The 144,179-nt window shown below is 40.8% G+C and overlaps 8 protein-coding genes across 10 annotated transcripts; 3 read left to right on the top strand and 5 right to left on the bottom strand.

Annotated features, from left to right (window-relative positions):
* The first annotated feature begins 4,911 nt into the window (after positions 1 to 4,911).
* LOC137282213 (uncharacterized) lies at positions 4,912 to 11,151 on the top strand. Its single transcript, XM_067813945.1, has 3 exons — positions 4,912 to 5,306; positions 6,182 to 6,275; positions 8,188 to 11,151. The coding sequence occupies exons 1-3, from the start codon at positions 4,941 to 4,943 to the stop codon at positions 8,583 to 8,585; spliced, it is 858 nt and encodes a 285-aa protein (XP_067670046.1). The 5' UTR covers positions 4,912 to 4,940; the 3' UTR covers positions 8,586 to 11,151.
* On the bottom strand, positions 8,874 to 10,404 carry LOC137280743 (germ cell nuclear acidic protein-like). The gene is made up of 2 exons (XM_067811963.1): positions 10,204 to 10,404; positions 8,874 to 9,221 (listed from the first exon to the last, which is right to left on the bottom strand). Exons 1-2 carry the CDS (start codon positions 10,402 to 10,404, stop codon positions 8,874 to 8,876), a joined length of 549 nt encoding a protein of 182 aa, XP_067668064.1.
* Positions 11,152 to 17,896: 6,745 nt separating the features above from the next.
* On the bottom strand, positions 17,897 to 32,686 carry LOC137282214 (uncharacterized). Of its 3 annotated transcripts, none has more exons than XM_067813949.1 (5): positions 32,652 to 32,686; positions 21,136 to 21,332; positions 20,687 to 20,726; positions 20,374 to 20,481; positions 17,897 to 18,389 (listed from the first exon to the last, which is right to left on the bottom strand). In XM_067813949.1, exons 1-5 carry the CDS (start codon positions 32,656 to 32,658, stop codon positions 18,004 to 18,006), a joined length of 738 nt encoding a protein of 245 aa, XP_067670050.1. In that variant the 5' UTR covers positions 32,659 to 32,686; the 3' UTR covers positions 17,897 to 18,003. The 3 variants fall into 3 exon arrangements, with proteins under 3 accessions (XP_067670050.1, XP_067670047.1, XP_067670048.1); XM_067813946.1 differs by lacking the exon at positions 32,652 to 32,686 and adding an exon at positions 32,317 to 32,400; XM_067813947.1 differs by lacking the exon at positions 32,652 to 32,686 and adding an exon at positions 32,332 to 32,395.
* A 1,763-nt stretch (positions 32,687 to 34,449) lies between these two features.
* Positions 34,450 to 45,154, bottom strand: LOC137282423 (uncharacterized). Its single transcript, XM_067814169.1, has 5 exons — positions 45,083 to 45,154; positions 38,856 to 38,924; positions 37,080 to 37,151; positions 35,388 to 35,519; positions 34,450 to 35,054 (listed from the first exon to the last, which is right to left on the bottom strand). Exons 1-5 carry the CDS (start codon positions 45,105 to 45,107, stop codon positions 34,783 to 34,785), a joined length of 570 nt encoding a protein of 189 aa, XP_067670270.1. The 5' UTR covers positions 45,108 to 45,154; the 3' UTR covers positions 34,450 to 34,782.
* A 4,443-nt stretch (positions 45,155 to 49,597) lies between these two features.
* Positions 49,598 to 85,950, bottom strand: LOC137280742 (uncharacterized). The gene is made up of 12 exons (XM_067811962.1): positions 85,791 to 85,950; positions 85,265 to 85,421; positions 84,554 to 84,738; positions 83,929 to 84,032; positions 83,212 to 83,392; positions 82,068 to 82,161; positions 79,694 to 79,899; positions 78,323 to 78,479; positions 77,820 to 78,004; positions 77,108 to 77,211; positions 52,125 to 52,305; positions 49,598 to 50,784 (listed from the first exon to the last, which is right to left on the bottom strand). The coding sequence occupies exons 1-12, from the start codon at positions 85,948 to 85,950 to the stop codon at positions 50,675 to 50,677; spliced, it is 1,824 nt and encodes a 607-aa protein (XP_067668063.1). The 3' UTR covers positions 49,598 to 50,674.
* A 2,302-nt stretch (positions 85,951 to 88,252) lies between these two features.
* Positions 88,253 to 103,432, top strand: LOC137280741 (polypeptide N-acetylgalactosaminyltransferase 5-like). Its single transcript, XM_067811961.1, has 12 exons — positions 88,253 to 89,086; positions 89,852 to 90,842; positions 92,225 to 92,378; positions 97,581 to 97,747; positions 98,561 to 98,725; positions 99,426 to 99,630; positions 99,841 to 99,958; positions 100,644 to 100,829; positions 101,150 to 101,278; positions 101,737 to 101,832; positions 103,064 to 103,186; positions 103,313 to 103,432. The coding sequence occupies exons 1-12, from the start codon at positions 88,253 to 88,255 to the stop codon at positions 103,430 to 103,432; spliced, it is 3,288 nt and encodes a 1,095-aa protein (XP_067668062.1).
* Positions 103,433 to 106,897: 3,465 nt separating this feature from the next.
* Positions 106,898 to 107,941, bottom strand: LOC137280740 (uncharacterized). Its single transcript, XM_067811960.1, has one exon. It carries the CDS (start codon positions 107,939 to 107,941, stop codon positions 106,898 to 106,900), a length of 1,044 nt encoding a protein of 347 aa, XP_067668061.1.
* Positions 107,942 to 115,087: 7,146 nt separating this feature from the next.
* On the top strand, positions 115,088 to 127,645 carry LOC137281241 (monocarboxylate transporter 13-like). The gene is made up of 4 exons (XM_067812385.1): positions 115,088 to 115,842; positions 122,393 to 122,536; positions 123,928 to 124,662; positions 126,030 to 127,645. The coding sequence occupies exons 1-4, from the start codon at positions 115,638 to 115,640 to the stop codon at positions 126,287 to 126,289; spliced, it is 1,344 nt and encodes a 447-aa protein (XP_067668486.1). The 5' UTR covers positions 115,088 to 115,637; the 3' UTR covers positions 126,290 to 127,645.
* The last annotated feature ends 16,534 nt before the right edge of the window (positions 127,646 to 144,179 follow it).

Raw genomic sequence — 144,179 nt, 5'->3', positions numbered from 1 at the left:
GTCCACCTAACTGAATCATTCACCTGGCCGAATCATTCACCTAGCTGAATCATTCACCTACCTGAATCATTCACCTAACTGAATCATTCACCTAACTGAATCATTCACCTGGCCGAATCATTCACCTAGCTGAATCATTCACCTAGCTGAATCGTCCACCTAACTGAATCATTCACCTGGCCGAATCATTCACCTAGCTGAATCATTCACCTAGCTGAATCATTCACCTAACTGAATCATTCACCTAGCTGAATCATTCACCTAACTGAATCATTCACCTGGCCGAATCGTTCACCTAACTGAATCATTCACCTAACTGAATCATTCACCTAATTCAATCATTCACCTGGCCGAATCATTCACCTAGCTGAATCATTCACCTAATTGAATCATTCACCTAGCTGAATCATTCACCTAACTGAATCATTCACCTAGCTGAATCGTCCACCTAGCTGAATCATTCACCTGGCCGAATCATTCACCTAGCTGAATCGTCCACCTAACTGAATCATTCACCTAGCTGAATCGTCCACCTAACTGAATCATTCACCTGGCCGAATCATTCACCTAGCTGAATCATTCACCTAACTGAATCATTCACCTAACTGAATCATTCACCTGGCCGAATCGTTCACCTAGCTGAATCATTCACCTAGCTGAATCATTCACCTGGCCGAATCATTCACCTAGCTGAATCGTTCACCTAGCTGAATCATTCACCTAACTGAATCATTCACATAGCTGAATTATTCACATAACTGAATCATTTACCTAACTGAATCATTCACCTGGCTGAATCATTCACCTAGCTGAATCATTCACCTAACTGAATCATTCACCTGGCCCAATCATTCACCTAGCTGAATCATTCACCTAACTGAATCATTCACCTAACTGAATCATTCACCTTACTGAATCATTCACCTAACTGAATCATTCACCTGGCCGAATCATTCACCTAGCTGAATCATTCACAGAACTGAATCATTCACCTAACTGAATCATTCACCTGGCTGAATCGTTCACCTAGCTGAATCATTCACCTAACTGAATCATTCACCTAATTGAATCATTCACCTAGCTGAATCATTCACCTAACTGAATCATTCACCTAGCTGAATCATTCACCTAGCTGAATCATTCTCATTGCTGAATCATTCACCTAACTGAATCATTCACCTGGCCGAATCATTCACCTAGCTGAATCGTTCACCTAGCTGAATCATTCACGTAACTGAATCATTCACCTGATGAAGAACAAAGAACATGTTTCGAAACGTCGGGACTCTTCACAATGAAGAAGTTGTCATCCATACAAACTCTTGTCTTTATGTGTATCACTTCTAAATGCCCTTCAAAGGCCCTCTAATAGTTAGGTAGTATGTAAAGTGTCCACCACGAAATTCTCACGAAATGAAGAAGTGGGGTGGGGAAATATTTTACTTTCAGTTACCAAACTGCATATACTTTGGGAATAAGAGGGGCAATAAAAGCAATTAAAATAATGAAATAAAGGCAATTCAACTTCAGTGCCTCAAATGTTCCATGTCATTGCGTAAGAAGGATTTTAGTGAGGCTATTCATGTAATTCAGGTAACTGAGCAAATATAAGGATCTGGTTATCAAAAGGCATTGTCTCTGCGGTCACTGTTCCCCGTAAGCTCGCGGTTGATAGGATATGTGGGCCAGATTCCAGTGAAAGCCTCTTCCATGATATACACCTCGCCAACGCGGTGGACACCCGTCTCTTTCCTGTACTACAGAAGTGATACGCACGTTTTCAAAGGGTTTGGACAGTGAGAAATTGGATGCACTACATTACTGTCAGAATTTGAAAGAAAAGAGGCTGTTATTTTGTATCCTTGAAATCTACAGAACTGCAAAATGGCATATATGTAAATTACTCACATTGGTCTGACTGGACATTAAGTGGGATGCCTGTGAGGATGTCCAGAATAGCATGTTTACTCGTACAATCGGGCAAAGCAATAGATCTGACTATAGATGACAATTAGGTCGCTCAGCCACTTATGACGATGGATATTACATGAAACACACGTGCCTACAGGCTGAAGGGGTCGTTTAAAAGATGCTTTGCGCTTTTCCATGTGTGTTGAATGAGGCTCATGCATCTATTGATTAACATCTTACGTGTCTTTCTTTCATAAAGTTAAGATGTTAAGATAATGTTAAGATATGTAAAAGAGCATCATACCTCATAACCACAGACATGAATAGTATTAAATGTCTGAAAATAGATGACATGATCACCCGAAGATACGAACTGGACTGGATATCATTTGTAAACTATTATAGCATGCCATGTACTTCCCAAGTTTAATTCCCCGAAAGGATTATCATACTTTAGGTGATATCTCTATCCCTTAGCCCGACCCCAACCATCGACTGTGACACCCTCCTTTGCTTTTGAGACTACAATCCCTATCTGTTTCTTTCTGTAGTGACAGTGAGACTCTGTGGTAGCGTGATCTTCACGTGATTAGAAACATCTGATGGGTGAGAAGATTCAACTCAGAGCAAAAAAGTACTGTTGAGAAACAATGGCTTAGTCATGTCAGAATATCGGTGTCTTAACGGCACTTCCAGATCGCGATCTCCTAGACACATCAGACAGGTTCACAATGGAAACCATTGTCTAGTTTTAAAGACGTGTCTTACTCGATGGATGATTTCAAATGTGTCTTACATCAGTGACGTTTTATAAGACTTTATAGTAATGGTTCATGTAAAATGATCTGCTTTCTTCCATGGACCCTAGGTAGTTGGATTTACACCATACCTTCAGATTTTAGCAACTGTCTTTGGGAAAGGACTCGCTGACGTTTTACTCGGACACCTGGTGTCATCACTGATTTCATTCATATTATTCATTCACGTAATTTGACATGAATTGCTGCAAAATTGCAGGTGCGGTGTGACACAGTAGTCATTTACTCAAATACTATTTGTTCACATTCTCCAGTTTACGCCTTTTGTTTAAGCGTATATTCGAAACATATTTATGACTGGCATGCGTGCCATAAAACTGCATCTGTGTGTCTGCAACTATCCAGGACTTGCTCATTTCAGGACAGAACCGACCTTTCCACGTCGTACAATCTGCAGCGCTTACCAAGCGTTTGGTGGCAGTCTCTTTTTCCCCATTCCCGCTATGTTGCCCATTCTGTGTAAACATTATTAACAAAGAAGATACTAGCCCCAATACCACAAGGAAAGTGATCGTTTGGGAAACTTTATCTATGGTGACGTATGGTAAGGACGATAAAACGAGGAAGGATACTCTGTTCCGAGCGACATATGAGGATGGGGGTGGTTTGGGTGGGGAGTGGGGTTGGGGAGGGGGGAAGGTTGGTTGGGGCTGGGGGGTGGGGTGGGGGCTTCAGTAGCATGTCACGTCTGTTGGTCACGAAGCGTTCTATTTTGTTAAAGGAAGAAAGGAGCCGTACTGTCAGTCCTTATGGTTCCAAATGTTTCGGTCTTCCTCCAATTACTTGTGATCTTCAGTCAATTTTTATACAGTGTTGTTGACTAGCGATTTATTTTATTTTATTTGTTTTTTAAAAAAAGACTGTTTCAAATTGTTAATGTGGTAACATTGTACAAAGACTAACCATCGATGTCTGGATGTGTTTATTTTTTATAATGATGTTTATTATTCATACTCAACTTCTCGGCACGCAATGGTGGACATATTGTAGACTTATTATATTTAACCCACTCATTCATAATGCGATAAACTGAAATTAGATACCTGAAACTCAATATAGGTTTCATACTAACTGACCTGTCAATTGTTCACTCAAAATTAAGTTAACATGCATGTATCCAACTTGAGGAAATGGATCTAGAAAGCCCAAAATAGTAAAGAAGTAAAAAGAATCAGTTGAAACATTATGTTATGTTCTAAAATCTACATGTCACACAAATACAATATCTGTCACGAGTGTCTTATGGCAGTGAATGTAGACGTTATACAATCTACATGTCACACAAATGCAATATCTGTCACGAGTGTCTTATGGCAGTGAATGTAGACGTTATACAATCTACATGTCACACAAATACAATATCTGTCACGAGTGTCTTATGGCGGTGAATGTAGACGTTATACAATCTACATGTCACACAAATACAATATCTGTCAGGAGTGTCTTATGGCAGTGAATGTAGGCCTTAGAGCACACAATGTTGTATCCTACCTATCCAGAACCCCGCCCCATATCCCACCCCACACCTCACATCCAACCCCACACCTCACCCCACTCCCAAGGACTTCACCCACGAAACAAATAGTAACTTCTAACTTGTGGTGTTTAGTTATTTTCAAAAGGTCGTGGGGAATGGGAACCCGCCAGTCTCATTGGTGAAACAGAAAGAAAACAGGTTTGTTTTATTTCTCAAAATAACGACTGAGGAAAAAGTAGATATATTCATTTATTTCAGGAATTTCCTTCGACTGAAACATTTGGTAATTCTGTTAATAATAGCCAAGGGAAATATATTACAACACTGCATGTGACCGCAGTTTCCGTTCTCCAAATACATAATGAGAAGTCTTTCACATGCCTTACACCTCATGTATATAATTAGCGGAATTCAAAACCGGAAGTGAAGTGATCACATGTATATTACAGAAATGCAGCGTTGAGCAATTTCTGTTCGGTACCTGTCTTAGTACTGTGTTGTGCACAAAGGACGCGGCAATACTCACTGTAATATCTTTACACCCTTCAAAATCTGTTAATCGATTCCGAAAGAAGGCGGTCAATTCCCAAGAAATCGTGTGGGAAAACCCACGGCTATTTTTAGACTATATATGGTTGGTTTATTCATTGCGTGGTTTTAAATTTGAGCTGCAAGCAGTAATATAACAACTTGGTAGTTGTAGTTTACATACAATTACTGATAGGGACACAGTCATGCCTGACACCATTTCGTCCACCACCCCTGACGCCGTTGAAAACGTCGTCGGCACGACCAGCCATCACAGTTCGTGTTATAACAAATGTGCGGCGTTAGCAACGGCGGTGTCTGTGTTTGTTAATGTTGTATTTGTGGTGTTGATTGTCCTTGGCAGTTCGACAGATCAAGACACACGGACTATTGCTTCAGCACTATCCGCTGACCAGGCTATTGATAGGTCAGCAGTGTGTTTAGACTGTCGCAACTTCCAACTACCAACTGACCAGCTACAACTCAACAGACATCTTCAGGTCGTGCGAACGAGAAATGGCAGCGCATGCTGTCTTCGTCAGGCAGAAGGGCTTTGGAGGCTGCTAAATCTGGTAAACCCTGGCATTATCTCTAAACCGTTCTTGAATACATCCGGATTTATGACAATTAAGTCAACCTTAAATTACTTTCAATTACCGTTACTTGGGTCCTGCAGGAAGGTGAGTGATTCAATTTAGCTATATGCCGCACTCAGCACTAACCCAGCTATACAGTAGAGGTATGTAAACAATCGAGTCTGATCCAGATATTCCGGTGATCAACAGCATGAGCAAAGATCTACGTAATTGGGATACAATGACATGTGTCAACCAGGTCAGCGAGCCTGACCACCCTTACGAGAAGCATGGATTATTGAAGATCAGTTCTGACCCGGATCTTCACGGGTTACCGAGGAAAGGTGAGTGAGCGAGTGAGTATAGTTTAGCTTTCAACAATGATCGATCGATGCTCGTTGGTTGACACCATGTATTTCCTTCATACAGGCCAGACTGTTAGAAATTTAATGTCAACATAATATGTCAGTATTTAACATCACGTCAATGTTTCATGAAAGGAGAACCCATTTGCATGTCAACAATTTCAAGTACAGCGGTATAAGCGAACTTTGTTTTATGCCGTTGTGTCTTGGGTATTTTATTGTTCGATAAATTGAGGGCGATACTTGGCATTGCGTTAACTTGAATCGCATCAAGTGTGTGTGATGCACTTTGTTCAGCGAACGACATGACATTCTATAGGCTGATGGTAGACATGAGGACAATGATGGGTGACTTCAATGTTCCGATAGACAACTTTCCTTTCATGTCGAGAATGTAATTCAGTCTGGGAAAATCGTTATTCGGAGATGCATAGAGAGTCATAATACATCACTATGATGTATAATACTTCATCTTTCGGCGATCATTTGAACATGCGTTATTTCCAGATGAATGCAAAGTCGCTGATGCATCAGAAACAGACATTTGGACGGCCGGCCTTGCATCCCTCATCAGCGCATCTGTATCTAGACACAAGCACAGGTAAGCTCCGTCGTCATCCTTCATTCTGGTCATCTGACTCTTCATCTGAGTCTCGTCTGACGCACTGTACACATATTACACCTTTGAAACGGCATTCCTGACTGGCTAGCTGCTTAACACCGCACTGACCAATAGTTCAGCTATATGACATTGCCAGTATATGCACCTCTAGGACAAAACAGTGATTGATATAGTGAACACTGGCCATGACATCGGTGTGTTCCGCTATTCAAGGTCACAGTGCCTGACTTCTAAATCTGCTACAATGATTCAATGCTTTATACTCCTCTTTCAGTATGTTTGCCAGTGTCGTACAGCGCATATTCCTATACAGGGGTATAGCCAAGCTTCCATTCCTATACACGCGTATAGCCAAGCGTCCATTCCTATACACGAGTATAGTGTATAGTGTAATTTGTTGCGGGAAGCTGTTTTGTTTGCATTCATGTCTTTAACTAGACACGATTCTGTGCAGAAAGCCGCTTTACAACTGCAGAAAGGGCATGTACCCTTCCTCATGATTGATTATTCTTGGGGAATCGATATTTTCTGGGAATGCAGTCAGTGCTAAACATAGACAACGCTTATAGCCAGCAACCCCTGGAACATCTGATACTTGTCCAAGCAGACTATTTACGAAATACATTTTACATTCCCTTCACAACACGAACATAACGGAGAGTGACCCTGGCCCTGGCCAGATGCACGTATACAGTTGAAATGCATATAATGAACTAGAATTTAACCTCTGATTTCGTTATAGTCGTAGCTTGTTCTAAGTAAGTGAGGAGTTTGTCACTTTTAGTCAGGGGAACATGAAGTTAGAAACGGATTCGGGATTCGAATCTGAATATTTTGTGACCAACAGTGTCAATATACATTATCTCACCCCTTCTAAGGTACTAGGGCCCCTAGTAAACCTGGGTATCTTAAAAACATGAACACACAAACCTATATTGTTCCATATTTCAGCCTCAAGTTTGACTTTTCTTCATATTCGGGTTTCTGCATTTGAATTCCGAATCTGAATATTTTTTTCAGATTCGGGATTCGAATGCCGATTCTGAATTTTTGTTCACATTCGGAATTATAACGAACAGTGTTAATATTCCATAGGATTCTAAATGTTGTAAGCGACACAGTTACATTGAAACTTATCACAGGATTATCCCTTTTCGCAAATCAGATTAACTTAGGGTAGAGGCGTGTACGTCCTGACTTAAAACTCGAAATAACAGTCAAGAGGATTAACGATGTCAACTGTCCAACAGGCGTCGTCCATTGTAAATATCACAGGGCAGGTCAAGCTTAATTTCATTTTCGTTTCCAATAGTGATGCTGCGGCCAACATTATATAGCCACCTGCTTTTAAAATGTAATGTCATTTGCAGTGAACACAAGACCGAGGAATGCATGGTGTGTCACAAGAAATATAAACATTAGTGTTTGACATTAGCCATCTATATGTGTTCAGAATATAAATTAATAAAATGAGTGACGTACATTCAGTTATTGCTTGGGGTCAACACATTTGCTTCGGTTTTCCCTATTTGATTTAAATTATACATTGTTTTAACCATCGTGTTACGAACCTTCGCGTAAAATGTAGTCTGTGATAACCTTTTCATCAACACAACTATCAAAACGGAGAATCTGAGGCTGGGAGTGTGTATTCGTTCACTGAAGACGTCATATTTGGTTTAACTCATTGGTTATTTGCGCCCGGACGTTTATGCAAAAATGTAAAAATCAGTGCCAAATGCAGCTGCTATCTGTTCCTGTACTGACTGACATTTATAAATATTGACTCCATTTCATGTACACATACAATTCTTCCGCGCCGTTGTTATTGATTCTATTACTAGGACAATTCATCGATCGATTGTTTTCACTAAATAGTTTTACTATTCAGCTCCAGATTACGCGTGGACTGATGAATATGGATATGGAGCTGCCCACATGACGAGCAAAATCAAAATGGCGGATGGACGATTACAAGTTGCAGAACCTGGTTATTATAACATCTACTCCTCCATAACGCTGAAAACAAGATCTGAACTTTCCACAAATATTCACGTAAAGCATTCAATTAGAAGAATCAACCGTCAGTCGATTCCACACACGGATGTCATATTGTATAAGAGTGTTGAAATGTGTCGCACCCGAGAAACGTTTGCTACCAATTACATCGACGGTGTGGTGAAACTTAATGCAAAAGATGAAATATATGTTTATGTCTCTAATACAAGTGTTATATATAAATTCCCCCTGTCTAACTTCTTTGGATTATATTTAGTTAGAAGCATATGATAAGTAGCATGTTATTAGATATGTTTTATCGTATGTATGCGCAAATTTGTAATATGTCACTGCATATATTTTTTAACCTCATGTAAAATGCCTCATGTCCTGCTTGAAACTGACTCACTCTCATTCGCATTCTCATTCCAACTCTCACTCTCACTCTCACTCTCATTCTCAGTCTCATTCTCACTCTCATTCTCACACTCACTCCCACTCTCATTCTCACACTCACTCTCATTCTCGCTCTCATTCTCACTCTCATTCTTATTCTCACACTCACACTCACTCTCATTCTCACTCACTTTCACTCTCATTTTTACTCTCACTCTCACTTTCACTCTCATTTTCACTCTCACTCTCATTCTCACTCTCACTCTCACACTCAATCTCAGTCTCATTCTCACTCTCACACTCAATCTCAGTCTCATTCTCACTCTCACTTTCATTCCCACTCTCATTCTCACTCTCATTCTCACACTCAATCTCACTCTCACTCTCATTTTCAATCTCACTCTCATTCTCAGTGTCATTCTCACATTCAATCTCAGTCTCATTCTCAGTCTCACTCTCACTCTCATTCTCACTCTCATTCTCACTCTCATTCTCACTCTCACTCTCATACTCACTTTCACTATCACTTAACTTACAAACATAAAAAACAAACGAAAAAACAAACAAAAAGCAGATTGATGGTCACACTGTTTTACTTTACATTGTCTTTTTGTTAATTAAAGAGCTTAATATTACTTGATACATAAAGAGTAAATACATCTTTGAACCAATGTTAATGTTTGTATATAACATTAGATCAGACGTGTCATTTAAGTGGTATATAAAAATGGCGAGACGTCTGTATATCACGCTGAAGGTCCGTGTTGGATCCCCGCTGGGGTTCGGGTCCTAAGATGGGTACATTTGTGTAGCATCACTGTACAAGGTACTTAAATTCTTAAATCCTAGTTCACCTAGCTGGTAAACCTGTACCCGTGAGGGTGTGCTTACAAACAACATTACAGAATGATACCCAGGGAAAGAAAAAACAGTCTCGGATAGTAGGGTGGTATCCTATGACGGGAGCTAGAAATAACGTAGCGCTGTGAGAAGATAATGCGCCTGGATATTAGCTTTATAAGCTGACTATCAATACTTCCTCATAAATGAGCGGTGCGTGTACTTAAGGGATTGCAACTCATTTGTATCCAGAAGTAAGGGTCAGCTGATAGTAAGTTTGAGCCCTATTTACCACTCGCGAAGATCCCGGCTAATATAGATCTTCAGTCAATCATACTCGTCGTTAGAGACAACTGACGGTATTGGGTGACACACTGGTTGTTCACGCGATCACTGCATTGTCAACTTCGGACTCAATTATTCACAGACCGCCGCAATGCAGCTGTGATATTGACGAATGCGGCTTTAAACAACACTCAGACAAACCAAATCACTTATTTCTGTTCTTGGCTTGTCTACGGCATGTGCGTCCACGAATGGTCAGTGTCTAAACTAACCGATTTCCTCACACACTATGTATGATCTTCATGTCGCGTTAAAACTTAACTCACTCACTCATACCTGTAGGGAAGATTGATGCACAATATATACTGAACACCAAATGAAACTTTACCCTCCTTCCTGAATGGCGGAGGTACCTGTTTGTAGCTGGCTGTCTACTGTGACCACACGCACTCTCTCTGTAGCGTCGAATACGTCTTATAACCGTTATACGATGACATCCGAAGGCGTTAGCCTCCTGCAACATCCAAATAACCCGTTCTCTCTTTTCAACTGTTACTCCTGTCACATTTCCCGTACTTGTGTATGACATAATGCATTCTTGTCTCTATGTATACCCTATAGGTTTTGATATTCATATTTTTGTGTACAACTAAAACATGCTTATTGTCTCTCTTATCAGCCATGAACGTTTTCTTTTATAGGTACAATGATCAATATCATAGGTTATCAGCGCATGTTTGATCAATATCATAACTTATCAGCACATGTTTGATCAATATCATAACTTATCAGCACATGTTTGATCAATATCATAACTTATCAGCACATGTTTGATCAATATCATAACTTATCAGCACATGTTTGATCAATATCATAACTTATCAGCACATGTTTGATCAATATCATAACTTATCAGCACATGTTTGATCAATATCATAACTTATCAGCACATGTTCTGTATTGCAACATGAACTGTATCCTCAGTTGGGACAAGATATGTTATGCCTGTATTCCTGTCGTTGCGACGTTTCGGTATGGCTACTTATACTGTTGTCAAGGGCGGTTTAAAAAAAATCGTCAGTCTCAAATGATTGTGACATTACAAACATGGCAGATATCCTGCAGTTCCTCCCACGTATGCTATTCTGGTCAACGACGGGAAGGACAGAGTGTAAGGTATTTAAATATCGACACGCAGTCATGTTACGTGACTTGTTAAATGTATGATGTATGTTGGACACGGCATGTAAAGCAACAGATCTCCTCGTATTTCTCTATTTACTTTTGCCATGATAATGTTGCGTAATGATTGAAATAAAAACGTTGTCTAGCAATTCACAAGAGACATGTCACACTCTATCATAACGAATCTTATACGCGGACATGATTAGCTATTAATAGCGCCAAACACTCATTGCGTGTCAAAGATCAACCACAACATTTTGGCTCGCATTAGTCACAAATAACGACAAACAAATAAAGAGGATGTCATTAGATGTGTATTTAATGTGATACATTTGTGATGAGCTGTGAGTATTCTGTTGGTCGATCATAAACCCAGCCCATGTGAAACTGGTGTTTCGTTACACCCTCGACTGACCCAATACTCATTTGCTCCATATTATTGCTACGTGTAAAGGTTCGACATTGTACAAAACAAACCAATGACAGATATTATGAACAATCGTTTACTTTGACACACTATCAACCACGATAGCAAACCTGATATTCATTAAGGCATAAAACGACAATGATAGGAATGCCTAGACTTGATTCCATTTGCCATAAAACACAAAATCTCTCTGACAATTATATGAAAAGACCACTGGTCATCAGTGATGATACCAGGTGTTCGCCAAGGGGAGTCCTGCCCAAACTGTAGCACCTGTCATTCACACAGTTTGTCTTTAAAATTAACCATCTACTCCCAATCTTTCGGCTGTACGTACACTTCGTGAGGATCTGTTGATACAGTATATCGCACAATATGCAAAACATCGTTTCACCCAAATTTCGAATGGCAGCAATCAGGGCTTACATTTTCGAAGCTCTCTTAGCGGTAAGATAGTCGTAAGTGCCATATGTTAACACTAACTTACGACTATCTTAGCGCGATTAACTATCTTGGCCCCGATTAACAGTTCAATTACTCCATGTACTGATACGGTTGAAACACCTCGTAACAACATTTCCACAACTTATCTTATGTCACAAGGTACAAGATACCACATTGCTCCCAGAGAAGAATCTACATTCTCGAGGAATCAGTACTCAGTATTTCATCAACACTGCTTAAACAATGATCGTGACTCTGCTCCCTCGCACGTAATCTACGTCCTCTAAAAGCGTGTCTCAATTCATGAAGTCATTAGGCTCTGTAAAGTGTCTCAGTTTATGAAACCATGAGTTTCTTGGTGACTGAGTCTAGTTTTAAGCAATGTTCCAAGAATAAATCGTGGCTGGGCACACCTGGAATGGGATTCATTACAGTATTCATGTGCGAAATAGAACCCGAATCTGTGGCGTGACGAGCGGACGCGTTAACCACTAGGCCACACCACCTCAAGAGCTTCTGAAGAGCGTCGCAAATGATACAGAAAGTTATTGATCCACTACCTTCCACAGACTGAAATCATTGTGACGTTTTCTGTTTTCTTTTGACACTGCTGAGATCATGCAGTATGATGGTCATGCAGTATGATGATCATGCAGTATGATGATCGTGCAGTATGATGATCATGCAGTATGATGATCATGCAGTATGATGATCATGCAGTATGATGATCATGCAGTATGATGATCAAGCTATATATCTTACTGATTAATATGTATTCCTCGAGAATTATAGCTAGCGAGGACAGATACCAGGTTAGACCTGTAAGAGCAGCTCACCAAGCACACCGTTCTGTCCTGATCTGTTCATCTGGCCCATTGATCCTTGGCAAACGATCGAACAAAGGTCTCTTTGTAGTTTTTAGAAAATAATATCATGCATCTCTTTACTAAGTTTAATATGGTATTGAAAACGAACAGTGTCTTAATTAAAAGGGCATTTATCTCAAAACACTCGTCACTTTCATCTCAACTTAACCAAAGGGTACATAACACTTTAGTCACTCCACAAACCTATCCCGTGAAAAGTAGAACACGTACAAGACATATTCTAAATCTAGTGGTCACGGTACTTCTCAAGGAATGACATGTTCTCTGCTTATGATCCAGGATATGGTACAGACTGTGCACTACCCCAGATACTGTAGAACATGCAGGAAAACACTAATTGATTCAGAATGCTTTAGGGTTTGCAAAAATCCGCGTAATACCCCTCACTCACTCACGGACTCACTCACTCACTCACGTAACAACTCACTCACTATTGGTCACGGCTGCTGTTAAATGTACTGTGTCAATCACAGACCATTGTAAGGACCGAACACCTTTGAATGAACATATTCAGAAATGCGTACAATCAGTGTTCAATGCATCTGATAACCCTATGATTGAATCATCATGATGCGTCAAATGACAACAGTCCATTTATACCGGACGTTGCATGCTGAAAATGCTGACATACCACCGCTTGTCAATAAGTACAAAACACGCCCTGTGTAGAACACAACAGGTCGCCTGTCAGGCGCACAAGGTTCAAGCTCAGATTACCATCGTCTCATACCATGTACCCAATTTACTGAGGCAGTAATCATTATTTTGAACATGTGCTTTGCAATCCTGGCAGCATGCATGGTCTGATACGTCTGTGCAATACGCAATAAAAAGTTTGAATTGTAAACAGTCATGCGTGTAAAAAAATGAGGTAATGTCAGAAACACAGACTTTAAATTCTTGAAACGATGAGATCATTTCCTCGAAAAATGCGCTATAGCAAAAGTAGAAATTTGCATATTTGTTACCTGACTCAGGCACGAACCGAGTAGACATGCCTGTTTAAGTGCACACTTCCGTTTCTTCAGCTGACACAAAATACGATGAATTTTTAATGGTGGTTATGCCGTTTTGTATCGATATTCTTGTTCAACTAACGTGTCAACGCCCCGGCATATCTGCTCAGAAGAGATAGTCATTGAGTAATCCTTTGACAAGCTTGTCTGTTCGGGACAAATAGTGAACTGAAGGAACGTACTTGTATTACTCTTTGTGGTTATGGAAACAGAATACAAAATCTAGTATATTTGATAGTCATTATCTGTTATTTAGCCATTCAAGAAGAGAAGGCATTTTTCAAAGCAAATGTTTCCATCTGTAACGTTATGATGACAAAAGATGAACAAGCTACAGAAACTGTTTACCTAAGCAATGTTGTATCCATTATCAATTATCCTCTCATGCACTCTTTGACCATTCAGATTTCGAGTGGACATGTACGTTCATGGTGATAACGACAAAGAGCATTGGTCTTGTAGATAGAACGTCTCTAAGAACCGTGGAAGATCGGCGGTTCGACAAACCAAAATTCTTCAGAATATGTCTTTAGTTGTTACCCTGGCTGGTACCTCGTACAAGGGATAAGAACTAGTGGTATAAGTGTCAGAATGTCTTAGTGGGTATCAATCTAACATGGCCTCGTAGAGGGTTTGTCAGAAGGACATCAGTTTGGACAAACAACACACGCACGAGTGTATTCACATGCAGTAAAACTGAACTTTACGTCTAACTCCATATCACCCAGTCCCTCTTAGCACGCCTCACCGTAGAGATATTTATCATCTGACTGTGTGTTTATCTCCGTCTTTTTCCGCATCTCTATAGAGTAGTGTGATTCGACTGAGAGCAAACTGGTTGCTCATAATGTGAAATATCTGAATATTCCTTCACAATCATTACACATTTCATGCACAGAGCAGGTATGTGTATGTTTGCTTAGCATGGTTCAGTTGTGTTGTACAATGCACGCATTTAGCGAACCGCCTACCCAGTGGGGAGTTGCATGCAAAAGGTGTAATATATACGTGCATGAAACACTTACTAACATGATCTTTCCACACAGATATCAACTCTGACTCACGATCAATAGCACTCGAACATTTTCGCCTAAGCCGAACATTTGCTATGTCGAGTTCAAAACTTATAGAGTATTCATATATATATATAGAGAGAGAGACTTCAAGAAACTGAAAGTCAGGTTTTCAAAGAACTCTTTTGTGAAATCTTTCATCGGAATGCGTAGAATGTTGAAAAACTGTCAAAGGATTGAAAAGAACTATTTAACATAAGGCAATGTGTTGTGCATAATGTCACGTGATGCTGTGTCATCGAAAATAGAGCACGCCAACTTACTGTTTAGAAAGTAAATACCAGTTCGGGGAAAGAGGTTCTTTTGGAGAGTCCCCGATAGTAAGAAGCTTTCAAGAAGGCCTGCTGTAATTAATACGAAAGGTTCACGTTTCAAATAATATATTTGTCATATTTCATTTACCAGAAAAGTCGCTGGTAAAGTCTAACATTCAATCTGGCTTAACACTCAACAGGGGTCAGTGTTGTGTGAGTAGAATTTTAATGAATATATTGCTATATCCCGGATTATGGACATGCTGGTTTGCCTGTGATCGATATCCATACTACTAGCAAAACGTAATTTTATACAAACGAGGATACATACGAAACTATAAACAGTAACAACGTTTAAGTCTCCGTCACCGTTTTAACATGTAACTCAAAAGCAGTGGTCAGGCCTGATCTCAAACGATCTTCCATCTTCCACCTTCCATCATGAAATGCAAGTTGAGGTTTCACATTTACCCAACAGCACAGATTGTGTCTTCGAGACGATTGGAGTACAGGGCGCATACATTATTGTGTTTAAAATCTAATTCCAAGAAACGATAGAAAAAGAAAGGAAAATGAAACAAGAATTTTCAAATTGTAAATGATGAATATTTCGCTATGAATTGTATGTTTAAACTGTATTTATCTTTAGTTATATATAATTACATCTTTGAAAGAAAGAATTTGTGTCAAAAAATTTATTTCACTTTGCGTTTGGTCCTGAATATTTTAACATTATTGAGAAGGCTTGTATCACATAGTTTCTGTGAAAATGCCGTTGTGTACATTTTTGCAATATTTTTGTTTAAGTATGTCCCTTGATAATTTGTCTGTCCTGTGACAAGTTACCTTGTGCCATACGGGGTAACTACTAATTTAGACAGGTATTCGTGCAATGAGTGGTGCAACGCAGAAATTTATCTCCAAGGTGTTTAACTTAGAGCAATGTTTTCTCATGTCCTCCAGTTTGTCGTGTAAGATTTGTGTACGGAATGGTTGATGCATAGAGTGTATATATAACATGTAATCGGGCGAACGCACAAAAACAAACAATGTTAGGCCCTTAATGCTATATTATTCAAATTATTATGTTACCAAAACATCATGTTACTTTCTTACAGAAATTTCACATGAAATTCGTTACGAGAAGGAATTATTTTGTTAAAAGGAGGACATAAATGTTCAAAATAATGTGCCTGTGAATGTATTCTAGTGACAGTGATATTTTTAGTGGCCTGTTAGGTATTATGAAGGTAACGCTATAAGTAAAATGATTTTTCATTTTATAGAAACCCACATCAATGTTTATATAAGTACCTTGGCGTAGAATTCTCTTTCCTGGTCATTCTTATTTTCCAAAAATAAGAACCTCGCATTGATATGTATGATACGATTAATACCAATATGTGTTCTGTTGTGAACATTACTTTCGAAAGATTGTAACAGTTTAAATACTATTAGTCTTTGAATACTGTAAAATGGACTTTGAAGAAAGTAATGAAAAACATTCTCGCATCCATGATGCGTCAATGTGAGGATGCCAATTTCCATTAACCGAGATGGTTAAACCGATATCTTTATGAAAATCAAATATTGCAGAAATGAAAATTCAAATCAATGGCTTTTCGGACATCTTCCAAAGTAAGTATTATCTAACTTAAACTATTCTTGTGTTTTTTGGGGGACTATACCACTATAACGTGTAGGTAACGGGTAGTAGCTAATCTGTTCATTCAACTGTAAATATTGTTGTTGTCTTAGATCGTCTTCGAACTGCTTGTGCGCGTAACTGGAGGACAGTAACATATTTTACATGCGATTCAGTTTGCTAAAGCTTTATTATGTTTTACTTGTTTGATTTTGCTTTTAGCAGGGGAAGGGGTTGTCTTTTCTTTGTTAGGTATTTTCTTGCTTTTTGTGGTCATTTGGCGTGTTTTGTAATTTTCTCGGTTTGTGTACGTGTGAGGTTGGGTAGAGATTGGTGCTACCGATGGACGTTTATGTTCAAACGCATATGGTATTCAAACAGGAATTTATAACAATAGAAATGAATTATGTTGAAAGTAAAATATCGTAAACCTGCAAGATTTAGGACATCGTTGTTCTTACGTTATCGTTTGCTAATCACTCACGTGCACTCCGTTTTATATACATACATGCATTCATACACATAGATACATACACACACACACACACACACACACACACACACACACACATTTACTGAATCACATCTAATAAGTTTAAACTACTGCTTCAATTACTATTTACTATAAAAATATATTCAGCACAACTAACATCCAAAACGTACAATAAAATTTAGAAATATAGTTCGCTGTACCCCCATTAACTATCATAACGTTTAAGGTCTCGGACGAAAGTTCAGGGAGAACGTGTGCTTTATTACACGATACATCGTGGTAGGTCGAACTGTATTTCTTAGCTAAGAAGCCAAATTTTATTACTTTCTAAAGATAAATCCGATTAAACTAAGGCAGAAACCCAAACACGGCATCAGTGATTGAAATTTAGAATCCTCGCACAGGGCTAGCCCCTACCGGAAAAAACCGTGTTCGGTTGCAAGGGGCAGGCTAGAATGGCGCAGTGACACCAACACATTATTACATTTTTTTTAAGAAAGTGCATATTAGCGTCTGATAATGTACTGGTAAAGCTTCCTTCACCGAAGCATATTAAAATAACGAATACATTTTGTTGCGCGACACACTTACATATATTCAACCGCATTATTACTTTGTGGCACATTGATTTGCCGACAAAAAATACCAAAACAATTGTAAAGCAAGTGACACTTTAATAGCGGTAATAACAACAATTCTTTGTCATTTGATTATATCTCTGTTATAAATCCAGCGACATCTTGCTTATTAGTCTTAGGTGGATATTATTTCCCCATGACATGAACAAACGTAGTGTGGGAATTTGGTATAGCGCCAATGATAAACTGAACATAATTAGCTTCAAAATGCAAGCGGTCAAGTCCAGAAAGAGCGAACGTTCCTCCAAGAGACAGTGAGCAGAGTTGTCTGCCCTTGCACCAGATAGATGTCCTGCTCAGAGTCTGCAAACTACCATCGGTCTTGGTTTTGAGAAACTCTAGTTCAAGTCGCACTCTAACCGAAGACGCCAAGTTGTAGAGAACGGTTGTGTGCATGTAGTAAATACTGCTATTCACGACAACTATTCGGTTCTCCTGCAACCGGAAATGCTGCATCAGGGTTGTTCCCACTTCCGGGTCATTCACTAGGTGAATGACAGACATACTGTGATCTGTGGAAACATATAATAGACGTGATGTATGCAGTTATGGTAACAAGTTAACACTGTTTTGTGTTCTGGAAAGCATTTTAACAAGTTTGGAGCGTATATAATCAACCCGACATTAATCGGTAAGAGTGTACTGTGGGTTTTACACTTAATACAATAAGTAGTAAGTTGTTTACTTAACCGTATGATTTCATAATTTTCTAAGCACGTTTTTGGTGATCACTTAAATGCACTATACTGCTGATTCCTGAATGACTAAAACAAGTGTACACATACACAAGCACAAGCACAGACACAGAAATACATGCAAGAAAACCAACAAAGTACTACTTCCATAAAACTACAGTAAATACAATAGTGGAAGTAACAGAACCACTTCTATTGTCAATCTAAATTTCCACAATAAAACGACCGGCAAAAGAAAGTATACAAGGTTTTCAAGAGATCATTATTTTTTACTCAGAGTACATAGACACACAAACATATCTACTGCACCACACTCAGTGGTGTTAACAACATCTTTACTCAACCTAAACTACAAATCACACACATACTACAGAAACACGTGGGGGCATACATGCGAAACGTCACTGAGGATCATGAAAACCAGTTTCAAAACACATACTTTAGAGAATAAGCAGATACTGAGATACACACAATAAAAACACTACCGCTACTTGTGTATCCTCTAGGTCCTTCCACTGCATCAGTACATGCAGGCAGTCTCCTTCAAGACGAAGACGTCAGAAGAGGTCGACGTCACGTGGTATGCAACCTCAAATGCCGGTCGCCACCTGGTGTGGTTACTCGAGTTCTCCCACGTCTTGGTCTGTGCTGTGTCTGGACCGTCCGTCTGTAACGTTGCAGCAGTCTACACGCGATTAAACAGGTGCAGCCGAAGGTTGGCGTGTGTCGACCTCATATGGAGCATACACGTGGCCCTCCCACGGACAAATGCTGACAGTAGTGGAATATCCGTGGTGGTCTGTGTAACCTACCCATACACTAACTGTTCTACCCCTAGTGCACGTGAAACTCAGAGGCCCAATTTCATGGTTTATACAACTGACCACTTCGAGTGCTATTCACGACGTGCACGTAACTTTCTCTGCAGGTACGTTGGGGCGACATGTTTCAGTGTATAATTTACCAACAAAAATATTTCTTTAAAGTTGAGAAATGAGAATTTTTGGTATACTTTCTTTTCCCGGTGAGTTCTGGCAACGTGATAATTGTCATCAACCGTTAGATTAAATCCCCATCTGTACCCTTAGTTTTCTATCATCCATGTATGATCATCTGTAATTTAGAATCGTAGTCATCATCACCGTCACTTTAGGATCACCACTGATCATAAGACAGCATCGGTCATCGTTTCTCGTCAGTCTATCGGTCTTTGGCAGACATTGTCGATAGCTGATTACCATACTGAGCCATCATCTGTCCTCTTCGGTCATTGTCCAGTCACCATTGGAAATTAAATTGGGTATAGGTCAACATGAGTCATCATCACTCATCAGTTATTGCCAGTCATCATCGGTCATCTGCCATCATGTCATCATCCTTTATGATCGGTCATCAACCGTCATCGCCAGTTATCACTTGCCATCAGTAATCGCCAGCTATAATTGTTAGTCATTCTCAGTTATAATGAGCTATCATTTTGCGTAATCATTGTTAGTCGCCACCAGTCATCTGTTATGTTTTATCACAGTAATCAGTCACCGTCAGTATCCATCTGTCATCACAAGTCATCATCGACCATTCTCATCGTCAGTCATCATTGATCATCATAAACCACACCTATCATTAGTTACTAAGCGTGATTAGTATTCATTGGTCATTTTCAGTCATCATCCATCATCGTCGACGTCATCATTACTTATTATACGTCGTCTTCAGTTATTGGTCATCGTCGATTGTTGTCAGTAATCATGACACAGCTTACGACGGCCATCACCAAGTCATTGTTACATTAATCACTTACTTTGTTGTGGGGCCACAGCCAGCTGCTTCAAGCCAAGGTGCAAAGCCGAAATTGTCCCAGGCTTTCTGTTCTCCTTCCAGTTGACAATATATCCACCCAATCGTGAACCTTCAAACACATTCAAGCAATCGCTGTAAGAATATGTACCGAAACGTCACACTCTCGAAATTCAATAAGTTGTTACGCATTAGTGTTTCAATATTATACAGCTTCTCAAATGCCACTCAAACACGAAATTCACAAATGTTTCTCTGAATGGAGAGATGGTAAGATCACAAAGATACAGTGAGTAAGGGAGAGTAAAGGGACTTACCTTCTGCAAATCTCTCTCTGCTGGCCAAATGTAGACCTTCCTGTCAGAAAATATGAATTATAGTTAAAACCATCCATACTATTCGAATGAGTGTCATCGCCGTTTTGTTCGGGGTTATCCATTAGGAAGATATACCTGTGTATATTTGTATCTGGTTGTGTCAGACAGAAATGTATAATAATGTAATGTATCAACACTGCAAAGAATTTGAAATTGCAACATCTGAAGTAAAACAACTATTTGCACCTTTAGACCTGACTATTGTTTAAGCATAAGTAGGTCGTGACTTCAAAAAAAAAAACTTGCACACACACACACACGCACGCACGCACGCACACATTGAAAAGGATGTACGTTAAGAGTGATCCACACTATAAATGAGTTCATGCGGTAGCTTACATGAATGTTTTAATTATGAGAAAAATGTTCTTAATCACGACACCACCTACCAAAACAGCGGAGTTTAAGGCCTCTGATACAGTCCCCTCTTGAGCAACGTCGGTCTTTGAGTAGAGGAGTGAGATAGCAATCGAGATGAGAACAATGTTTACTGGAACTACGAAAATGACCGCCCTGCATTTCCATCTGCTCAGCGCATCTGGGATAAAACGGCCATCCATGTCTGTGTGGGTCAGGTTCTCTGCAACTGCAGTCCATTTCTTTAAGTGGCATTAAGAAGTTGGTATAACAAAGAGGAACATTTTTTTTTATGGTTAGAAAATTTTGTTATACAATTGTGCAGTGCTGATGTTGTTTCAAAGAATGGTATATTGACTTGTTCCTCGAGTAGTCTGTGGATATGATGGCAGATTGAATCGACGTATGATATGATGGTGTTGAATGGTGCTTAGTAGGTTTGCGGGATGCTAATTAAGGTGTATGAAGACATCACGATGGTGTTCTAACTAGGTTTCAAGGCTAGGGTGGTGATGTTTCCTTTCTTAATTCGTAGTGGGAAGTTACATGTGAGGTTACTGGTCCGAATGGGCTTCATTTATGGGGGTATTGTCTCTTTTCACTTGAATGTCGGGAAATTGCAGTCAGTTGTTTGATAAGGTACACACTGGGCATCCAAGGAAACCTCTGGAAACCACTGAGCTACAGTTATACAAACAGTTATGCTTTTGTAAGATTTAAGGGTGAAAACTCTGTCGGGTATCCTGTTATGCAAGGTGTTGCCCAAGGCAGAGTCATGTCGTCCTGGTGTTTCTTAGTGTTTATTAATGATTTGATTTCTTCTCTGAGACAAGCTAGTAATGGCCTAAGTGTGTATGGTTTGAGTGTTCCGACTATATTGCTTGCTGGCGACACAACACTTGCTAGTACTTCACATTAAAGGGCAGCAACTTTTCCCGCACTGTTCAGGGACTAGATAAGAGATCTTCGTCTGAATCCACTAATCAAACTAAGGTCTGTGGACCATGATCGACTACATTAAACAAAAGCAAAATCCAGTTCTTTGGTTCTTTATGTAACACTAGTTGTGATAATCTCATAAAACACATAGTCTGTGCTTCCATGGCTAACACGCCCTGAAAATCAACTATATATGGATATGATCTTTCTTTTTAGTGCAAATACAATCTTAGAAACTACTTACATACTTATTAAAAGACTGACTCATTTCCCCCAAAACACAAATAGAGAGAAGTTGTAAACAAACAAATACATGAATATGAAGAAAAGGTGTGGCGTCATAAAGTGTTACTTAATGCAGGACTATCTCGTCACATGCGAGCTGATACATTACTGACATACCATATAGTTTTGAAATACCCTCTTTATACCCTGAATACAGAGCAGCCTTACAATTATGTTTGAAATTTCATCACGAAGTAAAGTCTCAACAGAATGTTTGCTTTGCAACAAGCACGCTTATGATTATCACGGCCATATGATACTACACTGTAAAAAGTTATTATCTCTCCGAAATAAGTTTTTCTCACCTCTGATTGATCTACTTGATGTTGAAACCTCTGTAAATTCTGAAATGTTGGAAGACGACGAAATGTTGTCAACACTTCCAGGTGCAGATACACAGTTCACACGATCCCTTGTCCGAAACACGTATCATATTGTAATGATAACTTTTCAGCATATGTATTCCAATTGAAACCATATCTTCATTTTGTATTTTAATGGAGATAAGCTGTGTAAAAGTGACGCCATCCCTTTTTGAATGTTTGCTTATACTCAAATATTTGATGTCTGATATCTGCGCATATCAGTTAGCAGCTATGAATGCTTTGTCCTGTATGTAAATATTAATGTGCTATATGTTTGACTGAATTCATGTGTGAATAATCTTCGGATTGACTTCTGGAGGAAATAAAGAATGTCTCTTCCTCGTAGATTTTTATTTGAACAATTTTAAATGCCATTTGTCAGGGATATTTTGTGAAAATTTGAATGCCAACACCTGCCCACAGAATACGTCCATATTGTTTGATATGTAAGACATTATTTCCCAATTGCTTAAAATAATACACAGCTACTGGCACGTGTTTTAGACATCGTACTTTTAAAACTGAATACCTATGGTTCCTTGAGCAATACTATACAAACAACATTTCCAACATAATAGAAGTTACGTGGTTGCAGGTAATTTGGTATCATCCCAAGCTTACATGAACCAGTTTATTTGTACAACAAGGTACCCAACCATATCTCACATTTTACAAATTGTTGCAAGAGTGAGTAATGGTGGGATACTTAAATCGTAGATCATAGTCAATCTCAACAAATATTTCTTTAACTTTAATTTTTAGTTACACCCTCCCCAACAAAAGTCATAACAACCAACCAACCAACTAAACAGCATAAAAAAGAACCCACACAAACAATTAACAAAGCAAAAGGAAAGCTAGACCAACAACAATAACAATAACAACAACTATGAAAAGAAAACAAATTACACTAATAAACAACAAAACAAATAAACAAACAAAAGAGTACGGTATAGTATTTTTGACCTCAATTTCGTCGTCAGTGTGGCCAAGAGTTTGCAGGGTACACAGAGTTGCCTCCCCTTTCTCATTCTGTTCTTTCCCCGATACTAATCTATGCATTAAGCGCTATTCACTATCGTGTGAATTTGAGAATATGGTATCCAGTGTTTGCAACAGGGCAACATAATCATACAAGTCATGACCTTATGTTCTATGTCACTATATGAATGTACATGTCATTAAAGCGGGTCTTACTGACTGTGGTTATGTAGTTATAGACGGGGATTTCCAGGAAACCGAAGGCATATCGGCCAAGAGCAGCCTTTGCTGGTTATAAATGATGACGTGTGTGTAATGTTCGCTAACTTGGTTCAAAGAATCCAACTCTATCGATGCTCATTATTTCACATTGGCAGACGGATGCAATACTGATGCGTGCGGGCTTAAAGACAAATATAGTTTCTCATCCATGCTGTTTCTACGGCAGCGTACGGCGGCGTACGGAAGCGTATTAGGGCCACGGTGAAAAATCTTTTCGGTGTCATTATCTCCTACGTAGGATGTACTGTCTCCTACGTAGGACTTACTATCTCCTACGTAGGACTTACTATCTATGTAGGACTTACTATCTTCTACGTAGGACGTATTATCACCTACGTAGGACTTACTATCATCTACGTAGGACTTAGTATCTCCTACGTAGGACTTAGTACGTAGCATCTGTAAGTCCTGCGTAGGAGATAATAAGTGCTACGTAGGAGATAGTGACACCAAAAACAATACGCTTCCGTATGTTTGATTTCCGCTTCGCTATGCATTATACTTGTCGCTGCCTCCTACGTAGGACTTATTAAGTCATAGATAGTAAGTCCTACGTAGAAGATAGTATTCCTAATCCCTACATAGGAGATAGTAAGTCTTACGTAGGTGATACTAAGTCCTACGTAGGAAATAATAAGTCCTACGTAGGTGATATTAAGCCCTACGTAGGTGATATTAAGTCCTACGTAGGAGATAGTAGGCCCTACGTAGGAGATAGTAAGTCCTACGTAGGAGATAGTGACACCAAAAAGATTTTTCACCGTGGCCCTAATACGCTTCCGTAGCAGCGTATTAAGCCCTACGTAGGAGATACTAAGTAGTAAGTCCTACGTAGGAGATAGTAAGTCCTATACCAAAAAATTTTCACCGTGGCCCTAACTATCTCCTGCGTGGGACTTAATATCTCCTACGTAGGACTTAGTATCTCCTACGTAGGACTTACTATCATCTAGTAAGTCCTACGTAGGAGATAGTAAGTCCTACGCAGGACTTATTATCACCTACGTACGCAGATGCTACGTACTAGGTCCTACGTAGGAGATACTGATTAGTAAGTCCTACGTAGGAGATAGTGACACCAAAAACAATTTTCACCGTGGCTCTAATACGCTTCCGTATGTTTGATTTCCGCTTCGCTATGCATTATACTTGATCGAGAAATATACATAGCAAAGTAAGACGTGATGACTGAGACCAGGCAAAGAAACAACGAATATTACCTTTGAATTAATTGTCAATAGCACGTAGTTGATTACTGCAATGTAAACACACAAGACACGGAGATATAATAACTGATTCAAATAAGGAAATAACTATACTGCGTGGCGTGCTCACATTTAGACTCATACTTACGAACATAGCACATTAAACCACGTAATGTGAATTCAGTCTCCAGTCAGTACTCCTTACTACTGACATGAAAACCCGCTACCGTTTCAATAGAGTTCATTAGAATAAGCTTAGAAAATGAGATACCTGTTGTACACAAGATGTACTCACGTCCGGTTTGAGGAAATATAAATCCCTATCCTGGTCTGAACGGTGTGGACTATTTACTGTACAATGTCAAATATCTATACATGTAGTTCATATGGTCTATTTTAAGGCTGGGTTTTTTGGTGTCCAGTTATAGCATTTACAACGCTTGCTAGTGCGATTGATCCATTATTACGATTTCGACAATCACGAACTTCTGTGAGCTGGATGGATGATGATTTGTGTTAGGGTCAAGGTGACCGCATCCTGCCCAAACGAGGTGACTCAACACAAAATGCAAGCAAGTCTAAAGCACATTATTATAAGCCACGTTATGAAACACACGTTTACATTATACGAAAACACGGACATTTCAGTGCACTAGTGATTAATCATAAAGCATGCGTTGTTTTTTTTGTTGTTGTTGTTTTCTACTGCCACAATAAATTTTGTCACCTGCTTTGCACATTTTCCGAGATACAACTTGTTTTCATAGACGTCATGATCGCTAGTTGTCAAAATGGTTATAAATCGTTCCGATACAAACGGTATCATGCATAGTATTTTTGGTCATGTTTCAAAAACATTTTTAACTACGAGTAGGGGGTAACATACATAACACACACAAATTATGTGATGGTCTTGTGACGAATTCATTGATTTCGAAACTCTCCAATTCATGAAGGACAGACATGTAATCGTTCACTTTTCCATTGATTGTTTCCAGCGAGTGAGTTCAGCATCAATTACAGCTTACTCAGCAATATTCCAGCTATATGGCGGAGGTATTTAAAACAATGGACCAGTCAGTGGACTAATCAATGCAATGGTTAACAGCATGAGCTTCGACCGGCGCAACTGGGAACCAGTGACATGTGTCAAACACGTCAGCGAGCCTGAACACCCGATTCCGTTAGTCGCTTCTTACGACAAGGATAATCGCCTTTTGTGGCAAGCATGGGCTGCTGAAGGCCTAATCTAGCCTAGACCTTCGCGGGTTTGATTGTTTTGAGAATAACTCAGCGCTTTCACTTTCATCACATATTGCTGTGAACGCAAGCTTGCACGCGGACATATATGTAACGATCTTATGAATGAGAGCCTAAGAATGAATATGAATGTATTCTGAGGTCTGAACCGTGTCTTCAAATGATCAGACAATCGTGAAAATATTCCAAACCAGTCATTTACAGCAAATGAGTGTGACACAATACCAATACCAGCCGACGGTGCTGATCTAACAGTAGACTTGAGCACCCTTATTTACGGCTCATTCGAGCAAACGTAAATATTCTCTCCCAACAGGTATTTGAAACATTGAGATTTCGACAATATGCCCTATCATCCTTAGCATGTATTTATGGTAACTGCATGTTGAGCTGTGTCAGAAACAGGCCACTGTGCGGAGAGTTTCTTTACTTACAGGTTTCCGAAATTGAATTGTGACCTGTTAATGCCAATTTTATCAGGTTCGTTATTTCCATTTCTGACATATTTATCTAACCACATTAACTTCCACACAGTGAACGCGTTTGTCACAAGCAGGCGTGGCAAGTAATCTGGACGAATACATTTGGTTGATAGACTGGCGATTAAGCACGTATAATAGATGCTGACAATGGCGTGAAATCAATACGCCTCTGCTTAACACGTGTCTCGTAGAGCGATGTAATTCAGGAAAACACCATCACGACACGATTCGTACAAACTTTTCAATTGTTCGACGACAACCTGTTTCCCTCTTGTTTCAAACGGAATATTGTGGAGGGCGTCACCATATATGCAAATTGGGGAGCATTTGTCAGGTCGTGGCTCATCTAACACTTGTCAAGCAGTAGGTATACTTCATTTGTCATTTGAAAATATCACACTTACTTGTCACTATCGGTCACATTTTATGGGTTGATTATAGGAGCGACAAAACACCTTACATGTACATAAGAAATCGATGCTAAAACAGACCCGACTGCGCAATTCCGCTGCACGTGTGTATGTTCATGTGTGTATGTGCATGTGTGTGTATGTGCATGTGTGTGCATGTGCATGTGTGCATGTTTGTTTGTGCAAATATCGATCTACATATTTGAACGTGTCATTTTCTGTTACAGAATCAATATTGCAAATACAACCGTAACGCTATACTTGAAGCTGTGGGTGTCGACAAAGAAGGACTCCTGTGTCGCCTCACCTCACTTCGTAGGTACTAATCAACTTTAGTCTTCTGTCAAATACATGCCATGTTGGTTTTACAGTTTTATGGCAAGCTGGTCGCAAGTTGGGCACACTGTAATGGCGGTTGATGTAGGTGCATCGTCACTATCTGGCGACGATTTCATAAACACGGTTACATTTACACACACATACGCATACGAATACACATACAGACTTGAATGTCAAGGTCGCTTAGTGAACTGAGCAGATCCGCACAAACAGACTCGGGCCATCCGATAGGCCATTTCCCCTGTATATTTTTTTTCCAACCAATCGGATGGCCCGAGTCTGTTTGTGCGGATCTGCTCAGTTCACTTGAATGTCAAGGTCGCTTATGGCCGACATGTGAGTAGGATTGCCGGCTATTTTGGTGAAAATGCTTGCTTACTGTCGAAAAAATGACATGTAGATGTTGCAATAAGTTTTCCCACCCGCGGAATGCCGCGGCCGATCGAATCCAGCCCAGCGCTGGTGCTGTCAACGTGGCTGGAATTAATAAAACGAATTTAAAAGGTGAGTTTTCGCCGTATTTGGTGATCCATGATTTTGGCGTGAAATTGCGGAGGTAGCTGTTTTCGATGATTCGTAGCGTGTAACTTTTGAAATAATGATCCGATTGTGACCATTTATAGCTCATTTTGTAGGGAAATCATCTGGCTTTCGATTTTACGCGGTAACATGTAACTTTGATCGAGGAGGGGGTGGTTTCTTCGTTACATCCCTTTCCTTTGATATAGTACTAGGGTAGGGTCTATAAATCTAAACTGGCGGGCAAAAGAAAGTATAGGTACACTTTCACAACCCATAAAACAAAGACAAACGAAAATAGTTCAGTTTATATTATTTTATTGGATTCAGTGATGTTTAATGATAGTCTCAACATAAAACAGAAAACTTTTATGTTTGCATTTATGCCATAATGGCCCAGTAAACACACAAGGGTTGAATTAGCACATTTTGTTAAAATCTCTCGTTACACCAAATGTCAGTAGCACACTACAATGAAGCATGGTCACTGTCAGTAATGTGTATGACCTCCTGCCACGTCAATAGAGGCTCGGATACGTCTCCTCATTGACGTAGTCAATCGTCTGATGACGTCATTAGGTATCCGTTGCCATTCTTCTGTAAGTGCGCGTTGCAACTCTTGACGATCATGTGGAACAGGTCTCCGAGGTCTAATTTGTCTGTCCAAGTGGTCCCATAAGTGTTCAATAGGATTCATATCCGGTGAGCAGGCAGGCCAGGGTAAAACATGAACGTTGTTTTGCTGCAGAAAGTTGTGTGTTACTCTTGCAGTGTGAGGTCTCGCATTGTCATGTTGGAAAATAATGCCCTGTGGTTGAGTTTGTAAAAATGGCAGTACAACGGGCTGAAGAACTTCTTGAATATACCGATGAGCGTTCAGGTTTCCATTTATTATGACCAAAAGGTGTTTTGATCTCCCCACAAATGCCACCCCATACCATGACACCACCACCACCGTAAGGATGAACTTCCCGGATGCATGGACGTGCTAGCCGCTCATCACGACGTCTGTATACACGTTCCCTACCATCATTGCGATACAAACTGAAACAAACTTTCATCTGTGAACAGAACCCTTCTCCAGACTTGCCATCTGTATACTCGTCGTGCCCACTGAAGTCTGTTACGCCGATGTTGAGGGGTTAATGTCATGCCACGGAAGGGCCGGTAAGCACGAATTCCTGCTGCACGCAATCTCCTTGACACTGTGCGTCGACTAACGCGGTGACCAAGTGCTGTTTCTGCTGTTGCTGTTGCTGTCACAAATCTGTTTCTGAGATGAATTGTCCGAATATAGCGATCTTCTTGGGGCGTTGTTATACGTGGTCTGCCACTACGGGGCCTGTCTCGAGTTGTACCAGTCTGCCGGTGACGTTGTAGAAGTCTGGACACTGTCAGGGATGAGCAATGGAAAGTCCTCGCAATTTGCACATGTGTTGCTCCCATCTGTGCCATTCCAACAGCTCGCTCTCTTTCTTCCTGGGTCAAACGTGGCATCCTTTTTGTGTGTTTTCAGTTGCTGTGATATTGCAGCATCGGAGAAGTCAATTTATACTGAACTCCTGCACGAGCATTTCATGAAATTGGACTTCTGTACATGTTTTACCATGTTCTTGAATTTTTCCAGAATAACGACCATAAGTTGCGTTTTGGCAATAGAAACCATAAAGGGGAACTTAGGCAGTCATTATTGTACAAACTGTCATCACATTTTGTCACAAATGTACAAAATGTAATATTATTAAAAACCTATACTTTCTTTTGCCCGCCAGTTTATATGTCTTTCGAACGCCGTTTCAAAGCGATACAAGTCCCTGTGCTTGAAACACCACCCGTGAAGGTTCTCGCGGTAGAATAGCTCTTCAGCAACCCATGCTTGCCATAAAAGGCGAGTATGCTTGTCGTATACGCCTCTTACGTAAGAGGCGACTAACGGGATCGAACACTGCATTGTCCTAGTTCAGACTTGATTATTTATGGTTTGGCCAGACTACTGTGATCGATTCCTGTCATCAGTTCAGTCCGTGAAACGGCGAGAAAGGAAGACAGAATGTCGAAATCTGTACCAACCTGCCACTCGTGTCTGCAGTGCCAGCCTGAACACGACGTTGAGTGAGCAGTTGTCCACAACAACACAGGGTCCTGCCGGACGGTCTGTCACGGGGTGATCATATTGTCATTGTTCATTCAGCATTGTAAGAATGTCTTAAATGTAATACTATTAAATGCTCCAGTGTCGTAAAGCTTCGACTCATATTATTCTCTTGACTTAACTTTCACACCACCACATATGTCATACTCGTATCTACTACTGCTTGTCACGATATGGTGACATAAGACCACTTACTTTATTTGAAACCTAAAACAGCACTATTTGAAATATTTTGTGCTGACTACGGATGTCTGCACACTAAGTGTTGCCGAGTGAATTACACGCTCTTAACACGTTTCATTTCTGCGTTATGTCGGCGTACCTTCTTTTGGAACAAATATACAAATTAGAAATTACAGTGTCGTTACCAAAATGGTGACAACATATTTGAACATGTGTGATGTGATGATTACACAGTGCCATTGTAAAGTGGTCAAATACAACATATGTTATATTTGGTAATACACTTTCTCAGTGCCAAGAAATTACTAGAATCTGTACTTTACTAAGAATGTGTAATCCCAAAGATAACATATGCTTCCTTTGGACCACTTTCTAAATGGCATTGTGTATTCACAGCCTTCATGCATCCAGATGTCCGACTTCCAATTTTGTGGAGGTGCGGTGGCTGAGCGGTTCAGGCGGTTGACTCAACCCCCAAAAAGATTTGAATCTGTACTGAGCTAAGAAGGTGAAATCACAAACGTAACATATGAGATGTATGGTGCTACAAACTCAGGAAATCTCAGTGCGAATCTCCTATCAGCAGATCCCTGATCGGCTAAGGAAGATAACATTAAACAACCAAGGACACCACTTGAGACACCTTGGTCGCTGAAAAGAAGGGTTACACGGTATTTCATATTCAGGGATGCTTAACACAACACATATGCTAGCGTCGTTCCAAAATTAATCTGTCATCTTAATTCTCGATACCCAGTGTTTGAAAAGCTTCCGTTTTATTTTGAAGGAATCATTTTGAAGGAACTTCCACATATATTTGTATAGTTGTTAATGAAATGATAGTCATCACACAACATTGGAGTATAATATTTCTTTAAAGAATGCTGAACCCCCACCCAAAAAAAAAACAAAAAAACAAACAAACAAAAAACAAACAAACAAAAAACAAAACAAAAAACATGACCTGTCATTTGGTATCTCTTGGATAATAGTATGTCCTCGAATAACATGATTGCCCTTCGTTTTCTTTTACTGTTCTTTCTTGCAAACCTTCTCTTATAGTGAGTGAGTTTAGTTTTACTCCGCGTTTAGCAATATTCCAAAGATTTCATCTAGGGAAACACCAAAAAGGGCATCACACATTGTACTCAAGTGGGGAATCGAACCCAGGCCGAATGCCTACCCTACTGGCCCCTCTTGAGTGAGGTTTACAATGCAATTTCATCGACATAGTTTGCAGAGTGCAAAGATTTCCCTGACATGCCCTGTCTATTCTTCTTTCCACGAATTCAGTGTTATTCGCCATCGTGTGCATTTGAGCATTATGTATCCACTATGCTGGCTTGCAACATGGCAACGGAATCATGACCTGAAAGGTTCTATGTTCACTTGTCGTTACATGGACGTATATGTCATTAAAATAGGTCATTCTGACCCAGATGATCGTGATGTCTATGGCGACGGGTTGTACGTAAATAGACGGGGATTTCCAGGAGTTTCAGGCCCAGACAAACTTGGCTGATTGTAAATGACGTGGCCTGTTTCGGATGACTGGCCTGGTCCATTAACACCTAATTGTATACACACACAAGGTAAGACGTGATGCCCGAACAAAGGACATTACCTGTGAATTAACTGACAATCACATCGTTGATTATTGTAATGTAAACACCCAAGGCACATAGTAAAATGTGCAACGTAGAATTGAATGGAATCACGAAATAACTATATGACAATTTTCCACACAACATCACAACGCATAACGTAAAGTGAGCCCAGTCTCAAGTCAGAAGAAACCTGCTCTCACTCACGTAGAATCACGATACCTTTTTCGTAGAGTGCATCAAATACACTTTGGGAGCTCCAGGAGATCATCTAGTACAGAGTGGCGTGGTGTAAATATAGACGTAGATCACCTGTTCTATTTTAGGATGGGGCTTTCCAGGATGCTACAGCTACCTTGTACGACAGTATACGTCCTTGTTCATTGTATCTTGTTATAACATTTCCACTGCATGATAAAGCTACACTGGCAATAATAGGCGGAATAAATCAAGGGCGACATACATTTTAGCAGGACTACTGTGATCAGTTTAGTCGGTGAAACAGGGAAAAAGAAAGAAAGATTTTCTAAATCTGTACCAACCTGTCATTCGAATCTCCCAGGTGCAGCTTGAACACGGCGTTGAGTGAACAGTTGTCCACAGCTGCACAGGGTCCGGACGGATAGTCTGTCATAGGCTGATCCACCGCCAAAATCACCTTGATACCATTGTGTATTGCACGAGTGCCTTAGAAATCACATATACTCTAAGCGGTACAAATACATAAATCATTTATTGACATCGTTATAAATGAAACCCCGTCACTATTCATTTCGACATTTACTTACCTTAAATCGACCTTGTTGAGAACAGTGCACAATTCTCTCCCGCGAACGAAATTTCAGCCAGTCAGAAAGGCACGCCGTCTGTGACGTAATATGATGTATTCCTATGTGGGTTGCTATAGTATTCCTGTAAATTTCTGGGGTTAGCTTATGTTGTTATAGTTTTGTCGCAACCCGCAATCGTGTCATATTTTTCAAAATGAAAGCTCTGTGTTTTCGTAATCTACTTCCATTTGATTCTGTCACCTGCTTTGCTTATTTTCTGAGATACAACATGTTTTCATAGATGATTCTGTCAAAGTCGCTTGTTGTCATAATGGGTATAAATCCTTCTGATACAAGCGGTATCATGCAAAATCTTCTTGGTCATGTTCCAAAATCACATTCGACTACCAGTAGGAGGTAGTTTTGATCTTTTAACCTGATGAAAACAAACCATAATCTAATCTATTCTCAAACTGACTTTAGAACGTGACGCCACGATTTTAAGAAATGGCGGCGACCTGTCGCGAATATCCGCCAGTCTGAGACTAAATGTTATTTAGGATTGTTTTCATCTAGTTACAAAATCTAAACGGCTATATACTGTTAGCAAAATATGTATTTGATTGATAGAGAATAGGATTTTGCATGACATTACTTATAACATAAGAATTTCACTCATGGAAGCGAAGTGGGTGTCAACATAATACTAATCACAATATTATTGTCACTTCGACCACAACCTCAACGCTTCCACAACGCTCGCTTCCTACTCAAAAACAACATATTTGGCTCGACCTGAGGGGTTCCGTGGAACTCATGTGACACCATCACCCGACACCTGGGAACATTTCACGCCAAACTAACGATTCGGCATGTCTTTGTTGAAGTCGAGAAATCAGCAAAATGATGAGCTCCCTACACATTGTCTATACAACTAACTGACACTCGTTCCTCCGTGACGTCACTGCAGGGCTCTAGGTCTCGTTGACGGTCGAGAGTGGAGGAGGAGACATTTTAGGAACATTTAATCGCTCGGTATTAGTTAACCACGCGTCTTTAATGAAAAAAATGCATTTCCCTCTAGGACGAACCACAAATCTTTCATATGTAATGGTTAAAGAGTACAAAAAATGTGACAGTCACTTCATTCGTTCTTTAAATGTAACTGTTAAACATGTAATGTTGCTTAACCGTCGACCGACGTGACAGGTTGACCCGCACGTGGAGTGTAAGTTTGCAAGACGCCTAGTGTCACATGGAAGCTCGCGCGCACACACACGTGCATATGGTTGCTGTTACATTAACAGAGAAACATGTGAAACAATTTGTATTCGTTCTCAAATTTCAAATGTGTACATCTATCAGTTGTTCCTGGATATACCATCGACATAATTACCAACACAAGGCTATTGTATCAAGGAATAATGTTAAAATTAGGTTTGTTTCATTCTGTATGCATCCCTCTGCATCTTTAAAGACAACTCGTATTACTTCCAAACACCTTTATTTCAAACTTGTCGAGATCACACTATTGGAATGTTTAATATGTGAAACTAGGTCTTCGATCAGGTGCACAATACGTTTTCTCCAACGATTACATTGTGTAGTAATATACCGACCAACAACAGTGATACTAACGGAATTATATTCGCAAATTCGAAACCAACGGAGATGGTTCAAACGTGCAGTTGGAGTGACCTCCCTTTCTCGTTCTTTTTGATTTGGGTGCAGCTGTCAAAATAGATATACCTCTTCTCTGGCCATAAGATATGCATATAACCTAAAGAAATTCCTGGCATTTTAATCTATAAGATTTGGTTAAATCAGGGTTAACAGAACACACTGACAGTATTAAGGACAAAAGGAAGAACTGTCTGCAATACGAAACCATAATGCTTGATCGTTAGGTCAGGCAATTTCTTGAATAGTGTGTGATTATTGAGGGTTTACTTTCTACGCGGTAGAAGGATTTGGGGACTGTCTTAAGACTTTCATGAGTGAGGGAACAGAGCCCGTCACGTGTTCGAAGATCAGCTGACCTACACACATAGGAAGTGACGGCAGTGCAGGCGTCTTTACATTGCGTCTCCGAGAAGCCGTAGAAGTTTTGGACGTTGTGGTTGCCGATGTAGTAGCCCCGGAGAGATGTGTAATGCTGTCCATAAGTAGTACAGTCTGCAGAGAGACGACATGAATAGTGTAAGGATTGACAGAGGCAAGAGGTATCTCAAAACACGTTCTGTACACTTGAAATCGACACTTATCACCAATTCTCATTTATCTTATCATCTCTACATGAAATAAACATTGTATATCAATGAAAGGGGCAATCTGATACAAAGGGGAGATAACGCCAATCAGTTTTCAGCTGGATGCTTAGTTTTTTATTCACCACTTTCAATGGCTTTTCATCAACATCCTTCATTATTGTAGGGGGCAGATATACATGGGATGCTGAAGACAAATTCGAGATTCGGTAAAATTCAAACATGAAGGAAAAGAACGTACTGTCGACACACTTGTTCTTCCCAGGATGGTAGGCGAGCCCAGGGTCACATACACACACAGCGTTGATACACAGCGAACGCTCGACCAGGCACTCTGAGTCGTCGTTACAGGAAGACCCCATGGACGCCTTAGCTGTAACAAGACAACGTACATTTGTGAACCATGCCACCTTACAGAAGATGCCATGATGTCCCTTGCCTTTTTGGTTATCGACTCACCGTGCTTTGACAGGAGGAAGATGACCCTGTTTGGTGAGGTACCCCTAGGTCAAATGTAGAGATCAAATATAGAGCATCAAAATCAGGTAATATGATACCCCAGCCTGATCAACCTTGCTGCATATTCTGATAATGTTGAACACCAGTGCATGTCACCGTTCATTAGAACATGACTTTGTGGTCAATACACATGTAGTTGGTCCATGCAAATGTGGACACTGTTTCAGCAGTGGGGGTAACTCCTGTTTGTGCTTAGTACCCTGTTATATCCTATGGCTAGGTCCATGTCAGCAAGAATATTTGGAGGGTGGGAGGTGTTATACTAATTACTGGATAACACTTTTACTGCTGCCTAGAGATCCTGAAAGTTAGGGACTTTGCTAGCATTTTGCCTAAGACTATAAACAGACGATGCAAGGAAGAAAATTTACACACAATGTGCCCCAAACAGTCTATCAAGATGTGTCACAACTGTAACTTGAGGCGAGTGCAATAATGTTACAAGCCCAACTGTCGAGAAACCCACTTTTATATTAAATTTTAACAATTTTCAGGTGAAAGCTAAAATATTACACAAAGTCGCTAAGCTTCTTCATACTGACGAATATACAAATACCTTCCAGTTTCGTTACTACTTTCATTGTGGGTGTTCCAGGTTGGTACATGGTGCCCACGTCATGAGACACAGATTAAGGTTTCTTAAAAACGGCAAAGAAATGGGCAAATGTGGTAGCGAGTCTCAAATTAACAGGAATTAGAATACTTTTAAACAAAGTTCTTTCTCATTTATTGGATAGTGAATTCTCTTCCACGTAGGCCATTCCTTTCGTGCCTTCCTACGTTACCTCTGTTCAAATACGTCCACATTTCGGGTTCTCGTAAAATCCCCTGGCGCCCAAAAATCGCAACACGAATTATTGCCCTCTTCTGTCCAGTTCGATCACGTGTTACATCGACATGAATCCAATATGGCGGTGGCATGCATTTTATCAACGTGCGAAGGCTAGATTTGGTATTTCATGTTTAACTCAAAAGCAGAGCACAGTATATTGCAGGAATCAATCGACAAAATGTTTTGTGTTGAAGTGATATTGAAGACATTTAATGGATGCCTTGTCCGTTTTCAACCAGGTCTATGCGGTAGAGACACCACTGATCCGATTACATTCGTGGATTCCGTCTAAACGAAACGTTTGCTAATCGTGCTGGGGAAGAGGTTCTTCTTTTTCCAAAAGCATACGGAAATTACCGAGGCTTTGCGAATGATCACTTTGAAGCAACGTCCATGTTTGCAGACATGAATCTGATTACAACCATTCATGAATCCAGAACTCTCGCACCATTAAAAGGCCGTATTAGGACAGAGGTTATATAGGGAGATACGACAAGAGTGACCTCTGTGGGAAGGCAATCTGGATACTTGTAATCCGTTATGTTTTGTGGGGCTACCAAACCTCCTGTCAATGTGAATCACCTTCAGTTGTCGATAGACGGTCAGCCAGCTGCTCAATGTGTTCTTCAGCTTTTTGAGATTTACTCTCAAGACCTGGAACAACATGAATGAAAAGAAATAACAGATGGCCATACTTTACACAGCAACCAGAAAGAAATGCATCAGTGAAGTGTACAGTTGGTATAAACACTTCCTCATTATATACTACTGATCAATAATTTAGACTCACCTAAAACACCGACTATATGTTACACATATAGATATGCTTATATAGAAGGTGAATTTCTCCACTTACTTGGGGTAATCAACCTTACGCAGTAAAACTGCACGAGGGTCATGCATCAAATTGCAGGATAGCATGCGCAAATATCGTGTATGTTACCGAGTGAGTGAGTGAGTTAAATATTTAACGTCACATCGGCAATATCTCAGCCATATCGTAACGAGACCATTTACATGAAATATATGCATGTGGTAAAATCTGTCAACAAAGGATAGTAAAAGTACTAGAATATCACAATTTCAATTATAACTAGCATCGAAAGCCAAAACTAGTATCACTATTTAGACAATACAATATAAAAACAGACTATAGACAACAGAAGGTAGATCACCACACTAGGGACCATGGGGACTTACAGTACATTTGATATACGACAAATTGTTATGGATGTTAACTTCTTCTTTATTGTTTTTCACAACGTTTCTGGGCTATTCCTTGCCCATTCGCCAGGAGGAGGCCAACTAACAGTTCAACAGGATATATATACTAGTAATGCACATGAAGCCAGAGAGGTGAAGACGGAAGGGAGCTATGTTTTCCAGCTCAATGCCGGCTGAAGAAAGAAAGGGTTTAATTCTGTGCCCTAGAGGAGGAACAGTTGGAATAGTTGCAGAATCTAGTTTAGAACATTTGACTGAAGTAAGTGGCTACATTTAAACTAAGGAGACCAATCTTTTGATAGTTAGCATATTTTATTTAAAATGTCCCGATATGAGACAACTTGAGTCTCAAAGAGCATTTCATTCGCAAAACCAGTGATCCTCCATCCGTGACGTACATGTCGACAGTCATATAGCTGCCATTACCAACATGGCGTATAGTGGCTCGTGAAGATTCTGCTTGTCATGAGAGGCGGCTAACGGGATCGGAAGGTCAGACTCGTTGACTTGGTTGACACATGTCACCGTATCCCAACTGCGTAAAACGATGCTCATGTTGATCACTGGACGTGTCTGGTCCAAACTCGATTATTCAACGACAACCGCCAACGGGTGCAAAAGAACCATGCAGCCATCCAAATAATTATGCCGTCAATTCCCGTTGTTACTTACCGTTGGATTGTAGCTGACAGTTACGCAGTCTGATTGGGTTGCGCACTAATGTCACTGTGGTTTCCTATTTTCATGACTTAATCCAAATGAGGTGACCGGGATATATAACCACCAGTGCAGCGACATGAGGGAAGTATTAACCTTGGTTAGGGTCAGGATTCAGGACACCAACATGTGCAAACCCTGAACACGTCTGTTGTATTTGTATATGGACTTGGTATACAAGTGATCCAATGGAATGATATATCATTAGTACCGCAAAGCATTTATGTCATGTCCCACACCGAGGCGGTACATACGTACGATTATGTGAACTATAGATAAAGATAGACAACAAAGCGCATGTGATGGATCTTGTCTGATGATTTCATGATTACGGTTGTGGGTTTTGTCACTTTTTATTCACAATTTGTAAGTATTATAACTGATAAATATGCAGCTGCGATACTTCAAACAATTTACCTTCCACTGTTGAGGCCAAGTTAGCAAGCTTGTCTCTTGTTTGTTGTTCTTCCGACTTTTTGGTCGAAACTGTAAAGAAATCAGTAACTGCTCCATGAAAACCCTCAATAACATTTCCAAAACTGCCAAAAGTCGTCTTATGGAATTTTTATACCAAGCACGGGCGTTTTGGGGACGGATGTAAAAGGGGTCAGAGTGAAAGGTAAGAGTTGCATGTTGGGCAACCATAATGAATACAACGAATATTAATATCTTTCAGACCATACTTTACATGAATGTGGAAATAACAACTGTATTTCAGATGAAAGATATACAATATCGAGGCGAGATCTTACATTAGTATATTATCAAGTCCATAGCTGCGGATAAAACACATACGACACACATCATTTCTTGATTTCTACAACTGCCCTCATATGGCAAAAAGCGCAGGGCAAGATGTGAACATTGTGTAGTCATTGTGAATGAACAATATTGTACCGGGTTGTCAAAACTACAAATACATTCAGTCCTTGGTATATTTTCGACTTTATTTCTGTGCAGTCTTAGACACATTGTTGTGTGAAGACAAAATTCTGAATCGAAACGTCTCATCATCTGAATAAAGAAGTTGTTCATTCGTGGGAAATGTTAATTACTTTCGAAACCTACGCGATACGATTTACGTTCTGGTGAAATATAGTTTTAAAGTCCACATGAAACGTAAAACATAACTTTGCAGATTCTGACACCTTTCGGTATGCACTTACCGAAACAAATCATTAAATATGACAACTTAGTCTAAAAAGTTTAAAAAAAACCCAAAAACATCGATGACAAAATTTCCGCGAAACTGGAGGTCAAACCATTCACTAATTTTTCCCCAGCCCAGTGAATAGGTTCGCGGAGCTTGAAACGGTATGTGGGCCCGGAGTATGAGATCATGAGAAGTAGTGTAAACTTGGTAGTGTACACAAACAAGTAAATATCTACTAGTTACATTAAGAAACAAACATGTTGATTGTGATAAGCAGACGCTGTCACAGAGAAAACTCAATGTCCGGTTTATTGACACCCATATATCTGCCTGCATGTCTGCTAATGATATTGGGCCATGCACAACTTCAATCACTGACCGCATGCAATTGGAAAATAACAACTATCTGGATTATAAGTCATAAACAAACAGCCGGCAAATGAGCCAGTGGCCGATGAAAGGATTCGTTATACTTGAGAACACACCTAACCAATCTGAATGGGTTCGATATCGCGGCTGCATCGTTTCGAGGAAGGTAAACAAAAGAACAAATTATTGCACTTTTGATTATAAGGTTATAATTTATATGGGTTTTTTTCTTAATCATCGATGCATTGTATATATCATATATATGCCATAATTTATTATGGGTGACATTTGGGTTGCCTGTGACCTTTTAACAAACAATAATGTCTAATAGTTGTGAAACGTCTACCTTGAATTTGAAAATCTGAAAGCAAATACACAATTCAGGAAGCTATTGCCACTCAGTGCAATATTCGGACTCAGAACCTTCTCTACTATCACATTCCCGCATTTCAGGAATATATACCAAACATTACGTCTCCCCTCTTTTGGGTGAGAGTGTTAATTTGAATTTGGATTTACTGGGCTGAAACGTTGCAGTTTCACAAGCGGAAGAATTGAAATTTTACCAGACGAACTTGACATCTGGGTTAACCTGGTCTAACGTTTACACCGTGACGTTAAAACTACAAATATAATTAGAGGCATAAAACACATTAACGCAAACATATAACGTTTGAATGAAACTGTCATTGTATCGACAAGAGGGGATACATATTCTTCAAGAATTCCAAACTAGTACTTTTCGCGTATTTTGCAAAATCTGCATGAAGCTGATAATAACCGAAATAAGAACACATTACCATCAGTAGTGAAGTATGAGATTTATGTAATAATCGTCAAAGATCGTGAACAACGTAAACTTATTGTTACAACGGGGAAAATTCCCAGCTGACATTTTTGGATCAATAATGGGTAATACTGCCCAGCCAACGTAGTCGGCCGCCTGCGCTATTTATACTCGTATATACAGTTCCCTGTCATATTCCAGATTAGACAATATGGGGAAAGGTCGCGGCCACTGAGAATACCATTACCAGAATTGAGCTCAGACTTTCATGTACAGCCTCCATGAACTTCATGACAAAACTCCGCCAGCTGCTGACAGTGTTAGGAACTGGTGGGACATCACTAGAAACTTACTCTTGGCACTTGCCAAGAATCAAAAGAAAAAAGACTGTGTCATTTTTTGTAACGTGGCCATGGTAGCATATGAAATGCACGTTATTTCAAGCACTTATCGGAAAATATCTGAAAACTACACATGCACACATACAATGGAAAAGGTACTTTTAACAATGTTCTTTTCTTTTCTATGAAAAGGGACCGCATGTATTTTCATTCAGTTTTGATAACGTATGCATGAAGGACTTTGTCCTTAAATACAAATAACTGGATTGAAATGTAACCCATTGGGATTTGTTAATAACCTTATGAAACAAGCACCAAAAACATTACATAAAATCTTTTTCTGTGGATCAACAGTATCATGTTGTAAGGAGCTACTAACTCCAACATCTAATCACGTTTCATGTTTCATAGACACATTTCCAAGTGATCGAGTGCATCTAAAGCTTGATAAGCAGGAAGTGACGGATTAAACGCCTTTCAAGTGTGTACACATCTGCTTAATTTGGAGTCAAACTGCCCCATATAGTTGCTCAGTTGTGTTTGATCACACGCTTCTTACTGTAAGGATAATAGGTAAATACGAGGTGTTAATGAGAGCTTATCAGATTAGATCTTGGCCCGCTCGAGTATAGACTTTAGAGATATTTGATATATGGAACTAAACAATACAAACGAGATAAATGGAGCCAAGCTGTTATCTTTACACAGAACCACCTATGCACTGTTTGAACCAAACGGTGTATGTACTGTGAATTATTACCATATATACACGGTTAGAACAGAACGATAATTGCCCTATTAACTAGTACCACAAAAACACTGCTTTAACGGAACGATATATACACCATTAAATAGTAACACAAATACTCTGTTTTAAGAGTGTGATAAATGCACCAGTTTATAGTACCGTTTAGACAGAACAATAAATGCACCAATCTATAGCACCTCAATAAAACCGTTTTTATAGTACAACACATACATTGTTATATAGTGCCACAGTATAGTATAATTAGTATCGCAAATACACAGTTCTAACGATACCATAAATGCACCAATAAACATCACCACAAATACACCTTTTTAGCAGCACGATACATGTACCAGTAAATACATAGTACCACAGATACTGAGTTTTAACGGTGCGGAAATTGTTCCAATATATGTACCGTTTTAACTGCTTGATAAATGTACCACTAAATAGCACCATGTATAACAATATGAAAACTGTGTTTTAACCATGGATAATCTACAACAGGGATTGGTCACTCGCGATCGCTTGCTTACTTTGCCATTTGTACAAATTAGCCTGTGCCTCGTCGTGCTCCAACGCACACATTGACTTGGTTCGTTCCCAACGAAACTTCGGCTGTGTTTAACAGTACTTCAGTCAGTTTAGTGAATCGGTCGAAATTTTACTTTGAATGACAGAATTAAGAGCAAGAATCATATGTGAATGGATGAAAGAAATAAAGAAAAAAAACAAAATATAGAAATACATATGTGAAGGAATGAAAGAATAAATGATACTCAACGGAAATCCCTCCCCAACCACATTAAAGAATGCAACACTATGACTAGAACACATGTGCTCTTTAAGAATCTACCTTGTGACATTATTTTTAAATTAGTAATTAATTCAAATATCTTATTGTATGTGGGGAACGGCAAGGACATTCACAGAATGTTGACTGATACTGTCACACGCCCCTAAAACAGAACGTTTTAAACAAAGCTTTGTAAATGTCTTTTTGTCAAATATAAGATCAACAACAAAGAAAGATGTTTTAGAACTATAACACTCATGCATCACAGGCATCGATGGCGGATCAGATAGGCGATATGTCAGCTTTGGCACACACCTCAAATACACCCAAACATTAAATTATGAAACTATTACTATTACTTGCGATCACTTTTAACCTGATGGTATATTCCGCTCCTGAAAATAAAAGGTGTATGTGAAAGAAGCCTTTAAAGCAATAAGCAGAAACACTCAATCAACCCCCATGTACTATTTCAATGGCGGATTGGATCAGATTGGACACTGTGTCATATTTTTCACACACCTCAATTGCAATTTTTTAAAAGTTATAAAACAATTACTATTGCTTGCAAACACGTTTCAACTAAAGATATATTTGCTTTCTGAAAAATACCCAAAAAAAACCCGAATATGTGATTTAAAGTTTTAGTGATAGAATTAAGTCTATGCGAATTAAAGTTTTAGTGATAGAATTTAGTTTTTCGTCGTTGTATACCGAGAATTGAAGTCAGTCAGATATAACATGCCGACTTGAATCTTTACTACAAATCTCCCTGATAATATTGTGACTAATAACAATTATCTGCCTTAAAATGAAGTAACATAATAGGTAACGTATCTTATACATGCAGGTTTTCAGCTGCCATTACACGCAGCGAATGTAATAAGCTGTTGAAAATGAACCGGGCTCAATCTTAAGATCTTAGCTGCCGCCATATTGGCTACATTTATCACGTGATGAGCCACGGCATTCGCTAAGGAGCTCTTGGAACAGTGACCACTCCCACTGTTGGAGGCTTCCTTTTGCAACAGAACCTGTACACTGTTTTATATATTGTAGTACGATACCTACACCAGTCGATCAATATTAAATGTGTCGACAAATGCAGTTTTGATAGTGTCTTAACTCTACTTTATATGAGGCTGCAAATATTCAGGACTTTAACAATGTACATAAGTACATAAGTACATAGGTAAGCGTAGCAAGTGATATAACTACACTGTGGAACAGTGCTATGAACATTTCTGACGCAGTTGAATGGCATGACAAATACATCCATGTATGGTGTTGACATAATGATGTAATGATGATGGAGGGTATAACATAAAGATGACACATTGCAATCGCTGATAATTGTGGAAGCTTTGCTATCTGCGAGTTAAATGTTTGTGAAGTAAAAATGATAATTTTAATGTTCCCTTTCACTGTTTGTAGATCAGATTGCAATGGCTCGACCTCCAGGAGAATCTGTCATAAAACAAGCGACGACATGTGGTATATGGCAACAATGAGAAACGTGTGAGTGCAATTTTATAGTGCAAGTTAATATAGTGAAATATGACCATTACTGCCACATATATGAAAACCGTCAGGCATTTCACCAGGAATTGTCAGGATAATATCAGTATTCGTTGTTATCAAATAATGTTTTCACCTCCTACTTCTCAGTGGTAACACCGTACCGTTCTTCCTGTCTCCAACCTCGCGCAATATACAGTAATGGTTCACACAGTCCCATACATACTTCTGGCAATTCATTTGTGAACCACACGTACCGCCTGCTGAGGATCTGACAGTCTCAACTAGCTTAACCGAACACCACGACAGAAGATAATTTTGATAACATATTTATCAGTCATCCGTCTACTTCACTTTGCAATCAGATATAGAAAAAAATCATATTTTGTCACCCATTTACATCACTTTGCAATCAGGTGTAGAATCTTAATCATATGTAGTCCCCATCTGTCTACGTCACCTTGCAGTCACACGTAGAAACAAATTCATTTCTAGCTACTATCCGTCTACGTCACTTTCTACTCAGATGTATAAACCAGTTCACATCTAGTCATTATCCGCCTACGTCATTTTGCAATCCGATGTGGAAACCAATTCTTATACTATCAGTCTATCAATCTGATGATCAAATAAGGTATGATAAAATTTACACGTCTTTATGTAGGTTCATTAAGTGCCAAAGACAGGTAAAAAGCATCAGTTTTGGTTTGAGTGGCACAGACACATACAGCTGGCAGTGATTTAACTAAAGGTTTGTTGAGTGCGACTTCAACCACAACTAAGGTAAAAGAAATGCCCTGCTAAGATCTATCGGAGATGGAAATCAAGTATGTCACAAGGATCAGACATTAACATGGGACACTAAGGAGTGATGAATACAGAGTACACAACATATTCCAGGACATGCCAGTGGCAGGACATAATTGTCTTACTTGTATTGTTGACTTCCTTTTCCATCTTGTCGAGGCGTTCCAAAACTCTTGTAAGCTGAGACTGAAGGGTGGTCACGGTATTCTCTGTGTCCCGGAGCTCTGTGAACAGAACATAAACAGAACCATAGCTGAATATTCTATTTTCGCAAGTTTTGGTCATATTATGTTTGCCCTAATATGGAAAGACAATGGAATAGTGACATAAAATGGCTTCAAAGTGTTCAGAGTGTCAGGGCGGTAGGGGCAGCCATGTTGGGTAACAAAGTGCATGTTGCCAGTGGCGTATGTGTAGGGAAACAGGCTGATGGTCCGCAGTATGCAGTGTGGAAGCTAGAGACATCTGAGTGTGATAAGAGCATGCACTTGCTCACATATAAATACACAAATACACACACACGTCACCATATACACGGATGACCATCAATTAAACATCCCTGAATACATGGGGAATCCCTACCAACTTGGCCCAAATAAACGGATGTACAGTAAAGCAGACAAAACACCTGTTTCGCACAATGTCTCAAAGAAAATTGTAATATTTGGTAAATATACTTTTTGCACTAATATTTTCAGAACTGAATTTAAACACGAAGTCACTTAAATAACGTTTCTTGACATGAAAAGTAGTAGACAGTAGTAGACGATGAAATTTATCGACACTGACACAGCATTGTTTTGCCGCAGTGTTGCTGCCAAATACAGCATTAACCGCACGGGTACTAGACGACTTGTGAGGAAGAACGTGGCAACTAGTTCAATCAAGGTCCCTCCAAGACCTGGAGGACCAAGGACGACCAACGTCCGTGATGACCGGGGAGCGTCCGACACTCCACCAGGTTTCAGGGTTGTATGCTGCCGGTCTGAGGGAGTTGCTAGCTCTTAGATACGAAAACCTTGCAAACACGAGGGCTGTGCATGCTCAAAGAAAATCTGCAGGACAGGGCATAACGCTCATTATTTTGAACTAAACTTTCACATCTTACCGTCTTCCATTGAAGATATATCGCCAGGGGAACATTCACGCTGCTAAACGCTTTGGTGTTTCATATGGAATATGAACATTCTCGTGATCTCGCATTCTCGCACCTGTGGCATTTTTGGCGTATTTCCAAAGGTCGAGAGAGCAAGAATACGAAATCGCGAGAATGTCCCTTACACTACTCCGTAGTTTCGTTTCCTATAACTGCTTTAATTACCGAACCTGGGACACTCAATGTTATCAACAGGAAGGACGTGATAACATGCAACATTTTGACGACCCTTCCTTATCCAAATGTCTGATACTCACAGATGACAATGCTAGACCTCGACCTTCCCATGCCACCACTAACCCTTTACAGAACAACCCCATCGAAACTCTCAGCATCTCCTGTTACCAAAACCAGCTAAATATCTCCAGAAGGTATCTCCAAGGAGAATGGCAGACAATCCAAATGCTGAAAAGTCGAATCATGGTTGCCATCGAAGAGGAGGATTCTGGGTGATTCCAAGAAGCCGCTAAACCAGACATTGGTGTGGTAGCCTGTGGTTGTCGACACAATCACAACAACCATTATGTGAAGACTGTGTTATAATCAGTGTGTTTGCCATCCTGACTTCGCGTGTATTCTCCTTAGATTCCATGTAAATTGTTTAAAACTTTCATTTTAAGTCTTGTCTTTGTTTTTTTTTGACAGAATAACCATTTTATTAAGCTGAAATATGTTGTCACAGTTTTCCATGCATACACCACGGCGTTTGGAAAATGCTTTCTAAAATCTCATATGTATGTATATGCTCTATAGCCGTTCATTACACCAACAAAACGTCTTGTATACGCTACGTTTCTTCACTACATCTTCAGTATGTCATGGCCTTGTCTTCTCCCCTGCGGAGTGTTAAGTACTCCGTGAAATACTGAGGGTGACATCAAATCGTGAGGGTTGAGGAGAAACAATCAGTTACAGAAACAACACTGAGAAGAGTGCCAACTTACAAATGACACAGATAACATGAACTTACTGTTTCCAGTGTGTTTTTCCTTAGCAGCCATTGCTGTTTGTAACGTTGAGAATCTACTGTCCAGAGGAATGTGTACTGGGAAAGTCACTTTAAAGCCACTGTTCACTTGGAAGAAACCCGACATCAGCAGTACGAGAAGAAACGTCAAGATCATAGTAATCAACAAACGCCGGCACCGACCTACTGTGAGGGTAGTCACAACCTCAATAGGGCCTCTTGCACTCCGAGGCAATCAGTTTATAGGTGTGTTATATATAGTGTTCTCCATTACACTCCTTTTGGAGCACTGGATTGGTTCTGCGCATATCATTTGAGGAACTGGCCTGTCAAGATATAGCAATGACGTGAATTGTTGCCCATGTGTATTTCTGGTACCACAGTTAAAGCCTCTCACCTACGAGTATATGTAGCCTTGCAAAACCTGTCATGGCATCATGTGTTTTGACACAATACACAATCACCTCCAAAGCGGACTCCACCAGTCAGCACGTACACAACCGTGACAGGAGGCACTGGATCAGATTAGCTACGGACATCACAGCAAGCAGTGCCCGCGGTCAGTCTGTCTCGTAACGTCCGAAACGTTGTCCGCAAACCAGGTCACTAACCTTCCAATAAGTATATTCCATTGTGGGACTGAATAACACTACAGCCATGAGTTTATGAATCACTACCAAATAGTGATGAGTGAGTTAGTTTTACGCCGCACTCGGCATTATTCTAGTCATATGGAGGCGGCATTTAAATAATTCAATCTACACTGGACAATCCGGTGATCAGCAGCATGAGCATATATCTGTGCAACAGGGAACCAATGATATGTGTCAACCATGTCAGCGAACCCGTTAGTCGCCCTGTTTGACAAGCATTGGTTACTGAAGGCCATCACTGACTCGGACCTGCATGATGACAGCAGGTAATAGCATACAGGAGAATTTAATATAACATTATGTTTCTGTTGCCGATGTTAAACCTGACCTCTAAAAGTTTCAAAATCTCAGTACACGTGTTTGGCTGCTCCGTGACAAAAGCGTTAAGCAGGGAATAGCCCTTTAGCTCTTAATGATTGGACTGAGAAAAACTTACTCTGGGATTGTGTTATTGGTTTGGCAGAAACTCGTCCGATAAGACCCTCGTTTGTTTGAGGCTGATGAAGTGATGAAAACAGTGTATAAATGTTTGATACGCAAGCGTAAATTCGTTATAATCTTTACATGTTTCAATCCTGATATTGCACACTTTGATCTACTGAAATAGTGCTGGCGTCATAGCAGGTGATTTAACTGTATACAATGATATCATTGATTTCTTATACCCTGATCTTGATGATTATCGATCCAGGTGAGTGATTCAAAAAGAAGTAATAGTGTATACAGACACCTGATCCATATTCAATCTTCTTAAATGTTTACAAAGGAAGATATTTTTCACAGAAAATGGGCCGTTTTCTTTAAGCTCTTGTTTTCGAACATATTTCCACGTCGCCCCTGTTAAAAGATAGTGATGACTCAAGATGCAGCGGTTTTGACACAGTGTTTTCATAACAACTGATCACTTCCGGAGACAAACAAAAGAAAAATTGCCACCTAAAAATTCAAGATGGCGACCATTGTTCAAGATGGCAGCATTGAATATGAAGAAATGGTGCATTTCGCAATAAAATCGTAGAGACCTGTTCTATTTGAACGATCTTGGTGCCAAATCAAATAGTTTTGACCATGATTCTGTCGTAACTGTTGCATAAGTTCTCACGTTGTCCAAAACTCCATTTATACTTATAGTCATGAATACTGCTGAGTGCGGAGTAAAACTAATCGTACTTTATCACAGCGACATCTAGATCTAGAGTCACTGAACTGTCGTTGATAATAAGATGTTAACCCCAGATGTAAATAGACATTGTCTGGCAGTCATCCAAAATGAGATGTGTTAACGTCAGTTCTTATTATCACACATGGCGAGTCCATGTGGTAACGTCCTACCAAGTAGGGCACATTTTTATTACTTAACCTGACACTCGGGTGGCATTCGTTGTTAATACCATTGTCATGGCCCATTTTGTCTAAAACGTTGAGTGGATGTGCCATCGCACATTACAGTAATTGCATATGACTTTCACTATGAAAGCCTTCGTATTTTGTATATGAAATGGTCATACCTGAGAAAATTTTGATCTTTTCATATTGTTTTATTTGTTATTATGACACATGCAAATTTCTGGATTCTCGAGTGACGAGACATGGTCTGATTTCTGTTTGGATTGTGACCACAAGTTTTCCATATTCTGAACAAATATTTTGGAAAAAAATATGAGTCTACATTTCAGCCTTATTCGTCCTTGGCCTCAAATTACTGTCACATTTTCCTCTCAATATGAATTTGACAAGCTGGTTCGCATTGTAATTAGGTCGTCATCACGCGAACATAATTTCATTTTGACAATATAAACCGTTTGTCATTGACAACATGATTATTTTCTATTGCATATAATTATACATAACACAATACCGCAAGCATTGTCGAGTACGCTTTGTACTTAACATGTCCTTTAATGAAATATATAATTACACGTGTTCTGTTTATTCACATCATGTACATGTACTCTGTCTCAAAGAGAACTGGAAAAGGAATTTCTAGAAATGTGCACATGTTATGAACCCTAGCGCCATCAGGTGGAACGAAAACAAGAACAATAAAAAGTAGTAGACAGGAAAGCAACGCCCCATCCTGACTCTTGATAGTCTAATATATGAAACACCTTGGGTATGAAAAACAATGTTCAATCATGATAGTTTTCATGTGCAAGTACAAGAAGTTTGTTAAGCGGAAAAATATAATATTGAGTAGAACACAGGGCGTCCTGGAAACTGATCATCACGTTTTATATCAAAGTTGGCCTGTAAACAATCTAAGACGTATGAAGACGCACATAATTCACCATGAATCGTCATTTTATGAAATCATCTATGCAAGACGGATGATGTAATCCCCTCTGTAAAGAGCCTGGTTGGGAGGGTTTGTTCCCCATAACCAAGAACATTACCACTGTTGACATCCTGCGAAGCTGGTTTCCAGCTTCGTTTAAGAATGCCAAAATAACCCGTACCTTCAACAAACACCACAGTTCAATCTTCCAACTTCCGGAATATTAGCTAAGCACAAATGAATTTTGCCCAAAGTGAAGTACAGAATCCATTCGAGTAAATTACAATGTGACATTTTCGAACAGATCGTTACTATTGTGTTGTATCCATATAAATAAAACACTACTACACGTTTCATCTAGAAAGTTCTCTCAGCAAGTATCAAAATGAATTAACACAGGAACACTACTGCCAATGTAATATGATATTTTGCGGAGTTGACAAACATGTTCCCTACACACAAGAATAATGCAACATTCATTTGTAAGGATAATTATTGTGTAAATAAACAGTTCGCCTCGTACGTCAATTGTTTACTTCTACTGAAACAACAACCACTCTTCTGTATACTGTAAGAACTATCTGTCCTTTCATCGTCACCGAAACATCTTCCTCATCTAACGAATGTTCTACGTACTGGTCACATGGTCAAAAGTGTGATAACCTTCTAGACAGGACATCCACAGTGAGGATTTTTCTTCATCTTCAGCTGGTATTTTCGATCAAATTCCTCACTCTGTGCCACCGTGAACCAGTTCTTCCAGTCGTCAATTTGACCTGTAAATTGTTATTGTTATAAGTTCAGTTCCTTGTTTCAGCAGATGAATTTGCTGTGTAAGAATGTCCGTTGTATACTGAACCTCTTTACCTAAATGTTATACTAGAGGAAAAATCGTGTGGATTACAAAAATAGCTGTACCATGACAAAAATGCGCATTTCACAAAAGACGCATATCGATAATATGATTAGATCCATCCCATTTCACTGATTTGCCCATAAGAACTTTAAAAAACGGGAGACAAATGAGACTGATTCAGTTGTTTCACTTCAGCACTTCCCAATATATCTGAGATCGAGCAACATTCCGACAGATCTAGCCACTGGTGCTTTTACCAAGATTTCAAGGAGCAGGAGGTTACATCAGCCAGTAAAGCTTTCAAAACGCTTTATGGTCGACACGTGGAGGACATTTCGAAAGTTGATGCATCAGTGACAAAAATATCGTCCAAAGCAATTCCCTATTTTGACTTGTACTATGCGTTCTCAAAATATTTCAGGCGGGCAAAGAAATTTGTACATGTTTATGACGGATGCCATTGGAAGGGCAGGATACGATTATCTATTCGCGAATACTTGGTGCTGTCATTATTTCATATCGATTCGTGAGCACATGCTCTGCCACTCTATGGTTTGGTCGCAATCGGCGGTTTGTCTGACTCAGTCTCGGTTTGTTTATGATCATCATCATCGGACCCGTGAGGATCCGAGTTAAAATACATCTTCAGCAACCCATTCATTGTATCTTTCTTTTGATCGCTCAATACGTTATTGAAAATTTCAGACTTGTCTGTGTTGTAATTTGCTGGTTCTGAAGGGTTTTTTTAGACCTTTTCTCACAGCAAATTATTAACCATAACAAACTTGGGGGCTCGCCTGATCTGTTAAGAGCACGACCCATGAAGGTCCAGAGTAGAATAGCTCTTCAGCAACCCCTGCTTGCCATAAAAGGTGACTCTGCTTGTCGTAAGAGGCGACTAACGGGATAGGGTGGTCAGGCTCGCTGACTTGTTTGACACATGTCATTTGTTCCCAGATGCGCAGATCGATGCTCATGTTGTTGATCATTAGATTGTCTGGTCCAGACTCGATTATTTACAGACCGCCACCATATAGCCGGAATATTGCTGAGTGTGGGGTAAACAAAACTCACTCATTTACATCATCATCTTTAACGGTTCGTGTAAACTCATCGCCATATGGACACACTTACGAGTAAGAAAATCAGTTTACTCATCGGTTACTGATCCTGTCCCAAAACTAGAAACATCAATTTTTACAACGCAGCTGTCATTATGTTGTATGGTTGTGTTGTATAGTAGATGTCTGTAACACTTACCTTTTCTGAAATATCCACTTGATCCTTCTTGCCAGGGGTTGTGGTAGGTCTGGTCTTTGGTCTTCTCACACACATTTTTCAGATTTTTAAAGGAACAAGCTTCGGCTATCTCCTGGTACTTCCCTTCAGGGAGAGGGCGATTGAGATATTCAGCCATTCTTCTTATTTGGGCCACACTGTCCTTAAATGGATCACATAAACGCAAAGCGCACATCTAAAGTAAAATCCGACTGACAGCAATGTCCGGTTTACATAACAACAAAGATGAATATCGATTATGTCCATCATATATTATACATTCCTTTACTCTCCGTGTCTTGATATTTTCTGACATATCCTGGACGCATATTTTGTTAACACGTGGATTCCCAACTGCCCAACTACCGAACTCGTTGGAACTTGGATGGTGTTTTTCCCTTTTCATTCTAACTTTTGGTTGTATCGCTGTTTTCAAAACGGTCTAAATTCATATAATTTTTCTGGTTTACTATGAAACGATCGCTTTGCATTCTTCCTCCTAAATCTTTTTTTCATGACATGTGAATAATTAAGATGGTAAAACGTCTGTTAGTTGTGAATATATTGCCTTAAGTAATGATTAGTTGGGAATATATAGCCTTGAGTAATGATTAGTTGTGAATATATAGAATTAAGTCATGATTAGTTGTGAATATGTAGCCTCAAAAATGAACACCTATGTGGAGGGTCATAGTATCATTTCCCGCTGTAAGCAGATAGATAACTAGATAAAGTCATGTGTGACGTTATACCGACATTGCCGACATCGAAAATACCAACATTGCGTATGGACCCAGCAACCTACTGCTCTCAACGGAATACAACCACACCTTACATTAAAGACACAGCATTATACTGTTCCCAATGTTATACATTAACGCCTCACGTCATGGACACATCATTGTACTGTTCCCAGTGTTATACTTTCACACTTCACGTTATAGACACAGCATTGTACTTTTAGAGATGTTATACATTAACGCCTCACGTTATAGACACAGAATTGTACTCTTCCCGATGCTAGACATTCACGCCTCACGTTATAGACACAGCATTGTAGTGTTCTCGATGCTAGACATTCACGCCTCACGTTATAGACACAGAATTGTACTCTTCCCGATGCTAGACATTCACGCCTCACGTTATAGACACAGCATTGTAGTGTTCTCGATGCCAGACATTCACGCCTAACGTTATAGACACAGCACTGTACTGTTCCCGATGCTAGACATGAACGCCTCACGTTATAGACACAGCATTGTAGTGTTCTCGATGCCAGACATTCACGCCTCACGTTATAGTCACAGCATTGTACTCTTCCCGATGCTAGGCATTCACGCCTCACGTTATAGACACAGCATTGTACTCTTCCCGATGCCAGACATTCACGCCTCACGTTATAGACACAGCATTGTACTCTTCCCGATGCTAGACATTCACGCCCCACGTTATAGACACAGCATTGTACTCTTCCCGATGCTAGACATTCACGCCCCACGTTATAGACACATCATTGTAGTGTTCTCGATGCTAGACATTCACACCTCACGTTATAGACACAGCATTGTACTCTTACCGATGCTAGACATTCACGCCACACCTTATAGACACAGCATTGTACTTTTCCCGATGCTAGACATTCACGCCCCACCTTATAGACACATCATTGTACTCTTCCCGATGCTAGACATTCACGCCTCACGTTATAGACACAGCATTGTACTTTTCCCGATGCTAGACATTAACGCCTCACGTTATAGAAAAAGCATTGTACTTTTAGAGATGCTAGACATAAACGCCTAACGTTATAGACACAGAATTGTACTCTTCCCGATGCTAGACATTCACGCCTCACGTTATAGACACAGCATTGTACTCTTCCCGATGCTAGACATTCACGCCTAACGTTATAGACACAGCATTGTAGTGTTCTCGATGCTAGACATTCACGCCTAACGCGATAGACACAGCACTGTACTGTTCCCGATGCTAGACATTAACGCCTCACGTTATAGACACAGCATTGTAGTGTTCTCGATGCCAGACATTCACGCCTAACGTTATAGTCACAGCATTGTACTCTTCCCGATGCTAGGCATTCACGCCTCACGTTATAGACACAGCATTGTACTCTTCCCGATGCCAGACATTCACGCCTCACGTTATAGACACAGCATTGTACTCTTCCCGATGCTAGACATTCACGCCCCACGTTATAGACACAGCATTGTACTCTTCCCGATGCTAGACATTCACGCCCCACGTTATAGACACATCATTGTAGTGTTCTCGATGCTAGACATTCACACCTCACGTTATAGACACATCATTGTACTCTTACCGATGCTAGACATTCACGCCACACCTTATAGACACAGCATTGTACTTTTCCCGATGCTAGACATTCACGCCCCACCTTATAGACACATCATTGTACTCTTCCCGATGCTAGACATTCACGCCTCACGTTATAGACACAGCATTGTACTTTTCCCGATGCTAGACATTAACGCCTCACGTTATAGAAAAAGCATTGTACTTTTAGAGATGCTAGACATAAACGCCTAACGTTATAGACACAGAATTGTACTCTTCCCGATGCTAGACATTCACGCCTCACGTTATAGACACAGCATTGTACTCTTCCCGATGCTAGACATTCACGCCTCACGTTATAGACACAGCATTGTAGTGTTCTCGATGCTAGACATTCACGCCTCACGTTATAGACACAGCATTGTACTCTTCCCGATGCTAGACATTCACGCCTAACGTTATAGACACAGCATTGTACTCTTCCCGATGCTAGACATTCACGCCCCACGTTATAGACACAGCATTGTAGTGTTCTCGATGCTAGACATTCACGCCTCACGTTATAGACACAGCATTGTACTCTTCCCGATGCTAGACATTCACGCCCCACGTTATAGACACATCATTGTAGTGTTCTCGATGCTAGACATTCACGCCTAACGTTATAGACACAGAATCGTACTCTTCCCGATGCTAGACATTAACGCCTCACGTTATAGACACAGCATTGTACTCCTCCCGATGCTAGACATTCACACCCCACGTTACAGACACAGCATTGTAGTGTTCTCGATGCTAGACATTCACGCCTCACGTTATAGACACAGCATTGTAGTGTTCTCGATGCTAGACATTCACGCCTAACGTTATAGACACAGCAATGTACTCTTCCCGATGCTAGACATTTACGCCTCACGTTATAGAAAAAGCATTGTACTCTTCCCGATGCTGTACATTTATGCCTCACGTTATACACACAGCATTGTACTGTTCCCGATGCTAGACATTAACGCCTCACGTTATAGACACAGCACTGTACTCTTCCCGATGCTAGACATTCACACCTCACGTTATAGACACAGCATTGTAGTGTTCTCGATGCTAGACATTCACGCCTCACGTTATAGACACAGCATTGTAGTGTTCTCGATGCTAGACATTCACGCCAAACGTTATAGACACAGCATTGTAATCTTCCCGATGCTAGACATTCACGCCTCACGTTATAGACACAGCATTGTACTCTCCCCGATGCTGTACATTTATGCCTCACGTTATAGACACAGCATTGTAGTGTTCTCGATGCTAGACATTCACGCCTAACGTTATAGACACAGCATTGTACTCTTCCCGATGCTAAACATTCACGCCTCACGTTATAGACACAGCATTGTAGTGTTCTCGATGCTAGACATTCACGCCTCACGTTATAGACACAGCATTGTACTCTTCCCGATGCTAGACATTCACGCCTAACGTTATAGACACAGCATTGTAGTGATCTCGATGCTAGACATTCACGCTTAACGTTATAGACACACCATTGTACTGTTCCCGATGCTAGACATTCACGCCTCACGTTATAGACACAGCATTGTACTCTTCCCGATGCTAGACATTCACGCCCCACGTTATAGACACAGCATTGTAGTGATCTCGATGCTAGACATTCACGCCTAACGTTCTAGACACAGCATTGTACTGTTCCCGATGCTAGACATTCACACCTAACGTTATAGACACAGCATTGTAGTGTTCTCGATGCTAGACATTCACGCCTCACGTTATAGACACAGCATTGCACTCTTCCCGATGCTAGACATTCACGCCCTACCTTATAGACACAGAATTGTACTCTTCCCGATGCTAGACATTCACGCCTCACGTTATAGACACAGCATTGTAGTGTTCTCGATGCTAGACATTAACGCCTCACGCTATAGACACAGCATTGTAGTGTTCCCGATGCTGTACATTTATGCCCCACGTTATAGACACAGCATTGTAGTTTTCCCGATGTTAGACATGAACGCCTCACGCTATAGACACAGCATTGTAGTGTTCCCGATGCTGTACATTTATGTCTCACGTTATAGACACAGCATTGTACTCTTCCCGATGCTAGACATCAACGCCTCACGTTATAGACACAGCATTGTACTCTTCCCGATGCTAGACATTCACGCCTCACGTTATAGACACAGCATTGCACTCTTCCCGATGGTAGACATTCACGCCCCACCTTATAGACACAGAATTGTACTCTTCCCGATTCTAGACATTCACGCCTCACGTTATAGACACAGCATTGTAGTGTTCTCGATGCTAGACATTAACGCCTCACGCTATAGACACAGCATTGTAGTGTTCCCGATGCTGTACATTTATGCCCCACGTTATAGACACAGCATTGTAGTTTTCCCGATGTTAGACATTAACGCCTCACGCTATAGACACAGCATTGTAGTGTTCCCGATGCTGTACATTTATGTCTCACGTTATAGACACAGCATTGTACTCTTCCCGATGCTAGACATCAACGCCTCACGTTATAGACACAGCACTGTACTGTTCCCGATGCTAGACATTCACGCCTCACGTTATAGACACAGCATTGTAGTGTTCTCGATGCCAGACATTCACGCCTCACGTTATAGACACAGCATTGTACTTTTCCCGATGCTAGACATTCACGCCTCACGTTATAGAAAAAGCATTGTACTTTTAGAGATGATAGACATAAACGCCTAACGTTATAGACACAGAATTGTACTCTTTCCGATGCTAGACATTCACGCCTCACGTTATAGACACAGCATTGTACTCTTCCCGATGCTAGACATTCACGCCTAACGTTATAGACACAGCATTGTAGTGTTCTCGATGCTAGACATTCACGCCTCACGTTATAGACACAGCATTGTACTCTTACCGATGCTAGACATTCACGCCTAACGTTATAGACACAGCATTGTACTCTTCCCGATGCTAAACATTAACGCCTCACGTTATAGACACAGCATTGTAGTGTTCTCGATGCTAGACATTCACGCCTCACGTTATAGACACAGCATTGTAGTGTTCTCGATGCTAGACATTCACGCCTAACGTTATAGACACAGCATTGTACTCTTCCCGATGCTAGACATTCACACCTCACGTTATAGACACAGCATTGTAGTGTTCTCGATGCTAGACATTCACGCCTCACGTTATAGACACAGCATTGTACTCTTCCCGATGCTAGACATTCACGCCTCACGTTATAGACACAGCATTGTACTCTTCCCGATGCTAAACATTAACGCCTCACGTTATAGACACAGCATTGTAGTGTTCTCGATGCTAGACATTCACGCCCCACGTTATAGACACAGCATTGTACTCTTCCCGATGCTAGACATTCACGCCCCACGTTATAGACACATCATTGTAATCTTCCCGATGCTAGACATTAACGCCTCACGTTATGGACACAGCATTGTACTCTTCCCGATGCTAGACATTCACGCCCCACGTTATAGACACAGCATTGTAGTGTTCTCGATGCTAGACATTCACGCCTAACGTTATAGACACAGCATTGTACTGTTCCCGATGCTAGACATTCACGCCTAACGTTATAGACACAGCATTGTACTCTTCCCGATGCTAGACATTCACGCCCCACGTTATAGACACAGCATTGTAGTGTTCTCGATGCTAGACATTCACGCCTCACGTTATAGACACAGCATTGTAGTGTTCTCGATGCTAGACATTCACGCCTAACGTTATAGACACAGCATTGTACTCTTCCCGATGCTAGATATTCACACCTCACGTTATAGACACAGCATTGTAGTGTTCTCGATGCTAGACATTCACTCCTCACGTTATAGACACAGCACTGTAGTGTTCTCGATGCTAGACATTCACGCCTCACGTTATAGACACAGCATTGTACTCTTCCCGATGCTAGACATTCACGCCTAACGTTATAGACACAGCATTGTACTCTTCCCGATGCTAGACATTAACGCCTCACGTTATAGACACAGCATTGTAGTGTTCCCGATGCTGTACATTTATGCCTCACGTTATAGACACAGCATTGTACTGTTCCCGATGCTAGACATTAACGCCTTACGTTATAGACACAGCATTGTAGTGTTCTCGATGCTAGACATTTATGCCTCACGTTATAGACACAGCATTGTACTGTTCCCGATGCTAGACATTAACGCCTCATGTTATAGACACAGCATTGTAGTGTTCTCGATGCTAGACATTCACGCCTAACGTTATAGACACAGCATTGTACTCTTCCCGATGCTAAACATTCACGCCTCACGTTATAGACACAGCATTGTAGTGTTCTCGATGCTAGACATTCACGCATCACGTTATAGACACAGCATTGAACTCTTCCCGATGCTAGACATTCACGCCCCACGTTATAGACACAGCATTGTAGTGATCTCGATGCTAGACATTGACGCTTAACGTTATAGACACAACATTGTACTGTTCCCGATGCTAGACATTCACGCCTCACGTTATAGACACAGCATTGTAGTGTTCTCGATGCTAGACATTCACGCCTCACGTTATAGACACAGCATTGTACTTTTCCCGATACTAGACATTAACGCCTCACGTTATAGAAAAAGCATTGTACTTTAAGAGATGCTAGACATTAACGTCTAACGTTATAGACACAGAACTGTACTCTTCCCGATGCTAGACATTCACACCTAACGTTATAGACACAGCATTGTAGTGTTCTCGATGCTAGACATTCACGCCTCACGTTGTAGACACAGCATTGTAGTGTTCTCGATGCTAGACATTCACGCCTCACGTTATAGACCCAGCATTGTACTCTTCCCGATGCTAGACATTCACGCCTCACGTTATAGACACAGCATTGTACTTTTCCCGATGCTAGACATTAACGCCTCACGTTATAGAAAAAGCATTGTACTTTTAGAGATGCTAGACATAAACGCCTAACGTTATAGACACAGAATTGTACTCTTCCCGATGCTAGACATTCACGCCTCACGTTATAGACACAGCATTGTACTCTTCCCGATGCTAGACATTCACGCCTCACGTTATAGACACAGCATTGTAGTGTTCCCGATGCTAGACATTCACGCCTCACGTTATAGACACAGCATTGTACTCATCCCGATGCCAGATATTCACGCCTCACGTTACAGACACAGCATTGTAGTGTTCCCCATTTTACACATTAATGTCCCACGTTATAGACACAGCATTGTACTTTTCCCGATGCTAGACATTCACGCCCCACGTTATAGACACAGCATTGTAGTGTTCCCCATTTTACACATTAATGTCCCACGTTCTAGACACAGCATTGTACTGTTCCCTATGCTAGACATTAACGCCTCACGTTATAGACACAGAATTGTACTCTTCCCGATGCTAGACATTCACGCCTAACGTTATAGACACAGAATTGTACTCTTCCCGATGCTAGACATTCACGCCCCACGTTGTAGACACAGCATTGTAGTGTTCCCCATTTTACACATTAATGTCCCACGTTATAGACACAGCATTGTACTGTTCCCTATGCTAGACATTAACGCCTAACGTTATAGACACAGAATTGTACTCTTCCCGATGCTAGACATTAACGCCTAACGTTATAGACACAGAATTGTACTCTTCCCGATGCTACACATTAACGCCTAACGTTATAGACACAGAATTGTACTCTTCCCGATGCTAGACACTCACGCCTAACGTTATAGACACAGCATTGTAGTGTTCTCGATGCTAGACATTCACGCCCCACCTTATAGACACAGCATTGTACTCTTCCCGATGCTAGACATTCACGCCCCACCTTATAGACACAGCATTGTACTCTTCCCGATGCCAGACATTCACGCCTCACGTTATAGACACAGCATTGTACTCTTCCCGATGCTAGACATTCACGCCCCACGTTATAGACACAGCATTGTACTCTTCCCGATGCTAGACATTCACGCCCCACGTTATAGACACATCATTGTAGTGTTCTCGATGCTAGACATTCACACCTCACGTTATAGACACATCATTGTACTCTTACCGATGCTAGACATTCACGCCACACCTTATAGACACAGCATTGTACTGTTCCCGATGCTAGACATTCACGCCCCACCTTATAGACACATCATTGTACTCTTCCCGATGCTAGACATTCACGCCTCACGTTATAGACACAGCATTGTACTTTTCCCGATGCTAGACATTAACGCCTCACGTTATAGAAAAAGCATTGTACTTTTAGAGATGCTAGACATAAACGCCTAACGTTATAGACACAGAATTGTACTCTTCCCGATGCTAGACATTCACGCCTCACGTTATAGACACAGCATTGTACTCTTCCCGATGCTAGACATTCACGCCTCACGTTATAGACACAGCATTGTAGTGTTCTCGATGCTAGACATTCACGCCTCACGTTATAGACACAGCATTGTACTCTTCCCGATGCTAGACATTCACGCCTAACGTTATAGACACAGCATTGTACTCTTCCCGATGCTAGACATTCACGCCCCACGTTATAGACACAGCATTGTAGTGTTCTCGATGCTAGACATTAACGCCTCACGTTATAGACACAGCATTGTACTCTTCCCGATGCTAGACATTCACGCCCCACGTTATAGACACATCATTGTAGTGTTCTCGATGCTAGACATTCACGCCTAACGTTATAGACACAGAATCGCACTCTTCCCGATGCTAGACATTAACGCCTCACGTTATAGACACAGCATTGTACTCTTCCCGATGCTAGACATTCACACCCCACGTTACAGACACAGCATTGTAGTGTTCTCGATGCTAGACATTCACGCCTCACGTTATAGACACAGCATTGTAGTGTTCTCGATGCTAGACATTCACGCCTAACGTTATAGACACAGCAATGTACTCTTCCCGATGCTAGACATTTACGCCTCACGTTATAGACACAGCATTGTACTCTTCCCGATGCTGTACATTTATGCCTCACGTTATACACACAGCATTGTACTGTTCCCGATGCTAGACATTAACGCCTCACGTTATAGACACAGCACTGTACTCTTCCCGATGCTAGACATTCACACCTCACGTTATAGACACAGCATTGTAGTGTTCTCGATGCTAGACATTCACGCCTCACGTTATAGACACAGCATTGTAGTGTTCTCGATGCTAGACATTCACGCCAAACGTTATAGACACAGCATTGTAATCTTCCCGATGCTAGACATTCACGCCTCACGTTATAGACACAGCATTGTACTCTCCCCGATGCTGTACATTTATGCCTCACGTTATAGACACAGCATTGTAGTGTTCTCGATGCTAGACATTCACGCCTAACGTTATAGACACAGCATTGTACTCTTCCCGATGCTAAACATTCACGCCTCACGTTATAGACACAGCATTGTAGTGTTCTCGATGCTAGACATTCACGCCTCACGTTATAGACACAGCATTGTACTCTTCCCGATGCTAGACATTCACGCCTAACGTTATAGACACAGCATTGTAGTGATCTCGATGCTAGACATTCACGCTTGACGTTATAGACACACCATTGTACTGTTCCCGATGCTAGACATTCACGCCTCACGTTATAGACACAGCATTGTACTCTTCCCGATGCTAGACATTCACGCCCCACGTTATAGACACAGCATTGTAGTGATCTCGATGCTAGACATTCACGCCTAACGTTCTAGACACAGCATTGTACTGTTCCCGATGCTAGACATTCACACCTAACGTTATAGACACAGCATTGTAGTGTTCTCGATGCTAGACATTCACGCCTCACGTTATAGACACAGCATTGCACTCTTCCCGATGCTAGACATTCACGCCCTACCTTATAGACACAGAATTGTACTCTTCCCGATGCTAGACATTCACGCCTCACGTTATAGACACAGCATTGTAGTGTTCTCGATGCTAGACATTAACGCCTCACGCTATAGACACAGCATTGTAGTGTTCCCGATGCTGTACATTTATGCCCCACGTTATAGACACAGCATTGTAGTTTTCCCGATGTTAGACATGAACGCCTCACGCTATAGACACAGCATTGTAGTGTTCCCGATGCTGTACATTTATGTCTCACGTTATAGACACAGCATTGTACTCTTCCCGATGCTAGACATCAACGCCTCACGTTATAGACACAGCATTGTACTCTTCCCGATGCTAGACATTCACGCCTCACGTTATAGACACAGCATTGCACTCTTCCCGATGGTAGACATTCACGCCCCACCTTATAGACACAGAATTGTACTCTTCCCGATGCTAGACATTCACGCCTCACGTTATAGACACAGCATTGTAGTGTTCTCGATGCTAGACATTAACGCCTCACGCTATAGACACAGCATTGTAGTGTTCCCGATGCTGTACATTTATGCCCCACGTTATAGACACAGCATTGTAGTTTTCCCGATGTTAGACATTAACGCCTCACGCTATAGACACAGCATTGTAGTGTTCCCGATGCTGTACATTTATGTCTCACGTTATAGACACAGCATTGTACTCTTCCCGATGCTAGACATCAACGCCTCACGTTATAGACACAGCACTGTACTGTTCCCGATGCTAGACATTCACGCCTCACGTTATAGACACAGCATTGTAGTGTTCTCGATGCCAGACATTCACGCCTCACGTTATAGACACAGCATTGTACTTTTCCCGATGCTAGACATTCACGCCTCACGTTATAGAAAAAGCATTGTACTTTTAGAGATGCTAGACATAAACGCCTAACGTTATAGACACAGAATTGTACTCTTCCCGATGCTAGACATTCACGCCTCACGTTATAGACACAGCATTGTACTCTTCCCGATGCTAGATATTCACGCCTAACGTTATAGACACAGCATTGTAGTGTTCTCGATGCTAGACATTCACGCCTCACGTCATAGACACAGCATTGTACTCTTACCGATGCTAGACATTCACGCCTAACGTTATAGACACAGCATTGTACTCTTCCCGATGCTAAACATTAACGCCTCACGTTATAGACACAGCATTGTAGTGTTCTCGATGCTAGACATTCACGCCTCACGTTATAGACACAGCATTGTAGTGTTCTCGATGCTAGACATTCACGCCTAACGTTATAGACACAGCATTGTACTCTTCCCGATGCTAGACATTCACACCTCACGTTATAGACACAGCATTGTAGTGTTCTCGATGCTAGACATTCACGCCTCACGTTATAGACACAGCATTGTACTCTTCCCGATGCTAGACATTCACGCCTAACGTTATAGACACAGCATTGTACTCTTCCCGATGCTAAACATTAACGCCTCACGTTATAGACACAGCATTGTAGTGTTCTCGATGCTAGACATTCACGCCCCACGTTATAGACACAGCATTGTACTCTTCCCGATGCTAGACATTCACGCCCCACGTTATAGACACATCATTGTAATCTTCCCGATGCTAGACATTAACGCCTCACGTTATAGACACAGCATTGTACTCTTCCCGATGCTAGACATTCACGCCCCACGTTATAGACACAGCATTGTAGTGTTCTCGATGCTAGACATTCACGCCTAACGTTATAGACACAGCATTGTACTGTTCCCGATGCTAGACATTCACGCCTAACGTTATAGACACAGCATTGTACTCTTCCCGATGCTAGACATTCACGCCTAACGTTATAGACACAGCATTGTAGTGTTCTCGATGCTAGACATTCACGCCTCACGTTATAGACACAGCATTGTAGTGTTCTCGATGCTAGACATTCACGCCTAACGTTATAGACACAGCATTGTACTCTTCCCGATGCTAGATATTCACACCTCACGTTATAGACACAGCATTGTAGTGTTCTCGATGCTAGACATTCACGCCTCACGTTATAGACACAGCACTGTAGTGTTCTCGATGCTAGACATTCACGCCTCACGTTATAGACACAGCATTGTACTCTTCCCGATGCTAGACATTCACGCCTAACGTTGTAGACACAGCATTGTACTCTTCCCGATGCTAGACATTAACGCCTCACGTTATAGACACAGCATTGTAGTGTTCCCGATGCTGTACATTTATGCCTCACGTTATAGACACAGCATTGTACTGTTCCCGATGCTAGACATTAACGCCTTACGTTATAGACACAGCATTGTAGTGTTCTCGATGCTAGACATTTATGCCTCACGTTATAGACACAGCATTGTACTGTTCCCGATGCTAGACATTAACGCCTCACGTTATAGACACAGCATTGTAGTGTTCTCGATGCTAGACATTCACGCCTAACGTTATAGACACAGCATTGTACTCTTCCCGATGCTAAACATTCACGCCTCACGTTATAGACACAGCATTGTAGTGTTCTCGATGCTAGACATTCACGCATCACGTTATAGACACAGCATTGAACTCTTCCCGATGCTAGACATTCACGCCCCACGTTATAGACACAGCATTGTAGTGATCTCGATGCTAGACATTGACGCTTAACGTTATAGACACAACATTGTACTGTTCCCAAAGCTAGACATTCACGCCTCACGTTATAGACACAGCATTGTAGTGTTCTCGATGCTAGACATTCACGCCTCACGTTATAGACACAGCATTGTACTTTTCCCGATGCTAGACATTAACGCCTCACGTTATAGAAAAAGCATTGTACTTTAAGAGATGCTAGACATTAACGTCTAACGTTATAGACACAGAACTGTACTCTTCCCGATGCTAGACATTCACACCTAACGTTATAGACACAGCATTGTAGTGTTCTCGATGCTAGACATTCACGCCTCACGTTGTAGACACAGCATTGTAGTGTTCTCGATGCTAGACATTCACGCCTCACGTTATAGACCCAGCATTGTACTCTTCCCGATGCTAGACATTCACGCCTCACGTTATAGACACAGCATTGTAGTGTTCTCGATGCTAGACATTAACGCCTAACGTTATAGTCACAGCATTGTACTCTTCCCGATGCTAGACATTCACGCCTCACGTCATAGACACAGCCTTGTAGTGTTCCCCATTTTACACATTAATGTCCCACGTTATAGACACAGCATTGTAGTGTTCTCGATGCTAGACATTCACGCCTAACGTTAAAGACACAGAATTGTACTCTTCCCGATGCTAGACATTCACGCCCCACGTTATGGACACAGCATTGTACTCATCCCGATGCCAGACATTCACGCCTCACGTTACAGACACAGCATTGTAGTGTTCCCCATTTTACACATTAATGTCCCACGTTATAGACACAGCATTGTACTTTTCCCGATGCTAGACATTCACGCCCCACGTTATAGACACAGCATTGTAGTGTTCCCCATTTTACACATTAATGTCCCACGTTCTAGACACAGCATTGTACTGTTCCCTATGCTAGACATTAACGCCTCACGTTATAGACACAGAATTGTACTCTTCCCGATGCTAGACATTCACGCCTAACGTTATAGACACAGAATTGTACTCTTCCCGATGCTAGACATTCACGCCCCACGTTGTAGACACAGCATTGTAGTGTTCCCCATTTTACACATTAATGTCCCACGTTATAGACACAGCATTGTACTGTTCCCTATGCTAGACATTAACGCCTAACGTTATAGACACAGAATTGTACTCTTCCCGATGCTAGACATTAACGCCTAACGTTATAGACACAGAATTGTACTCTTCCCGATGCTACACATTAACGCCTAACGTTATAGACACAGAATTGTACTCTTCCCGATGCTAGACACTCAGGCCTAACGTTATAGACACAGCATTGTAGTGTTCTCGATGCTAGACATTCACGCCCCACCTTATAGACACAGCATTGTACTCTTCCCGATGCTAGACATTCACGCCCTACGTTATAGACACAGCATTGTACTCTTACCGATGCTAGACATTCACGCCCCACGTTATAGACACAGCATTGCACTCTTGCCGATGCTAGACATTCACGCCCCACGTTATAGACACAGAGTTGTACTCTTCCCGATGCTAGACATTCACGCCTAACGTTATAGACACAGCATTGTACTCTTACCGATGCTAGACATTCACGCCCAACGTTATAGACACAGCATTGTACTTTTCCCGATGCTAGACATTCACGCCCAAACATTATAGACACAGCATTGTACTCTTCCCGATGCTAGACATTCACGCCCCACCTTATAGACACAGCATTGTACTCTTACCGATGCTAGACATTCACGCCTAACCTTATAGACACAGCATTGTACTCTTACCGATGCTAGACATTCACGCCCCACGTTATAGACACAGAATTGTACTCTTCCCGATGCTAGACATTCACACCTAACGTTATAGACACAGCATTGTACTCTTACCGATGCTAGACATTCACGCCCCACGTTATAGACACAGCATTGTACTCTTCCCGATGCTAGACATTCACGCCCCACGTTATAGACACAGCATTGTACTCTTACAGATGCTAGACATTCACGCCCCACCTTATAGACACAGCATTGTACTCTTCCCGATGCTAGACATTCACGCCTCACGTTATAGACACAGCATTGTACTCTTACCGATGCTAGACATTCACGCCCCACGTTATAGACACAGCATTGTACTTTTCCCGATGCTAGACATTCACGCCTAACGTTATAGACACAGCATTGTACTCTTCCCGATGCTAGACATTCACGCCTAACGTTATAGACACAGCTTTGTTCTCTTCCCGATGCTAGACATTAACGCCTCACGTTACAGACGCAACATTGCACTGTTCTCGATGCCAGACATTAACGCTTAACGCTATAGAGACAGCCCTGTACTGTTCCCGGTGTTAGACATTCACGCCCCACGTTATAGACACAGCATTGTACTGTTCCCAATGTTCTACATTCAGACCTCACGTTATAGACACGGCATTTTACTCTTACAGATGCTAGACATTCACACCCCACCTTATAGACACAGAATTGTACTCTTCCCGATGCTAGACATTCACGCCTCACGTTATAGACACAGCATTGTAGTGTTCTCGATGCTAGACATTCACGCCTCACGCTATAGACACAGCATTGTAGTGTTCCCGATGCTGTACATTTATGTCTCACGTTATAGACACAGCATTGTACTTTTCCCGATGTTAGACATTAACGCCTCACGCTATAGACACAGCATTGTAGTGTTCCCGATGCTGTACATTTATGTCTCACGTTATAGACACAGCATTGTACTCTTCCCGATGCTAGACATTAACGCCTCACGTTATAGACACAGCATTGTAGTGTTCCCGATTTTACGCATTAATGTCCCACGTTATAGACACAGCACTGTACTGTTCCCGATGCTAGACATTAACGCCTCACGTTATAGACACAGCATTGTACATTTAGAGATGCTAGACATAAAGGCCTAACGTTATAGACACAGAATTGTACTCTTCCCGATGCTAGACATTCACGCCTCACGTTATAGACACAGCATTGTACTCTTCCCGATGCTAGACATTCACGCCTAACGTTATAGACACAGCATTGTAGTGTTCTCGATGCTAGACATTAACGCCTCACGTTATAGCCACAGCATTGTAGTGTTCTCGATGCTAGATATTCACGCCTCACGTTATAGACACAGCATTGTACTTTTCCCGATGCTAGACATTCACGCCCCATGTTATAGACACAGCATTGTAGTGTTCCCCATTTTACACATTAATGTCAAACGTTATAGACACAGCATTGTACTTTTCCCGATGCTAGACATTCACGCCCCACGTTGTAGACACAGCATTGTAGTGTTCCCCATTTTACACATTAATGTCCCACGTTATAGACACAGCACTGTACTGTTCCCGATGCTAGACATTCACGCCTAACGTTATAGACACAGCATTGTAGTGTTCTCGATGCTAGACATTCACGCCTCACGTTATAGACACAGTGTTGTACTCTTCCCGATGCTAGACATTCACGCCTCACGTTATAGACACAGCATTGTAGTGTTCTCGATGCTAGACATTCACGCCTCACGTTATAGACACAGCATTGTACTCTTACCGATGCTAGACATTCACGCCTCACGTTATAGACACAGCATTGTACTCTTACCGATGCTAGACATTCACGCCTGACGTTATAGACACAGCATTGTACTCTTACCGATGCTAGACATTAACGCCTCACGTTTTAGACACAGCATTGTAGTGTTCTCGATGCTAGACATTCCCGCTTCACGTTATAGACACAGCATTGTACTCTTACCGATGCTAGACATTCACGCCTAACGTTATAGAAAAAGCATTGTACTTTTAGAGATGTTATACATTAACGCCTCACGTTATAGACACAGCATTGTACTTTTCCCGATGCTAGACATTCACGCCCCACGTTATAGACACAGCATTGTAGTGTTCCCCATTTTACACATTAATGTCCCACGTTATAGACACAGCATTGTACTTTTCCCGATGCTAGACATTCACGCCCCATGTTGTAGACACAGCATTGTAGTGTTCCCCATTTTACACATTAATGTCCCACGTTATAGACACAGCACTGTACTGTTCCCGATGCTAGACATTCACGCCTAACGTTATAGACACAGCATTGTAGTGTTCTCGATGCTAGACATTCACGCCTCACGTTATAGACTCAGCATTGTACTCTTCCCGATGCTAGACATTCACGCCTCACGTTATAGACACAGCATTGTAGTGTTCTCGATGCTAGACATTCACGCCTCACGTTATAGACACAGCATTGTACTCTTACCGATGCTAGACATTCACGCCTCACGTTATAGACACAGCATTGTACTCTTACCGATGCTAGACATTAACGCCTCACGTTATAGACACAGCATTGTAGTGTTCTCGATGCTAGACATTCACGCCTCACGTTATAGACACAGCATTGTACTCTTACCGATGCTAGACATTCACGCCAAACGTTGTAGAAAAAGCATTGTACTTTTAGAGATGTTATACATTAACGCCTCACGTTATAGACACAGCATTGTACTTTTCCCGATGCTAGACATTCACGCCCCATGTTATAGACACAGCATTGTAGTGTTCCCCATTTTACACATTAATGTCCCACGTTATAGACACAGCATTGTACTTTTCCCGATGCTAGACATTCACGCCCCACGTTATAGACACAGCATTGTAGTGTTCCCCATTTTACACATTAATGTCCCACGTTATAGACACAGCACTGTACTGTTCCCGATGCTAGACATTCACGCCTAACGTTATAGACACAGCATTGTAGTGTTCTCGATGCTAGACATTCACGCCTCACGTTATAGACACAGCATTGTACTCTTCCCGATGCTAGACATTCACGCCTCACGTTATAGACACAGCATTGTAGTGTTCTCGATGCTAGACATTCACGCCTCACGTTATAGACACAGCATTGTACTCTTACCGATGCTAGACATTCACGCCTCACGTTATAGACACAGCATTGTACTCTTACCGATGCTAGCCATTAACGCCTCACGTTATAGACACAGCATTGTAGTGTTCTCAATGCTAGACATTCACGCCTCACGTTATAGACACAGCATTATACTCTTACCGATGCTAGACATTCACGCCTAACGTTATAGAAAAAGCATTGTACTTTTAGAGATGTTATACATTAACGCCTCACGTTATAGACACAGCATTGTACTTTTTCCGATGCTAGACATTCACGCCTAACGTTATAGACACAGCATTGTAGTGTTCTCGGTGCCAGACATTCACGCCTCACGTTATCGACACAGCATTGTAGTGTTCTCGATGCTAGACATTCACGCCTCACGTTATAGACACAGCATTGTACTTTTCCCGATGCTAGACATTAACGCCTCACGTTATAGAAAAAGCATTGTACTTTTAGAGATGCTAGACATAAACGCCTAACGTTATAGACACAGAATTGTACTCTTCCCGATGCTAGACATTCACGCCTCACGTTATAGACACAGCATTGTACTCTTCCCGATGCTAGACATTCACGCCTAACGTTGTAGACACAGCATTCTAGTGTTCCCCATTTTACACATTTATGTCCCACCTTATATACACAGCATTGTACTTTTCCCGATGCTAGACATTCACGCCCCACGTTATAGACACAGCATTGTAGTGTTCTCGGTGGCAGACATTCACGCCTCACGTTATAGACACAGCATTGTAGTGTTCTCGATGCCAGACATTCACGCCTCACGTTATAGACACAGCATTGTACTTTTCCCGATGCTAGACATTAACGCCTCACGTTATAGAAAAAGCATTGTACTTTTAGAGATGCTAGACATAAACGCCTAACGTTATAGACACAGAATTGTACTCTTCCCGATGCTAGACATTCACGCCTCACGTTATAGACACAGTATTGTACTCTTCCCGATGCTAGACATTCACGCCTAACGTTATAGCCACAGCATTGTAGTGTTCTCGATGCTAGATATTCACGCCTCACGTTATAGACACAGCATTGTACTTTTCCCGATGCTAGACATTCACGCCCCATGTTATAGACACAGCATTGTAGTGTTCCCCATTTTACACATTAATGTCAAACGTTATAGACACAGCATTGTACTTTTCCCGATGCTAGACATTCACGCCCCACGTTGTAGACACAGCATTGTAGTGTTCCCCATTTTACACATTAATGTCCCACGTTATAGACACAGCACTGTACTGTTCCCGATGCTAGACATTCACGCCTAACGTTATAGACACAGCATTGTAGTGTTCTCGATGCTAGACATTCACGCCTCACGTTATAGACACAGTGTTGTACTCTTCCCGATGCTAGACATTCACGCCTCACGTTATAGACACAGCATTGTAGTGTTCTCGATGCTAGACATTCACGCCTCACGTTATAGACACAGCATTGTACTCTTACCGATGCTAGACATTCACGCCTCACGTTATAGACACAGCATTGTACTCTTACCGATGCTAGACATTCACGCCTGACGTTATAGACACAGCATTGTACTCTTACCGATGCTAGACATTAACGCCTCACGTTTTAGACACAGCATTGTAGTGTTCTCGATGCTAGACATTCCCGCTTCACGTTATAGACACAGCATTGTACTCTTACCGATGCTAGACATTCACGCCTAACGTTATAGAAAAAGCATTGTACTTTTAGAGATGTTATACATTAACGCCTCACGTTATAGACACAGCATTGTACTTTTCCCGATGCTAGACATTCACGCCCCACGTTATAGACACAGCATTGTAGTGTTCCCCATTTTACACATTAATGTCCCACGTTATAGACACAGCATTGTACTTTTCCCGATGCTAGACATTCACGCCCCATGTTGTAGACACAGCATTGTAGTGTTCCCCATTTTACACATTAATGTCCCACGTTATAGACACAGCACTGTACTGTTCCCGATGCTAGACATTCACGCCTAACGTTATAGACACAGCATTGTAGTGTTCTCGATGCTAGACATTCACGCCTCACGTTATAGACTCAGCATTGTACTCTTCCCGATGCTAGACATTCACGCCTCACGTTATAGACACAGCATTGTAGTGTTCTCGATGCTAGACATTCACGCCTCACGTTATAGACACAGCATTGTACTCTTACCGATGCTAGACATTCACGCCTCACGTTATAGACACAGCATTGTACTCTTACCGATGCTAGACATTAACGCCTCACGTTATAGACACAGCATTGTAGTGTTCTCGATGCTAGACATTCACGCCTCACGTTATAGACACAGCATTGTACTCTTACCGATGCTAGACATTCACGCCAAACGTTGTAGAAAAAGCATTGTACTTTTAGAGATGTTATACATTAACGCCTCACGTTATAGACACAGCATTGTACTTTTCCCGATGCTAGACATTCACGCCCCATGTTATAGACACAGCATTGTAGTGTTCCCCATTTTACACATTAATGTCCCACGTTATAGACACAGCATTGTACTTTTCCCGATGCTAGACATTCACGCCCCACGTTATAGACACAGCATTGTAGTGTTCCCCATTTTACACATTAATGTCCCACGTTATAGACACAGCACTGTACTGTTCCCGATGCTAGACATTCACGCCTAACGTTATAGACACAGCATTGTAGTGTTCTCGATGCTAGACATTCACGCCTCACGTTATAGACACAGCATTGTACTCTTCCCGATGCTAGACATTCACGCCTCACGTTATAGACACAGCATTGTAGTGTTCTCGATGCTAGACATTCACGCCTCACGTTATAGACACAGCATTGTACTCTTACCGATGCTAGACATTCACGCCTCACGTTATAGACACAGCATTGTACTCTTACCGATGCTAGCCATTAACGCCTCACGTTATAGACACAGCATTGTAGTGTTCTCAATGCTAGACATTCACGCCTCACGTTATAGACACAGCATTATACTCTTACCGATGCTAGACATTCACGCCTAACGTTATAGAAAAAGCATTGTACTTTTAGAGATGTTATACATTAACGCCTCACGTTATAGACACAGCATTGTACTTTTTCCGATGCTAGACATTCACGCCTAACGTTATAGACACAGCATTGTAGTGTTCTCGGTGCCAGACATTCACGCCTCACGTTATCGACACAGCATTGTAGTGTTCTCGATGCTAGACATTCACGCCTCACGTTATAGACACAGCATTGTACTTTTCCCGATGCTAGACATTAACGCCTCACGTTATAGAAAAAGCATTGTACTTTTAGAGATGCTAGACATAAACGCCTAACGTTATAGACACAGAATTGTACTCTTCCCGATGCTAGACATTCACGCCTCACGTTATAGACACAGCATTGTACTCTTCCCGATGCTAGACATTCACGCCTAACGTTGTAGACACAGCATTCTAGTGTTCCCCATTTTACACATTTATGTCCCACCTTATATACACAGCATTGTACTTTTCCCGATGCTAGACATTCACGCCCCACGTTATAGACACAGCATTGTAGTGTTCTCGGTGGCAGACATTCACGCCTCACGTTATAGACACAGCATTGTAGTGTTCTCGATGCCAGACATTCACGCCTCACGTTATAGACACAGCATTGTACTTTTCCCGATGCTAGACATTAACGCCTCACGTTATAGAAAAAGCATTGTACTTTTAGAGATGCTAGACATAAACGCCTAACGTTATAGACACAGAATTGTACTCTTCCCGATGCTAGACATTCACGCCTCACGTTATAGACACAGTATTGTACTCTTCCCGATGCTAGACATTCACGCCTAACGTTATAGACACAGCATTGTAGTGTTCTCGATGCTAGACATTCACGCCTCACGTTATAGACACAGCATTGTACTCTTCCCGATGCTAGACAGTCACGCCTCACGTTGTAGACACAGCATTGTACTCTTCCCGATGCTAGACATTAACTCCTCACGTTATAGACACAGCATTGTAGCGTTCTCGATGCTAGACATTCACGCCTCACGTTATAGACACAGCATTGTACTCTTCCCGATGCTAGACATTCACGCCCCACCTTATAGACACAGCATTGTACTTTTCCCGATGCTAGACATTCACGCCTAACGTTATAGACACAGCATTGTAGTGTTCCCCATTTTACACATTAATGTCCCACGTTATAGACACAGTATTGTACTTTTCCCGATGCTAGACATTCACGCCTAACGTTATAGACACAGCATTGTACTCTTCCCGATGCTAGACATTAACGCCTCACGTTACAGACGCAACATTGCACTGTTCTCGATGCCAGACATTAACGCCTAACGTTATAGAGACAGCCCTTTACTGTTCCCGGTGTTAGACATTCACGCCCCACGTTATAGACACAGCATTGTACTGTTCCCAATGTTCTACATTCAGACCTCACGTTATAGACACAGCATTATACTGACCTCGATGTTAGACATTAAGGCCCATGTTATAGACACAGCAATGTACTGTTCCCGATGTTAGACATCAATGCATCACGTTATAGACACAGCATTGTTCTGTTCCCGATGCTAGAGATTAATGCCACACGTTATATACACAGCATTGTACTGTTCCCAATGTGAGACATCAATGCCTCACGTTATAGACTCAACATTATTGTGTTCTCGATGCTGTACATTCACGCCTCACGTTATCGAAAAAGCATTGTACTGTTCCCAATATTCTACATTCACGCCTCACGTTATAGACACAGCATTGTACTGTTCCCGATTTTAGACATTCACGCCTCACGTTACATACACAACATTCTACTGTTCCCGATGCTAGACATTAATGCCTCACGTTATAGACACAGCATTGTACTCTTCCCAATGTTCTATATTCATGCCTCACGTTATAGACACAGTATTGTACAGTTCCCGATGTTAGACACTCACGCTTCACGTTATAGACACAACATTGTACTCTTCACGATGCTAGACATTAATGCCTCACGTTATAGACACAGCATTGTACTGTTCCCGATGCTAGACATTAACGCCTCACGTTATAGACACAGCATTGTAGTGTTCTCGATGCTAGACATTCACGCCTCACGTTATAGACACAGCATTGTACTCTTCCCGATGCTAGACATTCACGCCCCACCTTATAGACACAGCATTGTAGTGTTCTCGATGCTAGACATTCACGCCTCACGTTATAGACACAGCATTGTACTGTTCCCGATGCTAGACATTAACGCCTCACGTTATAGCCACAGCATTGTAGTGTTCTCGATGCTAGACATTCACGCCTCACGTTATAGACACAGCATTGTAGTGTTCTCGATGCTAGACATTCACGCCTCACGTTATAGACACAGCATTGTACTTTTCCCGATGCTAGACATTCACGCCCCACGTTATAGACACAGCATTGTAGTGTTCCCCATTTTACACATTAATGTCCCACGTTATAGACACAGCATTGTACTCTTCCCGATGCTAGACATTCACGCCCCACCTTATAGACACAGCATTGTAGTGTTCCCCATTTTACACATTAATGTCCCACGTTATAGACACAGCACTGTACTGTTCTCGATGCTAGACATTCACGCCTAACGTTATAGACACAGCATTGTACTTTTCCCGATGCTAGACATTCACGCCCAACGTTATAGACACAGCATTGTACTCTTCCCGATGCTAGACATTCACGCCTAACGTTATAGACACAGCATTGTACTCTTCCCGATGCTAGACATTAACGCCTCACGTTACAGACGCAACATTGCACCGTTCTCGATGCCAGACATTAACGCCTAACGTTATAGAGACAGCCCTGTACTGTTCCCGGTGTTAGACATTCACGCCCCACGTTATAGACACAGCATTGTACTGTTCCCAATGTTCTACATTCAGACCTCACGTTATAGACACGGCATTATACTGACCTCGATGTTAGACATTAAGGCCCATGTTATAGACACAGCAATGTACTGTTCCCGATGTTAGACATTAATGCTTCACGTTATAGACACAGAACTGTACTGTTCCCGACGTTAGACATCAATGCATCACGTTATAGACACAGCATTGTTCTGTTCCCGATGCTAGAGATTAATGCCACACGTTATATACACAGCATTGTACTGTTCCCAATGTGAGACATCAATGCCTCACGTTATAGACTCAACATTATTGTGTTCTCGATGCTGTGCATTCACGCCTCACGTTATCGAAAAAGCATTGTACTGTTCCCAATATTCTACATTCACGCCTCACGTTATAGACACAGCATTGTACTGTTCCCGATTTTAGACATTCACGCCTCACGTTACATACACAACATTCTACTGTTCCCGATGCTAGACATTAATGTCTCACGTTATAGACACAGCATTGTATTGTTCTCGATGCTGTACATTTATGTCTCACGTTATAGACACAGCATTGTACTCTTCCCAATGTTCTACATTCATGCCTCACGTTATAGACACAGTATTGTACAGTTCCCGATGTTAGACAGTCACGCTTCACGTTATAGACACAACATTGTACTCTTCACGATGCTAGACATTAATGCCTTACGTTATAGACACAGCATTGTACTGTTCCCGATGGTAGACATCAATGCCTCACGTTATAGAAACAGCATGGTACTTTTCTCGATGGTAGACATTAACACCTTTCGTTATAGACACAGCATTGTACTGTTCCCAATGTTATACATTCACGCCTCACGTTATAGACACAGCATTGTGTTGTACTGTTCCCAGTGTTATACATTCACCACCACCCCCTCAAACACACACGCGTTACAGACACAGCATTGTACTGTTGCTGATGTTATACATTCACGCCCCGCGTTATAGACACTGCATTGTACTGTTCCCGATGCTATGGATTCACCCCTCACGTTGTAGAAAGAGGAATGTACTGCTCTCAATCCTATACTTTGACACTATAGACACAACTCTGCACTGCTTACAATACAACCACATATTGCAGGATGGACACTTCATCAGCAGCATAACCAACACCCTACCATAAAACCCGTTCATTAAGTCCCACATCTATGCACCTAAGCACTTTAAAAACAGAACCTCTATGATTTATACTGATGTATGTCTGGCTTTGGTCTATACCAATTTCAATACCTGCTTCATGTCTTCGTACTTCACGCTGCATATTTCAAATCCTTTATGCAAACTAGACACGTTCTCCCACTCCATGACGTGGTCGACTATAGAACCAAATGGAACTGAAAACAGAAAACATGACAAAGCACTGACAAAGAGCATATTGTTCGATTAAAGGTTGCAAGTGATTCCGTGGCGTCTGATTTCCTGACTTATTGGTTGAGAAGTGAACAGGCGGGGCTGATGTCATTTATTTCATACCATTGTCTACAGATGTGTGTCCGTTGATGAGCCTATGATGCCTTGTTGACGTTGGCGTATTTTTCACTGGCATGTATCTGATAGACTTTACGTATATGGAGATTTGAATGAAGGACAACAAACGGACGATTTCCACAGAACCCCATCATTTACAGGTCAGTGCGTGTATGTTTATATTTTAATCGTCGTTCAAACTAATCATCTCGTGAACAATATGAAGACGTACTATTGGGTCAAACTAAGGAATAGACAGTTTCATGACTCGTGTGAAAACACATGATTAGAGTCTACTTAATCTTCAAGTGGTATAGGGCTTTAATCATTTTATTGACACCAAAACCGAAAGCATCTACAAAACTAAACACCGTGTTCAACATCCCCAGTACTGACAAACTGAAGTAAACTGTCGAGAGCACACGTGAAGTTTCATATGTGAATCTGATGAAAGTAATGACGAAGATCTTCCTACCACTACCGTCCATGAAGAAGCTGAGGAACTCGTCCCAGGATCCAGTGAAGGTGACTTGCTGGGTGGGGTTGTCTTTACGTACTTGTTGGCTCATATGACAAAAGTATGACACTGCACAGTCTTTAGGATTCCTCTGGACGTACACCACCTTGCACTTGCGTTCCCATAGCAACTCTGGCATCTGTCTGGAAGCATCGGATATCGACAGACATAATTAACGTTTCAAGTATGTCCTGAGTACAACTTGCAGGGTGTTTGAAACGAGTGTTCATTTGTTACTTGTTCGACGCTATATTCCAGCCATATGGCGGCTGTGGGTTTATAATCGACTCTGGATCACACAATTTAATCAACTGCATGGTCACTGCTCTATTTAATTGGGATACGATGACTTGTTTCAAACATGAGTTTATACTTTGATTCTATGTTGGGAATTAAACCGAACCAGGATACCAGGTTCACCGATAGTTCCCCCAAAAGGAATTATTCTTTGTCATACGTACCGTGGCAATAAATGGGTTTGAATGATCCTGGGTGATGCCAGTTCCTCCAGTTCTTCCTCGGTCCTTCGTTCCAAAGCAGTAGAATTTTTCCAGTGTTTGGTGTACTCAGCCTTGCCGGCTACAATCATATGGAGCATCTCCCAAGTCCAGTGAGTGCCTGGGACAAGTGATTTGTTAATACGTACATCTGAGCACACTGGTGGTTGACAGGTGTACCTGCAATGCTACATGATAGGTACTCAAATTTTGACACAGAAAATCTATGAAATGCAATTATGGATAATACGAGATAATAAGAGATAACAAGATTATTTATCAACAAATGTAAAAACACTGTTTCTTGAGTTAAACAAAAATGGTATTTCACTGAAGCGAGTTTACTATTGCGTTTATTACTCTAGAAACATAAATTTGTATACAGATGACTCGTATATCAATTTTCCGCTAGTCAAGCAAGTTGTAAAACCATTGCGACAGCATTAGTGTAGCCATTATGACGTCATGTGCAAAGCGGTGTTACACTTAGGAAATGACATTCGCTCTATCCCAACGTGTTTTGAAATAAAGTATAGTTTATTTTATCATAAATAAAGACGGCAGAGCAAGACAAAGGATCGTATCGTGTGACCTAAATTAAGAATCCTCGCGCATGGGTAACTAACCCGCTGTTCCTTTGATGCGTCTGACCCCCTATAGTAAGACGAACGATATCAGACAAAACAGATGCTTTGATGACAGTTTACAGTCGGGCTAAATATCTTCTCCAATTTCGTTAATTAATGCAGTGATTAGTGTAAAAGATATGGGTCAATATGTAAACGTCGCATTTCTACTACCGACGGAAGTTTAAATCAGCACATACAGATGAAACTGCCAAGTCCAGCGACATTCCACGATTGCCTTTTGCGAATGTTAACATTACGAACGTTACCGTGTCGTTGGAAAATTGTGAGTCAATCAGTGTGACGTTTTATCCGTCGGGAAACATAAAATTGTGTTTCCACCAGTGATGTTAGCAGAGTGACGCAACTATAAACCAAGAAGCGGGATACAAGGGAGCCGTTTACTGCAGCAGGCTGTCCGACCAGATGGCAAGTGATATGCACCATGACGACGGTTTTATGGTGACATAATGCAAAAATGTTCCATCACGAGGTAGTAAACTAGAATGACGCAGTGACGCCAATACTCGTATATCATTTCTCGCTCGTGGGAGATACTCTGGTGCAGTAATAAGAGTATCTTCCACGAGCGAGAAATAGTATACATGTATTGGCGGTTTGCCTGGTCATGGAGTACGAGCGGCACCTGCCAGTCTCCGTTCCAACGGATTCATATCATCCTACCTGCTACTGATACACCACATCTCACCTGACTTGGGATAGGAGCACAGAAAGATGTCGTCTTCTCTGACTGGACGAGATTTCATTGTCTTGAGGCTCTCTGTCACCGTCTTCAGCTCCACAACTCCGTCTATCTTTACAAGCGGAAATGTCCATCCGCCCTGCATAAATACTTCTGCCTTTGCCGCCATTTGTCCTACGATGTTCGGCTTGCAAAATTCTTCATGGACCAGCCTTGCACCTTAGTGTGTAACTTTATACAGCCCTACGCTACGACCTTCCTGTCCATATCATATATACCTGTTAATGCCCTACTTCGTTCGGTGATGACAATGTTGGCGTGAATTATGTGATTGTTACGGGAATACGAATACATACAATACATTCATGAATAATGACATGATGCTTACCAAAGTAGCTCATGCGATACTAATTGTTACAACCACCGCCATACAGCTGGGGTATTGTTTAGTACGATGTTAAACAGACAACACGCTAATTGTTATGCACAATTATATACAGTGATGTAGTTTTGATATCATTATATATTTTTCGTACTCAGAAGGCCTCAGGGTTGCAGTGTGAGTACAGTGAACAATTGATCAATATAATTGTTGAACATGTATTTTGTCTGAATGTGGTAGGGTAATAAAATTAGTGTACAATGTCATACAATTGAATATGAATTTGCAAATGTCAGAATGTACATAGTACTAGCTCTTAATGTCTGCTTATTTCTAAAAACAATAGGCTGGACATATACAAAGTAAATGGTACTCGTCTTCGGGTACATTCAGATTACACATTTCAAACTTTACATCAAAACGAACGATTTGCGCCGAACTGTGTGCGAGGTGTCCACATACGGTAGAGAAATCGTCATGGCGAAAGGAACCAAGGGCCGTCATGATCAGGGTTTGCTCAAGGCAAACTTCCAGCATATGACTACATCGACCACATCCTCCGATCCCATCCACTTTTTATTTCCCCAGTGAAGACATCAATGTCCTTCGCTGGCCTTCCAGGCCTGATCAGAAACCGATCGAGTATCTATGGGACGAACCTGATCTACGCGGCCACAAACGTCACCGTGGACGTCCTCAGCCACGCGCAGAACTTGGCAACCCGTTGCAGGAGGAGGAATAGCAAGGAATTCCTGAAATGAAATTCCGATGACTTGCGCAATCCCTGACAATGTGTCGAGCAATGACGGATATAAGGGTTTATGTCAGCAGGTACTCACCTGAACGCCGATTCGTGTCCACATATGTGCAGTGATAGAATTGAATTACGACGGACAGTGACAGTAATACATATGTTCATCCGTGTGTCGAATTTCCTGTATCTATGTTCCAGCTTAGTTGACTTATGTAATATAAATGACATATATACATGTACTGGCCTAGGTGCTTCTTTAGATAGTGTACAGCGATGGCCTCCCACAGTTGGAGTTGAGACTGGAGACACGATGTGGCGTTGCGATTGAGATCTACTGCTCGAGGGAAGAACAAAGCGCCTACTTCACGAACATCCAGCGCGTGACGCAAACAATGTAAAAATCATCCAAATGAACCACCCACAAAAGCATCTGGTAACAATTCCACAAGCGGAAGAAACCAACTTGTTCGTATTAAATGTAATGCAAGGCTTCTGACTGTTTCCAATTTGTTCTTTCGAAATCATCTATCACAAGACGTTGTTTGAAATTTCCATTCTGTGAATGTGTAAGCTGAAAGGACCGGGAGACAATCTTTGTGTGATTGTGCAAAACACACGGACGTAAGCGTAGATAAATCTGCGCATACCAGTTAAAGCCATGTCATGTCGCTGTTGCACCAGTAAGGAAAGAGACAAGAAATAGCACTGCCTCTAACAAAAAACAGAACACATGACAGTGTTCAGGAGTCACCATACACCGTTATGATGTAGGAATCAGACTTGGCCCATTCTACTCGACATAGCTGTCACACAAACTCCATCAGACCTACCTAAACGATATTTTCTTGTGCATATCAAACGGCTTTAGCTCAGTTTCTTAAACGAGAACCACATGAATTTGTCAATGTAGTTTACTGCAACCAACATAGCCTTGCCAATCGAGAAATGTTTGAAATGTCCCCCACAAATCCGAAATAATATCTAAGTACTAAATCCCTTACCAACAACTTGAACAAGGAAACCTTGAGGAGCCTGCACACAAAGTTGACTCCAAGGTTTGTACACGCAGTCATAGGTGGGCATGCTCTCAGCACCTCAAGCTCGACTCGATTGTGCTTTTTTTTGCTGGAGGGAACTCATAGGCCCATTATCTCAACAATTTCTAAACCATGTGAATGGTTTGACAGTAAACTCCCAGGTTTAATTCGTTACTCCCGTGTAGTTGACATTAAATGTTGAAAAACGAATAGGCTGCTTTCGTCATCTCTAGTTCGTATTTTCGATCACATTCTTCACTCTGCGCCACTGTAAACCAGTTCTTCCAGTCGCCAGTTTGACCTGTAACATATCATTGTAATAATGTGTGTAACTTGATTTTTGAATTGCGTTTACTGACCCCGTGTCCTATTATATTTTACAGTAAAAGGAGTGAGTGAGTTCAGTTTTCCGCCGCACTCAGCAATATTCCAGCCATATGGCGGCCGTCTTTAAGTAATCGAGTCTGGACCAGACAGCCCCGTGATCAACAGCATGAGCATCGATCTGCGCAATTGGGAACCGATGACATGTGTCAACCTAGTCAGCGAGTCTGACCACCCGATCCCGTTAGTCGCCTCTTGCGACAAGCATAGTCACCTTTTATGGTAAGCATGGGTTGCTGAAGGCCAATTCTACCCCGGAACCTTCACGGGTACAGTAATAGGAACGGGATTAATCAAGACGTGTACCATGACAAAGATGCACATTTCACAAAATGGCAACGGACCACGTGACACAACATATCCTCCAAATTAATATTCATATGTTGTTTTCTATTTTCCCCTTGATTGGAGAAACGTTTGCACCACCACCATCATCATCATCTGGTATTATACCTCCCGCTCCGTCTAACATTACCAGCCCGACCTAACATATTTTATCATACTTTTATGCTATCATATTGCCTTTTTCAGCTGACCATTTTACCGTTTAGTGGGAAAAAGCGGAATGGATATCCATTAGTATGTTCTTAGATTTACCCACCAAGTTCCACGTTATTTACCATCATCATGTTGGTCTTTGGTGCCAAGTCTGGCCAAATTCTCAAAACACATACTGCAAAAGTACTGCAAATGCTGCACATTTTGCATGCATCGGTTACTGATCCACTCACTCCCTAAACTAGAAGCATCTTATGCGGGGTAATACTAAACTCACTGACTCATTATCATCGTTATAAATTTACCCGCTCTTTTGGCCTTTTGAGCATTACCATATGGACATACTTCAGAAAATCAGTTTACTCATCGGTTACTGATTCTACCCCTAAACTAGAAATATCAACTTTTACAACGCAGCTGTCATTATGTTGTATGGTTCTGCTGTATAGTAGTTGACTGTAACACTTACCTTTTCTGAAATATCCACTTGATCCTTCTTGCCAGGGGTTGTGGTAGGTCTGGTCTTTGATTTTCTCACTCGCAATTTTGAGATTCTCAAAGGAACAAGCTTCGGCTATCTCCTGATATATATCTTCAGGGTGGGGACGGTCTAGATATTCCGATATTCTTCTTATTTGTGCCACACAGTCCTTAAAAAGATGAAATGATCCCATTGCATAAGTGTATTATAAACTACCTGAACATCAATAATCTTAAATATATCATGCATTGTGATAGTTTCCATCCACGTATCTTGAGAAGTCTACCAAATATCCTGGACGCTCCACAACATAAAAATTAAGATCCCCAAATAGATAGCATCATGTGTGATGTCCTTAATGTCCATTCACACTGGTAGGTATTTCTTAAGGGGACGTGTTCTTAACCATTCCGTTACCAAGGATTATGTAGTCATCGTTCTCAATGCAATAAAGACATGCGTCATATTAAATTAGTTTCACCTTTGCACTGTTCCTGATACAGAATATGCACACGTTATATATCATATCCACATTGTGACTAAAAACATGCAAAGATGTTTCGAAGTCTCATTATGCACGCTCTGATACAACCATGCATGGCGTTGGTTAAGTCACATCTCCATGTCATGTATCTAAACATTTACAAGTCCGAATCTACACGATGTATTGCGACGTCTGGCTGTCTTGCTCCTCTAACGGTTTACCTGTTTCATGTCTTCGTACTGCACATAGCATATATCCAATCCTTCATGCACACTGGAAACATTTTTCCACGCATTGGTATGGTGAAATATCGAACCAAGAGGAACTGGAAAAAACAATAAGTGACACAACGAACGAAGGGGAGATGCATTGCCTTCATATTATTATCAACATGTCCTTACTTAATCAATGTGAAGTTCATAACATTCAGGTAATTCGTTATAAAAGTTTCTTCTCTTAGATTTTGTGTTGTTGGAGATTTGAATGTAGAATGATGGGCTTAACTATGCTGATGGTTTTTGCGCTTATCGCTCCCTAACTGTTTTGAAGATTTCATCACTTCCTTTATTGCAATGTTAGCATCTACGCAAAAACGTTGTACCGATTGCAATAAAAAGATGTTATCCATTAAACTTTTTCCTCTTCATAATACCAGCTTCTGTATGTTCATTAGACATATTAGGTGGAACGCAATTCGACTTGGCACCGGAACCGAGCGATTGACACGTATGAAACGATTACTTTACACAACCACTTTCATCCCTAGTCATCACAAGTGGCATTGAACAGAATAGGACTCAGATGATCGTTATCGTTATCGTCATGTGCTGAAGAAGATGTTCGTACCACTACCGTCCATGAAGAAGCTGAGGAACTCGTCCCAGGATCCAGTGAAGGTGACTTGCTGGGTGGGGTTGTCTTTACGTACTTGTTGGCTCATATGACAAAAGTATGACACTGCACAGTCTTTCGGATTCCTTTGGACGTAAACTACCTTGCATCTGCGTTCCCATAGCATCTCTGGCATCTGACTGTAAATATCATAATACATATTGAGCGTTTCAAGTACGTTCTTCATGTGATTGTTATAACACATAACATGTACTTCCCCGATGCATGTGTATGAGACAGGTGCCACTCCTGGTTCAGTTTAAGCGGCAACTGTTCGGAATATGATGCGTGTTGGTGAGTGAACGATTTGTTTCTATACAGGAAATGGAACTGAGTCTTTATAAATGGTGAGCTAACGTTTCAAATATTACACTCACCCATAGTTCCTATAAGTTTCGTAACTAGTTATGTTTAATTCACAAATGATCCTACCTTTGCAATAAATGTGTTTGAATGATCCTGGGTGATCCTTCACTAAAGGCTCCTCTAACGGTTTACATGTTTCATGTCTTTTTACTGCGCACAACATACTTCTAATCCTTCATGCAGATTGGAAATATTTTCCCACGCATTGGTTTTGTGAAATATCGAATCAAGAAGAACTGGAAAACACAATGAGTGACTCAACGAACAAAGGTGAGATGCATCAATGTCAAATGATCCTACCTTGGCAACAAATGTGTTTGAATGATCCTGGGTGATGCTAGTTCCTCCATTCCTTCTTCTGTCATACGTTCCAGCGCGGCGGAATTTTTCCAGTGTTTGGCATACTCAGCCTTGCCTGCCACGATCATGTTGAGAATCTCCCAAGTCCAGTGAGTGCCTGGAACATTGCATTGGAGACAAGTACTTTTTTTGCAAAGCACATATCACCTTTAATGTTGTTGGTGGTGGAAAAGTATACGGTCACTATATATGACATGTATCGAAGTTATTGCATAGACTACTTTAATGTTGATGTTGACTCAGGAGCAAGTGTGACTTGATAAAACATACAATATACCACAACAAGCGAAGCGTCTTCGTTAGATTGTCGCTCACGTTTATGCTTGTTGTTGTTTTGTTTTGCTTTGTTTTTGTTGTTATTTTGTTTGTTTTTGTTGCTGTTGTTGTTGTTGTTTTATTACACCCATTCCCAAGGTCGACAACATGATCAAATTCACATTATACTTCGTGCTACTGATGCACTCACCTGACTTGGGATACGTGCATAGAAAGATATCATCTTCTCTGACTGGACGGGATTTCATCGTCTTGAGCTTCTCTGTCAAAGTCTTCATCTCTACAACACCGTCTATCTTTACTAGTGGAAATGTCCACCCTGGCATACAAAGTTCTCCTACAGTCGTCATTTGTCTTACGGGCTTGCAAAATAATCCTCTAGTGCTGTAACCTGCTGTGGAGACCTTTATAGTCTCACTGCTGGAAGTTTGCCACCTGCAAATGGCGTACAGTCAGTGACATGAGACAGAGTAGTATGGGAGCTACTTTATATAGCTAGGCTCTGATTAAATTACATACATGCATGACAAATGATGATACGAAAGCCGTTCTAACTGTTGTATACATTCGAATGTATGAATATACAGTTAACGTGGCGATAGCGTTACACAATCTATATTCGTGGATACCATTACATTCATATTGCACCTGATGTCAAATGTCAGCAAAGGCTCGTGCGTGTAGTCACACACCCTTAACCCTATCTCACCGAGAGCATACGCATTGACCAATCTCCTGATGTCAGCTTGTATTTGCATGGTCTGTATGTAATAGAATACAAGCATTTCTATGAAATAGATTCTCTGGCACAAGTGTTTGCAAATGGATTACGACCAAATTTAACAACGATATATCTAGGGAACGAATAAGTGACACAAGTGTTCCTTTATCAGATTTCTTCACAAGTATTCTATCGCAGAAGTTGTGAAGAAACCTGGAAAAATATAATGGAATACTTGTGCTCTCATGTGATCCCTTATTTAATTTGTCCTGCAGCATAAATTCACTGTAAGCTTTCATCCTGCTTCATCGGCAACAAACACATGCAGAGGACCTTGAGTTAGTGAGTTTAGTTTTACGCCGCATTCAGCAATATTCCAAGTATACGGTGGCGGTCTGTAAATAACAGAGTCTGGATCAGAGACTCAAATGGTTAACAGCATGAGCATCGACATGCACAAGTCAGAGAGTCTGACCATCCAATCCCGTTAGTCGCCTGTAACGACAAGCACCTGTTACTAAACATCAGTTTTCTAACCCGGATCTTCACCGGCAAGAATGACGTTCAGAGACAACCTGGCAATCATCTTAACGGTTGTCACAAATTCTAAGAAGAATATATGGTACACTGACTGCCTGTCCACTTACTCTGGTGTACCCCAGTCGGGAATATTTAGAAAAGGGAATATTTAGAAAGGCGTCGTAAATCCGTCACAGAAAATGAATCTGCTTTGGACTGTAATCTGATATAAATCACAATACCTCATTCAGGTGTGCACATGTCGCATAAACGTTATCTCTGATCTAAGCCCTGTATTCCACGACTGTGACCCCTTCCATAAAGAGGCGATGATGTTTCACAAGGACTATTCACTTTCATATTTATCTGCTTCATCTGTGACTAGATATACCATTTATTCATTGTCGTTATTGCTGTCACTCACAACCAGTTAACTTAAGGTGTCTCACGACATTAGTCAGAGTTGCTTAGTAGAGAACTAAGGTAGGTTTTACTTCTACTTTATATTCACACTTTATATATTAAATAATGCCAGTATGTGCCCCATAGATAGGAATGCTTTATCAGTGTGTATTAGTGTTGTGGAACTTGTCTAACAAACAACATGCAGACAAAGTGAAGTGTTTAAGTTTAGTGACACTGTATTTGACTACTGTTTCAGAGTGGTCAGGTCGTATCTCTTGAAAAGACACAAGGACCGGAGGTCCACACTTTCCTCCTACATATCACTGCCATACAGTGATACCATTGACAACTTCTAAAAGCGTTAAATTAGGAGAATTAAGACTCTTGTCGAACAGCTGGATGTCAGGGAGTTTCGCGAAGAGTCTAAGTATCATGTCACGGTTCTCTTAAAACTTAAGAAAGTGAAGCTGTTGACTTCTGAACTGCCTTTATTGACACATACATGTATGACTAAACGATATATTTTTTTACATCAATAACAGGTAACTGCATGGAACAAACTAAATGCATCCATTACATTTATGTCAAAACCTGCATACATCTGTGGAAAGTTAACCCCTGAGAAGGAGCGACGGATACTGAAAATGTGATATCATTGAATTATGGGCAATGTATTAACAGTAAATCACGAAATATTTGCCTTACACACAAGCACCTTGTGATATACCTGGTGAGTTGCAGAGAACTATCCACAAACCTGTCGCCGATATGTTGGGAAATGGAGTCTGCTGTGGCGAATAATTGAATATGGCTATTCTCTGGTGTTGGCGTTTCATCTTTACTTGGACAATATATAATGTACAATGAACAAGTGAAACAATGTGTTTACCGTGCAACCTGGACGTTAACGGTTTCCTTGAAGTCTATAACTATATAGACAAGCACACGGTGTATTGAATCGATGGATTCTTAAAACTGGATGCTGCATATCAGGCTCCTTCTGCACGATGAAGGCCAGAAAGTATATTCTTCTGGCTGTGACTGCCACCATCTATACTCTATACTTAACTGTACTTTTCACAAATGTTACAGTGCAAACCCTCTCCAATGAATATGAACACGAAGAAGAACCAGCTGAAAACCGTTTTCTTGTCGGATACAACTCGGCCTACACTGGAGATTTCTATTTCATTAATGACAGCTCAACCCCTATGCCATATAACAAGATAAACATGATTGCCGTTGAACAACCTGGGATAAAAAATGATACTCCTGTGATCTCATCGAAGACTTTAGAAGCTTCTGAGGATGTTATGCATACCCAGACCTTCCACAAAGAAAGGCCACAACCTGGACCAAATAATGGTAATAATATGGTTCTATCAAAGACTCAAGAAGGTATTTTGAAAATACATGAAGGAGGGTCACATTCCAGGACAAATATTGAAAATGTGACTCGAACTAAACCTCGGCAATCCGCGGCTAGTAGACATGGTGTTAGGACGAAAAGGGGACCTTTGACTGTTCGCGAGGTCTTACTGCTGCCTCCCGAGCCAGAACCAGTTCCTGTGCCACCAACTGTGAAGGACCGACGCATCAAGACTGGAAACAGAAATATATTACAAATCTCCCCAAATAGTCCAGAAACGAGGGTACATTTGCACAAAGATGTATTTACAAGTAAAGATGCACACTTCGAGCAGATGATATTCAAACAGTCTGCAGGAAAAACAGAGGAAGAAAGAGGTCAAACACTGGCAATGTCTAGTCACCGTTTAGCTCAAAATGAAAATGAACCTGGCAGTCGAGGCAAACATTTTAAAAGTGGTGTGTTTGATCGAGTGGGTCATGGGAAGGAAGTGAATTTCAGGAAAGCTTATACTAACCCCGACTTTACTCAGAAAAATATGCATGGATACTCAGACACGAATAGACGTTTGCTCAAACAGAGCACTAGAATCTCAAACAACAGCTCAGACAATGACTCTGCAAGAATAGAACATTCAGTTCACGAGCCATGGGGTGGTGAAAGATTTAAAGCCAACTTGTCTAACTTTATGTCGAGACATCGGGATGAACACGTCACATCGACAACACAAGAAATTACAAATGTTAGCCCAACAAAGGGACATCATCAGAAACAAATTGGTTTTGGAGGAGACAATAACGGTCTACATATCACGGCTTCTGTGACACATGACAGGAAACATGAGAGATCCAAAATGATTCCATTCTTCGGCCAAACAATAGTAAACAAACAAGGGATTAACCAAAAGGCAGTTGAACCACCAAACACTTTTCCATTTCTGAGGCCACCTGAAATTCCAACAAAATTGACTGGGTCGACTGAAGCGAAAATGGCATTTGATAATTACAACAAAAACTTAATCTTGAGGCAAAAGATAATTCCAACAACACCGACTGTTTCAACTGTACAAACAAGGGAATTTGATAAGGGCGCCAACATTCCATTTCTAAGGCAACCAGAAGTTCCAACAACACCGACTGTTTCAACTGTACAAACAAGGGAGTTTGATAAGGGTATGAAAATTCCTTTTCCATTGCAACTCGAAATTCCAACAACACCGACTGTTCCAACTGTACAGACAAGGGAATCTGATAAGCACACCAGCATTCCTTTCCTAAGACAACCCGAAATTCCAACAACACCAACGAGGTCACCTGCGCAACAAAGTGCATCAGATAAATACAACTACATTCCATTCTTAAGAAAACCCGAAATTCCCACAACACCTATGACTCCAAATGTAGAACAAAAAGCTTTTGAAAATATTCAACATATCCAAAACGTAAGGCCGCTATCGGAACCCACATCGGTCACTGTTATTGATGACAGAATCCCAGAATCCGACATTTCTATGGTATCTTACTCTTCCTTCGGAAAACAGTTGGACATTCCAAAATTACCCACCAATGCAGCCAAGGCATCTGATGAGGTCACATCAATGCCAATGAAACAACTACCTCAGCCAGTTCCGGCCTCTACGCCTAGCTACAGCAAGGAACAGACACAACAGGAACTTCTCTATCTCGACATGGAGATAGACTACAAACTGGAATCAACAATGTTGAGGAACGGTATTTTCAGGGTAAGAAAGGGTGACTCTAAGGAACCCCATTCTTCACATGGGTTCATTAAGGCGAAGACAATGTCGATTCCTGTACCTCGTGTATTACATAACGGAACCACAAACCCAAAAATAACCGTGGAAGAAAACATTGATAACAACACCAAGGACAAAACGGTCTCACATGTGCTTTATCTTCCTGCTGTCACTGACAGACCAGCAACGAATCCCGTCAGCAGTCTGACCAAAAATAGCATAGAAGCCTTGCTGCATGCATCGTCACGTAACGCAACTGTGAAGGACAAGGATGGGAAAGATTTGGGGCTGGAGATTCACGAGGGCAATGCTGACTCGGGCGTCGTCATCAGAAATCTGTCAGAGGGCGGTCGCGTGTTTACTTCTCAAGGAGAGACTCGGAATGTGCAGATAGAAGGTATTGAAAGATCAGCCGGGTCTCGTGAACGGCATCTGCTGCTACCAGCATTTAAGTACTCGCCCAATGGACCAGGTAAAGTACGTGTGACAATGTAAACAACGATTATTGCTTGAACTCTTAAATCTGACAAATGTCGATATGTTTCCATAGGAGTTTATGGATTTTCCGTTCAAGTGTTTTTAATGTCAGGAATATTTCACATGTTGTTCGGTATTGCAGGACAATTTCATTCTAAGGTGTTCTTACAAGCATACATGCTGAGCAATGATGGTAATGGTAGATGCGGATTGACAAGTATCTATCTATGTAAATCTACCGACGCTAATTAAGTGGAGGTATATGAGCACACGAAGGCAAGCTCATATGTCACAGATGGTCGGTTATGTATACAGTATGGGTTAAACTAACCGCATTGACTGATAGTCAATGATCTTATCTATATCACGAACTGATTCGTGAACGTGTATACAACGCTGTATACCCCATCTAACCGAGATAATAAGTGCACGAATTCTCACCTGGAGCGCAAACGTGGCTGGAGGAGAGTTTTCATAGTGATTATTATGAGCAATGCAACAAGAATGGAGATGTAAAACATGCATTTCACTACTTAAAGTCCACTCCACCTCCGTCCACTCTGTCACATGCTATAACGGTGGGGTAGCCTAGTGATTAAAACGTCTGATCGTCACGACAAAAACGAGGGTTCGATTCTCCTCATGAGCACAATGTAAATCTCGTTTAGCGTCACCTCATAAACATACGGGTGAGTTATGTCGTCTTATTTAGTTTTCTTATCAACGACCCGTGAAAATTCAGGTTAGAATTTGTCTTTAGTACCGAATACTTGTCGTAAGAGGCGACTAGCAGGATCGGATGGTCGGTCTCGCTGACAAGGTTCACATAATGGTATACCAATGGCGTAAATCGATTTTGTTTTTGCTATTGATCACTGGATTGTCTGGTCTCGATTATTTATAGACCGACATCGTGTTGCTGGAATATTGTTTAGTGCGGCGTAAACTAACTCACTCTGTTGACACACATTTAACAAGATTTCAGCAACACGAAGGGGACGCAAGGTGTGGAATTAATACATTGTACCAATATTCAAAATAAATCCGCGACTTCCGGTTAAACGCTTTAACCGCTGTTGTAACAGCATCGTCAATGCTAAGTTTGGGAGAAGGAGTTAATGAAATGAGGGAAGATTGTATGCAAGATGGCGATGCCCTTGGTGTTTACGACATGTTCGGTTCCGCTATTGTTTGAGCAGTTTCATTTAATATTTCACTAAGATGATAATCATCTGTGTCGGTTTGTTACATGCAATCATGTTTAGAAGCCCCACACGTTTTTACAGTTACATTGTACATTCAGGTTTAAGCGTGACTGATAGGTGAAGCATTACAGTTCATCAACTAACGCATGTTTCGTGACGATATACTTCACAGGGGAATACGGAGCATCGGTTTTTGTGGACTATGAAAAACTCTCTGACCGGAACAGGCTCCAGTACCTAGAGGGATACAAGCAGAACTACTTTAACCAGTTCGTGAGTGACATGGTCCCTGTGAGACGACGGTTGTTGGACGATAGACCGACAAGGTATAGCAACCAAGACGATAGCTAAAACTCAGTAATATATACCTGTGTCCGGAGTTGATATAGCCGGCACATACTCTTTGTAGTGAAGGAAGCTCGGATTCAAAATGATATGTCATCACGTAATATTTGTCTTTTTACATAGCAATATATTTTGAGAAAACGTTAATATTTTTTTATGAATGTGTTAAATATATGCTTTCATTTTCTTTAGGAGATACTGGATTCAGCTAAAACAGACAATTGATATTCCAGTCATTATGTTAGGTGATATTAATGTAGTTCTGCGCTTGTAATACTTTGGAAGATGTAGAACGTATTAGATATATTATTTCATGTAGCTATGCTTTATTCAACGTCGGTTAATTTTTATGTTATTTATATGTGTTATTGTGCCTGACACAGTGTATTCTAGCAGCATTCTCCTATTAAATATATGTTGCTGTTCTTTTGTCTCACAATGTCATTCGTCATACAAGCTTGTAGAAATTTCATTTCAAAATTTCGGGCATCTCAGTATGCCCGATCGTGGATTATCTAATTTCCTTTCGTGACTCTATTTGAATTTATGGAGTGATAAGTACGCGTTCAGTATCAAATTGAATTATAATTGGTTTACAGCCCTGAGGTAATTTTGAAAACACAGCATGATTATGTCAGTACTAAAATAGCTGAATACCTCGCTAAGTAACAGACAAACACATTACACGTACAACTTTGGGGTGAGGACACTGAGTGACGAGACCAGACGAGACAGGACGAGATGAGGCGAGACGAGACGAGACGAGACGAGAGGAAACTGACCAAAGAAACCAGCCGAGAATCCAGTGAATTGGTTTATTGGTCTGAATTGAAGAAACACCGATGTAACAGTCAACAAATAAACTTCGGCCCCACCTTTGATCAAATAAAGTCATTAAATGTCGCACCTTGAATACACACCTTATGATGCAGATTTACTCGCACGTCACACAATGTGACGTCACATCGCTTTAACAAAAGCTATGACGTCATGTGAACCTTCCGAACGGAATCTGATTATTCTCTGGCATGCTTTGTATGTATCGTACCGCAAAGGGCTCAGCTGTTATATATCAAGTCTTCAGAACAATACGTATTAGCATACCTTTACCATAACATTGTACCGCAAAGGGCTCAGCTGTTGTATATCAAGTCTTCAGAACAATACGTATTAGCATACCTTTACCATAACATTGTACCGCAAAGGGCTCAGCTGTTATATATCAAGTCTTCAGAACAATACGTATTAGCATACCTTTACCATAACATTGTACCGCAAAGGGCTCAGCTGTTATATATCAAGTCTTCAGAACAATACGTATTAGCATACCTTTACCATAACATTGTACCGCAAAGGGCTCAGCTGTTGTATATCAAGTCTTCAGAACAATACGTATTAGCATACCTTTACCATAACATTGTACCGCAAAGGGCTCAGCTGTTATATATCAAGTCTTCAGAACAATACGTATTAGCATACCTTCACCATAACATTGTACCGCAAAGGGCTCAGCTGTTGTATATCAAGTCTTCAGAACAATACGTATTAGCATACCTTTACCATAACATTGTACCGCAAAGGGCTCAGCTGTTATATATCAAGTCTTCAGAACAATACGTATTAGCATACCTTCACCATAACATTGTACCGCAAAGGGCTCAGCTGTTGTATATCAAGTCTTCAGAACAATACGTATTAGCATACCTTTACCATAACATTGTACCGCAAAGGGCTCAGCTGATATATATCAAGTCTTCAGAACAATACGTATTAGCATACCTTTACCATAACATTGTACCGCAAAGGGCTCAGCTGTTATATATCAAGTCTTCAGAACAATACGTATTAGCATACCTTTACCATAACATTGTACCGCAAAGGGCTCAGCTGTTATATATCAAGTCTTCAGAACAATGCGTATTAGCATACCTTTACCGTAACATTGTACCGCAAAGGGCTCAGCTGTTATATATCAAGTCTTCAGAACAATACGTATTAGCATACCTTTACCATAACATTGTACCGCAAAGGGCTCAGCTGTTATATATCAAGTCTTCAGAACAATACGTATTAGCATACCTTTACCATAACATTGTACCGCAAAGGGCTCAGCTGTTATATATCAAGTCTTCAGAACAATACGTATTAGCATACCTTTACCATAACATTGTACCGCAAAGGGCTCAGCTGTTATATATCAAGTCTTCAGAACAATACGTATTAGCATACCTTTACCATAACATTGTACCGCAAAGGGCTCAGCTGTTGTATATCAAGTCTTCAGAACAATACGTATTAGCATACCTTTACCATAACATTGTACCGCAAAGAGCTCAGCTGTTATATATCAAGTCTTCAGAACAATACGTATTAGCATACCTTTACCATAACATTGTACCGCAAAGGGCTCAGCTGTTGTATATCAAGTCTTCAGAACAATACGTATTAGCATACCTTTACCATAACATTGTACCGCAAAGGGCTCAGCTGATATATATCAAGTCTTCAGAACAATACGTATTAGCATACCTTCACCATAACATTGTACCGCAAAGGGCTCAGCTGTTATATATCAAGTCTTCAGAACAATACGTATTAGCATACCTTTACCATAACATTGTACCGCAAAGGGCTCAGCTGTTGTATATCAAGTCTTCAGAACAATACGTATTAGCATACCTTTACCATAACATTGTACCGCAAAGGGCTCAGCTGTTATATATCAAGTCTTCAGAACAATACGTATTAGCATACCTTTACCATAACATTGTACCGCAAAGGGCTCAGCTGTTGTATATCAAGTCTTCAGAACAATACGTATTAGCATACCTTTACCATAACATTGTACCGCAAAGAGCTCAGCTGTTATATATCAAGTCTTCAGAACAATACGTATTAGCATACCTTTACCATAACATTGTACCGCAAAGGGCTCAGCTGATATATATCAAGTCTTCAGAACAATACGTATTAGCATACCTTTACCATAACATTGTACCGCAAAGGGCTCAGCTGTTGTATATCAAGTCTTCAGAACAATACGTATTAGCATACCTTTACCATAACATTGTACCGCAAAGGGCTCAGCTGTTATATATCAAGTCTTCAGAACAATACGTATTAGCATACCTTTACCATAACATTGTACCGCAAAGAGCTCAGCTGTTATATATCAAGTCTTCAGAACAATACGTATTAGCATACCTTTACCATAACATCGTACCGCAAAGGGCTCAGCTGTTATATATCAAGTCTTCAGAACAATACGTATTAGCATACCTTTACCATAACATCGTACCGCAAAGGGCTCAGCTGTTATATATCAAGTCTTCAGAACAATACGTATTAGCATACCTTTACCATAACATTGTACCGCAAAGAGCTCAGCTGTTATATATCAAGTCTTCAGAACAATACGTATTAGCATACCTTTACCATAACATTGTACCGCAAAGGGCTCAGCTGTTATATATCAAGTCTTCAGAACAATACGTATTAGCATACCTTTACCATAACATTGTACCGCAAAGGGCTCAGCTGTTGTATATCAAGTCTTCAGAACAATACGTATTAGCATACCTTCACCATAACATTGTACCGCAAAGGGCTCAGCTGATATATATCAAGTCTTCAGAACAATACGTATTAGCATACCTTTACCATAACATTGTACCGCAAAGGGCTCAGCTGTTATATATCAAGTCTTCAGAACAATACGTATTAGCATACCTTTACCATAACATTGTACGGCAAAGGGCTCAGCTGTTATATATCAAGTCTTCAGAACAATACGTATTAGCATACCTTTACCATAACATTGTACGGCAAAGGGCTCAGCTGTTATATATCAAGTCTTCAGAACAATACGTATTAGCATACCTTTACCATAACATTGTACCGCAAAGAGCTCAGCTGATATATATCAAGTCTTCAGAACAATACGTATTAGCATACCTTTACCATAACATTGTACCGCAAAGGGCTCAGCTGTTATATATCAAGTCTTCAGAACAATACGTATTAGCATACCTTTACCATAACATTGTACCGCAAAGGGCTCAGCTGTTATATATCAAGTCTTCAGAACAATACGTATTAGCATACCTTTACCATAACATTGTACCACAAAGGGCTCAGCTGTTATATATCAAGTCTTCAGAACAATACGTATTAGCATACCTTTACCATAACATTGTACCGCAAAGAGCTCAGCTGATATATATCAAGTCTTCAGAACAATACGTATTAGCATACCTTTACCATAACATTGTACCGCAAAGGGCTCAGCTGTTATATATCAAGTCTTCAGAACAATACGTATTAGCATACCTTTACCATAACATTGTACCGCAAAGGGCTCAGCTGTTATATATCAAGTCTTCAGAACAATACGTATTAGCATACCTTTACCATAACATTGTACCGCAAAGGGCTCAGCTGTTATATATCAAGTCTTCAGAACAATACGTATTAGCATACCTTTACCATAACATTGTACCGCAAAGGGCTCAGCTGTTATATATCAAGTCTTCAGAACAATACGTATTAGCATACCTTTACCGTAACATTGTACCGCAAAGGGCTCAGCTGTTATATATCAAGTCTTCAGAACAATGCGTATTAGCATACCTTTACCGTAACATTGTACCGCAAAGGGCTCAGCTGATATATATCAAGTCTTCAGAACAATACGTATTAGCATACCTTCACCATAACATTGTACCGCAAAGGGCTCAGCTGTTGTATATCAAGTCTTCAGAACAATACGTATTAGCATACCTTCACCATAACATTGTACCGCAGAGGGCTCAGCTGTTGTATATCAAGTCTTCAGAACAATACGTATTAGCATACCTTCACCATAAGATTGTACCGCAAAGGGCTCAGCTGATATATATCAAGTCTTCAGAACAATGCGTATTAGCATACCTTTACCATAACATTGTAGCAAGAAGGAAATCTGAATTTCGTATCAATGTTTGCTTAGATCATTTTAGCCAAAGGTTTACATTCAAGAAGAAAGACGGACATGTTTGTCCATGAATACTGACTCCTATGGGAATTGGCTTAAACCATGAGGTGCTCCAATTAATTCTTGTTATTACGAGGAGTCAAATCGACAGTTGAACAGAAGTTGATTCGGTGAAATCCTTTATTTAGGGAGGGAAAACTACTTCCATAAGTTGCAGGACAAAGTTCTACCCTGGGAAGTTACCGGAAGTCAGTGTCATCATATCATTCCATAACGAGGCTTGGTCAACACTTCTCCGGTCAGTTCACAGCATCCTGGACAGATCGCCACCAGAACTACTGAGAGAGATTATTCTTGTGGATGACCTATCCGATAAAAGTAAATATTACTTAAAACATTCATTTCAAACAGTAACGGCAACGTTGAATTCGAATTCGTTCATAGGGAACGTGATTTTAGTGTGAGTTTAGTGAGTGAGGTTGAAACATTTTGTGTATGTCTTATTTTGCGAATGGAAACGCATTTCAAAATAAAATAACCGAGACACCACAAAACGTCTTCACCTGGGCACATTTCACCTTGCGTTTCCACCTTTTTCGCTATCTTAACCATAGAACCTCTACGCCGAAAAAAAAATTAAGCTTGACTATCCAGCGATTCCGTTCGGCATAAAAAGGAGTAGTAACACAGACCTTACTCAAACACCTCTAAAACTGACGCTTCTATATGAATAAACGTCCATTTTGAAGTAAATGACAACAGTAATATACAATGATGTCTTTTCGACACCTGACCCACGTAAAACACTTTTAGTTTCATACGAGCAGAGTGTTGATAAAGGCTTTATTTAAAATAAGGCACACTATGACTGTGACGTTCTTTAGGTAAAAGATGGATGCTCCCACCTATACAGTATCGACCCACACAAACCTTTAGCTCGTGTGACATTTTGAACAAAACATTGAATGAAAACTGCATGAAATAAGTAAATAAGCATGTCAGGGAATAAACTATTTACCAACGGTTTATAGTTTCCGTGTTAAAATGTGTAAGGAGTGGTATTACAAATATGGCACTTGTACTGACTAAGTATGCTGACTCATTTAGCCTGAGTAAATGCCTTGCTGCCAATACGAATGTATTTCGTGTTCTCGAACATCAGATCTCAAAATTACCTGTCTGTTCCATAAGGTTATCTGAAAAGTCCACTGGAAGAATATGTAGCTACTCTCGTCAAGGTCAAACTTATCCGCACGAAAACGAGGCAGGGCGTGGCACGTGCTCGACTCGTTGGTTACTCCATTGCGCTAGCTCCAGTCCTGATCTTCATGGATTCACACACGGAATGTTTCCCAGGTAATAAGCTACCTTTTGTCCTAATGACCTCGTTTGTGTCGTTTAGCAATGCTACATTCCACATCAGACAATCGCTGATTTAATGTAACCAGCAGACATTTCTTTCTTGCACGCGCGAATGACCGAACAATTACAAACGTTTCCAAAGCGTGACATGTCTAAATCGTTTGTCCTCATTCAGAGGTCAGCAACTGTTCGGATGTTACGGAGTAGTTTGATTACCATGGAAGGAAATGAAAAGTTTACAGGCTTCCCAGTTCCTACAATAGTTCCATTTCTAGGCCGTCCCATGCAGTTCAATGATGCTATTTTGATTGAGCACCTATTTAACTAGGGTTACATGACACCCATTATAATATTCGCAGAGGAGAGTGTACCTCCAAATGGCCTCTTAAAGGTGTGGGCAATGCGCACTCATTTAGACATAGTATCTACCAGGGAACTTAAAGGACGCTTATGTTTATTCCCTAAGGCTTAGATGTATGAAAAAACACACACCCACACACACACACACCCATACTTGCACGCAAGGCCCCGAGCGGCCAAAGAGTGAGAGAGTTAGAGAGTGTGCGAGTTTTGAGGGGTGATGTAATATGTATTTACAATTGACTGCACGGTATCCTCAGTGATGTGATGCATGTAGGTTTAAGAAGTCCTATAGCAAATATCAAACCGACGTTGCATATTTCTTGTTCAACAGGTTGGCTTGAACCATTGTTAGAAGGGATATCACTTGATTCAACTACAGTTACCTTCCCGGTGATAACTCCCATTGATCCCCATCACTTTGGTTCCCGGACATCTTTGCCTACACATCGAGGTGGTTTTAGTTGGAAAGGCCTGAGGTTTATATGGGATGATATCCCTGCCCATCAACAGAACAGAACAGAGACTGACCCAATAAGGTGAACAGACGAATAGTTGATAGTGCGAGATGAAATCTGTCAGTTGCCTCTTTCATGCGTCTTTAGTGTGTTGCTGTTTGTGCCACAGACTGATGATTAAGTCTCATATCAACCAATCGTCATTGTTTTGTCTGCTTAACGTTGAGCGCCAGGAAGATCAGAAACAAGGATCATATCTTAATACCTCATACGTTTGGGTGTTGATTTCAGATCCCCCACCATCCCGGGGGGAGTATTTGCCATCGACAAGGACTTCTTTGGAAAACTCGGAGCTTTTGATCCTGGGTTGATGTTCTGGGGAGGAGAAAACCTGGAACTCTCCTTCAAGGTGAGAGAATGTTGTAATCTCTGCACACTTCTGATCAAATATTAACACGTTCAGTTCATGTTTATATATCAAGGTACGTGATTTGTAGAATGAGGGAATATGTAAATAATGCACCAAAGAGGTTCTAGACCCCTCATTCCACCCAGAGCCGCGCCCCTTTACAGCAATCCAAGCAGGGATTGGATCTTACGGGAGGCGCTTTTTGTCAAAGGCAACAAATGTGATGACTCCTAACTCCTACTCCAGCACTACATCCTTCAATATTACCTTAGTGTCAGTACAACTGGTTGTATGACCGAGGGGACACCAGGGGAGATCCAGGATGATAACCCACATCCTAGGCAACGAGTTAAACGAATAAAGTCTAGGATCTGGCCTGCTGTTGATGGAACCGTGGGCACATGCAATGGTGTCTGCATACCTTTAGAGATTGTCTGGGATATTCTGCTCTGTCAGATACATTAGAATGATTTTGTCCCAGTGCTGCTTCGGTGCTCACAGACAAACTGATACCTTTGCAAGCGTTCTGAACCTCCCATCTCCAATTTGTCTTCTTTATTTTACTTTCTTTTTTGTTTTGGGTAGGGATGATCGTTGTTATTATTATCTGTAGTACCACCGCCTGGTCAGTCAGGCTGCGCGATTATTATCACAGTCATTATCAAAATTTTACCACACGCACCAGGTCTGGATGTGTAATGGTAGCGTACATCTGCTGCCATGTTCACAAGTTGGTCACGTGTTCCGGAACTCCAACCCTGTCACGTGGCCCAACGGACAGAACGTTGCCAACGTAAACTCCGCGAGAGTAGCAGAAGTGTGGATGGATGATTATAAGCACTATCTGTATGACGCATCCTTCCTGAAACCCGTGAGTATGATGTGCTCCTTTACTTTACGCCAATGCTTCGGGATTTGTCAGAATACACGTGTCTCTATGTATCTTACACTTCTTATGTTTAATCTTCATGGACGGTGAGTCAGGTTAGATTTTGGTTCGTTGCTTCAAATTTATCTTTTCGGCATCACATTTGCGGAATTATGTTGCTTGATTCCGTTTAAAGGAATACTCTGCTGTGTAGGAATGCGGGATTCGGATCAAGTACAGGCGGGAGTGGTAATACGCACATATGTGGAGACGTAAACCAATAACTACAGCAACAATATAATATCATATGCATATTCTGACAGGACAATCATGGCGACACAACCTCACGTCAAGCTCTGAGGCAGCGACTTCGCTGTCACGACTTCCGCTGGTACATGCGCAACGTCTACCCGGAGAAACAAGTGCCACTTCGGCTTGTAGCATCTGGAGAGGTGAGATCACAGGTGGCTGTGTGGGTGGCTACATTGATGATCATACTGATTTGGGTGCCGTTGTACAAAGCGATGCTAGTCGAACGTAACCACCATGCCTTAAAATAGACTTAATGTTCTCTTAGCGTTAAGTACCTGTGTAGGTCTGGGGTAGAATTTTGGACTTCACTAAGCGATGCTTGTCGTAAGAGGTGACTAACGGGATCGAGTGCACGTGGTCTGGCTCGCTGCCTTCGATGACACGTCACCGGTTGCCAATTGCGCAGATAGATGGTCATACTGTCGATCACTAGATTGTGTGGACCAGACCCGATTATTTACCTGTCGGCCATATAGCTGGAATATTGGAGAGTGTGACGTACATGAAACTCACTCACTTACTTAACCTTAAGGTTGTTTTGTACAACATCGCCCTGTTGTTACAAGTTGTGTAAAGCCGCTCATCATTTAATCGACAGCTAAGACCTACAGGTACCGATCAGTGCGTCACCAGCCTTAATGAACAGAGCAGAAGACTCCGGCTGAGGCCGTGTCGTCGACAGGATGAGAACCAGGTAGTTGCAGTGTGATGTGTGATGTTGTGGTTGGTCCTGCTAAATGTTGATAATATGTGGTGTTGCCGTTTTGAATCCCCAGTTTGTGTCATTCACCGACCCGAGGACTTTATTCCACATGTTTCACATGCCTCACAAGATCCACTACAAACCACACACTGCACAATTAATACAACATTAAGAAAAACGACACATCACCTCACATCACCACACTTCACCACAAGTTACCACACACCAACACATCTCACCACACATCACCACACATCACCACGCGTCCCCATATGTCACCACAAGTCACCGTACATCAACACACATCAACACACATCTCACGTAAACCTCAGACGACACGACGGACTCACGACATGTTACCCATCACCACAAGTCATCACAAGTCACCACACGTCACCATACACCACACGGTAAACCTCAGACAGACGACACGACGTACTCTGGACATGTTACCCGTCATCACAAGTCACCACACGTCACCACAAGTCACCACACATCACCATTCGTCACCATACATCACACGGTAAACCTCAGACAGATGACACGACGTACTCTGGATATGTTACCCGTCATCACAAGTCACCACACGTCACCACAAGTCACCACACGTCACCACAAGTCATCACACATCACCATTCGTCACCAAACATCACACGGTAAACCTCAGACAGATGACACGACGTTACTCGCCGTTACATGTTACACGATACACTACAGTAGAACACCATACTACAAGCCACAGATACATCACATACAACACAACACGCTCCACACACAAAACTACATTCAATATTGCACATAAATGGTTGATCTGGAAGAGTCAATCCAGCGATCAGGAGCATGAACATTGATCAACACAAAGGTGATACGATGGCATGTGGTATCCAAGTCACCAAGGCTGACCACGCGATCCCAATCTTACGACAAGCAAAAGAGATGATTTCTATCTCAGAAACAAATCCGGCGACATGTTGGCAGACACAACTGACAGATAACGTGTTTTCAGTTATTTAATTAGTATTGATCATGTTTATATACACATATATAGTAAAATTACCATGTAACGGTGACAATACTTCGTGTAATTATTAGCTGTAGGATATTACCTATCATTTGTCACGCTCAGTTTAGTGACGTGCATATACGAATGTTTATGGCGTGATGTTACTCACGTGTGTATGATTGATGGTATAAATGGTTAACATGTTTCATATGCTGGTAGCTGTGGCAAGTAACTCTACAGGGAGACTTCCAACAGAACAACACATTTGTCTGTACTTCGGACATGACCAGCCTCCATCTGGAACGGACATGCGCGGAAAGACACAACTGGGAGTACAAGAAGGTTAGGTGACTGCTAGTGTAGACCAGTGACTTTGATGAAGATTCTTATCTTATAAACGTGTGCTAAAACATACACGCATCTATGTATTCTGTTCCCTAAATACCAATATATTGTATTTTATTTCAGGACGGTACGATGTATCATCGATTGCTCCATCTGTGTCTCCAAGCTAACCCAGATGGTTCCATTGAAATTACGATCTGCGACTCTTCGTCCTCGCAGCAGTGGAACATGATGCGGACATAGATCTTCAGACCTCCTGGCAGTGGAATTATTATGTTGACACAGGTATTCACATAGGTCTTCAGATTGCTTGACATTAGAAGCATGACTCGGACATGTGACTTGACACTACACGGCAGTGGCGTTAACATAGGTATTCTCACAGCCGAACAGTCCGTTGAATATGACGAAGACGTAGGTCTTCACACTGCCGGACAGTTGGACACGGTGCGGACATTGAGCTTCGCACTGACCGGCTGTGGGACATGGTGCGGAGATTGGTCTTCGCATTGCCTGACAGTGGGATATGTTGTGAGACATAGAGCGGACATTAGGCTTTACACTACCACGTGGTTGGACATGGTGCAGTGACAGGTCTTCACGCTGCCTGACAGTGGGACATATTGCGGACATAGGTCTTCAGACAGACATGTTGTTCACAGTTCTTCACACTTCCACGTGATGCATGGCGCGGAGACAAGTCTTTACACTGCCTGACAGTGGAACAGTGTAAGGACACCGGGTGTCACACTACCTGGTTGTATATAGTGCGGGCTTCAGATTCTACGAGACCGTTACAGTTTTGGTATGAATGAAAACAAGTTAAGTCGAGTTAATGAGTCAAGGTACATATTTTAACATTTCCTTTTTATATACACATGGGTTTCAAATTGTTATTCAATTACATGTGAATTGTGAGTACATGCAATGTCAATGAAAATATGCTTGAGTATTTCTTGCATTGATTTTGTTGTTCCGTATTATCATTGATACGTATCACATTATCCACAGATGCCTTACCAATCTGTCCTCTTTGACCGTTAACCGTGCTTAATAAGACCATACTTCATAACAACTGACCACATGCTCCACATTTATGCCCCGTGGTCCCTAGTATGGTGATCTACCTTCGGTTTTGGCGATCTACAAACTGAATTTTATACTGTATCGTCATGTACAGTTACATTATTTAGATACAGTGACTATTTTTATATTAGTATATGTTATTATCTAGTTGGTTTACTTTCCTCTGTTGACATACAGTATGGTTCAAAATTATTGAGAATAGCTAAAGCATTTCATATTATTAAACAAGAACAAATCAGATAAAATTGAATGTATTGTGAAAGTGAACTGACCTTTTCATGTTGTGTAGATAACAATTTAATATTTTATCAAGTCTCCTTGAGCTTCACGGCACAGTCTAAGATGGGTAGGCATACTTCCTATCAGAGAGGTTAGTGGTTCGTGAGTTATGCTGTCCCAGTATCGGACCACTTCTCTCTTCATGTCTTCAATTTTTGTCAACCCCTTTTGCTTCACACATTCCTTCATCATCCCCCAAATGTTCTCAATGGGATTTAAGTCAGGACTATATGCAGGAAATGGTAATGCAGTCACATTTGTCTCCTGAAACCACTGCTTGGCATGTTTTGCGGTGTGTTTAGGATCATTATCTTGCTGCAAAATCCAGTCATTTCCATAAAACACATGTGCACTTGGAAGGAGAAAATTATCTAATATGTTAGTGTAGCGTTGACTTGTCAGATTTCCCTCAAACACACACAGCGGGGTCGTTCCTAATAAGGATATCCCTCCCCATACATGAAACTTTGGGCTGTATTTAGGTCGTCGATACAACGGTGCTGACGCAGACTTTGTCCATATTTTCACATTATTGGGATATACCCATATTGAGCTTTCATCAGTAAAAATCACATTTTCCCAGTCAAAGTTTTCATGTGCCAAACACCACTCAACACGCCTGTCTTTATGTTCTTGTTTCATGAGAGGAGAAGGAATTCCAGTCTTTTTCTCCCACCCAAGATCAATCAAATTTCTTCTAACTGTAGATTTTGATACAACTGTTGATCCCCTTTCTATCATTTCATACCTGATGTTGGAGATGCTTGCCCTTTGCTTTTTAGACGCCAAAATTCCCAGCCGGACGCGATCTGAGAAGTCCAATTTTCTGGGTCTCCCTGCTCCTTTCTGGTGCCCAAAAACCTTTCCCTCTTTAAAATTCTTCCTAATCCTATACACAGTAGAAAGAGGAGTTCCTGTTCTCTGTGCCAATGTATTTACATCATCTATTCCTTAATTACGCTACTCAAAAATCAACCTTCTTTTATCTTCAGCAGACATTGTTGACAGTGCTGAGGAAAATGACGTCTGCTACAAATTCAGGGGAGGTAACTCTAATTGTACTATACTCAGTAGGCCAAGATGAGTTATCTCCCTTATACCATTACTTAGTTTTAAGTATCAGTGAATCAGTTGAGGTGTTAGGATAGCTCAAAGTAAGAAGAATAATTCTCAATAATTATGAACCAGACTATATATTCCTAATTTACCTTTAACTATAATTTGATTAAGTCATAATATGACTGAAATATTGCCGATGTGACCATACATTTTAACTCACTTACTCCACAATCATAGGTCTACCTTGGCACCTACCCTTCTGTCTGTGACCTGCACATAAAGTATGTTATGAAGTGCACGTAAAATATTTGAAAGCTGAACGTAGGTTTAGACAAGGAGGTAACACCCCTACAACCCCCAGCACTGACCTCCTCAATTCTTGTTTTATGCACGTATGCATGACTCGGGGTGTAATATGGCCCAGGCGTGTCACTTAAGCTTCCGATCGAATGTCATTGTTCAATGACTCGACTGCTGATAAATTTTGCTTAATCAAGGTAATATGATTCAAGACCTCATGGAAGGTGTCTCTTGTACTAATGTTCACGATGACTTTAAGGTGATCGACTGAGCAATCTTTGCCCGTGTTTGTGAAATCCGATTAAGCAGGATACCCTCACCCTGTATCAGCACAGGTATCACTATTTCAGAGTGTTTCATATACACGTGCTCAAGATGTCGTACGTACAAATGTGGAAAGGGATTGTCTCATATATTCTTAGAGTGGTGTCTGTCTCTTCCTTCCGACTAACATCCCTGCAACCTATACGTGATGTTAGGGCCAAACTATCGATCCCTGTAGTCAAATTCGGGGCCCGGCATTATTGATATTATCTATCAAATTGCTTCATAACATCATTTCCTGGATGGTATGAACTAAGCGAAATTATTTACAAACGCCTACATATAGCTGGAGCAATGTTTGTGCTTCGTTAAACAACTAGTAATTGGATAATTGTGTATTCCAGATTAACTCATTAAATACACAACCGTAATACACTGCCGAAGGTTTGATGGTATCAATACGCTTGCCATTCATCACACTATTCTGGACACATGGCTGTGTAGACAAACAAAACTATTGCTAGAATATCTCCATTTATACCAAGAAATTTTATAACAAGAAATGTTTTTTCGCAAATGGATTTTGTTCGTGGGACGTCTTTGGCGTCTGATGAGCTAAGCATGCCTTCCGCTTCAAGGCATTCCTGGAAGTTTGTAGCAGCGGAGAAATGCGTTTCCCGTCTCTGTCAAAATACACAGAGATCTGACAAGACCTCAAGCTTACAATGTTGGAGGAAGTCTTGGACTTGTTGATATGTTCTTTCCCCTGGCCAGAAAGAGATCATCGTCACGTCCTCTCAGAATGGCGGCTAGTCGACTGAAACCACTGACAGACATCACCAAAGTGTCACATACTGACAAAATGTATTGGTCCAGGAAAACCTTCTCCATCCCTGAGCATGTAATGGTTCCAGATGGACGATCTATATGGATGATCTGCCCTTTCACTTCGAGATAAGATTCAGGGAATGCCTTCTGAAACTGCACCCTAACCTGCTCTGAGTCTGTTGCAATGAACAGCTTATCATATCCCGGATGCAGTTTCTCTTCCAGAAAACGGATTAAACTTTTCGGATCAGGCCGAAGAGTCTTTCGACTGTTATCTCGTGGGAGTGTCCTGCTTTTACCCATGCGTATATGCGCACAGACGAGTTTTTGGTGATTTTGATCAATCGATCCAACTATTTCATCAAATGTACGTTGTGTTTTATGCGAAAGTCTGAATAGCTTTTCAAAAGCGTGCCTATAAATGTCAAGGTGACTTAAATTCCGAGCCCAAGAGACTTTTTGAAACAACGGGTTTTTCATGAGGTAAGGGACGAAATCTATATTTCCTGTGTACATTATACCTTCGTTGTGAAACATTGCTTCCAGATCTCCTGTAGCCATAGCAACACCCATGCTACTGCCATCAAGATCAACTATCCATTCCTTTTTCAAATGTGCTAATGTGCGACTATCAACTGTCCAGTCCACGTCCTTTGAAGTGACAAACTCTGAGATCTCACACGGTTTGTACATACTGATACCAAACTGACGTCCAAGCATCTGTGCTAACACAAAAGCTGTTACAATCCCTTTCAGTCTGTCAGCCAGACCGCCACATCTCCTTGCGTTGCACGTGTAGATGATGTATTTAGCCTGGATTGTTTCCCCTGGTTCTGATCTACGCATATTCTCATCTATGAGCCTGTATGTTGACATTCTCATTGTACCCGTTTTCTTCCCGTTCACGATGTTGAAGCCAGGTATTACGTCTCTCATTACGTGTGCAGCAATAAGACAGACGGTAGCGCATACCAGGGAGATAAACGCGAGACGAACTCTCTGAAGACAAAATTGTATCTTTAGAATAAGAGCTATCAATGTAAATATCAGCTGGGATTTTCATGGAAGAATATGAACACGATACCTCTGACGGTAATTAAGTTCTACACGTGATTCTGATTAGTTCTTAAGCATACTGAAAAGCCATCAGAAGCAGCTTGTGTATGTGAATTTAACTGCACGTAGATAATCAAGGCAACGAAGCGTAGCATTAGCAAGGTGGTGTTTTGTCGGAGTTCAGCAAGCTCTTTGAAAAGAAACGAAACTTTGCCATATTCAGAACTGCACATGCACTTTAGATTGAATGGTTGTCACATACAAATTACTCACCCGCTGACACATATTGATGTTATGCATGTCGGCAATGGGGATACCACATGTTGTTCTTCCCTTTCCAATCAACATTAACTAAATGGTTGTATCCGAAGTAAAAAAGAGACATATATCTGTTACCACGTCGCATGTGTGTACGGCGTTCTCTTTGTGTTTTAAGCCACGGACGTTGAAGCACTTTTCCGTTGTGAATCAAGCCTCTTCGCAATCTCACCTTATATCAGTTGTGAGTATTTACTTCCTAGCTAAATGTCTATCAGAAACATCAGGGTCTATTAACATATCGGCTATATATGTGAAATATGGTAAGGTCACGCAACGACCTGAACACAGGGTTGGTAAGGGAGTTATAATATGATCCAGGCAGATCTAATGATCGGCCTCTACACACGGTGACAGGCAATTACCAGGCCACTTTGATCACGTATTCCAACGATAAGGTGACAACCTCTCATCCAAAGGAATGTTCCACTAACAGATCATTGTAGATCATTCAGTCACACGCTGCTAGTCATACGCTCTTAAAGGTCACATATACCCTAATAGGGTACAAATGCAAAATCACTTGCTGACATCGTTGTATATGACACCCCGTCGTTAAAACTGCTCATTTCGATCTTTAATTACCTTAAATCGACCTTTTTGTCAACAGTGCACAATTCTCAACCGCAAACGAAATTTCAACCTATCAGAGCCGCGCGTATGCGTGACGTAATAGTGGGTATAGAAATGAGGGTCTGTGCAGTATTCATCTACATTTCAGGGCTTAAACTATTTCGTTTTCAGGTTTGTACAAACCTGAAATCGCAAAAGCTGTTGAGAAAAATGAAAGCTATATGTTCTCACAATCTACTATCATTTAGTTTTGTCTCCTGTTTTCCCTAGTTTTCGAGTTACAACCCTTGTTTTCATAGACAATTCTGTCAAAATCACTTGGTGTCGCTAGGTTGTAATCCGTGTTAGGTGGTATAAACCTACACGTTATTTGTCATCATTCACTTGATGCTCAGTTAATGAATTTATAACAGGTATAATTAGTGGTAACGCCACTTAGATTGCCCGAAAAGGCCCCCATCTGGCATTTCTTTTGTCTGGATCGATCAAAGGATTAACCGATAACAACTATGATTGATTGATTAATTAGTTTTATGGGGATTTAAATGGGGGATTTGTCAAAAGGTAGTGTTTATGTATATACATTTACTAATCTATACTGAATACACTCTGTCGTGTCTGTGTCTATGTAAAACAACACCCTTCTTTCAAAGGATTAACAGCCAATTCATTGATTGATTGCTCATTATTGGCTAACTAAATAACGTTTTAAAAAGAATGACGCACATTATACAATTATTTGCCAGGTGTGCTATCTTTGGTAACCAATGAATCTATACAGCAATGTGAAAAACCTGAAACGATACATCACGTTTTCGTATATTAGACTGTTAAACGACACATCACTTGGGAAATCTGCAGATGAATTATATATCACTTGTTTTGTGGATAGTGATGGATACATTCCTCGAAGAAGGTAATAGCCTGACATTGCTCCTATAACTTTAATTTTAATATTTGCATTTTTTGTTTTTAATAAGTTGTCGTAGCTTTCAACAGACGACATACACTACGGCGTGCGTGCGAATTATGATTCATATAGGAAAACTATGAAATGTCTACATATTACATTCCTGTTGTACATTCGCAAATCGCTTCTTTTTATTGTTTCAAAATGCATACAAGTATGATTATAAAGTAATTAGGATTATGAGACCAAGTATAAAGACGTACATTGACAAGTATCTATATACTGGTGAGTGAACGTTACAAACCAAGTAAATTTAGCAAGTGAAGAAATTTATCGCGCAGTATTTTCACTTCGACCCCGACCTCGCTTAGGTTATGTTACAGGTTGTGTCATGCAAACTCCTTTTGATAATGATTCAAATACGTATTTATGTAGTTTTGATTTTCTAACTTGATGAGAACAAACCATACATAATCTCATTAATTCAAATGGAAGTTTTCACTCACTTACAAAAGGACAATTACTTTCTTCTGGTAGTAAAATATGTATTTTATTGATGGACAATAGGATTTTGCATGTCATTGCTTATAACATAACAGTTTCACTCTTGGAAGTGAGGTGGAGGTCAATATAACATTGCTTGCAATATAAATGTCACTTCGACCCCCACCTTGCTTCCCTGGAAGAAGTCCGTAAGTTAAAAGTTGTGTCATGCAAATTCCTTTTGGCCATGATTCAAATGCATATTTAACTACAAGTAAAAAGTAGTTTTGATTTTCTAACTTGATGAAAACAAATCATGATATCAATAATTCTAGCGGACTTTAGCCTGTGACTTCACGATTTTCAAAAACGCCCTGTCTGAGGATGAATGCTATTTAAGTTTGTTTTTACCGACTTACAAAATCAAAATTACTTTCTACTGGTAGTAAAATATGTATTTTATTGATGGACATTAGGATTTTACATGACATTACTTATAACATAACAATTTCAATCTTGGAATCGGTCAATAAAAGGGGTCAATATAATATTACTTACGATAATATTGTCACTTCGACCACAACCTCGTTTCCGAGGAAGAAAGCGTTATATCCATACTGTCACAGAGATTAAAACCTCTCCTCGGAGTCCAAATGACGGCATTTAGAGAAATGTTTTAACTTCAGTCTTAGATCATCTAAGATACAACAATGTTGTGCCACTTGGACACGACAGGAGCATGGTTATAAGTACGAATCCGAGTTTAACCGATGTTTTTCAAGGCGTTATAGCACCATAGCCTTTCTTGTGAGTTCAACATTTGTCTAGAACCCTCACTACTTATGGTTTTTCTGCCACCTCAAGCACATATTGTTTGAAGGGATAGAACCAAAATTATCATTATCATTTTCTCAATGCATATTAGAAGTTGTTGGCTGGTCGCTAGGGGGGCCATGGGTTCATGTACCCCCTCGCCGAACCCTACGGGCTCGTGGAACATAAACAAACTCCCAGGGCGAGGTGAACATAAAGAAACCTCGAGGGTGCATGATCCCATGGACCCCGAGGGATCAGTGTACAACGTATTTATCTTACCGAACACCTGAATTTTAATTTTGAACTGTTTGAAGCACTTCTGTTGAATTTGCAGACGACACAAGGTAAACAGATTTAGAGTTAGCTCCCTTCCATCGATTTTCAATCGCAAAACATCGGTGCTTGATGCGTGATTCAATTTTGTTCGAGATAAAAAAGTACTACCATGAAGCACCAAAAGAGTTCGGAATTCCCAGCGGTGTACATTGAAAATAATACATCGCCTGTAAGCGGGGTACATTGAAAATAATAGAATAGCGCTTAGCCAATCAGAAAGCGACATTCTTGTGTGAGGTAAGATAAGCAGCAATATACCATCTGTATGAAAGACACGATTAACAAATTCCAAATCACTATCATGCGGTGATTCGAATTCCGAACACCCCCTGATGTAGCTGAAGTGGTTTCACCTTGTGCAGGTGCTGAATGTAACTATCAGGTTCCATGTCAGGAAATGCATTAACACAAGTACTCATTGCATGTCAGGTGGATGATGTGTAGATGCAGATACGAGACAGGGATATTATGTTGCTTACTTAAACAGGTCAATTTCGAGATCAAAGCTTAAGTGGAGGAACCGTACAGAAACGAGAGAGTCGTGTGAAGGGAGTCACTGATTGAATGGGTTAGTCTGTCTCATAGTCCCTGAGCCACGTTATTGTCTCTGCAATACTAGAGCCCTAAAGGAAGCAAGGCTAGAATTGCCCAGATTCAGAATTCCCAACTCACTTGGGTTCCCTTCCAAATCCCATATTCCCATATTTTCATTAACTCTGAACAAAGTGTATTGAATTATGACTAAACCCTGGCTGGATAGCATCCTCCCACACCATATTAAAATGTATGTAAACTATTTGTAAAACAAAATATTTACAGCTCTAAAATTATGTCTGAAACAAACTATTCGTATCAATTCCCAAACCCTACTATACACAGAAATAGGGAGCGTGCACCATCTTTTGCTGCTTAAATGTACATGTGATTTTCCCGAGCTCCTTTTTATCGAATGCTTCGATATGTCGAACCTGTTATACTGCCACGAAGAATCTGAGATACGTTTGACCCCCCCCCCCCCCCCCCAAAAAAAAAAAAAAAAAATGCAAATAAAGAAACATCATCCTTTTCTTGAGCCCTGAGCCTTGTTCCACCATTGTATTTTTCTGTACCTTTATCTCGAAGTGCAAATGAGCATTTCCCGAAAGAGTTCGAGAGAGCTCTGTCGTTATCCAGCATGTAAATTCCCTTTATACTGATAATGCTGAAGATGCAATTATAATGAAGTTGTTTGATCTGTCTCACCGGACATGCTCCGCTATCTCGAACATCCGATATTTCGATTTCACAACTCCGTCATGAATCGGCGAGAAACTATGATAAACCGAACAGAAATTCACATTTTGGAAAAATATAATTTCAGGCAGATATAATCGACACATATCGGAAACATCTAAGTGTCCATGTGGTCATCATAACAAAGACGCCATTCCCTACCATTTTACAACTATCAAAAATTAAGAAGTGTGTGTTTGTATATTCAAGGATACGGTGTTAAAACTACTTTATAAGATAACGGTGCATTGAATGACTCCACATATAGTGACATTCTCAACTCTCATTGCAACAGTTCATGTCTTAAAATAGCCGCTTTTGGAGATTATCACCACACGTTTTATATAACTTCTGAGGCAGATCATTTCATTGCTAGTCATACCCTACACCCGCACCGAAAGAATATATTTCTAATTCAATCATTTATCTGTTATTTATTCTGAGCATTATTGTTTTGTGGTCAAATTATTCCAGTTATGTATCCAGCTACTGGAATAGTGCAGTGGGGCGGTTTTTTATAAGCCACTAGGCTTGGTCACCCATACATGCTTCTCCTTTGAACGAAATAAAATAAAATGAAATAAAACAATAACTTTAAACTATATTAAAGCACCAGTGTTTCATTGAAATGTCATTGGCGGACCTATCACAGTGTTTACAATGTCTGTGTGGCTTGTGCTGCCAGTAGTTATACACATTATAATTCACTAACTATTTACTGTATATCATATAACTCAGTATATATGTATACTTGAACGCTTCCACAGCAATGACACATGTAATTAGCTGAATAGATATTGCACGGACCTTGTACAGCTATGATTGTTCATAATGTTGGTGGAACAGACTCCCTGATGGAGGGGAGAGAGCTAGTGATTAAAACCCACCGGAACAGGTTGTGTATTTGACGGGTAGTCAAACTGGGAGTAGTCGTAATGGGAATGACCCCAATTAAGTCTTGGATACAAATGTTTGTTTGTTAAATTATGGACGATGGATGTCCTGAACTAGTTACCACCATCGGAAATATGAGATTACACTCGTGACAATGAATGACCATAGACACTGAATCTGTCAAACCATTTGTTTGGTCGTATTATCAGAGACCACATCGGTGTATGGTCTCTGATATTATATATGCATTCGTCTGTCTGTCTGTCTGTGTGTCTGTGTGTGTGTGTGTGTGTGTGTGTGTGGAGGAGGGTGGGGGCTAAGGGATGGAGGAGAAGGTTTGATGACACAGATTCACAGTAATAACAGTCCACCGAAATCGATATTATAGCCGTGACCCAAGCATGAGTCGAAGATATATGTGCTCGAATGCTGTACACAGCTTTCAGCATCAGGCACTCGTTCATGTGTGCGACAGTAAACATGTAGCTGATAGTTGCAACGTTTGCAGAAAAACACCTCTAAGCGTATACAGCTCATTAACTGCCGGTAAAAGAATCCTCACTGCACTTACGCAAAACCTGGAACATTAACAGAAGCTCCCTCTTGGTAAAGACAGACAACTCTCCCTCTTAGATTATTGGATACCACTAATTATCACTGCTAGTATGATGTCTACACTCACCACAGTATTGCTTGGAATTCACACTTCGCCACATTGGTAACATATTCTTTCAAAACATTCCTCTTTGTTCTAATTATTTCTTCGTCCTTCATACTGCTTAAAAAGTAACCTGATTTCTATGCATTACTGTCATTTTATTAATTTTCTTGGCACTTGAACCATTTTTCTCAAATATATACTAAGTATTTGATTTTATAGAGTTAATCTTTTTCTCTTACCTATTTATAAATCTTCTATTGTTGTCTTGTAGTGTCGATTGTTTTTAAAATATTTCTCGTAAGCTCAAATTTTGACTTCAATGTCAACATTTTAAAGTTCCTTCCCCTGATTTCACCTATTTTCTGGCATTTTGTTTCAATTTCTTATAAATTTCAATGATGTTGTTGACATTCCAAATATCTTGTCTAAATATCGGTTCGTTAATAGGTAATTCAATAATATTTTATAGAAAATATATTGTTACAATCTCGATATATATCAACTATGTGTGTGTGTGTGTGTGTGTGTGTGTGTGTGTGTTTGTGTGTGTGTGTGTGTGTTTGTGTGCGTGTTTGTGTGCGGGCATGAGCGGGCGTGTGCCTGACTGTGTGTGTGTGCGTGCGTGCGAAGTGGGTTATGGTATGAAGCTGTGCTTTTCAGGAGGACACCTCACCTGAACCTTTAGCTCTAAATTTAGCCTATTTTCCGTTATCGGGAAAACCCGTACAAGTGGAGCGTCAGCGGAAAACTAGGCCAGCTGTGCAAATCTGTTTTGGATGCATTGCGCACTAACGTCGACGACCCCTGCTAGTGGTTGCCCTGTACTTCACAACGTCATGGTCGACACTGCGGTCGTACTGTATGTGGCTGACTAATCTACCGTGTCTCCATTCATCAGCCTCGGACTTCGACGTGTCGGAACACATGCTAGATCAGACATTGTTCCACTTCACCGTGTACAGATATTTCTCTGGGCCGTGACGAAGGTCACGAGGGACCAGCATGGAAAAGACCGCCTTCAACATCACCAGGTCACGTGAAATACAGTCAATGGATCTGAATCCATTCGGCCAGAGCTCTTACATTGTGCAACATGACCCAATTTTCTTAGAGGTGTTGATCGTTTGCGATATGATAACAGTGAATCGGAGGTTATATTGTAGGCCGCGAAACGATGTCATTGACGACTAATAGCAGGCTGCATTCCCCTTGTGTTTGAAAACACCACGACATAACGACGTGACAGCGAGCGTGACAGGTGTGTGTACACCGCCACCAGCTCTCGGGTTGGCATTCGTATAACAAACGTAACAATGGCGTTCAAATATCGACCTGATCAAATCGACTGCGGCTGGGCGTGGGTAATAGTAGCAGCCTCCTTTTTCGCCCACTTCATCTGCTTTGGCATCTCATGGACTACGGGGATATATCACGTGATCTTCCTGGAAGAATTTCAAGCCTCGCAAGCAGTCACAGCATGGGCGTGTTCGCTTATGCCTGCGTCGATGTTTGCAGCAGGTGGGTAAAGCAAAACCAGAACACTTGTTATTACTGATGTAATTAACTTTTTGTAACTGGCATAATCATTAGTATCAATGTCAACATTCGTCAACATTGTGAGTCATGCACTGCCAACACATTTGTTCTTGGTATCGTTCATTTTCTTTTTCAACAGAATGACTGATATGATTTTGCATCTCGACATGTACATCATAACACCCAAACACCGTACGTTTAACATACCATATCTTACCCCCAACTTCCCATCCCCAAACCGTTAAAACCCTACAACCCAACATATATACAAACACTACTCCTACATGAAAGCCATGCATATTCCAATATAAGTGCAAAGATACTAGTCGGCTTTCTCAGCGTGAGTTTACCTGTCCTCGTACCTTTGAAAAGTCTGTGATCGGATTTGTATCGATCTCGCGAAAACAGGAATTAAAAGCAAAATACCTGGATATGTAATCTCACATGCAACCTGACGTGAACGTTCACTTATGGAAACAAAGAATGTCAGATAACCAATTAAACCGTCAGGTAGAGATAATGTGCAGCTCATGAGCCGAAGCTAATTATTTTGAATTACGGAAAGTTTTGTAGATATTCTCCTACTTCTTTACTTTGGCAAACAATCTGATGTGGAAAACGTTTAAAATTTCACCCGGATCTGTTTGTGACCAGGCCTAGATTTTTCGAAGCTCTCTCAGCGCTATGATAGTCGTAACTTAATGGTAATGCAAGGCACTTACGACTATCTTAGCGCTAAGAGAATTTCGAAATTCATGTTTACAATGTATACCCCACAACTATTCATTATTTCGCGCGTTCCTGGATGGACCTACCTACATATATATATATGCCTACCTACCTACCTACCTACCTACCTACCTATATGGCTGTCTACCTTCCTATGTACCTACCTACCTACCTCACTCACTCACTTGGCGGATGTGTCACGGATGGTTCAGTTCCTTACATGGCTACTCTTCATGAGGTCAGTCTGTACTAACCCATAGTTGCACTGATAGTAGACATCATTGAATACCACTGCAAACCCAAGTGTCCATTTGACATTCATTTGTTCTACTAACACAGACATTAGCGCGACTGTCCCCTAGCGCGACTGAGATCGGCCCAAAACTTCAGTAGCCCTGAAAAATATTTCCATTCAAAATGAAAACCAGGGGGAAATTTGGACTTCAATGCTGAGGAAGTCGTAAATGAAGGGAACATAACGTGGTTCCGTTGTATTGTGGTTCTCATCAGTTGCATCACTACGACAGCCCAATATACGTGACGTTTAGTCATGGCGATCCATCATGGCAGTATGGAAATGCAGACTCGTTAACTTACTCGCGGAAATGTGCTTATATTTCAGTGGCATCAGTATGATGATTATCGGAAAAGTTGCAGGGTGTGAATTAAACCTGCACCTGAATATGTTAGTTAAAAACGCGTCATGCATTGACTTGTAATGATATGATTCCAGAAGATGACCCACTGGCCTTGCTCCAACTGTACGTGAATGATAAGCCCATAGATGTATATTAAGTCTATCCTTCAAAGTTGCAAGTCGAGATATGCGGAGAGTACACCTCTCTCATTCATAATTTTGTGCTTAAAAAGTATCATTTTAAATATTGATGTAAAAAACTATATTAATATTCCAGTCCTATCACGTCGAAGACACCAGGAATGGGCTTCTTGAATTGTACCCATGTGGGGAAACGAACCCGGGTCTTCGGCATGACGAGCTAACGCTTTCACCACTAGACTACCCCTCTGCCCAATTTATCTTAGAGGTTTGTGCAAGTCGAATGAAGGCTTCAGTGATATCATACTCTTTGTGCTCTGAATCATGTAACACTGTTGATTTAAACGTGTTACAACGGGCATGTTTATGTTTAGCAAACGTTGTTGAGAGTCAAAAGTTTGTGCCGGGTCTGTAAATATGCACACAATTTTTTTTGCAAGCACTGAATAGTTAGACTAGTTAGACTGCTTATAAACCTACAGGGGACAATGACCCATTGAACAAATCGATCTTGTTTTTGGGACTGTTCAAATAGTCTACCTGGGCAATGACGTTGCTACTGACGTGTATAAGAAGAACTGCACAACAGCCCCGTGTGAATGAGTTTAATGTCACATTTAGCAACATTCCAGCAATATCAGAAAGAGTGACACCAGAAATGTGCTTCACACATTGTACCCATATGGGGAATAAAACCCAGGCCTTTAGCGTGACACTTTAACCACTTGGCCTCCCCACAGCCCCGACAGGCTGTTGTAACATTTCTCTTTTCTCAACATCTCAAGCTGTTCGGTTGGCTGTGGGTCTGATCTGCAGACTTGGTGTTATGTGGGGTGAGCCTCAGGTGACCGATAGTCGCTGTGGTGATGTAGAACGTTCGTTATCGGAAGGGCATGTCAGCCGTTACTTGTTTTGTGAGTTGATATGTCATTGCGGTTTACTACACTTGTGTATACGATATTACACGATATGACCATTATGACAGCGTCACGATGTCAGTATAGATAAACAGCATTATGCATTGTGAAAGTACCACGATAGTAATATCACTTTACCACACCGACGGTTTTGCAACACCATTACGATGCAACATCAACGTCATTACAACGTCACCATGAGGCAACATCAACACCATTACATCACCACAATGACGCATCACCAGCATTATTACACTACTACTACATGTTACACTAACAATACCTTCACAAAGACGTCATGCCGCAACATCTACACCATTGCAACACTACCAGAAGGCAACATCAACACCATTTCAACACTATCAGAAGGCAACATCAACACCTTTTCACACACCATTTCAACACCACCAGAAGGCAACATCAACACCATTTCAACACCACCAGAAGGCAACATCAACACCATTTCAACACCATCAGAAGGCAACATCAACACCATTTCAACACCATCAGAAGGCAACATCAACACCATTTCAACACCACCAGAAGGCAACATCAACACCATTTCAACACCACCAGAAGGCAACATCAACACCATTTCAACACTATCAGAAGGCAACATCAACACCATTTCAACACCACCAGAAGGCAACATCAACACCATTTCAACACCACCAGAAGGCAACATCAACACCATTTCAACACCATCAGAAGGCAACATCAACACCATTTCAACACCATCAGAAGGCAACATCAACACCATTTCAACACCACCAGAAGGCAACATCAACACCATTTCAACACCACCAGAAGGCAACATCAACACCATTTCAACACCATCAGAAGGCAACATCAACACCATTTCAACACCACCAGAAGGCAACATCAACACCATTTCAAAAATACGAAAGTACAGCAAACAAAATAACATCAATAGTCTATCAATAACTCGAAAGCAACACAATTTAAAGCCACAATGGCCACGTAACACCAAACTTGGACCATTATAGCACCACATCCGCACCAGTATGACAACGCATTTGGAACATGAAAGCGCTACACTGGAAAACATCACAACACTACATTGGCACTTTAACACTACTCAGCACTATGATAACACTACACTGGAACCATTTCAACTCTACACTGGCACAACTACAGCACCACATTCACATGATTGTAACACCACACATAAATACACACACACACACACACACTCCATGATATCCTGACTATTCTGCTTCTGTAATGCACACTGCCTAACGTCATTATTCACAAACAGAACATATATTTTCCATCAAATAAAAAGTTGAAACAAGCAATATATCATCAGCTTCAGTCTTGCGAGAACGTCGAGAAATCACTTAGAATATTAATTTTGGCACTCATCTTGCATCATTTGTCAGCATTTGTTTCTTTTAAAACGAAAATCCCACACATGCATGACATACACCAATCATCTTTCAAAAGCGACGGTTGTAAGGAAGTGCAAATGGTGATGCACTATCAAAACATTCAATATTATCATATCAACATTGATTGACTCCGATAGATCTCCTAAATAGTTTTAATCGTAAATAGAACAACCTGACGTTCCCCTACTTTGTTTGAAGAGTATACATTGATATCACATGATTCTCTCAATTACTGCACACACTGACTCAACTCGCTAATTCTATGTTGAGTAACATTCACACTCGAATGCACACTGTCAGTATTACTGTCCTTGTTCACGGACTGGCTATCCCCTTTTATGACCTCGACCAGCACACAAGAATGGGCCAAGTCACTGCATTGATAATCTGTACACGACTGAATTGGGTTCCCTCTGTCTCACACCTTGAACACGACCTTGTTACCCTGCAACACGACTGTATAGGTATCAGTGAGGCTCACAGGTCTGTACGTAAATATTAGCATACAAGTTTGGAGATCGCTGAGCTTGCTACAGCTGACTGGGCGCTTATAATACATGCGGGTGTATCGTCTTAGATTATAACAGTCTCAGTTGGGATCCAGCACATTTCAAAAACATATTAAACCTCGGTTATATGTTGTTTGCTCGTTAAATACTGCGTAGTCTAGCATAGTCAGAAGGCCACATTCACACGAATTTAGGTCATCCAGTCTGCGTCGTGCACTCCGGAAACCCACGAGTACAGCGTGACCTACCTGCTGCTGACATTGATATACTGAGTAGTTTCATATAGTGTTTCCTGTAGGATGGAACATCCTGGAGCTGCGATGTAGTTAGTCAATTGTATTTAGTCACTTTGAATAGCAAATAACGGAAAATATAATTTGATTGTGTATCAGGTTTGGGGCAGGTGTGCAGCTCCATTGCCACTTGAAATGCTTTTGTGTAGGTTCATAACATTTTTCATTTGCAAATACTCCTAAAGGTTGCCATGACAACTATCAGCAATGATTGGATATTTTTATGTTTATTAAGTTGTCCGTGGCCAGATACCCTGAGTGCAGATGCTAATATCCCCATATGAAACAGCGATACACACCGCGTTGTCATAAATAATATATATATTGTATGTTGCGTAAAATTCACTCTCGAGTACACAGTATTACTGTTTTGTTACTTGCCCTTGTCCGGACTATCTATCCCCTTTCTTGACCTCGACCAGACCACTAGAATGGATCTATCTATCTGTCTGTCTGTCTATATATATATATATATATATATATATATATATATATATATATATATATATATATATATATATATATATATATATATATATATATATATATATATATATATATATATATATATATGTAGAGAGAGAGACATACACACACACACACACACACACACATATATATATATATATATATATATATATATATATATATGGTATCACAGACTACCGATGCGAGTCAACAGTGCATCATCGTGTATGTATCTATCTATAGCAATACACTGCACGCTGTACAGATCATCTGCACCTGTTGTCAGCAGGATCCGAAATCACTTAACGTTGAACTCCAGCAGTGAGTCGACACAGAGAAACATGTCTGTGTGTTTGACAGAATCACTCCTTGACACTGTCAGGTGACTTGCTGCTATAAGAACACATTCATTTCACTAAAAACACTGCTTTGGTGTTTTTATAAGGATTGCACCGTTGACCATCCATCTTCGATTCACTTGACCACTTATCTTCACAGATAATAATACCTCATTTTCATGCTCTCTGCTTATCCATAACAAATGGCGATGCTGTTATGACCCCATGTGTTCTCGACTGTACGTGACGGAATCACTGTTCAGACAGTGTCACCTTTATCTTCAGTTTCTTGTGGTCATTAAATACCGCCTGTCTGAAACCAGTAATGTCGACTTCCTGTAACGGAGCTGCGTTTATCACGGCACACGGTGACACAGGTGGTCCGAAAGTCGAATGCGTGGAACCCTTCGACGAATTTGCTGAGTCTCCTGTAGCAATTTATCCATGGTAGAAACTATAAACTATCGATGCATCGAAAGTATGTGTGACTATCGATAATTAGTAATTAACTTCAGTTAAAAAAATACAGGTAGTACCAGATTCCTTCATTTTGATTTTGTGTTATCAGACACTGTTACCTCTTAAACAAACTTCATCTTGGTTTCAGGTTACTTGTTAGTTCTTAAAAGAGGCTGAAACTACTTTTGCTTGTTTTATTTTACATTAACAATACATTCATTTGGGAAATTATTTCAAATGAGACAATTCAAGGAGTGAAAATACTGCTGCAATAGTACCACAATAGTTGGTCACAACAGACTATCGCTATTTCAATAGTATGTTACAATATACTGCAATAGTTGTTTCACTTTCTATACCGAACCCGAACAACCTACTTGACGTGCCTAATGGCATTGTTTTAAGTATTATTTATGTAGTTAGATGTTCATAACGAAATAGCAGACTTACCTGATTGTTTCAGACTTTGCATCAGAAAGAGACAAGACAAGAGATCTCCCGGAAAATGACTGTTATCGTGAAAATTTTTAATTTGAGAACTAAATGTATATATTAATGTTTGGTTCTCTGTCGAAAGTATTTGTCTAGATGGATGAAACCCACTTGGATTATTAACTCCTTTGTTACAGGTCCTATCGCTAGTTTACTCCTCAACAAACTCGGGTGTCGTGTAACCATGGTTGTAGGAGGTCTGACGTCATCAAGCGGACTCATACTGAGTTACTTTGCCCCAAACATCATAGTCTTGTACTTAACCTTCGGGGTCATTTCTGGTATGTATGTGTTAATAAGTCAAGTCCAGAAAATGACAAAATAGTATATTCCACTCCTCCATTGCGCAAACCATTGAGAGTGGTTTTCCGCATCTTTTAGCAATATTACAGCAAATATCACGGGTGGGGACACCAGAAACAAGCTTCACTCACTGCACCCACTTGGGGAATCGAGCCCTGGTCTGCGGCATGATGAGCGAGTTACTGGAAGATCCAAGATCTAGTTCTACCTCCATAATTTATTGAAGCTTTTTAATGGGAAATAGCCCCCCACGCCCTCCCTTCTAGTCTCCGAAACACTCAATCATTGTACGAGCGGAGGAGGTGATCAGGGCATCCTTTTTCCTTTCAACTCGTATTCTTTAACATTCCACTCAGGCTACCTTAGTGACTTACGATCACCTTAGTGCTTTCTGAAAGGAGGCCATACTCATGGGTTTGTTCTGTTCCTGTACCCTCGCAGGATAAATGCTTGGTCTTGGTCTGCGAGTAGAGTCTCGTCTCCGCACTGGTACAACCAATATTATACACCCAGCAAAACGATTCAACTGATACAATGGTACTAGTATTGACCAACATCACCTTCCTGTAACTTGTTTCCCCACTATCATTATCAGTGACTCTGTCTGCTTGAATAGCCAACCAGACTACAGGCTGATGGAATCAATGGCCACACGCAGGACTTATACACGAGTTCCCTGCTCGTTTATCAATACCACTGTCATCAACAATATCATTCTCACCGAAGACGATATTTGGGCAGATTTCGCGTTTATTGCCTATATTTTGTCAAGGTGTATCAAACATGGCTAGGTTATTCTGTTTGACCTGAAGGGTCCTGATCATCACTTATCTTACACACCCTGTCTTATGTTGCTTATCCAAACGTATCTTGCTGAAATATGTTCATCTTGCTCAACAGAGCTAGATTACTTGTGTACCAAGATTCCCAAGATTTTGACATCATGCAGCCAGGCAATAAGTAGTACGGAATTAAAAGTACAAACGGTTTTAGGAAATGGGAGTGCACTGTGTACACTTGATGTTAACCTATATGTAACCTACTGAATCTGTTCCAGTCCCTCAAATGATGAACCTTATGATTCCATAAAACTAACCAATATCATAATATAAATGTAAAGGGAATCATAGGAGGATCAAGGAAAATTAATATTTTATGGAATGTAAAGGACTCTTGCATTTAACCTTTCATGGTGTATCATGAACACAATTTACACGAATGCGGGAGAGTCACTGGAAACTTTAAGACGGGTTACTGTTTTCAACATTTGTTCATTAAACCCACCGACACTCACCATCTGTAAAGCATGTTCCGTTTCTTATCTTAATGACATGTCGACACTTCTTTTAACTGTTCAGTTTGTGTATAGGTGTCGGGTTCGGCATCGCTCATCTCGCCGCTATCTCCTCCGTTACCTACTACTTTGAACGACGTCGCAACATGGCAACGGGGATGGCCGTCATGGGCGTTGGCGTTGGCACGATAGCGTTCCCTCCTCTCATCCGCATCCTGGTCGAGGACTTCACATGGAAGGGTTCTATGCTAATACTCGCAGGCTTGTGTCTCAACCTCTGCGTCTGCGCAGGGCTCATCCGACCAATCAAAAGACCGGAACTGCGTTCGGTGTCCCGAAATGTGATGGACACAAGTATCTTCAGGAAGCCATGCTACTGGATGGCGTGTCTGAATAGCTTCTTGGTATGTGTGGGTTTATCTATCACATATATCCACATAGCAGCTTATGCCGAGAACTGTGGACTTGGAACAGAGAAGAGCACATTGTTGATATCAGGGATAGGCTTTGCTAACGTGTTTGGTCGCCTCGCCATGGGGCTTCTCGCTCAGCACCCTAAAATGAACCTTATACTTTTGTATCTAGTATCCTTTATCATAGCCGGTGTTGCTGTTACATTGACTCCCATAGCCAAGACGTGGGACGGATTGATAGCGATAGCTGCCGTGTTCGGGTGCTTCACTGCCGGGATAGGTACCCTATTTGCGCCTATATTAGCTCGGATCTTAGGGCTGAGGCGGTTTGCTACAGGATATGGATGTCTGGCGCTTATCAACGGGTTTGGACAGATGATCGGTGGTCCAATAGCTGGTGAGTGCAATACGGAAGTTAGATTATGAGAAACATTTAATTAGAATATCAATGCAGGCAACCATTAGAAGGACCTACAGAGGAGGCTAAGAAATGTGTCACTGGAGATAATTTCAATAATGAAATTATGTGATATGTGATGAAATTGCGTCACAGTGTGTTAAATGTCACCGTGACGTCATAATGACATTTTATCTTTACCTGTCACTGACGTTGTTTGGCTGTACACCTTAGTCAGGACACCCTTTTTCAAGACCGGCAAACGGTTAATGGTAATTAAAGTGTTTTCCCCCAATGATTATTGAAACAAGTAGGTAATGATTTTGAAATCGTTCTCAAGCGTGACCCTTTGAAAACATCCGTTTGAAATTTTCTATGTATAAGGACCTGACTATACAATAGCGAACGTGAGCCTAACTATATTCTCGATATCCGAATTTTGTGTAGTTACCATTTTATTGTTAGCAAGCCATATGCAAAATTTCACATATGTGGGTGATGTGGTTTACGAGATATTAGTCATCACGACACATCTGACTGTAACATTTGTAAGATGATTGCAGATAGTGAAAGCGATATGTCATTTGGTACCTCCTGGATAATGGTATATCATCAGATAATGTCACAGAAATATGTTCAGAATGGCATTGAATGTATTCCCGTCACTACCAATAGCCAAAGATTTGGATTGCTTGAACTAGATGAAGACAGGGCCTGCTGTTTACGGCCATTCCAACTTTGATCTTTCACAAACATTGCGTCCAGATATTCAAGCTATCATCACGTATGAATTGTGTAAACATTAGAATCAGGTATGTTCTCATGATGAAGTCATCTGGAAATGTTGGGTAGTGCCTTCAAAACAAACTCTTTCAGTGAACATGAAGGAGGGAGTCAATATAACAAGCGCTTGTAGTTTCAAACTGCTTGTTATGAACTTTAATATACACCTTTCATTTTTTTTTCACTTCTGCCAACGTCAAACACACAAATCGTTTCTTGCATATTTTATGTCCTGAAGTTTATGATGCACATATTGCAGATTTTTCGGTTTGGGGAGGTTCCAAGATAAAATGGGGATAGCAAACCAATTTGCTGGACGTTTACCGATATGTAGAAAATAGAAGCATAAAAACAGTTTCATTTATGTCATTGTCATGGCGAGGCTCACCACATGTTGACATCCACTCGTTAAAGCAATGACGAAGGGTTTGCCAAGGATGACAATCGAAGCCTGGGATCTCGGTTTTCATTGTGAATGCGAACGTCTGCACCGCTTATTTATCAGTTTCCTAGGTAAAGGGAGCAGCTGACTGCGACGTTAAACAAACAAAATACACAAACAAACAAACAATGTTGTGTTCCAGGTCTCCTTCATGACGTGACTGGAAACTACCTGGCTTCCTTCCTCACCGGGGGCATTACCCTCATTCTCAGCTCATTCTTTATGATCGTCCCATTGAGATACAAAGACGTTGCCCTCAACACCGGTGTCTCTATAAGGGTCAGCTGCAGACCAACCAGCGCAGCAGCATCACCACTCACTGCCCCCGTCGTCACTGACATTGATGACGAGGACGACGGATACACTAGGAAGGAAAATGACGAAACTGCATCGACTGTCTGAAAGGGACACTATTTGTTGCCAATGTTGATCAGTTGGATAGTTGGAAGTGCGTCTGAGTGCGTGTCTGCCTGTCTGTTTCTGTGTGTGAGGCAGAGAACGTGTCTGAATGTGTGTATGTGTGTGGCTGTGCGTGAAAGTATGATTTGGGTTTTCTCCTCTCCGACTTCAAATAATCCATCAGGACTTCCTTTCCGTGACAAGAATATCTCAAACAATCTGTAGACGCACAATTAATACGACAGCTTAGAATATAAGAGTCCAACTCACGACCTGCTCAGTGAACCACTGAGCTATATGAAATATGTGATATGGCCTTATAAGCAATTTCTCACTGTCTGCGGCCTTAAGTTTGTGATAACAATTACATTCAGTCACTGCCAAAAACCACTGTACAAAACATGCCATTCCGGTTATATCGGTCGTTGTCAGATGGAAGGATGAATGACTCCCCTTAATGCAAATGGTTCCTTATTGATTTATAACATTGTCTCAAATTTAAACTGTGCCAAGCTGTTACAATCTGTGTCAACATTATCATTTTCATACATTTATTTTGTCACTCCTTAATGTATGCACTTATAATATAAACACATATTTAAAAAAAACTCGCAAGATATAGACATAGTTTTGGGAGTCTCCCTCTTCTGTCAGTGTCTAAGTATAGAGGTGAAGATCACTTTTTACTACTGTTAAACGTATTACTTGGCATGAATTGATCTCCTACACGTCTCAGTTTTATCTTCAAGGAGGTAGCATATGTTGCATGCTTTGGGACGTCTTCATAAAGTGGCTTTAATACGAAGGAATTATCTACTTTCACTGCAGAAGCTACCATTGTCATTGCTCTGTCCACTTGCATTTAGTTTCACGTTTCCTTTCGCCTATGAAATGGTATATATGTTCCCTCGGTGAGTGAATAACATTTTACGCCGCTCTATACGGTATCGGTGGCATATCAGGGCAGTGTACACATGACACAGGCTTCAAACTTTGTCCCAAAGCGAAAAATTGAATCCGCTCCCCACTTGCTTAAAGCGATCCTAGCGACACACCAGCCTGTAGTCTGTTCTGATTAGTGCGAGTTGTGAGCACGGTAGTGTTTGGACGCTTTGTGCGAGTGGGCACAGCTATCGAACCGACGCCTGAAAACATTAACTTAAAAGTATGAGCGTGCGACAGGTTTTCATGCAGTTGGAAACTACCTGGTATCCAGTTTATAAAAGGTAGTGGGAGAAAAGTATGACACGATATTTTACTCTTGTAAGTATGAAATATCATATATTATTTTCTTACGTTTCTACATGACACTCTTCTCTTGTTCCTTTTCAAACAATGACAATAAACAAAAAAAATCTTGCCCGTGTTTTTTTTTTTCACACCATGGAGTGTAACTTGTGGAGTGACTTGCAATAGTCCGTAATCATCTCGTCATCTTTAACAAGACTAACACAGTGTAAATGAAACAAGCCTTCTGATGGAGAAGGGGCTGAAACAAAGGGGCCTTCTTTCGCACTAACGCCTCATGATGCCAAGGTGATGTGCAATGATATGAAACGAGAGTTCAAATACCGCCGCTACATACAGTAACATGAAACAGTTACTCCCTGATCCGTTAACCAAACACGCGAGTCACAGACAGTGCGATATATACATTTACAATGCTTCCACAATATGCACTGTATTTGTATCAGGCAGGTGTGCCTGATATTTGACGATGCGGTACAACGGACACACGGAAACAAGAGATACTCAGAGAGAAACCCACATTCACACACAACACAGACAAACGCACGGACTTACACAAACACACGCGTACGGAAACACGCATACAAGCTCAAACACCTGTGGACGCAAAGACACACAACAACGCGGACAAACATAGAGCAGCTCACACGCAAAAGCACAACCACACAGCTAAACACAAATTAAAATAAGACACACCAGCATATGCACACACAAGCTCGTGAGCTCGCTTGCACGCATGCACACTTGCACGCACGCACGTACACACATACACACATGTACATACACGATGTGCGTCTCTGCAAAACATAATGGTGAAAAAGAATCACAAGCCCACGCACACAAACTCACGTATATGTGCTTGTATGTATCTCCAAGTCTTTCACGCAGTTTTAAATCCTGTTATATCTGTTCCCATCAGCGAGCAAACCTTTTCAGGTGGGATTTGTTTGTGTGAAATACTGGACTTGCAAAGTCAATTTCCACAGACAATTTCCAATATTACCTTAAATTGAAATCAAACATGCATCGTAAAATCAGTTATCGAACTTTGAGTGTTTTCCATGAACTCTATAGAGAAAAAAAAACTAGCACGAAAAGTAATTGAAAATAATGGGCAGATTTCTGCGATTTCATTTGGCCTTGATTAAAAGTAACATGCGTCTTAGAGCACGGCGTGTCAGAGCAATGTTCTCCGTGTGCATGCACAACTGAGGAACGAATATTATTTTGACAATTTGATACATACATATAAACACCAGTCCGTAACTTATCTTCCTGTTGTAAACACGTTATATGCCACCGTTATTCTAGTCTTGTCACAGCTGTCGCATTTACCTAATTAAACACATACAAGCATGGGGAGATAGCATGATTACTGGGGTTGATTATTCACATATTCGCATTAGATACATACGCTAAACATGTAACTTAATTGGAAACAAATCAATGACTGCATCTTCCAGTTTACAACAGATGTTCAGTGTCCTGATAGAAGAGGTGAACATGCCACTATGCACATATCCACGTTCTGTGTAAACTATATGACGCAGGGTGTGGTGTCATCCCAGAGATGACATCCTTGCCTTGTCAGCATGCTGACGGGGTTGACCTCTTTGATCATGTAGGCGTCCGATTTCGGATCAGAAGGTCAGTCGTTCGAATCCCAGCACGGAACTCGGAAATTTTGTGGCCGCTACATTGGCGCCCAACGTTGGGCTCAGCACTTTCATATCAAATTTGAGCAATCTAAGCGTCAGTACCCGACTATGTGGCCCTGGACGTGCCTTCTGTTGACGGGGGAGTAGGTAGCAGGGTGTGGAGTCATCCCATAGGGGATATCCTTACCTTGTCATCAAGCTACATATATACCACACTGTCAGCGAACGTTACATATCGAAACATCTTCACAGGTCATTTTCATAAACATTTTCAGTGTTTAGTCACGCTGAGCAGCAACCAGTGTAATGGCAGACGGCTAAGGGTCTTATAGCATGGTTATCGTACGCAAAATACATCTCTCCGGAATGTTCATGTTTGCTGTGTTCGGTGACACTGTGATGCCGGACACGTAATTTCTTAGGCTAATATCACATGACACATTTCACACATTGCCTGTTGATCTATAAACAAGATCCAGATAGCATGAACCTGTATTTGTACCTGGACATTAAACGGGTGATCCATTAGTGAATATTTGGTGATAGTTGCAGCAACATTTTGTGACGATGACGTTTGATGCCGTGTATGTGTATGATCTATTATTCTGGTAAATCGAAATGTATACAACCCTGTCTATATTAGCCTGAGTATGTAATTAATTTGCTTATACCTATCTGTGAAATGAATTGAAATAAAAGGGTTTAGCTCAGACTATTGGTCAGCCAAGACGATCCTGGTTCGATTCCCCGCCTGGACACAACGTGTGGTGGATATTTCTGGTGTCCCCTGCCGTGATATTGCTGGGATATTGCTAAAGCGGCGAAAAACATGACTCTCTCAGTCACCCCTTGCGTCCCTATAACAAAATCACTGGACCCCCTACCCACCTTACCCCACTAAAATCATCACACCCTACCCAAACTGACCTCGCTATTACGCAGTCACAGGCGAAGAAGCTGTTGCAGATGTACGTTGTACATGATGTATGTTATAATGTTATAATTATCACGTGGATAAATAATTTATGACCACACGTGGGGTATGAGACGTCCGTTCCTTCAAGGGTCCGCAATTGCCCGCGCAGAGTTACCTCGCTTGGGCACACCATGCGTGTCGGCTGCTATTTTATTAATGTATTCCGAGAACAATAGACTGCATGTCACAAGTCACAAGGCATGCGACAAAAACTGTGACGTCATGGTGTCAGTCCAAGGCAGAGGCTGAGTGGACAATGTTGTGGAGTTAGAAGGGTTTGACAACAATGTATCGATAGACTGATGTTGTCTCTCAGTTACTGAGGAGTAGCTGTTCATTGAACATTTTGTAAATTTGATTGTCAGAGAGGGTCTGGAGGAGACGTTTCCGGGATCGGATGTAGCCCAATGTCGGCCATGTTTGTTTATGAACACTGTAGACGTTTGCGGTTTATTTGTGTGATTTGTTTTGTTGTTGTTAAGGTTATTTATTTTAGAAACAGTACTACAGTATGTATAATGCATTTTTATTGCAAAACAAGGTAAAATAAAAAGCGTATTCGTATTTAGGTTTTCTTTTCTAAATCTCGGAATGTGTGAGTACAGCACGTTTTTATTATCAATGAAACGGTAAAAGTTGTTAATGAACTTGGATCATTGAAGTAGTTCCGTCAGCCAGTCATGATATCTTCTCTGCTTAGCTTACAAATGAACACTGAGAATCACTGAAATTGCTCACTGTGCAAATATCCAAAATATATTACACGGGATCTCCTTGCCGGTACGGGTAATAACTTTATAATGAACGAATCAAAATCAACAAATACAGTGGTGTCTCCGTTTCATACGTGTTTTCTTTCAAACGGCAGCATGCAAAAATGTTTTAAAAGACTGGTCAAAACAGAGGGCTGGACGGCGTCCGTGGCTCTTGGGTCGAACCCTGTCTTTGTGCAGAAAGAGTGTTTTGAAGTAAACGAAGTAACCACGTGACTAGGGCCAGCCCGCTTTACTGTTGTGCAGTTTTAGGTTTTCTGATAATGATGCGGTGTGGTGTAATAAATGACGTCACGCACGAGGATTTTAGGGCGCCTCACTCAGTAATAGATTCCAGTCTAGAGTTTTGACGCAACCTCTAAATGTTCACATTCTGAGCTGCATGTGTTTTTTGTCCGCGAGGCTGTTCCTCTAACAGTCCTACTGGTATATCACCCTCGTATAACTCCGCGTGGAAAATTAGTTTGAAGTTATATTGTGACTCATCGGCATCATTTTGACCCAGACAGTCTCTGTAATCACTTGTCCTCCTCGTATCATGTCGAAGTTGATTTATTCATCTGTTTCACATAATACAAGATTGGTAACACCTGCCTGTCCAAAATATTAGTTTATGGTCAGAGCTCAACATTCGAAATGGAGAAAAAAAACCGCTCTGTCGTGCCTGAGACACTGGGGATCGAACTCCCGAACTCGTGCTTACGAAGTGATCTGTTAAAGTATTCATAGGGTTGAAGCAATAATTGTTGTCCTCACTCTGGACTGTTTAACGCTTCTCTAAGCTGGCACAGGCCGTGGAGTATGATAATCTCATCATTACATCACTATAAAAGAGTAACACAAAGAAACTCACAAAACACAGTGTTCACAAAGCAGACATTCTGGTTATTCAGGCACCGATTTCAACATGAGGAAATGACACAAATATATTGAGAAAAGATAACACTAAAATGGTTGGGAAGTTGAATTGGATACTTTGTGATACCCGATTTGATAAACAAAACAAAACAAAACAAAAAAAAGCAAAAATAAAAACAAAAACAAACAAAAAACAAAACAAAAAACAAACAAAAAATAAACAAAACAAAACAAAACACACAAGAAACCCCAATGCTTCAGCAGCAGATTTTAGAAGACATGAAGACACTGACGCACAAAAAAAACAACAGAAAACAAAAATGGAAACATAAAAGGCTGGGTAGCGCCTGTAGTACTGGGGATCGAACCCCATTCTCCTACGCAGAAAGAGTTTTCTCAATTGAAACGAAGTAACCACACGGCTGTGGCCAGCCCGCTGTAACCTGGATGAATAGTAGCATGTATAGTCACAGCGACGATAAGCTCGACACGCCTCAGTGAAATACTTGTGACTCATATGGATTGTAGGACGCTGCACTCAATTCGACTTGCAAATTAGGTGAGTGAGTGAGTTTAGCCGCAGTTATATGGTGGCGGTCTGTGAATATTCGAGTCTGGACCAGACAATGCAGTGATCAACAACATGAACATGGATACGCGAGTAGATATAAAATTCATTCTACAGCACAGACAATAGAAACTATGTCAAAACAATGCTAAAACAATGCGGTAATTAGCTAAAACAATAGCCCATGACCCATATCCCTCATCCCTCATCCCTCATTTCGTGCTCCAATTAGCAAAGACAATGAAACCAGTGACCGTAAATCCCCCATCCCTCATTTATCCCTCATCCCTCATCCCTCATCCCTCATTTGGCCCACATTTCATCCCAAAAATAGCTACACGTGACAGTCATTATCTAAACATATCAATTTCATTAAGCCTAGTGATACATAATATCACCATGGTGAAAAGAAGTTAATGACGTTTAAGGAGAAATTATCAATGGATGTTTCACGTCTATTCAAATAAGTTGTTTATACAGAACAGTCACGACAGGGTGGAATGACCGGTTGATACCCAGTGCACGGTGTACTCTGTAATATAGAACAACCATGAAAGGTGTCATGTGACTGGTTATCTTGGCGACGTCTCGACAGTGTCTTTATGATCTAGCGTTTTTTAATCAAGTCACATACAAACCCTAACCCATCGCGAACCCATTTCATGCGTTGTAATGAAACTTAATCAGCAGCAAGAGAAACGCTGTGTCATGCCCATGCACCACTTTTTCCGCCATTGCCCATTGTGTAAAAAAGTGCTGACAAGTAGGTTTGATTTGTAGGTCAAGATGGTTTGATCTGTAGGTCAAGATGGGTTTGCTTTAAATTACTGTTTATTTAACTGAGATGTGCAAGACCCTCCCTGCTATGTTTTCAAATTCAGTAGAATTAGTGATGAAAAGAAATTGTTAGCAGCAGACAGCTCGTTTTCCACATTTAAGAGTCTGCTAATTCGTTTACGTCTTAAAACGCACCACCGCTCGCAACAGCTTTAGTTGGAATATTTCACGTAATGCTTGTTCGCGTTTCATTTAATGCTCAAAGAACAGAGTACGAACTTAAAATTATAAAGAGTACTAACGCTTCTGATTCAATTACTTTGTAACACTTTACCGAATCTAAAATGTCTGTTATGTGATGTGTATCCTCAATGTTTCCACTCTTAATGAAATTCGTTATGATAATCATGCTGTAACAAGTGATAGATCGTTAGATAGAATCGTTAGAACGTACCTCGACTTTACACAAACGTGAGAGTGAATTCACTAGCAAAGTGGGAGAGATTTTGATGCAAACATTACATGTTAAACCATGTGATTAGTGTTCTGTTGAAAAGTTGCAGAACCTAACGCGCAGGTACTTTGTAACTTTGATCATCATCTATGTTACCACAATCACGTATTAACTATCATGTGATTACTTTATCTGATTGATAAGTGGTTTATAATTCTGTTCGTGCGATCGCCTTGATTAAAGACGGTATTCACAAAATGATACATGTTGATAGGTGTACTGATAATGACCTTGTATCCTATTGTAGGCGACTACGAATTTTATGAGAACCAGAAATTCACAAAAAGTGTTCTTACCTACATCATAGTGTTGGATAAATTATTACTAAGATGTGAGAAGTACAAGTTTTAAAATACGTTATTATCACTGCGCTGTTAGTATCATGATGGGTGGTAGATATTCTGCGAGGCAATCTAAATGGACACATGAATGGCGGTGCTTGCACAATGTTTCTCACCAACGGGAACACGTGCTTACCCGCTCACTGAGTTTGTTTAGTTAGTCTTGAATATATGCGTGAGGCGAGTTCATTCTAGTAAGCATATCGTCTTGAATGAAAAGCGGTGAAGGTAGACGACGGGTGATAGGTTAGGTTACACCTGTAGCTATGGCCTGACTTTAATCATATTGTTCGCTCGACAACCGGGTTCATTCCGGTTAAAGCGGCGAGCTGGTGATAGTGATCTGAAACGTTCCTCCGGCTTCGTTAGTTATGAATGAATTTACTCATATGTTCACCAAAACCAGCTTCTCACAATGCGGTGTCTAATAAATTTATATAGATTACTGTCTTGAGTAAGTCACATTTTTTGTCTTAAACAGTTTATATAATTGTGTGTGTAAAGTCTAATTATAGCAAGAAGGGTTTTTTTTCAAATTATTTGCAAATCCGATTTAGAACACACTGATATACAGTGCGACGTCACTACCACTCGTCCAATCACGCCCCTTCTCATGTAATGATGTAGTACTCCTACCGTAAAGTTACTTAACATTAATTCTGTTAAAAACCGTTACACACATGAGTTCTTCTTACAAATTTTATTATTTCAGAAGTGGTACGAGTCTGCACAACCACGTTGTCGCTGATTGTGCTGAATGTATGATTGTGCTGAGTGTATTCGCAATCGATGTGGCTGTCTTGATCCGTACCACCCGAGATGATAATATCCCTTGTAGTCTGTCTCACAGCCCCCGAACCATATTATTTCCCAAACACCATAGCCCTAGCTGCAGCGCTCAAGCCCTATAATCTCTGGTCTCCCTGATGCTCCTTTTGAATTTGAATGTGTTTGTGTGTTACTATCAAAATGATATGTATTCAGAAACTAAGCGTTAGTCTACATTTCCTGTTACTGTCAGAAGGTATCAAGGGATCCTCTTGATGCAGTGACACAGTGTCAGGCACGGGTCCCCTACGCTTTCCCCACAACACCAGCAAACAACGTCCTTGTAATAAGACACGTACCACACTGAACGCGGGGTGAGGTTTGGTCGTCAGGAATGAAAAGGAATTATTAATTTAATAAAACGAATAATTACTTTGAAAAGTCTTGTTCTTATTCTTTGTTGGACTTTCACCCATAGTCTAGCAGTGTCGACTTCTCACTCTGTGTGCGCGCATGTGGTTCGATGGCTTGTGTCTCTCTGTGTGTGTGTGTGTGTGTGTGTGTGTGCGCGCGCGCGCGTGAGTGTCCATGTGAATCCGCGCATATACAAGAATATCAGTCAAGACAACATCATGAGTGATGGTGAGCAGTATATATGAGCGACACACCCCTCTATCATTTCCAAAACACGTTGTATCAACGTCCCTGCATGTACCGAGCAACCACGTTGTACTGTTGAAAAACAGAAGCGAAGTAATCGTGACACTTTTTCAAAACGTGGCGACCCCAGTCGCATCCCTCTTCCGATACAAGACATGAGAAATAGCAAGCAACATAGCGCACTTACACGGTATAAAAAGGATAAGGTTATGCACGACCGGAAACACACTTCAACAGTCCGTCAAAGACTAGAGACAGTCAAGACTCGACTTCTTCAAGCGAACGTACAAGCAACAGAGAAGTGAGTAACAATCAGAATACTTAGTCTTTGGCCTTTTTTGTGCATCATTTTTTAAAACATTGTTCGAAACGTTTTATCATAACTTTAATTATTTCAGATAAACAAAGAAGTTGGCGCAGAAAAAAGCATGCAATAGTGAATCGTATTCAAATTTTATAGTAGGTGAATAACAACAAATAACAAAATGTCTGAGCAAACTACATGTCCTGTCTTCCAATGTGAAATTTGCAGACATTGTTTCAAACAGAAATGTCATTTGTTAAGACATCAGAGACATTGTGAACGAGTGGGCATATTGTTTACCTGCAACCATTGCCATCGATCGTTTAATCGGGAAGACAATTTAAAACGTCATGTCAAAAGTTGTTCCGAAAATGTTGTTTATTGTCGTCAATGTCCACATTGCTTTGAAAGGTTTAACAGCAAATTCGGTTATCAACGACATTCATGTAACTGTAAAACATCTCCTCCTGATGAACATGTTTGTCAAACGTATCATCAATCTTTCCCAACCTCTAAAGCATTAAGAATGCACACACATAAAACTGACCATGACATGTTGGGTGGTGGCAGAGGTAAACGTAGACAAAGGGCTAAAACGGCTACGCTATCTGTCCCTCCTCCTCCCCCACCTAACGCCCCTCCCGCCACCAATATCGCCTCACGTCCATGTTCAAGCCACTCCCTACAGGGAGATGTTAGAGACTATGACTTTGACGGACGGAATAGCACGGACCCACTGAATTTCATGATTAGTGAACAAAGTCAGGTTATTGATACAATTGAGGATGAAATTCGTGAGAAAAAAGCCGTAAAATGGGGGTTGTGTCTCCATATTAGAATGGCCAAACCTAGTCGGGAAGATGAGAGCACAAGTTACCATGAGGCTTATTTCAGAAGTGTCATGACTATAGCTACAGAGGGTAGTGACTTAAATGAACAGTATCTTGAAGCCGTACACAAGATGCTTCAGACGCTGGATGATTATGAGGGGGTTCATTCTGGTTTGAATATCTCCGCCGTCGTACTTTTGAAACTCACTGTGGTAAAGTTTGAACCTTTCAAAGGCGGTAGTTATATTCCACTACCTCAAACTCTTGTCAAGAAATCCAAAAGTATTATCAACATAAAAAATGGCGATAATCTTTGTTTTGCTTACAGCATTTTAGCAAAACTGTTTCCGGCTTCTCATAACAAAGAACGCGAGGGAAATTATCGTCCTTATTTAAACCGTTTGAATTTAGAAGGATTCACCTTTCCCATGACTTTAAAACAAATTCCTCGATTTGAAGTAGCCAATGAGTTGAGTATCAACGTGTATGGTTTTGAAGATAATACTTTGTATCCCATGTACATCAGTAATAGACTGGATGTGGATGAAAACAGAAAGATTGATTTGTTGTTGCTTTCACAAGAAAGTGAGATGGATGATTTTGAAGGCATCTTAGGGTTAGAAGAACATGAACGTATGGACGTAGACGTTAAACCAAATACACATTACTGTCTCATTACCAGTTTAAGTGGGTTAGTCAGAAACAAGCAACGTAATAACCGCAGTCAGTTCATCTGTCGCAAATGTCTTTGGTGTTATACATCACAACAATGTCTGGATAAGCATAAAGACTACTGTAATGACAAAGCACAAAGAGTCGTTATGCCTAGTCCAGAGGATGCGGTGTATCAGTTTGGATTACGTTCTCAAAGCAAAACAGAACGAGCCAAGTTTGTTATCGTGGCTGATTTTGAGTCCTTGCTCATTCCAGAAAGCAACCCGGATAGTTCACGAGTGAATAAACATGTACCTTGTGCTTATGCTTACAAAGTGGTGTGCACGGAGGAACGGTATTCGAAACCTGTACAAACCTATGTAGGAGAACAGGCAGCTGAGCATTTTATTGAAAGTATTTTAAGGGAATATGACAGCATCCAGACATTGTTGGATTCTATCAAACCCATGCAGCTCACTGTCCAAGATAAGATAACCATCGCCAATGCTACTCATTGTGGTTTGTGTAGTGAACTGTTAGGTACTGATCGAGTGTTAGACCACGATCACCTGACAGGACGTTTTCGACAAGTTTTGCATAATCGATGTAACCTGAATTTTCAGTTACGCAAGAAAGTGGTTGTCATGCTTCATAACTCTGAACGTTATGATTCTCACTTGATACTGGAAGTAGCACAACACTTTGGTGACAGAGACATTACAGTCATCCCTCACAACTCAGAACAGTTTCTATCGTTTACAGTAGATAACAATTTGGTCTTTTTGGATAGTTACAAATTTCTGCAAAGTTCCTTAGATGCACTGACACAAAACCAACTGAACAAAGGCGTGGATTCATTTGTCTATTTGAAAGAACACTTCCCCCATCATGGAAACATGTTAACAAGGAAACTTCCCTTTCCTTATGAATACATGGATGGCTGGGGAAAACTGAATGAGACTTGTTTACCTTCTCAAGCATCCTTCTTCAGTTCTTTGTCTGATGAAAATATTAGTCAGGAAGACTATACATTTTTCCATGAATTATGGAAGGAGTTTGACTGTGAAACCATGAGCGATTTTGTCCGGCTGTATGTGAGTGTTGATGTGCTGCTATTAACCGACATCATAGAGACCTTCAGAACTGGGTGTTTGACAGACTATGGTCTTGACATTTGTCATTATTACTCCATGCCAGGTTTTTGTCTGGATGCTGCTATGAAAATCACAGATGCCAAACTTGATCTGTTCACTGATGTCGACACTTACAATTTCATTGAAAATTCCATTCGTGGCGGGGTGTCTATGATTAGCAAGAAATATGCAGTTGCTAACAATTATCACCTATCGGGTTTTGATCCACTGAAAGACACCTCCTTTCTTCTCTACTTTGATGTTAACTCTCTGTATGCAACAGTCATGCTACAACCGCTCCCCATTGGAAACTATCGCTTCATCAGTTCTGAAGAGTATGACAGCATTGACTGGGCAACTGTCGATACAGAAGGAGATACAGGTTACATCCTTGAAGTCGATTTGTTGTATCCCAAACACTTACACAAAGCTCATGCTGCTTTTCCCATGGCTCCTACACATGATGACATTCTCTATGATGAGTTTTCACCTGCTCACCAGAAACTGTTAACTCATTTCAACCTACTCAAAAAATCGTTGCGTAAAGGTTCAAAGAAATCATCCGGTAAAAAACTCTTCACAACTCTAAAAGATCGTTCCCACTACGTGGTTCACTTCAAAACGTTACAGCTGTACCTGAGACATGGATTGATATGTACAAAAATACACAGAGTGTTAAAATTTAGACAAGGAGCATGGTTGAAACCTTACATTGATCTTAATTTGAGTAACCGCAAAAATGCAATGGATGACTGTGATAAAGATCGTTATAAACTCATGAACAACTGTGTGTTTGGACGGTTCTGCATGAATAAACGAAAGCATAAAACAGTTCAGTTGGTAACACAGAGATCGAAACTTCGAAAATGTGCAGCTAAAAGTAACTTCAAACAGGTCAAAATTTTTTCAGAAGACGTGACTGCAGTAGAGTTGGAGAAATTATCTGTACATTTAGATCAACCCATTGCTGTTGGCTTCACCATCTTGGATTTAGCCAAATATGAAATTTACACTTTCTATTATGATGTCATGCAAAGGCAGTATGGGCCAGAAAGACTTGACCTTTTGATGACCGACACGGACATTATGCATGTACATGCGCCTTCACATGATCCCCTTTTGGATCCTTATGTGTTCATGAAATACAATCAACATTTGTTTGACACTTCCAACTAGGCACCTGATGATCCAAAAGGGTTATACTCGAATGAAAATCGCAAGGTAACTGGTAAAATGAAGGATGAAGCAGGCGGGAGCATCATATTAGAGTTTGTAGGACTAAAAAGCAAAATGTACTCTTTTCTGATGCAAAAATCTAAAAACGTCATCGAAAAAAAGACAGCTAAAGGCATTAAGAAATATGTCATCAAGAAATTTCTCAGACATGATATGTATAAACAATCATTATTTGAACAGAAGAGGTTCAGTTGTTCCTTTCACTTGATTCGATCATACAATAACACTTTGTACACTGAGAGACAAAACAAAGTGGCATTGACACCAGTTGACGACAAGAGGTATCTGTTAGATGATGCTGTTCACAGCGTTCCATATGGATATTCACCAATCTAAAAAATTGTATACATTCACTATGTATGTGAAGACATCTTTCCAAAAGAAAACAGTGCTCAACAGGTATGTGCTTCCTTTACGCATTTGACATGTGTGGAGACCTTTACTCATTCACCATATATTGCTTCCTTTACTCATTCATTATATATAATTTATCTAATTATATATATATATATATATATATATATATATATATATATATTTCTCCTTTTAGCTAGCTATTTATCAAATCATTAATTTATTTTCAGCTTCAAAATGAATGTTCAGAGATATGTGTACAGGCTGATCGGGACCAATGGTGAAATGCTGCGCGAAGGACAAACCTTAAGAAGAACACGAATGGCTGCTTATCAAGCAGCACAGAGGGTTCTGCAGCGGCTCATGGAACAGGGTGTGATCGCTGCTAACACTGTATATCCTGTGGAAGTGCGTGAAATTAACATCACAAGGCGATCTCTTGAGCGTGCTCGTGACTTGAGACACCATCGTCAAATGTTCAAGTCTATTCTTGAAACGCTCTACCTGAATGAACTCCAGACAAAAATCAACAAATTGTGTGAAGACAATTGCTATGGATGTGAAATTGATCATCCATCTCAAATCCATCACCAGTGTGTGATGATGAATAGTGATGAAAAGGTGGAACGCTATTTTGAAGAAGCTCTGAGTGGAATATCTCATCAAAACATGTTGGAAAGTGCACGTCATCAACGTACACAACTCAGACTAGACTTCCATGATAGATACACTGTCTGTTATGAAAACATTAACAGTTTGAACGCTGGTTTGCTTTCCAACACAGGAAAAGAGAAACTGCTGATGCTGACCAAACTCAACATGCGTTTACCATAAACAACAAGACCAACTAGTCATTTAGTAATCCATTTTTTTATTTCCTTGTACATAATATGTATAGAAGAATGGATGTACATTAAAATGGTTCTATTGTTTTCCTTACGTTTGCCACACCAGGCACACCATGAGAAGCTTTGCGTTTTAGATATAAAGTATTTACAGTCTTCTTCTTTTTGTCTTTCTTTTGCCTGCTTTTCATGAGATGTTTAGGAACGTGTAAATGTCTCAAAAGTTTATAAAACTCTCTATATCCAACGGGTCGGTGACTCTCAGCACCTGCTTTCATGATAAGAAAGCGGAGCAAGTCCACTATATTTGAACCATGTAATACCTCACCATTAGGTAACACAAGTCTTAGATCTTCTGTTAGTCCTATTTGACCATTCAGAATATTTTCTTTCACAAATATCCAAAAGCTCATTAACTTCCCAATGGTCTTTGTAGACGAAACCCCTCGAATGATCTGCTCGGGGACACGAAGCATAAAGTCCATGTTATGTTCCATGACAGATGCAACCGCTTCATCACTAGAACCCTTATTATGATTCATCATCTTCAGATCTTGTCTCGTCAGAGGATTCTGATTCAGTATCTGATTCGCTGTCTGAGGAAGAATCTGTTCTTCTTGATTGTTCATCAACCTCTGGTAGGTCTCTCTTGTCAGAAGAACCATAGGCTTGCTCATTGTGAATCGATGAGAGGTATACTCGAAAGGATTTTATGCAAATGGGTAGAACCGAATGATGTGTCAGAATCAGCTCACGTTTCTCACGACTACTAACTGTCTTGCTGGCTAAAGATCGAATGCACTTCTTGTAGCGTGAGAGACGTATTTTATCACTGTGTGGTAAGGGTATGATTCCTCTCAAAATGTTAAATATAAGAGTAATCACTGACATAAGCTGTTCACGTGAGGCATGTATTAACAAAGCCTTTCTTTGCCTGACACTAGCTTGTTCCAACATCATAAGAAAAGCTGAATGTTTTTGGAGCAGACCACTCATGTTGATGCTGTAGGGTAGCTGTTCCACTTTCAAATGAAGACACACATCTTTGGTTAGTGTTATTTATCTAGAAACCCAAAATCGCATCTTCTTTGTTGTCATCTGCTTTGCACTGACTACAATCATGAGGAGGATCTCTTTGCCAACTTTCCAACAAATCTTCACCCTTAACAGACACAGTGGTACTGTGTTTTGAGTCTTCGTAATCTTGTAAAGACATAGCCTTTCGAAAAATATTATTAGCAACCACTCGCTCGTTTTCACTACAGAAACATTCGTAGTCTACCCTTCCATCTATCCATATGTCTTCATCTAATATGTTGGGACACAGTCTGTTATTCCACAAGAAGTCTTTAATGACTTCAGTCCATGAGTCATAGTGATGTTCTGTTTGTAAAGCAGCGTAATCGTCTCCCCACACTGACACTGTAAACAACATTCGAGAAGCTGTTTCTTTCAATGTTGCATCATTCTTTCTGTGTTTTTCGATAATGTTGATCAGACAATTCCTTTCTTTCACTGTATACATTCTGAGGGAGAGCTGACTGTACAATGGCTGAAGTGACGTGAATTGGTTGTTATATGGAAGGTTGTCAGTTTGAAAAAACTACAGTGATTAATATTTATTCAAAGTTGCTCACGTCTAACCTTTCTTGGTATCCATGGGTTCAGACACCATGTGTATATAGTTACAGTGTGGAGACAGTCTGAAGTGTTCAGTCATGGGATCATCATCGGGTATCCATTGATGTACACGAAGCCTACATTTGAAGCAGTAGACTTTATCAGATTGTCCTGTGTAAATAAATCCTGCTTCAGCCATGGCTTTTGGCGACTGTTTCATTTGAACAGGCCAGTTGTTGAACGACTTCAGTCTGTCACTAAACTTATAGCCATACTCCTCAGTGTAACGCTCTGTTTCAACACAGTCTGTGAGCACATCATTGAACCGTCCACACACATCCATGGTTCTGTTCAACTTCATCGGTGAGTGTGAAATGATGAAAACACTTATAGAGAGACGAATATATCATTTCAGTCCTACTTCTAGGACTGTTGTAAGTAGACTGTACATACTTCATCATCAGGAAATATGTTTGTACGTAAACGTCCATAGCGTTCATCAGCATGGGGTGAAGCATCCAAAACAAGATACCCATATTGTTTTCTCCCAACTGCATCTTGGAAGGATTCCATAAAATATTTAATTTGACCTGGAAATATTTGCGACGCCAAAATTCTGTATTCGTGTGCTGAACGCGGGTTAGACAACAGAACAAAGTAATGGGTGTTTAGAGACATGGTTCTGTTACATTCGCCTTTAGGAAAGGCTGACTGTTGAATGTTAATGACAGTAATTCCCAGATGATGAGATAGCGTGGTATAAAGATGTAAAAACAGAGGGTTCTTACAAATGTCTTGCATGAAGTCATCTACTACCAGTACACACTGTTTATCGGATTCCAAAGAATATGATTTTAACTCCTCTTCTGTAGGTAGTGCATCTTTAAATCGAATGTTGGAAATCGTCCTCTCAAGTTCGCTGTAGACATCCTGCCACACGGCATAGCAATACACAATCAGGCTGGGTGGTGGATTGAACATGCAGCTAGCTTGTTTTAAGAGCTGTGCAACCCAAAAGGTTTTCCCACTTGAAGATCCTCCCACAACCGATATTGTAGTAGGAGTTTGAAATGGTAACACACATTCTCCCATGATGTATTCAGATCGCTCTTTAGCACAGAACTGCAATACTAGGCTTGATACCGTGGTATTTATACACAACACAAACCTCATCTCATCTACACTAATTTTATTGATATTTTTTTCATACATAGATATAACATCAATTACAATCTAAACAAGAAGCAGAGCAGTATTTGAAATAATTACAAACATATTCAGATACAAAGGCGTCATTCCACATGAAGTTGTGTACATCAAACTGATGAAGTATATGGTTTAGACTCTGGCTTGCTTTAAATTTACATAATACATAGTACAAACAATAGAACCCACATGCATTTGAATTCACAGATTGTATCCGGTGATTACTGCGTAAGTAAGAACCAGCATAAGTCTTTAAATAGCGATCAAATGTAACATCAACAGGATCTGCTAAACTATCGAAGAATTCTGCTGTATTGTTTTTAAAGTACATAGCAACCCAGTGGCGACCACTGTTCTGACTGGACTCAGTATTCACAATAAATCCTACACCTTGTCTTTGCATGAAAGGTGCGATTATAGGAAGTGTATCTTTGGCATACACCCCCAAGACGTGAGTCTGTAAGGTTGAATCACACTGAAGGGCGCACATCAACTGTGAAGCTTTCATCTCTGTGTTTACTTGATGAAGACGTTTCGCGCTTGATCGATTTCGATGATCGAGTTTCTTTC

This window comes from Haliotis asinina, chromosome 4 (assembly GCF_037392515.1).
Source record: "Haliotis asinina isolate JCU_RB_2024 chromosome 4, JCU_Hal_asi_v2, whole genome shotgun sequence".
Taxonomy (NCBI): domain Eukaryota; kingdom Metazoa; phylum Mollusca; class Gastropoda; order Lepetellida; family Haliotidae; genus Haliotis; species Haliotis asinina.
The sequence above is the reverse complement of the archived record's forward strand: the minus strand, read 5'-3'. Positions and strand labels throughout refer to the sequence as shown.

Coding starts and splice junctions, on each gene's coding strand:
- LOC137282213 (XM_067813945.1), top strand. CDS start 4,941: ATGCCTGACACCATTTCGTCCACCACCCCTGACGCCGTTGAAAACGTC. Junction 5,307..6,181: donor TTTGGAGGCTGCTAAATCTG/GTAAACCCTGGC, acceptor CGTTATTTCCAG/ATGAATGCAAAGTCGCTGAT. Junction 6,276..8,187: donor GTATCTAGACACAAGCACAG/GTAAGCTCCGTC, acceptor TTTACTATTCAG/CTCCAGATTACGCGTGGACT.
- LOC137280743 (XM_067811963.1), bottom strand. CDS start 10,404: ATGTCATACACAAGTACGGGAAATGTGACAGGAGTAACAGTTGAAAAG. Junction 9,222..10,203: donor TCCGCCATTCAGGAAGGAGG/GTAAAGTTTCAT, acceptor TATGTTTGTAAG/TTAAGTGATAGTGAAAGTGA.
- LOC137282214 (XM_067813946.1), bottom strand. CDS start 32,380: ATGATCTCCTGGAGCTCCCAAAGTGTATTTGATGCACTCTACGAAAAA. Junction 20,482..20,686: donor CAGAGAGAGATTTGCAGAAG/GTAAGTCCCTTT, acceptor ATGTGTTTGAAG/GTTCACGATTGGGTGGATAT. Junction 18,390..20,373: donor GGCTGTGGCCCCACAACAAA/GTAAGTGATTAA, acceptor ATGTTTCCACAG/ATCACAGTATGTCTGTCATT.
- LOC137282423 (XM_067814169.1), bottom strand. CDS start 45,107: ATGGAAAAGGAAGTCAACAATACAA. Junction 38,925..45,082: donor AAAGGAAGTCAACAATACAA/GTAAGACAATTA, acceptor ATTTCTTTACAG/TTTCGACCAAAAAGTCGGAA. Junction 37,152..38,855: donor CTTGGCCTCAACAGTGGAAG/GTAAATTGTTTG, acceptor ATGTTGTTCCAG/GTCTTGAGAGTAAATCTCAA.
- LOC137280742 (XM_067811962.1), bottom strand. CDS start 85,950: ATGACGACTGTAGGAGAACTTTGTATGCCAGGGTGGACATTTCCACTA. Junction 78,005..78,322: donor CAAACCCATTTATTGCCACG/GTACGTATGACA, acceptor CGATGCTTCCAG/ACAGATGCCAGAGTTGCTAT. Junction 77,212..77,819: donor CTTCTTCATGGACGGTAGTG/GTAGGAAGATCT, acceptor TTCTGTTTTCAG/TTCCATTTGGTTCTATAGTC.
- LOC137280741 (XM_067811961.1), top strand. CDS start 88,253: ATGAAGGCCAGAAAGTATATTCTTCTGGCTGTGACTGCCACCATCTAT. Junction 89,087..89,851: donor AAAGTGGTGTGTTTGATCGA/GTGGGTCATGGG, acceptor CCAACTGTACAG/ACAAGGGAATCTGATAAGCA. Junction 101,279..101,736: donor GGCTTGTAGCATCTGGAGAG/GTGAGATCACAG, acceptor TTTAATCGACAG/CTAAGACCTACAGGTACCGA.
- LOC137280740 (XM_067811960.1), bottom strand. CDS start 107,941: ATGAGAGACGTAATACCTGGCTTCAACATCGTGAACGGGAAGAAAACG.
- LOC137281241 (XM_067812385.1), top strand. CDS start 115,638: ATGGCGTTCAAATATCGACCTGATCAAATCGACTGCGGCTGGGCGTGG. Junction 122,537..123,927: donor AACCTTCGGGGTCATTTCTG/GTATGTATGTGT, acceptor GTTTGTGTATAG/GTGTCGGGTTCGGCATCGCT. Junction 124,663..126,029: donor GATCGGTGGTCCAATAGCTG/GTGAGTGCAATA, acceptor GTTGTGTTCCAG/GTCTCCTTCATGACGTGACT.